The sequence below is a fragment of the Macaca thibetana genome, chromosome 12 (genome assembly GCF_024542745.1).
Source record: "Macaca thibetana thibetana isolate TM-01 chromosome 12, ASM2454274v1, whole genome shotgun sequence".
Lineage (NCBI taxonomy): Eukaryota > Metazoa > Chordata > Mammalia > Primates > Cercopithecidae > Macaca > Macaca thibetana.
The window spans coordinates 66,556,077-66,700,255 of record NC_065589.1 but is presented as its reverse complement, the minus strand read 5'-3'; the positions used below and the strand labels follow the sequence as shown (position 1 = coordinate 66,700,255).

General features: G+C 37.1%; 1 protein-coding gene and 1 pseudogene across 3 annotated transcripts; both read left to right on the top strand.

Moving 5' to 3' along the window:
• Positions 1–35,239: 35,239 nt before the first annotated feature.
• Positions 35,240–36,178, top strand: LOC126932322 (40S ribosomal protein SA-like; annotated as a pseudogene).
• Positions 36,179–62,887: 26,709 nt separating this feature from the next.
• Positions 62,888–133,652, top strand: MTX2 (metaxin 2). Of its 3 annotated transcripts, none has more exons than XM_050751807.1 (10): positions 62,888–63,147; positions 89,983–90,030; positions 90,975–91,021; positions 116,513–116,585; positions 119,932–120,008; positions 121,428–121,520; positions 122,014–122,052; positions 122,414–122,539; positions 123,603–123,679; positions 133,217–133,652. In XM_050751807.1, the coding sequence occupies exons 1-10, from the start codon at positions 63,108–63,110 to the stop codon at positions 133,386–133,388; spliced, it is 792 nt and encodes a 263-aa protein (XP_050607764.1). In that variant the 5' UTR covers positions 62,888–63,107; the 3' UTR covers positions 133,389–133,652. The 3 variants fall into 3 exon arrangements, with proteins under 3 accessions (XP_050607764.1, XP_050607763.1, XP_050607765.1); XM_050751806.1 differs by lacking the exon at positions 62,888–63,147 and adding an exon at positions 63,302–63,375; XM_050751808.1 differs by lacking the exons at positions 62,888–63,147; positions 89,983–90,030; positions 90,975–91,021 and adding an exon at positions 97,372–97,496.
• The last annotated feature ends 10,527 nt before the right edge of the window (positions 133,653–144,179 follow it).

The window sequence follows — 144,179 nt, the reverse complement described above, 5'->3', positions numbered from 1 at the left end:
AGAAGAGTTTTCAAGTTTCAGAGTTTCTCAGATATATTTTAGAGGAGTCTTTAAAATATTTTTTTTCTTTTTTTTATTTTTTAGAGACAAGGTCTTGCTCTGTCACCTAGGTTGGAGTGCAGTGGTGTGTTCATAGCTTACTGAAGTCTCAAACTCCTGGGCTCATGTGATCCTCCCACCTCAGTCTCCTGAGTAGCTGGGACCACAGGTGTGCACCACCATGCATGGCTAATTTTTAAATTTTTTTTTTTTTTTTTGGAGATGGAATCTTGCTCTGTCACCCAAGCTGGAGTACAGTGGTGCAGTCTCAGCTTACTGCAACATTTGCTTCCCGGGCTTAAGCAATTCTCTTTCCTTAGCCTCCCAAGTTAATAGAGATGAGGTCTCACTATGTTGTCTAGACTGGTCTTGAACTCCTTGGCTCAAGCAATCCTCCTGCCTTGGCCTCCCAAAATGCTGGGATTACTGATTGAGCTACTGTGCCTGGCCTAGAGGAGTCTTTCGACACAGGTACCTTCTAAAGTAAAAAATTAATTATTCATGAATTATATGTCATTGGCCCCCAAATACAATGAGTTGAGCCTATAATGGTATTGCTAGTTTTGCATCTACCTTAAATAAATCTAAATTTCATTTTTTCTTGTCCTGATGCTTTTTTAAAATTTTTTAATTTTATTTTTTTTTAGACGGAGTCTTGCTCTGTCACCGAGGCTGGAGTGCAGTGGTGCAATCTTGGCTCACTGCAACCTCCGCCTCCCAGATTCAAGTGATTCTCCTGCCTCAGCCTCCCAAGTAGCTGGGATTACAGGCACCTGCCACCACACCCAGCTAATTTTTGTATTTTTAACAGAGATGGGGTTTTAATACATTACCCAGGATTGTCTTGATCTCCTGACCTTGTGATCCACCCGCCTCAGCCTCCCAAAGTGCTGGGATTACAGGTGTGAGCCACAGCGCCCGGCCACCACAATTATGTTTGACCACATACGATGGTAGAACTAGAGAATGAGTATCTTAGTCCATTCCAGCTGCTATACCAAAAGTGCCATAGACTGGGTGGCTTATAAACAACAGAAACTTACTGCTCACAGTCCTGGAGCCTGGGAAGTTCAAGATCAAGGAACTGGCATACCAGTGACTAGTAAGAGTCCTCTTCCTCATAGGTGGTGCCTTCCTTCCAGCTATGTTGTCACATGGTGGAAGTGGCAAAGAAGTTTCCTCAGGCCTCTTTTAAAAGGGAATTAATCCCATTCACATGGACTTTGCCCTCATGGCTTAATCGCCTCCCAATGGCCCTTCCTTTTAATACTTTTACATTGGAGATTAGCTTTCAACATAGGAATTTGGTGGCAGGGAGGAGGGGGGCACAAACATTGAGACCATAGTAATGGGATATGATTTCTGATGAAATTCCGACACTAGATCAATCCTGGGAGGCCATGGCTGAGAAGCCAGGATCACTTGCTGCTTTGGTCCAAGGCCTTGGCTAATGAGACCATCTCAGAAACTCCACTGTATCTTCCCCATTTTCTGGTAAAAATGCTCTGTTCTGCAATATAAACTTGTTTTGCCTGTATCCAACTTAAACCATTAAAGTCCTGAAGAATGTAAAGCCTTCCAACAGGCTATACTTGGCCTTTTCACCTGAATATCCTACTCTCAACTCAAAATCAGTTATCTCCTGCCCATTTCACCCCTCCAATAAACTTACTCCCCTTCCCAAAATTGCCCTACTGCTGTCACTTGAGTGACAACTATTTCTCCTCACTTCTAGTCACTCAGGTGCCAACTGTGGGGAACTATACTTTTCTTCACTCTCTTACACTGCTTCTTTTTAAGTTCTTTTATTTTTCTCTCAACGGTCTGTATTTGCTTTCTATTTTCCTCTTCTTTAATATCACATGTGAAGTTTTAATTATAGCTATTTTCCACAACTTCACGTCCTCATCCAATTCAGCCTCAATCCCACTGCCAGTGATTCATCATAAACCATCCGCTTCTCTCAATTTTGCTACTGTCCTGGACTTTAGGCATACTATAGAAAGCTCAGTTTATTTTATTTCACTCTCAAGGGCCCCTTCTTTTAAGAATCTTCTCAATCTGTCCAGCCGGATTTCTCACTACTGCCAAAATAAATCTTTTACTCCCAAGTGAAGTCATTTTTTAGGATGGGATCTCACTGTGTTACCCAGTTTGTAGTGCAGAGTCACAATCATAGCTCACTACAGCCTCCAACTCCTGGGCTCCAGGGATCCTCCCTCACAGCTGGGACTACAGTCACATGCCACCACACTGGCTAATTTTTTTTTTTTTTTGAGACGGAGTCTCGCTCTGTCACGCAGGCTGGAGTGCAGTGGCCAGATCTCACCTCACTGCACGCTCCGCCTCCCAGGTTTATGCCATTCTCCTGCCTCAGCCCCCGAGTAGCTGGGATTACAGGCGCCCGCCACCTCGCCCACACTGGCTAATTTTTAAAGCACTTTGTAGAGATGTTGTCTTGCTATGTTGCCCAGGCTGGTTTCAAACTCGTGGGCTCAAGCTGCCTAGGTCTCCCACGTTGCTGGAATTTCAGGTGCGAGTCACTGCACCCAGCTTTAGTCAGGTGAATTTTCCATTGCCTTTTATTCGTATTGATTCTGTTGCCCAGGCTGGAGTGCAGTGGTGTGATCTCAGCTCACTGCAACCTCTTCCTCCCAGGTTCAAGCAATTCTTCTGCCTCAGCCTCCCAGGTAGCTGGGATTACAGGCATGCGCCACCACACCTGGCTAATTTTTTTGTATTTTTAGTAGAGGTGGGGTTTCACCATCTTGGCCAGGCTGGTCTTGAATTCCTCACCTTGGCCTCCCAAAGTGCTGGAATTATAGGCGTGAGCCACCATGCCCGGCCTGATTCTGATTTTTTAAGGATTTTTTTTTTCTTTTTGAAATATTCTTTTCCCAACCTTCCAAATCCACAAATTGAGACTTCTGACTATCCTTTCTTACAGTAGTTCCTCCTTTCTATGCACTTCAAATCAACAAAACAGAGCAGAACCATAAAAATGTCTTCACATCCTTTGATCTAGTAATTTCAGTTCTGGAACTGTATCCCAAGAAATTAACAATTGACAAGTTAAAAAAAGCTCTTGTGTACAAAGTTTCTCCTCCTATCCAATATTATTGATGATAGTGTTGAAGAATTGCAAACAAATTACATGTCCAATAATGGAAAGAGATAATTATGGTACATCACTCTATGAAAATTTTGAATGCACAAAATGAATATGATAAAGACTATGTGATTATATAAATTAAAAAATGTAAGTTAACTCAAAAGTAGAAGCAATGTAATATTGTATTTGTATAAATACTTTAAATAATGGAAATCTTAAACAAGCTTGATTATTCTACTTTTAAAATGGTGAATAAAGATAATTTAACAGTAAAGGTCAGGGGCAGGCATGGTGGCTCATGCCTGTAATCCCAGCACTTTGGGAGGCCAAGGCGGGATCACGAGGTCAGGAGATCAAGACCATCCTGGCCAAGATGGTGAAACCCCATCTCTACTAAAAATACAAAAAAATGAGCCGGGCCTGATGGCATGTGCCTGTAGTCCCGGCTACTTGGGAGGCTGAGGCAGGAGAATCGCTTGAACCTAGGAGGTGGAGGTTGCAGTGAGCTAAGATCGCGCCACTGCACTCCAGCCTGGGTGACAGAGCAAGACTCCGTCTCAAAAAACAAAACAAAACAAAAAACAAAACAGTAAAAGTATTTCTGTCAAAAGAAAAATACATCCATAACAAGTTTTTAAAATAAACTCAAATTTTTGTTTAAAATATTTAAGATCTCTTATATGCCTGTAACATTCTAGTTCTTTTATATGTCACTTAATTCTTACAGTCTACCTGGTGAGGCAGGGATTATTTGTTACATTGTATTAATGGAAAAAAAAAAAAAAAAAAAAAAAAACAGAAAACAGAAAAACAGGCCCAAATAAGTTAAATAATTTTCCCAGGATCACACAACTAGGAAATCATAGGTTCATAATGTTCAGCTGATTCTGCTGCCCGACAATCTGATATGAAACAAATTTCAACACATCTTCATTCCTAGTGAAATGTCCATTGTTGAGAACTTAATTATTAAGTAGTGTGACTATTATAAACTCTAAAAAGTAGAGGACAAGAGAATGAGATAGAGGAGAGAAAGAGTTTTAGAATTATTGACATGGACTTCTTTCTAAGATTAGTCAGAAACACTTGGTGAACAGGGTGCCTTCTGGGAGCTCTGGTTCACCATTTTAACTTAAAGTTTATGATTCAGAGGCGATAATGATAAAACTGTTCAAACCCTTGAGTGATTTGGTTAAGATATAACCTACCCACAAAATCAGACAGAAGATTAGATGCTACCATCTTACTGTGGACCAGCAGTTCAGCTTGGTACTTCATGACACTTTGGTCTCAAGTAATCTTTCAGCTCCAAAGGTAGTTGCCTGTCCAGTGGAATAGCTACGCTTTATATATGGCTCATAAGAATCTATGGGATTTTGGTAATCTTTGACTGCAAATAACACTTTGTTCTGCAAAATAATCTTATTAATGTTTGTAATAAGCTAATTTTACTGAACTCAAGCACTGCTAACCACTTGGAAAAGAGTATTTTAGAGACCCATGCGTTTTCCTTCGGGATTTAAAAATATGGATTCCTGGTTGAAGAGAGCAGATGAAATATTGTTGAGCTTCTTCCATGCAATTCAAGTTGTAAGAGATGGCCTAGACACCTATGGATAAAGTACTAGTGAGAATCTGGATCTCACAGTAATTCAGTTATTAGGTCAACCTTTCTTCATCCAAACTGTGCTGTATTTTTCAGAGCTTACTGACAAATAATGTCATTAATCAACAAGATAAGATTTGCATGCCTAAGTGACCCAAAATTTATTTCACATTGCTGTGGGCAGAAAAAAGTTTGGTGGTTAATTTAGTTACTTACCTAACACCAGCAGATAATCCTCAGAACAATCCCTGGGGGTAGAGTGAATTGGGGCAATAGTTCTTAGAGGGCCCTTTGTTGCTAGAGTGACCAAGATGGCCAAGGAAGGAGTGGGTATCTGTTGTGTGAGAGGAGGGTTGAGTCAAGAAGGTGGCACTGAAGCTCACGTACAGGCAACTCTTACCAAGGTAAAGGGAAATGGAGCTGCCTCTCTCCCTTCCCCTGCACACAATGCAGGCTTCCCGTTGCATTGTTTTGACTTCTTTTTGCTCTCAAGTCTCCCTACTGGGTGGGGTGGTAGTAGAGACATCTTAACTTTCCCAGAGATGATCCTAGATGTCGTTGCACGCTTGGAGAGGCAATGTACTAGTTAAAATCGGTGGTTTTGTGAAAACCTTTCTTGGCACAAAGTGAGAAGTTCAAGGTTTAGAAGTGCCTCATGTCCACCAGCACATCTTAGCACTGTTACTAACACCTTGTTAAATAATTCAGTTGTGAGGTATTAGGTAATGTGGCATTAAAATCACAGACAATTTTTAAAAAATGAACAACTATTTAAAAATTATATATGAACTACTGTTTTTCAAAATGAATTTCTTCCTAACGGTAACATCATCTATATCTTCCCAAGTTTTTGAATTTATGTTTCATTACAGTTGGATAATCTATAAGTCCTGTTCAAGACAACCTATATTTTAGACAGACTTATTAATGTCACCATTTCAGATATTCCTTCATTTTAGGTTAGACACTTCTTTATTTTAATTTACAGTTCTTAATGTGAGCTGCTTCAGGGAGATGGGAAATTATAAAATGAGCAAAGGTGCACGAAATGACTAAGAACATTCACCAACTCTTCTATCTGAAAATCTTTTTTATTTATTTATTTTTTTTGAGACGGAGTCTCGCTCTGTTGCCCAGGCTGGAGTGCAGTGGCCGGATCTCAGCTCACTGAAAGCTCTGCCTCCCAGGTTTAGCCATTCTCCTGCCTCAGCCTCCCGAGTAGCTGGGACTACAGGCGCCCGCCACTTCGCCCGGCTAGTTTTTTGTATTTTTTAGTAGAGACGGGGTTTCACCGTGTTAGCCAGTATGGTCTCGATCTCCTGACCTCGTGATTCGCCCGTCTCGGCCTCCCAAAGTGCTGGGATTACAGGCTTGAGCCACCACGCCCGGCCTTGAAAATCTTAACTCCGTGGTAAGAGGAGAGGATTGAATCTCTTTCTTTGTTACTTTTTAAAAATCATTTTAAGCCTACCTAAACTCTCTTTTTCTATGAAAATTTAAAAACAAATATAGATTTAAATGTATATTTGAGAATTCTACTCATTTGGATCATTTTCAAGCTAGATAAATACTGACTCAACTCAGGTGTTTTCTTAGCTTATTTATGCTAAAAAATAATGCAATATTTTACTTTTGATATATACCACATGAGCAAAGTATAGGTTATAGGCCTAAGTATGCTATTTAGGGACTTATAATATTATGAGGAAATTTTGGTTTGTCCTGTCATATGGGTTGTAATATTGAATGATGTTATTTTTAATGAAAGGATGACTTTTGGCCATCAGTTTATTTCCCCTTCACTAGGATATAAGCAGAGTCAGATAACTTTCCTAAGACTGTGAAGAAAAAAACCCTATTATTCTATCAGTGACCTTTGGCAAGCAACTGATCTCTTGAACTATTCTTGTCTCTGGAGTGTTTGACCAAGGATTCTTCTGGTCAAGCCATCGACCATCCAAATGTCAAACAACAGTGTGGCCATTTTTCATCTCAAGATAAGTGTTTCTCCAATAAGAAGATCAATTAGTCTTATTCACATTACAACACACCTCTCTGTGTATTTTATGTCATACAAAGATCTCTATAGTCCTATTAGCTTCTGATTAAAAAATATCTTCATTTAGATTTCAGGCTATTGGAAGATAGAATCAATCCAAGCACACCTCATGTATGACCTATGGGTACTGACATTATCATTATACCAATACATTCTACAAAGGTGGTATTATTTTTAAAAATTATCTATTCTCAAGAATATGAACTGAAGTCTTTCATAGGAAATGTCACATACATGACAAAAAATAAAGTTCTAGGAATGGTCTTTTTACTGAAGCAAAACAAATTTTATTATGATTCCTTAGAATTCTCTTTTTTTTCACTTGGAAACAAGGCATTTCATGGAATGTTATATGAGAAAAAAATCTGAAATTTGTCTTTTTTTTTTTTTTTTGGCTAGAAAGGCACTTAAGATACTGTACTTTCTTCTAGAGAAAAACCTAATGTGGGAAATATTAGGTGTACATTTTGAGAAGAACTCTCAGAGCATCACTCTGTATTACTTCTGGAAATTTTTGACTGCTCTTTGGGGTTGGGTGGATACGGATAAAACCACTACTTCAAATGCAGCCTGATTTAAAATATGAACTACTGAAAAAAAATCTTGTTAATGGTAACATCATCCACATGTTTTACCCAAGGTTTGAAATTATTCTCTATTACAGTTGGGCAATTTATAAATCCTGTCCAAGAGGCACTACATTTTAGAGAGGTCTATGAATACTATCATTTTAAAGGTCTCTTTATTTTATTTATTTTTTAAGACAGAGTCTCGCTCTATTACCCAGGCTGGAGTGCAGTGGCTGATCTCGGCTCACTGCAACCTCCGCCTCCTGGTCTCAAGCAATTCTCCTGCCTTAGCCTCTTGGGTAGGTGGGATTACAGGCGCCCACTACAACACCTGGCTAATTTTTTTGTATTTTTAGTAGAGATGGGGTTTCGCCACGTTGGCCAGGATGGTCTTGAACTCCTGACCTCTTGTGATCCGGCCACCTTGGCCTTCTAAAGTGCTGGGATTACAGGCGTGAGCCACCGTGCCTGGCCTTCTTTATTTTAAATTAATGGAATTTTGGATGGGCATGGTGGCTCACGCCTGTAATCCCAGCACTTTGGGAGGCCGAAGTGGGCGGATCACCTGAGGTCAGGAGTTTGAGACCAGCCTGACCGACAAGGTGAAACTCCATCTGTACTAAAACTACAAAATCAGCTGGGCGTGGTGTCACACACTTGTAATCCCAGCTGCTTGGGAGGCTGAGGCAGGAGAATCGCTTGAATCCAGGAGGCTGAGGTTGCGGTGAGCTGAGATCACACCATTGCACTCCAGCCTGGGTGACAGACTGAGACTCCATCTCAAATAAATAAATAAATAAATAAATGGAATTTTTAAAGGCTCTTTCTAAGAATGTTACTGGATAGGTCAGAGTGCTTACACCCCTGAATTTAAACTGTTTCAAATCATTTTTGGAGGTGTAATAAAAATATATGACTAAATATATATGTATGGTTTTATCTGTACATAGTGAGAGAGAAAAATAGTTACATGTCTTTCTTAATAGAAGTCAGAAATTTGAAACATTTAACATATTCAAAGCTGGCTTAAAATAATAACATAATACTTTCTTATATTTGAAAGTGAAACAGCAGTTCCAAAGAGCATTATAAATAGAACAATCTTCATTGATTCAGTGGTTTATTAATTCTCTCTTTCCTATGATGAGCCAGTGACAAGCACCTATTCTGGGCCAGGTATTGTACAAGTTACTGGAGATACAGAGATAAATTGCAATCTGTGCCCTCCTGGAGATTTTTTTCTTCCTGCAGTTTTAATGTTTAATTTCAACAGCGCTTTTATTAGGAAGGAAAGGCAAGAGAGGAGAGGAGGAAAATGTCTAAAAAAGGGATGGAAGCTTGAGTCAAAAGCTATTTGATTTTCCTTGGGAGGTTCTGAACCTATTCCATTATTATAATTGTCTCACTTCTTTACTTTTCCAACTGAAATGAAACATAGCCCTTTTCTCTCATATCAAGGTAGGATTAATAATCAAAAGACAGTTATATGGGATCTGGATTCAGATAGGTATGGGCAGAATGTTGATCCTGCTACCAACTCAATTGTACCTTTCTTAATTTACATAATTAGTTTATCTGTGTATTAGTTTCCTCATCACAGAATGGGAATTAAAATATCAGTTGGTCGTTGGTAAAGGCTGATTCTTTCCCCTTCTAGTTTCTTCTTTTCCCTTTGAGCACTGAATAGCATTGATTTGAAAATAAGGCTCCAAACAAAATTTAAAACAATTGAAACCTAAGAATTGTATCTTTCAAATGATGTAGCATAATTGCTAATCTTTATGTTTTGTAAGATGCTGGAGTAAAAGTAAAAAAGGTCCTTGGTCTGGCTGTGAATTTTTGGCACTGATCCAGACTAAATATAGCAAGTCTTGCTTCTTGGGTCAATATAATTTCTAATCCCTAGGTTGAATGGGCAAACCTTCCCAGACAAGATTTAATTCACAAATCCATTTAGGTAGATATTGGATATATCTAACAATGCATCATCAAGTAAAAACAGGTCATCAGCATTAGCTCGGCTAACTAAAAAGAAACTTGCATTAGGAAGCCAGCAATCTCACTAACAAACCCTGCTGGGGATTGACTAAACATAACTGTTAATTGAAAAAAATTAAAAATAGAGTGCTAGGGATATATTCTCTCACTGACAGTTGCACATAATTCCCCTAAGTGTTAATGGAAGCTGCACAAATGCATCACCGGAAGAGTATACCTCTTAACAGCCACAGTCGTCTGTCAGTCTTCCATTTCACAGACTCTTAAAGGTCGGAGGAAAAGGAAAGAAAATCTCATAGCATTTTCGAAGCTTTTTAAGCAAGAGAAGTCCATCTTTTTATACTTACCAGTTCACCACACCATAACCTTAGCTTTAAAAAGGCTAAACTCTTTGTAATCACAGGTTCTCATCCCTGGAGAATGGATTTTGCTCTTTATCTTTCTAGATAATGTTAATGTGATTTCCTCTAACTTATTTTATGAAGGACAAGCTTTAAAAAGACTGGCCTCTCTGATTTACATGGGCATAAAAGGACTTCTTTCTTCTTTTTTTTTTTTTTGGCCTAATCCAGAGTGTCTCTAAATTGCAGGACTTAAAGAAAGCTGAGAGCAGGCTTTGTGCTCTCAGAGTTTTAGTAAAGGTTAAATGTCTTTGTTTCTCCATTCATTTTTCAATGAAATAAACAAATCTGTATTTTCAATTTCTCCACTAACTGAAATCAATTTCTACAGTGGATGATAGTTATTATCACAATTCAGTGTGAAAAGTCAATGAGAAATTTAAGACTGCTGTTTCTACGACCACTTCTAATGATCACCGTGGCGGCTTAGACTGCTTAAATAATATTCCTGTAAACCAGGCCAAAACCAATCCTTATCCATTTCTGTGCAACTTCTCCCAATAAAACAACCATTCAGTCTGAGACTGAATAAGCTATACTTTAGCAATTTGTTTGGCTTGTGGCTGCTATTAGTTTTCTATGATTGCCTTAGCAAATTACCATAAACTCAGTAGTTCAAAACAACCCAAATTTATTACCTTGTAATTCTGGAGGTCAGAGTCTGATTTGGGTCTCACTGGGCTAAAATCAATGTGTTGGCAGGGGTACATTTCTTTTTAGAGGGGCTAGGGAGAATCTTTGTACTTTTCTTCCCAACTTCCAGAAGCACCATACTTCTTGGCTTATGGTCCCCTTTCATCTTCAAAGCTAGCAACAGCTGGGCAAGTCTTTCTCACATCAAATCACTCAGACACTTATCTTCCACCTTCTGTTTCCACTTTTTTATTTATTAAGTCTCGCTCTGTCACCCAGGCTGGAGTGCAGTGGCGCGATCTTGGCTCACTCAACCTCCACCTCCTGGGTTCAAGTGATTCTTCTGTCTCAGCCTCCCTAGTAGCTGGGACTACAGGTGCATGCCAACACACCTGGCTAATTTTTGTTTTTGTATTTGTATTTGTATTTTTTAAAATTTCATTTTATTTATTTAGTTTTTGAGATAGAGTCTTGCTCTGTTGCCCAGGCTGGGGTGCAGTGGTACGATATTGGCTCACTGCAACCTCTGCCTTCCGGGTTCAAGCAATTCTCCTGCTTCAGCCTCCTGAGTAGCTGGGACTACAGGCATGTGCCACCACACCCGACTAATTTCCGTATTTTTACTAGAGACAACATAGGGTTTTGCCATGTTGGCCAGGCTGATCTCAAACTCCTGACCTGGTGCTTCGCCCACCTAGGCCTCCCAAAGTGCTGGGATTACAGGTGTGAGCCACAGTGCCAGGCAATTTTTGTATTTTTATTTATTTATTTATTTATTTTTAAAATTTATTTTTATTTTCTTTTATTTTTATTATTATACTTTAAGTTCTTGGGTACATGTGTACAATGTGCAGGTTTGATACATAGGTATACATCTACCATGCTGGTTTACTGCACTCATCAACTCGTCATTTACATTAGGTATTTCTCCTATTGCTATCCTTCCCCCAGGCCCCCGCCCCCTGACAGGCCCCAGTGTGTGATGTTCCCTGCCCTGCGTCCAAGTGATCTCATTGTTCAATTCCCACCAATGAGTGAGAACATGCAGTGTTTGGTTTTCTGTCCTTGTAATAGTTTGCTGAGAATAATGATTTCCAGCTTCATCCATGTCCCTGCAAAAGACATGAACTCATCCTTTTTTATGGCTGCATAGTATTCCATGGTGTATATGGGCCACATTTTCTTAATCCAGTCTATCATTGATGGACATTTGGGTTGGTTCCAAGTCTTTGCTATTGTAAATAGTGCTGCAATAAACATACGTGTGCATGTGTCTTTATAGTAGCATGATTTATAATCCTTTGGGAATATATCCAGTAATGGGATCCCTGTATCAAATGGTATTTCTAGTTCTAGATCCTTGAGGAATCACCACACTGTCTTCCACAATGGTTGAACTAATTTACACTCCCACCAACAGTATAAAAGCGATCCTACTTCTCCACATCCTCTCCAGCATCTGTCGTTTCCTGACTTTTTTTTTTTTTTTTTTTTTTTTTTGAGACGGAGTCTTGCTCTGTCCCCCAGGCTGGAGCGCAGTGGCCGGATCTCAGCTCACTGCAAGCTCCGCCTCCCGGGTTCAGGCCATTCTCCTGCCTCAGCCTCCCGAGTAGCTGGGACTACAGGCGCCCGCCGCCTCACCCGGCTAGTTTTTTGTATTTTTTAGTAGAGACGGGGTTTCACCGTTTTAGCCAGGATGGTCTCGATCTCCTGACCTCGTGATCCACCCGTCTCGGCCTCCCAAAGTGCTAGGATTACAGGCTTGAGCCACCACGCCCGGCCCGTTTCCTGACTTTTGAATGATTGTCATTCTAACTGGCATGAGATAATATCTCATTGTGGTTTTGATTTGCATTTCTCTGATGGCCAGCGATGATGAGCATTTTTTTCATGTGTCTGTTGGCTGCATAGATGTCTTCTTTTGAGAAGTGTCTGTTCATATCCTTTGCCCAGTTTTTGATGGGGTTGTCTGGGTTTTTTTTTTGTAAATTTGGCTGAGTTCTTTGTAGATTCTGGATATTAGCCCTTTGTCAGATGGGTAGATTGCAAAAATCTTCTCCCATTCTGTAGGTTGCCTGTTCACTCTGATGATAGTTTCTTTTGCATGCAGATGCTCTTTAGTTTAATTAGATCCCACTCGTCTATTTTGGCTTTTGTTGCCATTGCTTTTGGTGTTTTAGTCATGAAGTCCTTGCCCATGCCTATGTCCTGAATGGTATTGCCTAGGTTTTCTTCTTGGATTTTTTATGGTTTTAGGTCTAACATTTAGGTCTTTAATCCATCTTGAATTAATTTTTGTATAAAGTGTAAGGAAGAGATCCAGTTTCAGCTTTCTACATATGGCTAGCCAGTTTTCCCAGCATCATTTATTAAATAGGGAATCTTTTCCCCATTTCTTGTTTTTGTCAGGTTTGTCAAAGATCAGATGGTTGTAGATGTGTAGTGTTTTTTCTGAGGCCTCTATTCTGTTCCATTGATCTATATCTTTATTTTGGTACCAGTACCATGCTGCCTTTGTTATGTAGCCTTGTAGTATAGTTTGAAGTCAGGTAGTGTGATGCCTCCAGCTTTGTTCTTTTGGCTTAGGATTGTCTTGGCAATGTGGGCTCTTTTTTGGTTTCACATGAAGTTTAAAGTGGTTTTTTCCTATTCTGTGAAGAAGAAACTTTCTTCACAGAATACAGGTAGCTTGATGGGGATGGCATTAAATCTATAAATTACTTTAGGCAGTATGGCCATTTTTGCAATATTGATTCTTCCTATCCATGAGCATGGAATGTTCTTCCATTTGTTTATGTCCTCTTTTATTTCATTGAGCAGTGATTTGTAGTTCTCCTTGAAGAGGTCCTTCACATCCCTTGTAAGTTGGATTCCTTGGTATTTTATTCTCTTTGTAGCAATTGTGAAAGGGAGTTCACTCATGATTTGGCTCTCTGTTTGTCTGTTATTGGTGTATAAGAATGCTTGTGATTTTTGCACATTGATTTTGTATCCTGAGACTTTGCAGAAGTTGCTTATCAGCTTAGGGAGATTTTGGACTGAGATGATGGAGTTTACCAAATATACAACATGTCATCTGCAAACAGGGACAATTTGACTTCCTCTTTTCCTAATTGAATACCCTTTAATTCTTTCTCCTGCCTGATTCTCCTGGCCAGAACTTCCAACACTATGTTGAATAGGAGTGGTGAGAGAGGGCATCTTTGTCTTGTGCCAGTTTTCAAAGGGAATGCTTTCAGTTTTTGCCCATTCTGTATGATATTGGCTGTGGGTTTGCCATAAATAGCTCTTATTATTTTGAGATATGTTCCATCAATTCCTACTTTATTGAGAGTTTTTTAGCATGAAGGGCTGTTGAATTTCGTCAAAGGCCTTTTCTGCACCTATTAAGATTTTCAAGTGGTTTTTGTCATTGGTTCTGTTTATGTGATGGATTATGTTTTTTGATTTGCATGTGTTGAACCAGCCTTGCATCCCAGGGATAAAGCCAACTTGATGGTGGTGGATAAGCTTTTTGATGTGCTGCTGGATTCGGTTTGCCAGTATTTTATTGAGGATTTTCACATTGATGTTCATCAGGGATATTGGTCTAAAATTCTCTTTTATTGTGTGTGTCTCTGCCAGGCTTTGGTATCAGATGATCCTGGCCTCATAAAATGAGTTAGGGAGGATTCCCTCTTTTTCTATTGATTGGAACAATTTCAGAAGCAATGGTATCAGCTCCTTTTTGTACCTCTGGTAGAATTCAGCTGTGAATCCGTCTGGTCCTGGACTTTTTTTGGTTGATAGGCTATTAATTATTGCCTCAATTTCAGAGTCTGTTATTGGTCTATTCGGAGATTCAACTTCTTCCTGGTTTAGTCTTGGGAGGGTGTATGTGTCCAGGAATTTATTCATTTCTTCTAGATTTTCTAGTTTATTTGCATAGAAGTGTTTATAGTATTCTGTGATGGTAGTTTGTATTTCTATGGGATCAGTGGTGATATCCCCTTTATCATCTTTTATTGCATCTATTTGATTCTTCTCTCTTCTTTGTTAGTCTTGCTAGCGGTCTATCAATTTTGTTGATCTTTTCAAAAAACCAGCTCCTGGATTCATTGATTTTTTGAAGGTTTTTTGTGTCTCTATCTCTTTCAGTTCTGCTCTGATCTTAGTTATTTCTTGCCTTCTGCTAGCTTTTGAATGTGTTTGCTCTTGCTTCTCTAGTTCTTTTAATTGTGATGTTAGGGTGTCGATTTTAGATCTTTCCTGCTTTCTCTTGTGGGCTTTTAGTGCTATAAATTTCCCTTTACACACTGCTCTAAATGTGTCCCAGAGATTCTGGTACATTGTGTCTTTGTTCTCATTGGTTTCAAAGAACACCTTTACTTTTGCCTTCATTTCATTATTTACCCAGTAGTCATTCAGGAACAAGTTGTTCAGTTTCTATGTAGTTGTGTGGGTTTGAGTGAGTTTCTTAATCCTGAGTTCTAATTTGATTGCACTGTGGTCTGAGAGACAGTTTGTTGTGATTTCAGTTCTTTTACATTTGATGAGGAGTGCTTTACTTCCAATTATGTGGTCAGTTTTAGAATAAGTACAAGGTGGTGCTGAGAAGAATATATATTCCGTTGATGTGGGGTGGAGAGTTCTGTAGATGTCTATTAAGTCTGTGTAGTGCTGAGCTTAATAGACAGTGTGAGGTGGTGCTGAGAATGTATATTTTGATTTGGGGTGGAGAGTTCTATAGATGTCTGTTAAGTCTGCTTGGTGCAGAGCTGAGTTCAATATCCTTATTAACATTCTGTGTTGTTCATCTGTCTAATATTGACAGTGGGGTGTTAGAGTCTCCCATTTTTATTGTGTGGGAGTCTAATCTCTTTGTAGGTCTCTAAGGACTTGCTTTAAGATTCTGGGTGCTCCTGTATTGGGTGCATATATATTCAGGATCGTTAGCTCTTCTTGTTGAATTGATCCCTTTACCATTATGTAGTGGCCTTCTTTGTCTCTTTTGATCTTTGTCGGTTTAAAATCTGTTTTATCAGATACTAGGATTGAAATTCCTGCTTTTTTTGCTTTCCATTTCTTGATAGATCTTCCCCCATCCCTTTATTTTGAGCCTATTTGTGTCTTTGCATGTGAGATGGATCTTCTGAATACAGCACACTGATGGGTCTTGACTCTTTATCCTATTTGCCAGTCTGTTTCTTTTAATTGGGGCATTTAGCCCATTTACATTAAAGGTTGATATTGTTATGTGTGAATTTGATCCTGTCATTATGATATTGGCTGGTTATTTTGCCCATTAATTGATGCAGTTTCTTCATAACTGATGGTCATTACAATTTGGCATGTTTTTGCAGTGGCTGGTATTGGCCATTTCTTTCCATGTTTAGTGCTTCCTTCAGGAACTCTTGTAGGGCAGGCCTGGTGGTGACAAAAATCTCTCAGCCTTTGCTTGTCTGTAAAGGATCTTATTTCTCCTTCACTTATGAAGCTTACTTTGGCTGGATATGAAATTCTGGGTTGAAAATTCTTTTCTTTAAGAATGTTGAATATTGGTGCCCACTCTCTTCTGGCTTGTAGAGTTTCTGCTGAGAGATCTGCTGTTAGTCTGATGGGCTTCCCTTTGTGGATAACTTGACCTTTCTCTCTGGCTGCCCTTAGTATTTTTTCCTTCATTTCAACCTTGGTGAATCTGACAATTATGTGTCTTGGGGTTGCTGTTGTAGAGGAGTATCTTTGTGGTGTTCTCTTTATTTCCTGAATTTGAATGTTGGTCTGCCGTGCTAAGTTAGGGAAGTTCTCCTGGATAATATCTTAAAGAGTGTTTTCCAGCTTGGTTCCATTCTCCCCATCACTTTCAGGTACACCAATCAAACGTAGATTTGGTCATTTCACATAGTCCCATATTTCTTGGAGACTTTGTTCGTTTCTTTTTGCCCTTTTTTCTCTAACCTTGTCTTCTTGCTTCATTTCATTAATTTAATCTTCAATCCCTGATACTCTGTCTTCCACTTGATCGAATTGGCTATTGAAGCTTGTGCGTGCATCACGAAGTTCTTGTGCCATGGTTTTCAGCTCCGTCAAGTCATTTAAGGTCTTCTCTACACTCTTTATTCTAGTTAGCCATTCGTCTAATCTTTTTTCAAGGTTTTTAGCTTCCTTGCGATGGGTTCGAACATGCTCCTTTAGCTGTAAGAAGTTTGTTATTACTGACCTTCTGAAGCCTACTTCTGTCAACTTGTCAAAGTCATTCTCCATCTAGCTTTGTTCGTTGCTGGCGAGGAGCTGTGATCCTTTGCAGGAGAAGAGGCGTTCTGATTTTTAGAGTTTTCTGCTTTTCTGCTCTGGTTTCTCCCCAACTTTGTGGGTTTATCTACCTTTGGTCTTTGATGTTGGTGACCTACAGATGGGGTTTTGGTGTAGATGTCCTTTTTGTTGATGTTGATGCTATTCCTTTCTGTTTGTTAGTTTTCCTTCTACTGGTCAGGTCCCTCAGCTGCAGGTCTGTTGGAGTTTGCTGGAGGTCCACTCCAGACCCTGTTTGCCTGGGTATCACCAGCGGATGCTCAGTTGGAAATGCAGAAACCACTCGTGTTCTGCATCGATCATGCTGGGAACTGCGGACCAGAGCTGTTCCTATTCGGCCATCTTGGAACAGATCTCCTCTGTATTTATTTTTAACACATTTGATGCTTAACGCATGACCAAATGGACTCATGAAAACAACTGTCTTCTTTGGGTAAGAAGAATTCGAACAGAAGCCATGTCTCAGGCGGCAGTGAGGCCAGATACTGGATTCCTGTCAATTTTTGTATTTTTAATAGAGATGGGGTTTTACCATATTGGTCAGGCTGGCCTTAAACTCCTGACCTCAGGTGATCCACTCGCCTTGGCCTCCCATAGTGCTGGGATTACAGGCATAAGCCACTGCGCCTGGCTGCTTCTACTTTCAAGGACCCTTGTGATTCTTGGATAATCCAGAATAACCTCTCTATTTTAAGTTTAGCTGATTAGCAACCATAATTCCATCTGCAATCTGAATTCCTCTTTGTCCAGCGATGTAACATATTCACAAATTCTGAGGATTAGGACATGGACATTGCCTACCACAAGGTAGAAAAAAAAAAATCTTCCCATGCTCCCATTAAATAACAACAACCTCCCCAAACAAAACACAAACAACAACAGAAAAGGCAATCCATTTCTCTTTTTCAGGAGAGTGAAATAAAAACCCTTTTCAGCTGGACAGATTTGTCATTTGGTTTGAGGATTGGGAGCAACTGTTTTTGAATCACAGATTCCAAGTGAGCCTTGTCTAGCTTGGGGAAACTTCCCAGATTTGTGACAGTCACAGAAGCAGAATTGAGGTTTGAGTCCTTTGGGGGCTCACTTAATGTTTCAAATAGTAAACTAAGGCCAGGCTCGGTGGCTCACGCCTGTAATCCCAGCACTTTGGGAGGCCGAGGTGGGCAGATCACCTGAGGTCAGGAGTTCGAGGCCATCCTGGCCAACATGGTGAAACACCGTCTCTACTAAAAATAAAAATTAAAAAAAAAAAATAGCTGGGCGTGGTGGCACATGCCTGTAATCCCAGCTACTTGGGAGACCAAGGCAGGAGAATTGCTTGAACATGGGAGGTGGAGGTTTCAATGAGCCAAGATTGCACCAATAATCCAATAATCGACAGGGTGAAGCTCCATCTCAAAAAAAAAAAAAAAAAAGTAAAGTGAGGCAAACAATAACTTTCTTGCCATTGTCTGAAGGGAATAGTTGAAAGATGTACCATTGTAATCTGACCTGGGCTGAAGAAAGCTGGACAAGCTTCCCCTTTCCTCAGAGCGTACATTGTAATCCCCTGTTGGAGACATGAAGACATTAACTACAGTACTGACAGACCGTGGGTAGGTAATTTCACAGACAGTGGTTTTTACTGGTATCTGGGGCATAATTAGATACTAACACCCCATCATTGATGCATCTTTTTCTTTCTCTTTCTGACTATTTGGGAGGAGGGGATCAACTTTGTCTTCCCCATTCTTCCTCCCACTTTCCTGCACATGTTTTTTGTTCTGTCAGGGATACCCAGTACCTCCCAGTGAAAAGATGTAAGTTACCATTCTGTAAAATGCATGCAGCTTTTATAGTAGAATTCTATGTAGCTGTGATGAACTGCCAGATCGGGCTTGGCTAGAATTGTTGTTCTTTATTGCCTTTTAATTCCCCCTCTGATCCTTTAAAAAATATAATAGGTCTTTCCTAAGTCAAAAGATTCAAAGACATGCTGGTCAAGAACAAAACGTAATGAAATCTTTTAGGATTTGTAGAGTTAGGGGAGGGTATCATTCTATTCCTAGGTAATAGTAGCAGTCTGTTTCTGCACTCCTCCACTCCTCAGCCTCCACCTCCATTCCAGCCCTTTCAGAAAGGGCCCCAACGGGCCTCTTTACATGCCTACAAGCATAAGCTTTTCAATATCAAAACGCTTCTGATGATAATTGCTCCTGCTGATACTCACATGAAAAGGAGTTGCTAAATCCTATTCCCAAAGAATAATGGGCTATGAGTTGATTTCAGATCCTGCTGGATGATCAGAAGAACAGCTGTGTGTGTGTGTGTGTGTGTGTGTGTGTGTGTGTGTGTGTGTATTGGAGACAGGATCTCGGTCTGTTGCCCAAGCTGGAATGCAGTGGCCAGATCACTTCTCACTGCAGCCTCAACTTCCTGGGCTCAAGTGATCCTCCCACTTTGGCCTCCCATGTAGCTGGGACCACCGTGCCCAGCTAATTTTTAAATTTTTTTGTAGAGATGGAGTGTTACTTTGCTGCCCAGGCTTAATTCAAACTCTTGGCCTTAAGCCATCCTCCCATTTCGGAGGATGGAAATCACTTCCAAAGTGTTGGGATTACACACATGAGCCACGATGCCCAGCCCAAGTGCTCTTATTTCATCCTTTTTTTTTTTTTTTTTTTCCAGTTCTAATAACTCTTGTGGTGGGCAGCCTTTAAGACAGTCCCAATAATCCCTAACTTCTTGAGTATGGGCTGGACCTAGTAATTTGCTTCTAACCAACAGAATAAGGCAGAAATAATAAGATTTTGGTTCTGAGATTGGGCTACAGAAATACTTTGGTTTCCATGATACTTGCCCTTGATTGCTCTTTCACATATTTGCTTTGATGAAAAAACAGCTGCCATGTTTTGAGCTGCCCTATGGAGAGGTCATGTGACAAAGAACTGAGGTAGGCTTCCAAGTGACAGCTAGGGAGGAACCCCAGCCCTCAATATGACAGCTGCAGAGGAAGTGAATCCTGTTAACAACCGTTAGAAGAGAATATTCCCTTAGTCAAGACTTGAGCTGACTGCAGTCTTGAGGCTATGAGAGCTGGCGAAGCTTATGCCTGGATTCTATCCACAAAATCTGTGAGAAAATTTGTGCTTGTTGTCTTAAGCTTCTAAGTTTGGTGGTAATTTGTTCTATAACAGTAGATAACTAACACAACAATGAAGTTTATCATTAAAGAAAGTTTGGAAAATAGAGGGGAAAAATCACCCATAATTTCACCACTGAATCATAAACATTGTTTTAGTTTTTGCATGTTTTATTTCAGTCTGCACACATATTCACACATATATTTATACTGTAAGCATAATGTGAATAAAATTTTGCATCCTATTTTTTATTTAACATTAAGCCATAAGTATTTCCATGTTGCTACAAAAATCTTCATAATTATAATTTTTAATGGCTGCACAATATTCTCTCAAGTGAAGGTACTATAAAACAGCTAATTTACTCATTCTCTGTGGGCATTTCAGTTACTTCCTATAGTTCATTTGCAATTAAAAATAATGTTGCAATCAGAATCTTTGTTTCTATAGTACTTTCCTTTTTATCCTCTCCATTTCAATTTCTCCCATGCCATTCTCTTCCTTGGTAATTGCTGTAATAACTCCTCAGATAATCCTCTGTGGTCAATGGATAGCAAAATTTGGGTCAGATCATATCCAAAGCTATCTTTGTTTTTCTCCTCATTAAGTATTAGCTTAGACAGCTATTCATTTTATATTGAAAATTGTCATGCCCAAATACATGGCAATATCAAACTTAAGAAAAATTCCATCTCCCCAATAAGAATATAGTTTTTCAAAGTTTTTAAGCAGCTTGAACATACAGTTTTATACACGGAAACAAAGTAGGTAATAGATATTTATGATATTTAATTTCATCATTAATTTTAAAGCAACCTTGCAAAGTTGCTTTATTAGTTTGACATAATGCTTTCTTTTTTGTTCCTGTTGATTCTTACAAATTATTGTGGTCCTTATTGTGGCAAAATATGCCTAATATAAATTTTGTCATTTTAACCATTTTTAAGTGTACAGTTCAATGGTATTAAGTACATTTACATTGTTGTGCAACTATCTTCACCATGTAACATCAGAATGATACTGTTTTTCTTTTAGGTTAGGAAAAATGCTCCTGAGTGTGATTATAGGGTCAGAGGGTTTAAATCACGTGCCTATTAACTTTTAAAATTCAAGCAAACTGTAGTGTCTAAGAGCATGGGCTATAGAGTTAAACACACCTGGATTTGAGTCCTGAATCAGTAATACTTTACAACTGTGGGGAAGTTACTTAACTTTCTAAGCCCCATATTCCTCTTCTACAAAGTGGGGATAATAATTACACTTAATAGTACCTATTAATAATGGCATAAAATTACATATGCAAACTACTTAGTATGGTTCCTGCCACATAGTAAGTACAAATTATTTATTAGTAATTTGTAAACATATGTAATATATAAACACCTATTGACTAATCATTGTCATTATCATCACAAACACAATCCTACAGAATAGGTTGTTCTTTGGATAATGCAGCTCCTGGCATTTTACTGTCTCTGTCATATTCTGCAATGCAAGGAGATTAGAACAATATTTGTGAGCAATATTCGTGGTTTGAACAAGTTGTAATAAAATTATCATTGGGATGATTCAACATGAATTTGAAGGATCAGCTTTTTACAGAGCTAAACAATAACTACAACAAACATAGAATTAAACCACAACACAGTATTCACAGTACACCACAAGGCAGACTTCAATATGAGATAAAGTACGGTGGGAAAGAAGAGAAAAAGAGAGAGAGAATGAGAGAGAGAGAGAGAATGAGAGAGAGAGAGAGAGAGAGAGAGAGAAGAAATGAATGCAAAGAGAATCAAGGAAGCACCTGGTAGTTATGCTATAAAGGAAAGTGATTGAATAAAAAAAAGGAGGCTGATACATATTCAAGTGCTGCAAATATCCTCACAATACTCTCAAGAGATAGTGAGCAGCATACAAAGAAAGAAGCCTAAATTCAGAAAACTTACTTTTCTCAGCCTCACACAACAAATTACTGGTAGAAATGGGATTAGAATGTAGGGTCTTGTTTCTCTAATTCTATTTGCTTTTGGTTCACTGTATTAGTCTAAAGGAGGTCTTTTTCACTTGAAATGAGTGGGGTTTTACAGACACAGTTTCTTGGAGAATGGAAAAGCATAGCTGTGCTGGAGAGCTTCCATTTGCCCCTGAGATCCACTCTCACCATTGTCCATCTTGCTCTCTGCACCAGTCTCATCTGGACAGCCTCCATCAAAGGGCTCCCTTGCACTCCAGCTTCCTGTGAGTATTACCAAATAAGACTGGTGGGAGGAGAGTACTTATTCTTCTGTTTCCTCTCTGAGAGGTTTCATCAGCTTGGTTACTCCGCTCCCATCTGGTGATCCTCTGCACATAACCTTTCTCTCTTGAGGTTCCAGTAATTTCTCTATTCCCTTGCATGTATTGCAGGGTGGCAACAGTCCTGGGGCACTGCAGTGCTATCCCTTGTTAATTCTCTTTAGCCTACTCACACCCTCGTAAACAGTGCCCTTACCAAACTCTCCTTAAATTATGTATTTTTAGTGTGCCATCTGTTTTCCACTGGGACTTTGAGTGATACACAAACTTTATTGTCACAAACCAGAACTTTTAGGAAAGAAAGAGGGGGCATCTTGGCCAAAGAAGGATCTGGTTTCTCATTACTCCGGACTGGGTTTGGCAGATGCTAATGCTAAAGGGAGATAAGTTATTCCAACAACGATGAGTCTAAGAAAACTGGGCTGGGTGTGGTGGTTTACACCTGTAATCCCAGCACTTTGAGAGGCCGAGGCAGGAGGATTGCTGGAACCCAGGAGCTTGAGACCAGCCTGGCCAACATAAGGAGACTCTGTCTCTACAAAAGAAAAGAAAAATAGCTGGGCATAGTGGCATGCATTTGTAGTCCCAGCTACTCAGGAGGCTGAAAAGGGAGGATTGTTTGAGCGCAGGAGGTCAAGGCTGTAGTGTGCCATGATCGTGCCACTGTCCTGTCTCAAAAAACAAAAAACAAAAAAGTAAACCAGATCCTTCCCCTTCCAGTCGAAGGTGAAGGGGCATTTCTATCAGTTTCAGCATATCATGAAAAGAGTCCTGGGCTGTGCAGTGAACTTTTGTCCTGGGTTGTCCTGGGGAGATGACTGTCACATTCCTCCTGAGTATAGCCTGGACCCCTGTCAAGAGTGGCTAGGCAATCTGGGGCTGAGCTTTCCAGACATCTATTGATTCTTAAAAATTATATAACTAAAAGTCAACCAAATCCTCACTTTTCAAGCCTATCATTCTCATCTAAATTACAGTATTATAATCAAGCTTTGCATTTGTCTTAGTCTACTTTGTGTTGCTATAACAAAACACCTGGGGCTGAATAATTTATAAAGAAAAGATGTTTCTTTAGCTCAGGGTTCTGCAGGTTGGGAAGTTCAAGGGGCATGGTACCAGCATCTGCTCAGCTTCTGTCTCATGCTGCTTCCATTCATGGCAGAAAGCAGAATCAAAGCAGGCATGTGCAAAGAGATCAAACAGCAAGAGAGGTAGCAAGAGAGAGAAACTGAGGGAGCCATACTCTTTTTAACAGTTCGCTGTCTCAGAAACTAATCCATTCCCATAAGAGTGAGGACTCACTCAACACTTTGGTAAGGAATTAATCAATTCATGAGGGGCCTGCTCCCATGACCTAAACACCTCCCACTAGGCTCTACCTACCAACATTGGCACATTGGAGATCAAATTTCAACACGAGTTTTGGTGGGTGCAAACCACACCCAAACCAAAGCAGTATCTCAGGCTTTCAGACTTTGAATTCTTTAAAGAACAGTCTAGTGACTAAAGAAAGTGTTTTTACAAAGTGTCATTTGTTTGGAGATCCCCAGACTCCAAATAAGAGATTGTCCTGAGAACCCCTATCAAGATACCACTGTTGTTCTATATGGGAAAGATAGCCTTGACATTGGAGCTGGGGCATTTGCCACTTTATGTCCTCTCTTGAGAATGCTTTATACATTTGATGGGGCAGAGTCAAGACCCCAAAATCAGGCTCCAGTCAGCTGAGAGAACTTCTATTCTGCAGGTAATGGGAAAGACCAACGCTAATCTCACTTTTGTTTGTTTTGTTTTTGAGATGGAGTCTCACTCTTTCACCCAGGCTAGAGTGCAGTGGTATGATGTTGGCTTACTGCAACCTCTACCTCCTGGGTTCAAGCGATTCTTCTGCCTCAGCCTCCCGAGGAGCTGGGACTACAGGCATGCGCCACCACATCCGGCTAATTTTGTATTTTTAGTAGAGATGGGGTTACACCATGTTGCCCAGGCTGGTCTCGAACTCCTGACCTCAGGTGACCTGCCCACCTCGGCCTCCCAAAGTGCTGGGATTACAGGCATGAGCCACTGCACTTGGCCTAATCTCACTTTTAAACCCGCTGACTGTCTACTTAGCTATCTTGCTTTCTCTAACTGCTTTTAGCTTTAATTGTCTACCTTTCTCTTTGGTACATAACTACGTAGAGGCTTCCTTGTATTGTTACTTCAATGGCCCATGTTTATTCATTTATTGGGTATTTATTGAGTGGGCAGGAACTGGGTTATTATGCACAGTTGTAATATGATGAATACAGACCCTACTCTTATAGAGTTTACAGTCTAGGAGAGGTCATAGATACATGAAGAGATCATTACACGTATTTGTTCCTGGTTTTGCCAACTTCCTCTTAGGGATAGGGCAGAACTCATATCTATTCTTTTGTATCCATTGAGTACCAAGCATATAGGTAATATTCAGTAAACACTTTTTATGTTTCTTGATAGTAAGTCAGAGTTTGTTACTCTGTCTGCCGTGGTGTCAAAGGCATCACAGGTACCTAGCCTCAAAGTAAAGAAGGAAATGAGATTGGGAATAATGCTTGCTTAGCTCTCTGTACACTCTGGAACAGCTGTCAAATCAGACTGTATAGCTCCAGATGTCTGATAGACTGGGCCAGCTCCTGCATTTCAGTCCTTCTTCCTGGGGCTTCAGATGCTCCCGGTCTTGGTGACACCCTACCCCATTGTGAAAACCCTTTTCCAATAAGGAAAAGACCAAAGAGGAAAGAACAGGGAGCTCTGTGGCTAAACTGACTTCAACTCTCAGGGATGAGAAGCCTTTTTCCAACCCATCTCATTAAAGAGAGTGGGAAAGTAAAGACTTTATCTGAGGCTCACTGGAGTTCAGTCACAATCTATTGTTTTAGTTTTCTTACTAAATTCTTGGTATTTATTGCCACTGACTGATATATTTTACCATTGCTCTCTTAGGAACTAAAGTGCCCAGTAATTCAAACGACTATATTCTGAGATTGTTTGGGAGTGGTTCACTTCAATTCCTAATTTAATTTCCAACACTCCTAGTCTTTTTTACTTTGAGTCAAAGTGAATGTTATTTATGAATTCATCAGGATTTTCATGATGGAAATAGTTTTGTTTAGGGAAACTGAGTAGTTTAAAATGGACAGTAGACCTTATATTGGTCACCATCACTTGGTATTAACGTCATCCCATCTATCTAGGTACCCAAAAACTCAAATTAAAAAGTTACACCAATTAAAGCATGGTAATTTTGTCCATAACTTTCTTCAAAACTTTTATTTTTATGTAGTTATCTATTTAGGTACCTATTTTTATTCCAGCCAGCATGTTCTTCTCACATTTGTAGTAATTTGCTCATGATCTTAGGTCTTCTTTTTAACTTTTAGGTCATTGGAACATCCTCACTTGTGTCTGCAAGGCACTCGGTAATGCCCCCTCCCCACCAGTGCTTACTCTGCTGCTGGACTAAGTCCTAAACTGCTTTTGTAGACCCGGTCTGGTGTTCCCCCATCCCTCTGAGATTCTCTCTGCTGGTGACTCTATAACTCATTTGTCCATCGAGTTCTCACCTTGTCCTTTGGATTGGAAGGACACCAGTAGTCTTCAGATTATAACTTCAGCATCATCTCCTGGCTCCCCCATTCTAGCAATTCCTTAATGTCATCTCAGGACATGCTCTCCCACGTTCCACTTAGAAGGAGACATGATGCTCCCATCAGACTTGATACAGGTTTGAGGTGGTACTCAGATGCTCTGTTCCTTAATTAAATTAATTAATTAATTAATTTTGCTAATTAAACATTGATTTGTGGAAGCTGGTGGAATGGGTAGGACCAGAAACCAACCCAGAGGCGGGCTCAGTGCTGAGTGCTCTAGGTAAGCCAAACTCAAAGTCTTAGCAGAATTAGAATATGCAATGACAGAAACCAGTAACTGCTATTTACAGTTATTACTTTAATATTTATAGTTCTTATGTTGTTTAAGTCATTTTTATAACAAAGATGAATTAACTGAACTGTGAAAAACATAATATTCCTTAAGGATTCTCTAGCCAAATGAGCAATAAATTTCAAGGTAGAGAAAAAAGAATAAAATTAAGACTGCATTCACCTAGGCAGAATGAACAAGGAATCTATAATAAGTTATCAGTTAGAATTAGGTTTAGCTGCAAGTAACAGAGACACAAAAAGTAATATAGTGGCTTTAACAAGATGGAGTTGCACTTTTCTTTCATGTAAAACTATAAATCAGCCGGGCGCGGTGACTCACGCCTATAATTCCAGCACTTTGGGAGGCCAATGTGGGCAGATCACCTGAGGTCAGGAGTTCGAGACCAGCCTGGCCAACATGGTGAAACCCCATGTCGTTTCTACTAAAAATACAAAATTAGCCAAGGGTGGTTGTGCATGCCTGTAGTCCCAGCTACTCAGGAGGCTGAGGCCAGAGAATCGCTTGAACCCTGGAGACAGAGGTTGTAGTAAGCTGAGATCTTGCCACCGCACTCCAGTTTGGGTGACAGAGCAAGATTCCATCTCAAAAAAACAAAACAAAACAAAACAAAACAAAAAAAACAAAGTCTAGAAGTAGGCTGTCCTTGAAATCATCAGGGATTCAAACTTCTGTCTTTTTGTTTTCCTATCTTTGATGTTCCATCTCATAGTCCAAAATGGCTGCTAAAGTTCCAGCTATCACATGTGCATTTCAGCTAACAGGAAAGGATATTATATAAAGCTTAGTCATGTGGCCATATCTAGCTGGTGGAGAAGCTGGGAAATGTCTTTATTCCACGTGGCTATATTTGTTCTGCTGGGCTTTATTCTGGGTTGGCTAGCTAAAAGTCAGTATTATTGCAAGGAAGAGGGAGAGAATAAATGTTGGAGAATAGACAAATATGACGTAACTGGGAACTATTGGGAGTAAAGTATCCATGAGAATTTCATGAAAACAAGTCTCAAAAAATTTGTCTTTCCACATTAAATACATAATTTAAAATATACATTAAACCATTTTCAGGAAGAGTTTTCTAATAAAGCCAAAAGCACAACTCTCAAGAACCTGGTGTCAGAAGCACATCACAAGTGATCACTCTTAATGTAGGTGTTAGGAATGAAGAAGAGCGAGTGAATGTTGAAAACAGAGGGCCTCAGAGACGTATGGATAAATGAACTCTGGAAGGATAAAAGCAGCCTGCCACGACTTGAGAAATGATTTTGATCATTGTCAGTGGAGTTACTCTGAATCACAGATTTGGGACTTAGGGAGTTTTATTTTAGTCTCATTCTCCTAAACAGCCTTTCTGTACTTGGCTTTAAAAATCAGGGAAAGAAATTTCAACTCCAAAGGTCAACAATAGTTTTTTTCAAAGGGGCATTTCTTCCTCTAAAATGAGTCAGTTTCAATTCTGACTTGCCATTTCCTGCAGCAATAATATAACCAGTGGTGCTCTAAGTTAACTTAATGGACTTACCTCACTATTAGGTAGTGATTTATGTACCACAAAGAATAGAGTTCACTAGTTTGTGTGAAGAAAAAAAACAAAACCCAAAGAACTTTCCCCATGAACCAGCCCTCACCATCACATTTTGGCCCCATTTATTCCCTCTGGAGGATGATTAGACCTAAACCCCTGGCGGGTGGGGACTCTTTTTCACTGGGTGTCCCCAGTGTCTAGCACAGTGGTCCTCATAAAGCTGGCTCTCCAAAAATATTTGTTGAAACTATCTGAAAATGGTTCATCAGAGACAATAACAAAAAGCACAAAATAAAAATTAATAACACAGCTTTTTGTTGGTCTTAAATAATTTCTAGTAGCTCTAAGATAAAATAAAATTCATGGTAAGATGGTACTGAGAAGTCTTGAGTGTAAAGAAGTGATGAAGGAAAAATATTTATTTGACAACTGCTCTTCAGTGTGAAAAATCCACAGCTGTAAACCACAATGAAGCAAAGAAAACCTAATCTGTAAGAGCCTAAGCATTTTACCATACTAGATTTCAGGAAACATGTCTGTTCCTTTTGCTATTTCTGTTTGCCAGTTCTTCTGCCATTTGCCAAAATAAAGATGTCCTTTCTCCAGCCCAAACTCAGCTGCAAGGGTGAACTAATGACTTTAGAATAGAAGACAGATGCTTCCTGCAGGAGGATTCTGGGGGAAGACAAAGAACGTGTAACCAGGACTGGTTACAGTATTTGTGAGGCCCCGTGAAAAATGAAAACACAGGGCCCTTGTTTTGAAATCTGGGGAAAAGTGCCATTAAATGTATTTAAACATAAAGCTTTTTTCTTGCTTCCACAGTTTTTCTCTTGACTTGTCATGGTGTTGTTTGTTATTTAATGCTGGTCTAAGTGAAGAAAAATTAAAAGTTAAAATTATTGGCATAATTTTTAAAAACCATTCATCTTTATATTATGGAGTGCTAGTTTTAAATGCAAAACTGAATTTAGAACCACTGATATAATATAATTTGTATTTTGTAGCTTGTGCATGCATATGTATTTTGTTCTTTCCAGAACATTGGAAATGATGCAAAAAACCTAACAACTGTTTTTTATTCCACTTTTCGACACATGCCTGTTCTACCAATACTCTGTGGAAGCCAGTGACTCCCATAAAGTGTTTATCTATTTGCTCCTGTCTTGCTGATCTCCCATACTGGGTCCACTGGAATTCTCTGCTCATAGAACATAAGAAGGCTGTATGCAAATGAGGTGGCAAGGAACAATATACAAACATATTGTGCATATTGTTCATGCAAAAACACCATTGTTTCTCTGGGCTTCACTTACAAAATACAAGTTTAAGATAACATTATTATGAATTTCAAGATGGTGACCACAGAGCACTAAACCAAGCATGAGACCCTCCTGACTGTGGGACTCTGTGACTGTGCATGTCATGCACCTGTGAAACCAGTTCTGCATGTCACCAAGGTAAGAGTTGCCTTTCTTCTCCTTCTCTTTTTCAGTAATTTGAAGAATCAGTAATCACTGGAAGAGCACAAACAAAATAAGCACATGCCAATGGGGAAGCATTAAAAAATAACTTGGTAATGAATAACTCAAGCCTTAGATGAATCTTGAAATGTGGTAAAAAAAAAATTAATAGAAAAAAAGCCACTTGTAGTCAACGTTCGTTTGAAAGCCATCTTTAATCATGTAGTTCTGTGGAAAACTAGTGGTTAAATTTTTTAAAGAATGAATCATTTTTGGTTTATTGCTGCAAATCTTACAACTTTTTAAATATGAAAATTAAAACATACAGAAAAGTAACATAAGAGAAATATCCTCATAATTTTAATATATTTTGAAAATGTATTGCATATATCTACCATTTTTATTTTAATTTTTAATTCAGGCAGATAATATAAGAATAAGCAAGATATCAATCTTGTTTTCTTTTCATACCCTAAAATTTTGTATTATTTTGTTGATGTGAGACAGCAACATAATAGCCCCAAAGGAAAATCTATTAAACAGTTTTAATTTGAAGGATTTTAAAAAACAATGATAAATAAGTCATTAATGTGTTTTCATTTTAATGTATCTTTTTAATATTAGGGTGAAAAATTCAGTCATATTTTCAAATTATCAATACAAACATAAAAAACTATATTATAATGATATGAATAATCATATGACAAAAGGGCTATGATTAAGCTGTATGCCTTCTTTGCGAATATAAAAGTATTTCTGCAAAACAAAGATGTATTATATATTAAGTAATAATTGTTTATAATAAAATTAACAAAAAGCCAGGTCACCCTTGTGCTTAATCAATATTCCTTAAAAACCACTTTTTCCAGCACACACACAATTATGCATTGAATATTTCTGAAAGAACCCTCAAGAATGTGTTAATTAAGTGATTCCACACCACTGAGAATGAGACTGACTGGGTGTTCAGAGGGAGAACTTTTACTTTTTGCCTTTTCCTCATCTTCTGTACTGTTTAGATTTTTTAGTCATGAACAAAAATTTTATTTTAATAATAAAAAATCTAGGTAATTTTATAAGTCTAATTTTAGGATAATAAAGTAACTCAGTGACTACGTATAAAATACATAGTATGTATTTGTACACTAATATAAATGCAGTAGTGGATAGCACACATTGTACATATGTGTCGCTACAATGCTTTCATTTCGTTCTTTAAAAAATTTTTAATTACAAAATTTTTATTGTGAATTGCTAAGTTATAATTGTATATATTTTATGGGGTACAAAATGATTTCATGATTAATGAATATAATGTAGAATAATTAAATAAAGCTAATTAACATATTTATCACCTCAAATACCTATCATTTTATGTGGTGAGAACACTTGAAATGCACTCCTAGTGATTTTGGAATATACAATACATTATTATTAACTATATTCACCATGCTGTACCCATAGAGCTAAAAAAAACCCCTTAATCCTCTTAATTGAGGATTTGTACTCATTGAGCATTATCTCCCCATTTCTTCCACACCCCAGCCTCTGACAACCACCATTCTACTCTGCTTCTATAAGTCTGAATGTTTTAAATTCCACATATAAGTGAGAACACGCGGTATTTGTCTTTCTGTGTCTGGCTTATTTCACTTAGCATGTCTTCCAATTTCATCCACGTTGTTGCACATGACAGAAATTCTTTCTAAGTCTGAATAGTACTCCATTATGCATATGTACCACGTTTTCTTTATCCATTCATCTGTTGATGAGGTTGGTTTTATAGCTTGGCTACGTCAATAGTGCTGCAGTGAACATGGGAGTGCAGACATCTCTTGGACACACTGATACTGAAGCTTTTGGGTAAATTCCCATAAGTAGGATTGCTGGATCTAATTTCATTCTTATGTTGGTCTGAGCCACTCTCCAGCCCAAGGGGATCATTGCACTAATAATATCACTGGAGAGTCTCCAGAGGACATGTCTGCAAAGGGAGAAAGACTTTTTGTAATAGCAGAGCTTAATTGTCAATGATGAGGAAGAGCGGTATCCATGAACGTTTTCCTGTCATATGTTGTATAGAAATGATATTCTTCCATACTTTTAAAACATTTTAATGGAAAAATTCAAAGATACACAAAAGTAGAGAGAAAAATATAATGAACCCCCACGTACCCATCAACCAACTTCAATAATCATCAATTCATGTCTAATCTTATTTTGTTCATACTGTACCCCGCTCACTTCCCCACTCCCAAGTGAATTATTTAGGAGAAAATCCAAATATATCTTTTAATTCTTAAGTATTTCAGTATGTATTTCTGAAAGGACTCAAAAAAAGTAACCACAATACCATTATCACATCTTTTATAAAAAACCTAATAATTCCCTGATATTGCTAAATATGCAGTCATTGTCCAAATTCCCCTGATTTCTTCATAAATATGTATTTTAAAGCCAATTTGTCTATAGAATATTTTTTAGTCTAGATTCCCCCTCCTTATATTTACCCTTTATATGTTGAAAAAATCAGCTCATTTTTCCTGTAGGGTTTTCCATATCCGGGATTATGCTGATTGCAACCCCCTGTCATTGTTTAATGTTTTCTGTCCCCTATATTTCTTGCAAATTTGTAGTTAGATACGGATGCTTAATCAGAGCAGGCTCTATTTGAGGGAAGACTACTCCCTAAGTGGTATTGTGTATTCCCTACGCATCACATCTGGAGGCACATAATGCCTGTTTTTCCTCTCTCTTTTTTTTTTGAGATGGAGTCTCGCTCTGTTGCCCAGGCTGGAGTGCAGTAGCGTGATCTCAGTTCACTGCAACCTCCACCTCCTGGGTTCAAGCAATTCTTTTGTCTCAGTCTCCCAAGTAGCTGGGATTACAGGTGCCTGCCACCACGCCTGGCTAATTTTTTTGTATTTTCACTAGAGACGGGGTTTCACCATGTTGGCGAGACTAGTTTTGAACTCCTGACCTCAAGTGATCCACCTGCTTCAGCTTTCCAAAGGGCTAGGATTACAGGCAAAAGCCACTGCTCCTGGCCTTTTATCTCTCTTTTAGTGATGTTAACACTGATCCTATAGTTTAGGAGCTATTAGCGTAGCATATTGCGGTAGCTTCCTCACTGGACTTCCCATTTTTTCCTTGCTCCCACCTCATCCCACCTCATCAAGGATATTCTTTATGGAGGGACTGAACTTTGTGTTGGCTGGGCAGCTTTGCTAATTTTGGTAGGGCTTGACTGTATGGTTTTTCTGATCTCAGCTAGGGCTCTCTCACTAGTTGACCGGCTGTTTGTCTAATCTAGCGTGGCCTCCACTGGGACAGCTCATTTGTTCCTCGTATGTCATCCCACAGCAGGCTAATTCAGGCATGATCTTGTGGCAATCATAGGGTTCCAAGAGTCTTCTAAATTTTAAATCATCAGATACATTAACAGATCATTCTTTCTTAGCAAAGCAAGTTATTCATTAGACTTCCAATTAGTTTTCAATATGAACATCCAATACATATACAATATGTGATAGATCTGACCTTTCTGGAGTTTTGGCAGTTCATTTTATCTCTTATGTAATAGGATAAGGTTTATTATTAACATTTGCTAGTTCTTGTACTTACATAGCTTTATAGACTTTCTGACATGATTAAAGGTCTTTATCATTTTGTTCTTGAGCTTGTCAGTTCAATCCACACCAGAATTCTTTATTTCCTTTAATTTGTCTCATGGACTCTTTTACTTCCTGCACAATTCTTCTTCTTTTCTTTTGACAGCCCAAGCAAATTTACAGACAGTCTTGTTTTATCTGTGCTGATGTATCTATTCAGTTTATCTCTGGGAAATTCAGGAGAAACCTGTTGAAGTTCATGTTTATATGCTTTTGTGATATTAAATTAACAAATGTTAGGCACTGACAGAGTTCAGAAACAAAAATAGAGGGATGGCAAACCCAGGCACATGTAGATGGAAGGGTCACTCGGGAAAGTGACCCTTCTATGAGATATGGAATATTTTCCCTGAATGTTGGAAGAAATTCTGCCAACTTATTTATTTCTTCCATAACTTAGTGTTTGGTCTCTTAAAGTATACAAACAAGACATATATAGTTTTCCTTGACCAAATGTAACACCATATTTCAAAGTTCTGTGTCATATTCTACAAGCTATTTTAAAAATATCAATTTACTTGTGCTAACAAAACCTTGTGGGATACCTCAGGAGATATTAAACTTAGTCTATAGGTTTAAAAAAGCTAATGCTCAGGAAATTGACTTTCCTTTAACTAATGGTAGAGCAGAGGATGAGGCTAGAGCTCACAGGCCTAACTATATACTCAGAGGCAACCCCTTGCTAAGTGCATACTCAAGTCAGAATATCTTCTGGCCTGAACCTGAAGGATGTTACATAACAAACTATTTTGCTTGGAAATTAATAAGGGAAAGCACTGGATGGATTTTGCTAAGCAACACAGTGATCTCCAAATGTCAAGGAAGTAGAAAATAAAAAGATAAATATGTTTTCAGAACTTAGCCAGCTTCATGTGGGTCACCACAGCCTTGTGTGAGACAAGATAAAAAATAATTAAAAACTCTAAAGGCTTAAGTGTCTCACGTTACACGTTCTTACAATCTGTCTTGGAACTCCAAAAAGGTTTTTTGAATACCATTATCACTAGTCAGTTAAAAATATTAGCTTCACACAGATTATCAGTAAAATATTAAAAATATTTCTTGAATGTCTTAACACTGTTCACTATTTTCAAGGAGCAATTTGATGGAAATAAAGTTTGTCCTAGTAACTTTTTAGAGACAGGAATCCCTTTTGAGTCATAGACCACTTAAGGATCTTTTGAAAGCTATGACTTATCTCCTTAGAAAATGCATCTTTAGACCCCAGCAAAAAAATAAAAGTACTGCTGTTAAAAAAAGAAAGAAAGAAAGAAAGAAAGAAAGAAAGAAAGAAAGAAAGAAAGAAAGAAAGAAAGAAAGAAAGAAAGAAAGAAAGAAAGAAAGAAAGAAAGAAAGAAAATAAAATGTATCTTTGAACATATACTTTACATTCAGAATTTGGGGTTTTATGGGCATTCCAGAGCCCTTCCATGGATCCTCTAGGCCTGAGTTACGGGCTTCATTTGTCTCTAGTGTAATGAGAAGAAACTAAGTATGGAATCAAATATGCCCCTAACTTGCCATCTGATCTTGTTTCTTGGTTTGTTTGAGACAGGGTCTTGCTCTGTTGCCCAGGCTGGAGTGCAATGGCATGATCTTGCTCACTACAACCTCCACTCCCCCAGGTCAAGTGATCTTCCCACTTCAGCCTCCCAAGTAGCTGGGACTATAGGTGAGTGCCACCATGCCCGCCTAATTTTTGTATTTTTTGTAGAGACGGGATTTTGCCTTGTTGTCCAGGCTGGTCTCGAACTCCTGGACTCAAGCAATCCACCTGCCTTGGCCTCCCAAAGTGCTACGATTACAGGTGTGATCCACTGTACCTGGCTGCCACCTGATCTTGATAAAGTCATTTGGTATCTTTAGGACACAGTTCGTCATCTGTGAAATAAGAAATATAGCTAGATAACCTTCCAGATATAACTGCCTTTGCTCTTTGGAGCTAATAAGCTGGCTGAGAAGATAAAATGGTCACAAAAATATTCAAGGCAATTTTTTCTCCTGATATTTATTATAAAAATTTTCAAACAGCAAAATGGAAAGATTTTATAGTGACCACCCATATATCCATCACTTAAATTCTGCCATTAAGCTTTATTATATATTTATTCATGTAGCCATTTCTCTATCCTGAAGTACAGTGCTCGGTGCGATCTCGGCTCACTGCAACCTCCGCCTCTCAGGCTCGAGCAATCCTCCCACCTCAGCCTCCCGAATAGCTAGGACTACAGGTGCACACCACCACATCAAGCTAATTATTTTTTTTTGTGGAGACAGAGTTTCACCAGGTTCCCCAGGTTGGTCTTAAACTCCTGAGCTCAAGCAATCTGCCTGCCTAGGTCTCCGGAAGTGCTGGGATTACAGGTGTGAGTCACTGCACCTGGCCCAATTCATCCTTTTATGAATATATTTTGCCTTTCTGCGCTACCCACAGAAGGATCCATACTGTGTTGTTCTGGATTCCCTTTGTAACTTAAAGGAAAACGTTCACAATGTCCAGAGCCCTTGATGTCCTGCCAATGAAGAAGGAGGACGTCCTCAAGTTCCTTTCAGCAGGAACCCGCTTTGGTGGCACCAACCTTGACTTCCAAATGGAACAGTACATCTATAAAATGAAAACTGATGGCATCTACATCCTAAATCAGAAGAAGACCTGGGAGAGGTTTCTGCTGGCAGCTCGTGCCATTGTTGCCATTGAAAACCCTGCTGATGTCAGTGTCATATCCTCCAGAAAAACTGGCCAGAAAGCCATGCTGATATTTGCTGCTGTCACTGGAGCCAGTCTTGTTGCTGGCTGCTTCACTCCTAGAACATTCGCTAACCAGATCCAGGCGGCCTTCCAGGAGCCACGACTTCTGGTGGTTTCTGATCCCAGGGCTGATCACTAGCCCCTCACAAAGGCATTTTATGTTAACCTACTTACCATTGCTTTGTGTCACACAGATTCTCCTCTGTGCTATGTGGACATTGTCATCCCATGCAACAACAAGGGAGCTCACTCAGGGGGTTTGACGTGGTGGATGCTGGCCTGGAAAGTCCTGCACATGCCTCGCACCATTTCCCACAAACATCCGTGGAATGTCATGCCTCATCTCTACTTCTACAGAGATCCTGAAGACATGGAAAAAGACCAGGCTGCTGCTGAAAAGGCTATGACCAAGGAGGAATTTCAGGGTGAACAGATGTGCCAGCTCCTGAGTTCTCCGCTACTCAGCCTGAGGGTGCAGACTGGTCTGAATGCATGCAGGTGCCCTATTCAGCAGTTCCCTACTGAAGCCTGGAGTGCTCAGCCTGCCACGGGAGACTGGTGTGCAGCTCCCACTGCTCCGGACACTGAATGGGTAGGAGCAACCACTGAACAGCCTCAAGCTCTTAAGCTGTTCTTTGCACAGGCACTTAAGCAACATGGAAATAATGTTGATGGAAAATAAACATCAGTTTCTAAATAAAAGGTAAAAATAAATAAATATATTTCAAAGTAAATCACAGATTCCCTATATTCCCCCTAAATATTTCAGCATACATATCAAGTTCAGTATTTGTTTATAGTTTTCTTCTTTTGATGTAAAATTTACTTATGAAGGAATGCACAAATCTTAAGTTTATATTTGTTGAGTTTTGGCAAATAATATCATTCTTTATAACTCAGGGGTCCCCAGCCCTTGGGCCACAGACTGGTACCAGGCCACACAGCTGGAGGTGAGCTGGCACTACTGCCTGAGCTCTGCCTCCTGTCAAATCTGCAGCAGCATTAGATTCTCATAGGAGCTGGAACCCTATTTTGAACTGCATGTGCAAGGAATCTAGGTTATGGTGCTTCTTCTTAGAATCTAACTAATGCCTGATGATCTGAGGTGGAACAGCTTCATCCCAAAACCACCACGCCCATCCTCCCTACCTTCCTTCCCCCTCCCCAGCTCTCCCTGCTGGAAAAATTGTCTCCCCACCCACCCCCATGCCCTGTTCCTGGAAAAATTGTCTCTCAAGAAACCGGTCCCTAATGCCAAAAGGGTTGGAAACCACTGTCATAACTGAATCCTTGCTACACTCTGACACCCGTGTCCTTTCTCCTTTTATCACACTCACCTGGAGAAACTAAAACCTTGCTTAAATCCCACTCTCCTGATAAAAATTGATCTGTGCCATTGAATAAGACAAGACAAAAATGGCTATGTTGACTATTTCAAATTTAAGATTACTAACATCTAGTGGGCCTTTAATGTTTCCCAGAAATTATCCTATATTTGCTTAGCTCCATCTTTAAACCAGCGTTTTTCAAATTATCCACAGTGAGAGAGACCAGCTTCTTATAATTTTAAATCTATCTTGGTATAATACTTCGGTAAATTACAACGAAAATGGGCTGCAAGAAAAATGAAATAAAGAAAGACATAAAAATATGAGTCTCTAATTTCTATTATTACACTTAACAGTCATAAAATTACTCTGTCCAGTTGCTACAGAATCTTCTAAATGCATATTCTTAATTTCTGAAGTCATCTTTTCATGGACAGATAACAAATAATTTGCAAAACAAACAAACAAACAAACCAAAAAACACAGGTCTGCAGAATACCTCTTGAGTTCTACTGCTTTAGTGACTAGAATATTTTGTACCTTCTCTCTTCTCAAACTTCCGTCACTTTCTTAGCCTTCGTCACTGTCAGCTGATGATTTTGCTTCACCAAGACACTTGGAGGAATTACAAGAGACCTTTCATAAGCTCTCCCTGGCATTTCTACTTATCTACCAGTATCTGTGCCCACATGCACTACCTTTTCTTACATTACTTATGGACAAACTGCCATGCTCCTAGCAAAGGCCAATCCCTTTGCCTGAGTGCTAATGTCATGCCCTTCAATGCAAGGATGCTGCTGGGGTAGCTCTTCCTTCTCTCTATGACCCCATTCCCGTCAGCATACAGTCATGCTGCTGCTATTCCTCCCATCTGAGAAAACCTCTCATGGCCCTCCCTCCTACTCCAAGAAGCACACTTTTTTTCTCTGTCCCTTTCCTGCAAAACTCTTTAAATTAGGTGTTTATACTAGCTGTCTCCAATTTATCTCCAAAAGTCTCTGGCGGACCCACTTACGGCACGTTTTCACTCCCACCACTGCACTAAAACTGCTCTTTTTAAGGTCATCAGTGGCATCCAGATTTCCAAACCCAATGGACATTTTTCAGTCCTCATCTTTCTTGACCTGTCAGCAACATTTGAAAATTGATGACCTTCTTCCTTCAAAAACTTTCTTTTCCTGTCTTCCAGAAAAAATTCTAGCTTGCATTTCCTCCCACTTTTCTGGCCTTTTCTTTTCAGTTTCCTTTGGCTGACCTGGAAATGTTGGCGTGTCCATTCTTGGCCCTCTCCTCTTTCCTGTCTACACTTATTCCCTACATGATCTCATTCAACTTCATGACTTTACCATCCAGAGGCTGATGAATTTCAAATTCCTTTACCTCTTTCTTGACCCCCAGGCTGCCTACTTGCCATCTCCCATTGACTATCTGATGAGCATCTGAGTATTTCAAATTTAACATGTCCAAACATAGCTCCAGGTATTCCCTTCTACTTCAAACCACCTTTTCAGTTCTATTTTAGTCAGTAGTAACTCCATCCTTCCAAAGCCTAAAACCTGGGTATTATCATTCACATCTCTCTTTTTCTCATACTCCACATCCAATGCCTTAGCAACTTTTATTAACTAATCTCAGTTTACAAGAGACCTAAAGGATGAAGGGTTTTTGCATAAATATAAAAGTAATGCATTTTAAAACAGAAATACTAAGAGAATGCCAATATTGCCTCTGAGCCCACTGAATATGGGAGATGCCAAATGAATAGTCTCCACTCCAGAGGGCTGCAGTAGCTTGGTGGGGGTGTAGAATGTTCTTAAGTTCTCCATAGGCAAGAGGTGAGGCAGACCTTGTGAAGAGACAGAGGATGAGAAGATTTTGCTAACAGTGAAATTATTGCTCCAGAGGATGGAAAGGAGAATGCTGGGGAGATAACAGTGGAAGGATACATCATCAGCACCACCATCATCATCCTGCCATCTAATATCACATTAGAAGGATAGTAAGTACATACACACACAGACACTAAGATCTTGAATACATTGTATATATGGCAATGTTAATAATTTAATGCCAAAGCAAGGTAATTAATAATTCCTGAATTGAAGAGAAAGGACAAATAATATGATTCCACTTATACGACATACATAGAATAGTCACATTCATAAAGACAGAAAGCAGAGTGGTAGTTACCAGGGGCTGGGACAAGGGAGGAATGGGGAATCAGTGTTTAATTGGCCCCAGGTTTCAGTTTGGGATGATGAAAAAGAGATGGATGGTGGTGATGGTAACACAACAATGTGAATGTGTTTAATGACACTGAACACTTAAAAATGTTTAAAATGACAAATTTTATGTTATGTGTGTTTTACATTTAAAAAGAATTGAAGCAGTGTGCATTTTAACATTTGGCTAATCCAAGGGCGCTCAGCGAGTGGCAACTGCACACCGTAACAGAGGTCTGACACGTGAAAAGTGTTCTGCACCCATCATTGTATTTCATCCTCACCACGGTCTGATTAGGAAGGTATCGCCCCTCCACCAGAGGAGAAGGAAAACTGAGACTCAAACAGATTTTGTCCAAAGACTTACAGCTAGTAAGTGATGGAGCTGGGAGTTACATCCAGGAACGTGTGTTGTCTCCAGAGCTATGTGTTTTCTATGTGCTAACTATACCACACTGAAATAGAGGAGATGTAAACTGTGCTTTAGAAATGTTCTGAAATCCATGTCATAAGCCTGCAGCACAGTAGTGGGCCACCGGCAACCACCAGCAACAGATGGCTGAGGCAGGGCTTTTTAAACAAAAGCCACACTGTGCTCCAGTGGAGGAGCTAGTGGTGCAAACAGGAGAAAGCACCATCAGAAGTGGCTGAGGCTGTGAATGAAAGCACAGTGCTCTGTGGAAGGACTCATCATTTCACACTGGGCTCATTAGCATTTCCTCACACACAGGCAGTGACCACCATTGTGGGGCATCACGCTCGGATAAGGCACAGCTGAAATATCAGACGCTCAGAGGTAAATTTAAAATTTTATATCTGTCACTCATATGAAGCATATGAGTGCTTCATAAATACGAGGCATTAAAATGATTCAGCATCTACAAAGCAGTCTGGGAAGAGGAACGGTTTTGTCAGACTGGTCTCATAAAGCTTATTGACTGCCAAAACAATAGTGTCAAAAAGGAATTCGGTTCAGACAACTCAGGGAAGCTTATTATACTGCCAACTTGAACCTTTCTTCTTTTCCCACTAAAACATGTTTTGGAAAATCTATGTATGTATCCTATTGTATAGGGAACTTCAAAAGGCTCCAGTGGACCACTGCAGAAACCTCAGAATACTGTCTTGAGAATACTTCAAAGATTTCCAAAACACATCAGGATAAAACATCTGCACTGTAAATTCAAGATGCCAATTGGGTTGCCAGCAAAGACAAAGTTTAATATTCCCAGATGTTACTATACAGTATCTATGATATGTTGGCTGAACAGGGTATGCACATTTGCACAACATGCTATTTTTTCAAAATGTAAATTTAGTCCCTGGAGATATAACAATAGCAAGGCTGAATAAATTGTCTAAAACGTAAAATTCATATTTTTTTGTTAGTTTAAAAGATGGGGAAAAGAGAGAGCAGTAAAGCTAATTCATATATTAAATGGCATTTAAAAAATTGAGATAGTACCCTCAAAATCTTAAAAGCGTGAATAGATCTGAAATAAATAGCTTTTTATTTTGGCAGTGATTATTCCCATTACCAGAACTTCGTAAGGACACAATGAAAGCTAAGTATGCTAAATTACTTAATCAACTCTCTTTTTCAGAGGATATCATAGCATACTCCATTTAAAAAGCATCTTATATATTAAGACTATTGACTGAATTCTTTCTAGAGTGTTCAAAACAAAATGAAGCAAGATAATTTTACAACATCAAAGAAGCCATACCTACATTAAAGAACTATTTTGGAGGATTTAGTAGTTCACAGCATCTTTGTCCTTGTGGGAGGTCATAGCAAGGATGGAATTGTGGAAGCAATTTGATTATGGAAGTTTTCTTTTACTTCACTTCATTTGTAGTTAAGCCTCAGTGGTGATAACCATAAAAAGTATTTTTAAGTACAAAGTTATTTTGGTTAACCCAAAGAACAATGTTTATCCGGTCACTGTCTAGTTTAATTATTAAAAGGATTTTGAACTCAAAATATCATTATTGAAAGCAGAAAGGAAAAGTTGTCAAGTATGTATGCCCTTTATACAGGTAATATGGCTGAAGTATCAGTCTCCAAATACTTTGGTTTTGTCTAAGGATCTTCAAGGTAGAGGTCAGTAAACTAGGTTTCTAGACTCTATCACTAACCAGTCAGGTGACCTAGGAAAAATAATTGCAGCTCTTTGGAACTATGTTTCTTCATTTTCAAAATAACATTGGATTGGACTAGTTTTTCTGACGAGCTTCATCCCTGGAGGACCTCGTTTCAGCAGCTGTCTTGGGAATCCTGATTGGGAAACTTTGATTAGTCTATGTGGTTAATTTGAGGTCAAACATACAATGCCTATCAAGTGTTAGGCTCAGATCGTTGAAGTCCTGAAGTTTCCTTCCAACACTAACAGTCCTTATTGGGACTTATTTGGTGCCTATCCTTCAATCATCATCAACAATAATGAGTTATGGAATACCTATTATTTTACCACATTGTGCTAGTCAAGGGGATACTAAAAGGTTTAAAAGATTCCTGCTCGATCTGGTTGGGAAGATGGGTTAGATAGATAAAATTAAGGAAACAGAGTAATGTGTACAGGATAGAAATGACAACCTAGGCCCAGGGCATTTGGGAAGACCTTCACAGAGGGGACTTTAGAAAGGTTAAGGTAGAATGGGGCGATAAGGTCTTAACAGACAAGATAAATGGAGTCACCAGAAATATGAGAGCTGGAATATTCAATGCCTGGCTTGGAATAAAGAGTAAGGTAGTTTGGCTGGAAAGAATTGTGTTATTAGTTAATGAGCCTTTAATCCCAAATTGTGTACAGCAGCTTAGCTGTTATTTTAGCAAATGTGGTAGCCATTATTGCTATAGCTATATTTAGCCAACCTATGGTACATCAGACTATCCAACTGTTTACAATTACTTTTATTAACCCTAGGGAAATTATTGATGTGTCTCAGAATGTAACATTGACACAGCGGAATAATCGACGAATATTTATTGAATCCATATAGTGTGCAAGTCTTTATGGGGTATAAAACTGGATTGGAAAGTTTCTTGCCCTAAGGGAACAAACCAGTTGCAGTTATAAAATGGCTGCAAGGAAAAAAAACAAAATAAGATACAAGACTATATAGTGAATTTAGCACTTTTCAAAATGTAAACCTTCAAGCAACCCACAGTTACAAAAGTGATCTTCTTCATACCCACGATGAGAAAGATTACCTTGGTACACTGATCACCCCTAAGCTTGTAGCTCTGGTCCAGGTTACTTCACCCCACCAACTCTAGGACAGGATTCCTTTACATTCGTTCACACTACATATCCTCTACCTAGTGACTTCCAAACATTCCAAAGTTTTTAAAATTGTATTTTTGTTTTATAGGTCCTGTGAGATTTATGCTTTAAAGAGATTCTGTTCTGATGTGTTTCCAGGATTTGTTTCAAGATTTAGAGCTCCTTTTAGCAGTTCTTGTAGTGGTGGCTTGGTATTAGTGAATTCTCTTAGCATTTGTCTGAAAAAGACTGTATCTTTCCTTCATGCATGAAGCTTAGTTTCGCTGGTTACAAAACTCTTGGCTGATAATTGTTTTGTTTGAGGAGGCTAAAGATAGGGCCCCATTCCCTTCTAGCTTGTAGGTTTCTGCTGAGAAACTGCTGTTAATCTGATAGGGTACCTGGTGCTTTTGTCTCACAGCTCTTAAGATTCTTTCCTTCAGGCCGGGCGCGGTGGCTCAAGCCTGTAATCCCAGCACTTTGGGAGGCCGAGGCGGGTGGATCACGAGGTCAGGAGATCGAGACCATCCTGGCTAACATGGTGAAACCCCGTCTCTACTAAAAATACAAAAAATTAGCCGGGCGCGGTGGCGGGCGCCTGTAGTCCCAGCTACTCGGAGGCTGAGGCAGGAGAATGGCGTAAACCCGGGAGGCGGAGCTTGCAGTGAGCCGAGATCGCGCCACTGCACTCCAGCTTGGGTGACACAGCGAGACTCCGTCTCAAAAAAAAAAAAAAAAAGATTCTTTCCTTCATCTTAACTTTATGTAACCTGATGACAAAGTACTTAGGTGATGATCTCTTTGCGATTAATTTCTCAGATGTTCGTTGTGCTTCCTTGTATTTGGGTGTCTAGGTCTCTAGCAAGGCTGGGGAAGTTTTCCTCCATTATTCCTTCAAATATGTTTTCCAAACTTTTAGATTTCTCTTCTTCTTCAAGAACACTGATTATCCTTAGGTTTTGTTGCTTAACATAATCCCAGACTTCTTGGAGGCTTTGTTCATATTTTCTTATTCTTTTTTCTTTGTCTTTGTTAGATTGGGTTAATTCGAAGACCTTGTCTTCGAGCTCTGAATTTCTTTCTTCTACTTGTTCAATTCTATTCCTGAGACTTTCCAAAGTATTTTGCATTTCTTTTTTTCTTTTCTTTTCTTTCTTTCTTTCTTTCTTTTTTTTTTAAAAGACGGAATCTTGCTCCATCACCCAGGCTGGAATAGAGTGGTACAATCTCAGCTCACGGCAACCTCCACCTACCGGGTTCAAATGATTCTCCTGCCTCAGACCCGCTGAGTAGCTGGGATTACAGGTGCGCACCACCATGCCTGGCTAGTTTTTGTATTTTTTTTAGTAGAGACGGGGTTTCACCATGTTGGTCAGGCTGGTCTCAATCTCCTGACCTCAGGTGATCCGCCCACCTCCCAAAGTGCTAAGATTACAGGCGTGAGCCACCACTACCAGCCAGCATTTTGCATTTCTATAAGCGTGTCTATTGTTTCCTGAAGTTTGCATTGTTTTTTATGTTATCTATTTCCTTGAATATTTCTCCCTTCACTTCTTGTGTCATTTTTTAGATTTCCTTGCACTGGGCTTCACCTTTCTCTATTGTCTCCCTGATTAGCTTAATAACTAACCTCCCGAATTCTTTTTTAGGTAAATCAGGGATTCCTTCTTGGTTTGGGTCCATTGCTGGTGAGCTAATGTGATTTTTGGGGGGTGTTAAATAACTTTATTTTGTCATATTACCAGAGTTGGTTTTCTGGTTCCTTCTCATTTGGGTAGGCTCTGTCAGAGGGAGGGTCTAGGGCTGAAGGCTGTTGTTCAGATTGTTTTATCTCACAGGGTGTTCCCTTGATGTAGTACTCTCGCCCTTTTCCTGTGGGAGTGGCTTCCTGAGAGCCAAGCTGTAGTGATTGTTATCTCTCTTCTGGATCTAGCCACCTATTAAGTCTACCAGGCTCCAGGCTGGTACTGGGGGTTGTCTGCACAGAGTCCTGTGATGTGAACTGTCTGTGGGTCTCTCAGTGGTGGATACCAGCACAGTATTTGGGGTGTCTTCTGGGTCTTGCAGGAGGAATCCACTTCCTTCAGGTCACACCCCACTTTTGTGTATTGGATGTGGCTTCTGATGATGATGACAATGATAAGGATGCTTGCTCTCCTCCGCCCTCTGCAGGGTTCCCCTGGGCACTGCACTCCTCCACAGTCACTTTCCTCCTGACACCTGCCTCACTCTGATGTTTTCCATTCCAAAGTTTAAGTTCCAAATAGAATACATATTTTTTCTCCCTGACACATCATCTCCCCTGCACCCCACAATAAGCAAATATAAGAAAAACAGAAACCACTTCAATTGATATCTCCATCCCCCACAAAACAACAAAACCCCACCAAACCATTCTTTCTCTGACAATTCCTACCCTTGGTGAATGGTACTACTTCCAACAACCCAGTCCCCAGGTCAGAAGATTTGGGCACTGGGAGAAAGGCACAGTGGGATGGGGGAAGATTGTGTACCTGAAAGGGTAGGGACAAAGGATTTCCATGAGGCTGAGGGATGTGTTCCTCCTGTTCATTGTATTTCTACAGGACCTATAACAGTAATTGGCACTGAGTAATTGGTTAGTAAGTATTTGTCAGATTAAGCAGAAATTTGCTCAAACATAGAAATAATTGCCTTATCAAAAGGGGGGAATACATTACTATATCCTTTTGTTCTTTCCTTGACAGCATAAAGTTTGATCCACAGATTCTTGAACTGGTATGATTAGTACTTTGGTTCTGTTTCATCAAAGGCTGAATAGACTTTTGTGAGCTAGCTCCGAAATTTAAGCTGCGTTTATAATAGGACTTCTGAGGGAAATGGTATGTAGCATTTCAAGCAGCCAATTTACAAGCATGCTTTTGGAACACATCTTGTGTATAAAATTGGGGGTTCTCTGTATTCATTATGACAAATATTAAATGGATGTGTCAGATACTAGACACTAAAGGTGTACTGAAGAGGGCAAGATTGCTTCCAGTGGGGTAGGTGAGAGAACTTTTCAAGATGGAGGATTTATGCAGAGCCTTTAAGAATAGGTAGGAGTTGGAAAGGCAGAGAGAAGGTAGAAGGGCAAACTAGATGATAGGAAAATTATGAGCAAATGCAAGAATTAACAAAGGGAACAAGGGGATAATGAGTAAATGTTTAAGTTGTGCACAGAAGTATCTGATATGTAGAAAACATGTTACCACAAGAGTAGCATTTTAGCAAGATTAACCTCAGGGTTATCTGTGGCATGATTTGGAGTTGGGCAAGATTGGAAACAGGAAAATCAATTAAGAGTCTGTTTCATAAGTCCTGACATGAGTTAATGGCCCAAACAAGAGTGGTAGTGAATATGCAAAGAAAATGGAAAAAGACAATAGGAAATGAATTATATTTTATTATTAATACTTCACAGAGCAGAAGATATATCCAGGTCTTTTGTTTTATAGCAAATGTATAAACTACAGTGGCATGTTCTCTGAAATATTCATTAGTAAGGCCTTGCATTATTTCTGTTGAAGGTACTTTTGTTCATGTAAAAGACATATTGAATAATATATAATTATACTGACAGTTGACCTTTTCATTATTAAAAAGACATACTGGCATTACTATTTATAGAAAAACTGTGGATTAAAAACCTGAAAAACTCTCCCGTTGTAAATAATTTGGAAGGCCCGGAGCAGTGGCTCACACCTGTAATCCCAGCACTTTGGGAGGCCGAGGTAGGTGGATCACCTGAGGTCAGGAGTTCGAGACCAGCCTGGCCAACATGACAAAATCTCATCTCTACTAAAAATACAAAAATTATCTGGGTGTGGTGGCGGGTGTCTGTAGTCCCAACTACTTGGGAGGCTGAGGCAAGAGAATCGCTTGAACCCAGGAGGTGGAGGTTGCAGTGAGCTGAGTTTGCACCGCTACACTCCAGCCTGGGTGATAGAGCAAGACTCTCTCTCAATAACAAAACAAAACAAAAAGCATTAAAAAATCATTTTGAAATTCAGGGTAAAAGAAAACATATCCATGCACCAAAAATGAAGAAGGAATTGAAAACCAAAGTGGTGCCGGGGAAGATGATGTTATGGGTGCCTGAAGAGTTTGTTGGTCTTGTTAACCTAGAGCCTCGGGTTTACTCTTCCATGTAAGAGCAGGAGAGACCTTGGGCCAGTGACAGGTTAAATTCCCACATAATGCTAGACTTCTCAAAAAGTTGTGACCTCAAAAAAAAGGGCTAGCTAACAAAAATATGCCTACCAACACAGGAAGGCAAAAGAAAGCTTGATTTTCATGTATGCTCCGTATGGACCAAAATAGTATCCTCTTAAAATTCGTAACCATAAGCCCTCATTTGTCATTTGAACTCACACCACCTGTAGAACCCAGGAACACTCCCACACTGAGAAATTAACCTAAAAAAAGTAATCAAGGCCAGGCTGGTAAACCTCCAGGGTGCTTGGTGGAGGCAAACGCAGTATCTTTCTGGAGGGTACCTCTTACACCCTAGTTGCACATAAATTCCATACAGCAAGCAGAGCAGATAAAAACTTACCAAAGACACAAGGAAATAATCTACTATGAGTGAAAGTTAGCAGATATATCAAATAGCATGATCATATTTCAAGAACTTCAATTAATAGAAGTATTGATTAGTTATTACAAAATCTTTTTTTTTTTTTTTTTTTTTTATATGGAGTCTCACTCTTGTTGCCCAGGCTGGAGTGCAACCTCCACCTCCCAAGTTCAAGCGATTCTCCTGCCTCAGCCTCCCAAGTAGCTGGGATTACAGGTGCCAGCCACCAAGCCTGGCTAATTTTTAGTAGAGAGGAGGTTTCACCATGTTGGCCAGGCTGGTCTCAAACTCCTGACCTCAGGTGATCCACCTGCCTCGGCCTCCCAAAGTGCTGGGATTACAGGCGTGGGCCACCGCGCCCAGCCTACAAAATCTTTATATACTTGTAGACTTCAAAAAAGAAATTAAAAACATTAGAAAAGAACAAGTCATTAACTTTAAAAAAAGATATTGTTGAGACCTCATTCTGGGCAGGTTATTGGGAAAGGGGAGAGAGTTGGGCACAAAGCAGGGCTAAGATGAATGTCTGGGAATTGTCAACACTTCAGACCTCGTGTCCAAGGGGCTAGTGTGAACTTCCATTCTATTCAATTAATGCTGATATTTAAAATGTCAGCTTTTCTTAGTGAAGCCTCATGACACGGATCTTCATTAAGTGGTGGTAATTTGAGTAAAATGGTGGAAGAATAGTGGCTGTGAAATTCTGTTCAGTTGAAAGCAAGATTCTAGCCACCAGGTAGCAGGGGTGGAGGGGTCAGAGTAGGGGTGGAAGATAGCAGCTGACAAGGACTTGGGTGACTGTCAAGACCCTGGTCAAGAGGGCTTGAATGTAGGGAAGATATATATACCAGCAGAGAAATGAGTTACAAGATAAATTGGGAAAGAAGTCCTGTAATACAGATTAGGCAGGCATGAGGAAGATAGAAAGCAGGAATGACATAGTTCAGGGTTGGAAACAGGAGTACCCTGGATACCAGACTTAGGTTAACATGGCTAGTTCCAGACCCTACATGCTGATGGGAATGGAGTTTCCAATGTGCTGCCAGGCTTTCTTGCTCAGATCTTGAGCAAATTTAGGGCCTAATGCTGGTTGGAGTTTCATGATGCAGGAACTGATACAACCAACTATATTTATATATCCACTTATCTCTAGATTGTGCAATACCCTTAGGACTTAAAAAATGAAGACTCTTGCATTAGTATTGGTTAATAAAACAACTGTCATCCCTTTAACTTTCTTCAAAACATCATGCAAAATACTTCTTTTTGCAGACATGACTTCTATTTGAATGAATATTGAATCTCAGTGAACACATTTATGATAAGTCCATCCAATTCTGCTATCTGGCTTCCACTATCACTAAAATTTCTTTTAAGGCGTTTATGAAAAAAAGCACTTTTTTCAGGAGTAATCTTTACAGGAGTAATTTTTCATTTTAGAAAATTTTACTTTGAAATTTCCAAGATTTCCCCCCCAAGTTTAGAATGTTTTCTGTTTTAGAGATGGAATCCCACTTGGCCCTCATCTCTCCACCCTAATGGCCTGCTGTATTGCTGTCCAGCTGCAGGTTCAGTCCAGATGAGCTGCTCTCTTCTTTCTGGAAATAGCCTGCAGCTTCTCTACTCCTAGGGTTGAGGGTTTGCTTCTGAGAACCACAAGGTCGTTCTGGCCCTTTTGGGTCAGATCTCTTGGGAACTGATGCTGCCCAATTGCATTTGAGATTCCAAATTCTCCTGGACCCTTGACTCAAATGGCTCCTTGTTCTTCCCCGCTGCCCTCCACAGAGCCCTCCTCCTCCTCAGCCCATTCTCTTGCTGTCTCCATCAGTCTCCAGCGCACAGTTCCTGCTTTAGAGGAGTTTCAGCATTCTGTTCAGCTGGGGCTGTGCAAAATGCTAGGAGTACCAGCAATCTTCCAGAGTTAGAAAGTGCTGTTTTCCATAAATAAAAATAGGATTCTGAGCTTCTATGTTTGACTTTGAAGGCAGAGAGAAAGTTAAGGAAGATTAGTTTACAGTGTGCTTTAAAATTTCCAGTGTATTCCATGATACATCTCATCTTGAGAAATGCCTAGGAGAAAAACAAGCTAGGTCAAAGTACTTCAGGTGAAATTGGTTAAATAAATTTATAGAAATCTGCATACTATCCTTGCTCATAGAAATTTGCAATCCACAGCAGCATGCTAACAGCCCTGAGAAGCCCTGTAGTAAGGCAACCTGTTTGACTTTGATTAATACAACGTTTTCCAAACTTTTTGACCTCTGCAACTTTTTTTGGAATAATACATATTATCATCCAGAAGCAGCTAGAGTGATGGGGACCACACTTTGGAAAACGCTAGAACCACCTGCATCTAACGGCATTGACTCAGGCCTCATTTCCTTTGCAGCTACTGTTGTCTTGCCAGAGAGGCCCATTTTCCCCTTCTGGACCTTTCTTCTTTCTTGGTCTCTGTGATGTTCCTTATTCTAGTGCTCCTCCTACCTCCTCATGGTGTCCTAAACCTGGGTGTTCTCCAAGGTGCAGGCCTCAGCTCAGTTTTTTCTTTTCTTCCTTAGGGGTCACATTCTATATATTGTCTTCAATCATCACTCGTATTTGAACTTAAAAAAATGAATCCCTACTATCTCTCCAAGCTCTAGTGCTGCGTCTCAAAATGCCCCAGAACGTTTTCACTTGTATATTTTGCTGGCACCTCAAATTCAACAGATTTATATCTCACTTTCCATGAAATGCAGGGTTTTTTGGCCTTCCCCCAAGGACTGGTCACTTTGGCTATGATTTTTGTGGACAATATTTTTTAGAAATATTAAGTAAGGGCTTCATTTGAATAGAAACCTGTCATTTGGCATTATTTTTTGCTGACATAGACATTGGTCGGGGGAAAAGCTCCTCAAAATCTAGCACTTTCAGCCCTGCATTATGTACTATGGATACTAGATTAAGAGAAACTATGGTGGTAAGAAATGATATCACTCTTTTTTTTTTTTTTTTTTTTTTTTTTGAGACGGAGTCTCGCTCTGTCGCCCAGGCTGGAGGCAGTGGCCGGATCTCAGCTCACTGCAAGCTCCACCTCCCGGGTTCAGGCCATTCTCCAGCCTCAGCCTCCCGAGTAGCTGGGACTACAGGCGCACGCCACCTCGCCCGGCTACTTTTTCTGTATTTTTTAGTAGAGACGGGGTTTCACTGTGTTAGCCAGGAAGGTCTCGATCTCCTGACCTCGTGATCCACCTGTCTCAGCCTCCCAAAGTGCTGGGATTACAGGCTTGAGCCATCGTGCCTGGCTATGATATCACTCTTAATGTCCTTTTTTAAAATCACAAAGGATAACCTCTATTTAGTCACCAAAGTTAACTATATAACATTTAAAATATAAGGCAAAATGTCAAAAATGAATAGCCTTCATATGCATAACCAATAACCAATTACAGTCCATAAAGTTACAGAAAAATCCCATTTTAATAGCAATAAAGAAGATGAAAAACTCAGGAATAAACATAATATGAAATATGAAAAACCTGGATGTGAACAATTTAAAACACTCCTGAAAGCCAGAAAAGTAGACGTGTGCAAATGGAAAGACAATCTCTATTCTTGGGTAAGATGAGTCAATATTATAGACATATCAGTTATCCTTAAATCAATTTACAGATTTAATGCAATCTTAAAAAAATTACCAAGAAGCTTTTTTATTGACTTATACAAGTTGACATAAAGTTCATGTGGAAAAACAAACATGCAAGAATAGTCAGGATAACACTGAAAAACAAAAACTACAAGAAAAGAAAAACACTGAAGAAGATAAAGTACTTCATGTAAAAAGGGGGTTTTAAGAAAATAAACATTTATCTGCCTGCTTTTGCAAAAGGAATGCAGGAGGGATAAACCAGAAACAATGAGATTGGTTACCTACAGGCAGTGGACAAAGATGGGGTGGAAAGAATGTGTAGGAAGAATGAGGGGAGAGTGCCACTTCTCTGTGTAGACCTTTTGTTTTTGCTTTGCTTTGTTTTTGAGACAGGGTCTGGCTCCGTCACCTGGGCTGGATTGCAGTGGTATGATGATGGCTCACTACAGCCTCGAACCCCAAGGCTCAAGCAATCCTTCCACTTCAGCCTTTGGAGTAGCTGGGACTACAGGTACGCACCACCACACCTGGCTAATTTTTTTTTAATTTTTTTTTTTTTTGAGACAGAGTCTTACTCCGTTGCCAGGCTGAAGTGCAGTGGTGCAATTGCGGCTCACTGCAACACCTGCCTCCCACGTTCAAGCAATTCTCCTGCCTCAGCCTCCTGAGTAGCTGGGACTACAGGTGCGTGCCACAATGCCCAGCTAATTTTTGTATTCTTAGTAGAGATGGAGCTTCACCAAGTTGGCCAGGCTGGGCTCCTGACCTCAGGTGATCCACCTCCCTTGGCCTCCAAAAGTGCTGGGATTACAGGCGTGAGCCATCACGCCCGGCCCGCCTGGTTAATTTAAAAAATTTTTTGTACAGGTGGGGGTGTTACTATGTTGTTCAGGCTGGTCTTGAACTCATGGGCTTAGGTGATCCTTCTGCCCAGGCCTCCCAAAGCGCTGGGATTACAGGCCTGAGCCACCATGCCAGGACTGTACATCTTTCTGTATAGCTCTGACTGTCATAAACATGTGCCCACCTATGCACCTCCCCAAATAAATAATTAAAATCACCCAGGATGTGGGGGAACCCCAAATGGAATATGAAGAGTGGTGGATGAAACTAAGTGTATTAAATGAATAACATAATCACACTGAAGTAAGTGGGGAAGGAAAGAACTAACTTGAATATCCTTGGAAAATAGTATTTTGACTATAAACTGTAAGATGAAAGACCAAAAACCTGGATAGAAATATTGTACTCTAATTAGTAAATTTGTTTCTTGGGGAGATTGGTTTGCAATTCTTAAAGTGCTTTATGTGTACACATTATTATGACTGAACAAATAAAAAAATATATTGTGGATAATGAGAGCCAGGTTTCCCACTGTCAGAGAAAAAAGTTACAAATAAGGAAACGGGAAGGCTAAGAATGAACTTTGTGTTGGATTAAAATGGAAGGTATCAGTATAAACTCATGGTTTTATATACACATACACGCACAGATATTTTTAGAAATAAATGCAGACGTGTGAGTGTGTTAAAATACACACATAAATCCTGTCTTTCTGGGCTGAGAAGACCTGAAAGAAATGATGACCCAGGAATATTGGGCATACCTAACAAACAGATATTGGTTTCTTTTCTTTTCCTTTCTTTTATTTTTTTATTTTTTTATTTTTTTTGTGTGAGATGGAGTCTCACTCTGTGGCCCAGGCTGGAGTACAGTGACACAATCTTGGCTCACTGCAACCTATGCATCCCAAGTTCAGGCAAGTCTCTTGCCTCAGCCTCCTGAGTAGCTGGGATTACAGGTGCGCACCACCACACCTGGCTAATTTTTTTGTATTTTTAATAGAGATGGGGTTTCGCTATGTTGGCCAGGATGGCCTAGAACTCCTGACTTCATGTGATCTGCCTGCCTTGGCCTCCCAAAGTGCTGGGATTACAGGTCTAAGCCACCACGCCTCTCCCAGATCTTGGTTTCTAAATATCATTCTCCATTAAGAGAAACCAAGGCTCCTTGGAAAATGATTGCTTCTGTGTCTGGGGCAGGGAAAGTAGAAAATTAGTCTAGAATATCTTCTAGCACCAGCAAATAAGGAAATAAAGAATTGCTCAAAAGACAACACAGGCATTTTTGGAAGGACACAGAAATCAACTTGAAAGATAGCCAATTGACCAATCTGGGAAAAATTGAGCAAAAAAAAAAAAAAAAGTTACTTGTTGATTATAACCAATAGAATTCCTGAAATAAATAACCATACACTTATACTGATATAAATAATCAAATAAATAAATAAAGGGGGAGAAGGCACAACTCTTCTTTACAAGTAGAATTTAAATGAATAAATGTGGAAAAAATGTTGAAAATATTACAGAAAGTCACCATTAGGCAAACACCAAAGCAATCATTGTTGCAAGCAAGAACCATCCACCAATACTAAAGTTGCTGGACAAAAGTATGATTACAAACAGGATTTTTCATAGTTTCAATGTAGCTCCCACAATGTGCTTATTAATTACAAAGAAAAGAAAGTTACTTTATAATGGAGAAGCCTGGCAGATACTACCTTAACTAAATGATCACATTTAACATTACCAATAATAAAATATATTGACGTGTACCCCGTAACATGATGTACTGGCAAAGGCACAATGTCGCTTCAATGGTATGCTTACCAAAAACATATAACCTCAATTTATCATGAGCAATATCAGGCAAATTCAAATTAAGAGACATTGCACAAAAGAACTGACTAGTATTTATCAAAAGTGTCAATGTCATGGAAGACAAAGATAAAAGAAAAACTGAGGAACTGTCACTGATTGGAAACTAGGGACATGACAACTAAATGCAATGTGAGATCCTGGACCAGAAAAAGGAAGTTAGTGGGAAAATGGAAGAAATTAGAATAAACTTGGCCGGGCGCGGTGGCTCAAGCCTGTAATCCCAGCACTTTGGGAGGCCGAGACGGGCGGATCACGAGGTCAGGAGATCGAGACCATCCTGGTTAACACGGTGAAACCCCGTCTCTACTAAAAAATACAAAAAACTAGCCGGGCGCGGTGGCGGGCGCCTGTAGTCCCAACTACTCGGGAGGCTGAGGCAGGAGAATGGCGTGAACCCGGGAGGCGGAGCTTGCAGTGAGCTGAGATCCGGCCACTGCACTCCAGCCTGGGCGGCAGAGCGAGACTCCGTCTCCAAAAAAAAAAAAAAAAAAAAAAAAAAAAGAAATTAGAATAAACTTTGTAGATTGGTCAATTGTATTATAATTTCCTGGTTTAAATAATTTTACTATGTTATATTTTATACTTAACAAATACATGTACATTTTACAAATACAAGTATACTACATTTACAAATACCACTTTGTATTTACATAAAATAAAAAATTCTATTTCTCTATTAGATATTAACATTAGAGAAATCTGAGTGAAGGGCATATGAGAATTATCTGTACAATGTTTGCCACTTTTCTATAAGTCTAAAATTATTCAAAATAAAAGTTAAAGACAATTAGATAAATTAGGACATGATTTTCAGCTATTAGGAGTAAATAATACTCAAGAACTGAAATTAAAAGAAACCTAGTGAAAAGGCAATGATATTTAATTTAATTTTTGGCCTGTTACAGTATATTTTAATCCAATTTACATTTTCTTTAAAGTATTTTCTATGTAGCTGAGTAGCACAGTAGAAGCATGCCGGGCCCATAAAGTATTTTCTTATGACAACATAATTTGGCAGGGCTGGTAAGCTTAATATGTTTTCTAGTATGCCCATTTTTTCCTAAAATCTTGCATCTTGCTGTTAACATATGGTTCAACATGATAATGGGCATTAAGGAAAAGTTGAGAGATATAAGAAAAATATATAGGTTACTTAAATGACCTTTAAATTGTTGTTAGAGACCAAAGTAAATTTATTATTTTTAAAAAGTACAGTATTATCTTTGTTTACCCTGACTTCATTTCATTTTAAGACACTAAAATTGCTTTCCATATTTGCATTTTTGTATGTGCACAACTATACTCCTAGATATATAAGCTAGTTCTCTTTTCTCAGCTGTGTAGTGATCTAGTTACAAATCCCCTGGAGAAAACTGGATGAGGGAGTTGTGTGGAGAAATTGAATTATCTGATCCTTTCCTAAGCTAGTGAAAGGCCTTCTTGAGTTTTTAATACTTCAGCCTTAGATTGCAGTGTAGATGCAACTAATGTGCTTGGAGTGCTCCATACAAAAAATATCCTTTTTTTTCCTGAACTGGAGGCATAGCCTGACAGCACTACCGGCATTTTAAATACAACTTTAAACAAAGCAGAGGCAGATAGGATTTTTAATACTTGGAATTAGGTTCTTTACTTGCAGTAAAATGCAGACAAAACTAAATAGAAGATAAAGTTCATGTGGATTCATGTGAATAACTGGGTTCAACAGGGAAGAGAAGAATATTCAGTCAATTAAAAAAATCCAGAGAAAAAATGGAAACGATTGCTGTGATTGGCAGGAGGAACTACTATCTGATATTAGTCGTTTTTATTCCTTTTGAGTTTCTGTGCTTTATTTCTGGGATACTGTTAAGAAAAAGAAAAAGGAAGTTGGCAAGATACCAAATATTTCATACTAACCAGCAGCTTAAAATGGTTGCTTTCAATAATGTTGAAGAGTTATATGGTGTGATGTTTTCATTTTATGTAGAAAGGAAGAAATTGCTATGAACAAAGCATGTTGTGCCTCTGAGGAACTGTGAGGTTCAAGCATGTGCCAAAACAAGGTTGGTCATTATTCTTGTGAACGCTGAGATATTTAATGAGGTTTCAAATATCTGAAATTACTGAAGGTGCATTTTCCATTAGCCCAGTTAGTTATTTTTCAGATATCCAAATTTTGGAAAGTCATTTGGTATCCTGGCAAGGACATATCACTCACCCTGAAGAGTGTAGTAGCTGTGCAACATGGCAATATAAAACCTCTCTTAGATAACATTGCCTGTAACTTTGAATGTGTTTGCATACTCTTTCAGTAGCATGTATTACACTGTGTTGAAATGGCCTGTTTGCTTGACCATCTTCTCAATTGGATGGTAAATCCCTGGAGAGCAGACATTGACTTCCATTCACCATGTATCTCTAGACGTTGAGGACCCAACACTCCAAAATGAGATTCAATAATTACCTGAAGAATGAATGAGTGAATGAATCTCATTCTCTACTATAGATTCTGATTCGAACAGAAGGCAAAGGAAAATGGTGATGACCATGCTGTTTTGCATTACCTTCTAGATGCCAGCTTTGTGTTAGAGGGACCTATTTCTCCATCATGGTAGCCTCTTCCTCAAAGTAGTTCCAAGTATTCAGGAGTCCTTTCAAATTTCTGCTTTCTTAGGGTAAACTCTTTACCAGTTATTTGCCAATGCTCTTGCTTCAGGGTTCCTTAAGCCTCATTGCCATCCTTTCAGCTTTGTTTAGGGGCTATGAGGTAAAATGTAATGACTCAAATACAGTTTAAAACCAATGTCAAATTAACAAAAGGGTCTATAACTGATCTACGAAGTTTGCCAATTTTTCCCTGCTTAACACATTATCTAGTATTCAACAATAGAAATCACATATCCAGATGTGTCTTGCCAATTTGTATACAGTCTTTTTTTTTTTTTTTTTTTTTTTTTTTGAGATAGAGTCTCCTTCTGTTGCCCAGGCTGGAGTGCAGTGGCATGATCTCTGCTCACCACAAACTCTGCCTCCTGGGTTCACGCCATTCTCCTGTCTCAGCCTCCCGAGTAGCTGGGACTACAGGCGCCCACCACCACGCCTGGCTAATTTTTTGTATTTTTAGTAGAGATGGGGTTTCATCGTGTTAGCCAGGATGGTCTTGATCTCCTGACCTCGTGATCCGCCTGCCTCGGCCTCCCAAAGTGCTGGGATTACAGGTGTGAGCCACAGCGCCCGGCCGGTATAGAGTCTCAAATAAGAATAATCAAACAATAATGTATTTGGTTGTTCTGTCTGCACATATTCTCTCATTATTACCATAAGAGTGAATCTCTGCCATGGAACATCAAACATGGAGCTGGTTAGAAATAGCCTGTCAGCAGTATAATTAATAGGCTGTCTATTATGCAAGACCTAGATGCAGACAGGTTAGAGTACTTGCTATATTAGTCACTTTTAAAGAAGTTCTACCCAGTGTGACAAAACGCCTTTTTTCCCCAAATGGTAAAAGTGGCATAAAAATATTCCAGGAAGTTTAGAAGGCAGCAAAAATAAAAATAAAAATCCCATGTTGCCTTGATAGAACAGTGTTACTACATTTGAGAAATCCCATCCAATTTCTTTATATACATGCTTTTTGCATACTTGTATTCACAAGAAAATACATTTTGCATTCTGCTGTTTTTCCTTAACATTGCATCATTTACATTTTTCATGCTATTACATGGATTTCATACATATTAATTATAGCTTCAGAAAGAAAGTATATCCTTGTTAGCCAGGTCTGGAAGCACAATATACACCAAAGGATAAGGCAATTGTATGTGTGTTTTTTGCTTTATCTTAAAAATGTTAAAATGTATTGCTAAGGTGATTTGGTGTTGACTGTTTTTGTTAGCGTTGTTTAGGGTTAATTATATTTATGAAAGAAGGTAGTTATTTTCACAGGTATATAATACTTCTATTGAAGGCATCTTCAGTTTTGTTCCTTTTGATTAACCCAATTATCTGAATTCCCCCTCCTGCCCACCCCAGGGGTTGTAATTAATGCATCATTAGATTTTACTACTTCTTTCATAGAAATGAAAAATATTAAAAGGTTTAGATGACTTGTCCAAGTTTTAAAACAACAGTATCCATAGTACAGCACTATAATTCTTGTATATATACATATATATACGTGTGTATATATACATATATATACGTGTGTATATATACATATATATACGTGTGTATATATACATGTACATATATATACGTGTGTGTGTGTGTGTGTGTGTGTGTGTATTTTGAGACAGGGTCTCACTCTGTCATCCCAGCTGGAATGCAGTGAGCAATCACAGCTCACTGCAGCCTCAAGCAGATCCTACCGTCAGGTGCATACCACCACACCAGGCTAATTTTGACATTTTTTATAAAGATGGGGTTTCAGTATGTTGCCCAGGCTGGTCTGGAACCTGCCTCAACCTCCCAAAGTGCAGGGATGACAGGCGTGAGCCACCTCACCCAACCTCAAGCATATTTTCTCCCATTTTCCTTCTTGTCGCAGGTCGCATTTCCCCCTGGCCTGGTAAATCATTCAGCCCGTTCACTTGGACAAAGTAATTAATCCAGAGTGAGACCACGCAAGCAAGGACAATTAAAATTCTTCCCTGAAATGAATACAGCATTAGGAAGTTGGAAGAGAGTAACTCTCTTTACTCTTGGGTTGCCAAGCCTGGAAGATGTCAAGTTGGTGCTGCTGGCTGCTATTTTTTCTGCCATCTGAGAGAAGACATGTCTTCAGTTAAAAATAATAAAGCTGAACAGAGATGAGAGATAGAGAGCTGGAGGACTAAGCTATTGGTTCCTAGAACCCTCCATTCTGTTCTGTGAATAATTTCTGTATCTTTTCTTCCACTATGAGGCAATAAAATTAAACTTTCTTAAGCTGAGTTTGTGTGTGTATTTTTTTTATAACTTACAACCAGAAAAGTCCTAACTAATACAGTTCCTGTAACTGTAGATAAGACATTACCACCACCAGCAAAGAGCAGTCAATAGAGTAAAAAGATTCAGCTCCTTATAATATGGTAAAGCTATGAAAATGAGGCAACATATAGGCTCAAGGTGGAAGAATATTTTGGAAATGTAGCATCTTAATATATTTTGAAAAGCAGTTAATATTTGAAGAATCTAGGTCCACTACAATCAATATTGTAGATATTTCCCAAAGCATGGTCAAATATGCCATAGTTTATGTGAGAGTGTGCTAGCCTAAAACAGGGGGTAAGAACAGAAAGCGATAAAAAGGTAATAATGTAACAGTCCTGAGTTGGTTATAATTTCTTAGGAATTATAAATGGAGAAAAGGAGTTGAGGGATATAAGGATGAATGACTGTCACATTTATCTACCCTTTTAAAAATATCTTTGTAAACCTTATATATTAGATTGCTTATAGTTGTCTACAGCTTGTTTCTAAAGCAGTAAAGAGTATTAACAGAGGAACTTAAGGCATTGAAGCATAACATTGTTACTGATATGGTTTGGATTTGCATCCCTGCTCAAATCTCCTGTACAATTGGAGGAGAGGCCTGGTGGGAGGTGATTGGATCATGGGGGCAGATTTCCCCCTTGCTATTCTTGTGATAGTGAGTTTTCATGAGATCTGATCCTTTGAAGGTGTGGGGCACTTCTCCCTTCTCTCTCTCTTCCTCCTGCTCCACCATGGTAAGACATGCTTGATTCCCCTTTGCCTTCCACCATGATTGTAAGTTTCCTGAGGCCTCCCAGTCATGCTTCCTGTTCAGACTGCAGACTGTGAATCAATGAAACCTCTTTTCTTTATAAATTACCCAGTCTCAGGTAGTTCTTTATAGCAGTGTGAGAATGAACTAATACAGTTACTTCAGTGTTTTTAACTATATTAACACTCTATTTGGGTTGATTGATTTAACCATAGTTAATTCTGTTGATGGGGTATGAGGGAGTAATTTGATAAAAAGGTCTGGATTTATATATTGTTCTTAAGTAAATAGTAATTTTAAAGGAATCATAGACAAAAATGTTATCTTGCTGACACCTTTTTAAAAATAAAATATTTACCTTAAAATATTAACATTCTGTCAGAGAAAATTAAAATGTAGATAAAATATCTTAGCATTTCAATCTTAATAAAGTGTATATTCATCATAATAACTGCTTATTTTCTTATATTTAATACAGCAACATGAAAGTCTAGATTAGGGACATGAAAATATTCTATAATAGTTTTGTAAGAAAGTGATTTTTTTAGGGCTAGCAACAAGACTGTTAATGCCATGCATTGATATTTTATTTTAAAAATTGTGTAATTATTTTTTTAGTAACATATGGATTCCCCAGCACTTTTGTTTTATAACTCATTTTTTAAAATTCTGGTGGCTTGTTTTCTTGTATTTCCCTCAATTGTGGTGATCTTAAACAGATCTTGAGTTTTAAATCTGCCATTCATTCTAATACAGATGCGTAAATATATTTTCTCCAGTTGCCTATTTATTACAAAGACAGTTTATTTGTGGGCACCATACAGACATCTGCATGTTATTGGACTTAATTTTTGGTAATAAAGACCTCCCACATTACAGATTCTTTCCAGCCTAAATGTGTCTGTGTGGGAAGCAAAAGAACCATCAGTCGGGGGAAAAAGTGAATCCATATGGTGCTCATGATTCTACTTCCCTGGCTTAAATGAAGAAAGAGTTGAGTATAGACAATGCCCCCAGCACATCTCTGTTTTTTTTTTTTTCTAAAAAGCATGCTGCTATGGTTTGAATGTTTGTGTCCCTCGACAACTCATATGTTGAAACTTAATTGCCAATGTGATAGTATTAAGAAGAGATGGGGAATTTAGGAGGTAATTAGGTCAAGAGGGCTCTGCCCTTGTGTATGGGATTAGTGTCATTATAAAAGAGGCCCAAGGGAGTTTATTTCCCCCTTTTGCCTTCTGCCATGTGAGGACATGTCCAAGGTGCTATCTATGAGAACTGGGACCCCCAAGACACTCAATCTACTGGTGCCTTGATCGTGGACTTTCCAACCTCCAAAAGTGAGGGCAGTACATTTCTGTTTATAAATTATCCAGACTAAGATATTTTGTTGGAGCAGCCCTAATGGACTAAGGCACTTGCCATAATAAAGAAGATTGGTGTCAGTTCCAAACCAGTACCTTTGAGCCAGCTCAGTTCATGCATGTACCATGTACCAAGCCATGGGTACTTAACTTAAATTTTAAGGGCACATTCTATTTTGCCTCTAATCTTGCTCTGTTTCTCTTGCATCTGTGTCTAGTCTCTGGCTCTTTCCAGTCTCTTCCATTTTGGGGCTCACTTCTACCCTTTGGATATGTTTGATTTTGGTTTCCCCAGTTGAATCTTCATTACTCTCCAGGGACTTTGGCTTCAGTTCCCACACAGGCCCTATGATATGGAGAAATCTTAAACTTCAAATCTGTCAAAAAGTAGTCAAAATATTGTGTCTTCAGCTTTATAAAAACGACAAACCAAAATTGATAATATAACTTAAAGTGATGTTATGTCTTCTTCGTTATTACAGTTATACATAATTCTCCACTGTGAGGAGAACGGACAGGGCCAGAAAGCTTTTCTTTTGATTGATAACAAAGTATCTGGAACAGCTCATTTCTCTTGGTCAATAATACCTACGGGATGAGGAGGAAATTGAATCTCATGTATTCATTACCATCAGTGTTACCTCTCTCTGCACAAACAAGAAAAACCTAATATTACCTTCCCTGTATTTCTACTATTCACAGCTGTTTGTCAACTCTGAATTTCAGCTATAGAGAAGACACTACTTCCTAAGACACTGCTGTGTTCATGTCAGTGTAAATTATTGGGTAAATTTAAATGCAGTTTAAGAAACTTCCTTTTGCTGAGGGAAATGAAAATATGACTTAACCTTAAAAAATATTATGGGGCCGGGCATGGTGGCTCACGCCTGTAATTCCAGCACTTTGGGAAGCCAAGGTGGGTGGATCATGAGGTCAGGAGTTCGAAACCAGCCTGGCCAACACAGTGAAACCTGGTCTCTACTAAAAATACAAAAATTAGCCGGGCATGGTGGCACGCGCCTGTAATCTCAGCTATTTGGGCGGCCGAGGCAGGAGAATCGCTTGAACCTGGAAAGTGGAGGTTGCAGTGGGCCGAGATCACGCCACCGCACTCCAGCCTAGGTGACAGAGCAAGACTCTGTCTCAAAAAAAAAAAAAAAAAAAAAAAGAAATCATGGTAAGACAAGGTCCTACTGGATTACAGTGGGGGTCCCTAACATAATGACTGGTGTTATTTCTCAAGAAGAGAGAAATCTGAACACATTGACATGCACATGTGATGTGGTGGCATGCACATGTGATGTGGTGGCACATGTGATGTGGTGGCAGAAATTGGAGTGATGTATCTACAAGGCAAGGTACATGGAAGATTGCCGGCAACTCCCTTCTCTGGAGCCTTACAAGACATCAGATAGCCCTGCTGACACCTTGATTTCAGACTTCTAGCCTCCAGAATTGTGAGAATGAATTTCTGTTGTTTAGCCAACCAGTTTGTGGTAATCTGGCAGCTCTGGGAAACCAACACACTAGTTAGGGAGGCAGAATGAACAGTAATAGAGATCTATGGATAAAAAGAATGGAAATATAGCTTTCTAAATGTCGTGGACAGTAATTCTTAGAATACAGGTTTCCTCTGCAAAAATCTAGTAAGCTGTCTGACATTTTGATTTACTGTGTGATTTAAAACGAGTTACCTCACCTCTCTGAACCTGTTTCTCATCAGTGAAGGGGGCTTTGGGTTACCAGCTCTGAAGCCTGTCCCACTTGTAATACCACCAATCTGTAATGCATATGATTTTTCTTTAATTGTGTAATTTAAGAAGCTATTAGGTTAAGAGAAAGTCACTCAGGGTATTTAGTTTCTCCTCTATCTGTCCCGTTCACCCCCGAAGGTGAGAAGTGTGTGAAACTAAAGTATCTTATTCTCCAAGCTGAGCATCATTTCGGGTGTATGTAGTTGAAGCACAAATTATCTTCTGGCTTAGGTGCTGCTCAAGCCTCCTTTCTGCCAAGCATGTTTGAAAAAATAAAAAAATGAACACCAATGTGTACCCATGGACTAATCAACCCAGCAATATAATGGAAAAGAGGGAATTCACGCAGCCTTGAATCTGGGCCTCAGAGGACTGCCTGGGCAGGCGGTTTAAACTCCTTAAGCCTATATTCTTATCCGTAAAATGGCGATATTATTACTTTAATGGGTTGTTGAGAGGACGAAGTCAAATCGAATATATGTATATATATGTATACATGTGTATATATGTATATGTGTGCATATATGTATATATGTGTATATATGTATATAAGTTTGTGTAGATATATGTATATAAGTGCCTACTATCCAGTGGGCGTTTACAAATGTTACTTGCTTACAAAACTCTGGCTTACAGAAAGCACGCTAAAAAATCTCCCAGATCCCCCTGCCAGTCCCCTGGGTGAGAGACTAGCCGGGTACTTCGCTTCCCTCTGCGAAGACCCTACGCAGAGCCTGGAATTGGCGGGATGCAGCTCGCAGCGCCTGCGCCCGGTAGGACGGCGCGGGGGCGGGCCGGCGGAAGCGCTCGAGTGTCGTTTCGGCTGCGCCGGAAGTTCCTAGCCGGGCCTGGCGGTAACCTTCGGGGCGTCGCTGTAGCTGCCGCTGCTGCTGCAGCGGGCTTTGCGGGTCTGAACCTCGGCGGGGCTAAGCTAGTTAACTGCCGAGAGTTGCCAGGTTTGCGGTGGAGGACGCTGAGGCCCGTGGGGGGCAGGCACACGGGCGCAGGGCCTCCCAGCCGACATGTCTCTAGTGGCGGAAGCCTTCGTCTCCCAGATTGCAGGTAGCGCGGGTGGCCGTAGACCCAGAAGGTGGCGGCGCGGTCTCGGGGAGTCGCGTGGGGTACAGGGTGGAGCATTCCTCCACCGTTGTGGCATTATACGCTGAACCCAGCCCGGAGGGTGGAGGCAGGCACGGACTACCAACCTTATCTCACGTATGGAAAAACTAAGGAGACACTTGGCCAAGGTCACTCCGCAGGAGCTGGAGTCGCGTCTCCTTCCCTTGGGCGGTACTTTGTCCCACCTCCCCATTCTGTTGGGAGGTGCTGGAGTATGAGGAGGAGGCCTTGGATTGGGATTGAGGTGGGGGGCGTGACCACAGGGGCAAACATCTGAACGCTTCAGTCTAAGAGTAGGGGCAGTTTCTGGGTCTTGGTACCCAAAGTTTAAGGTGACTGTCACTAATCAGTTGTTACCTATTGTTGTTGAGGGAACATCAGACTTCTTGCTTCCTCTCCCAGCGACACAGTAGTGCCATTTGCTAAGACTCTAGGAGTTGTTTATTTATTTATTTTGCGAGACGGAGTTTCTCTTTTGTCACCGAGGTTGGAGTGCAGTGGCACGACGTGGCTCCCTGCAACCTCCGCTTCCCGGGTTCAAGCAATTCTCCTACCTTAGCCTCCTGAGTAGTTGGGATTATGGGCACCAGCCACCACGTCTGCGCGGATTCATTGAGATATTTTTAAATCTGCATGTACTTTAAAGAAATACCTTAGAGTCGGTGCATTGAAAATGACTGATGTATATAGATTTCTGATTTCTCTTATTGAGGTTCTTATTTATTGCCATGAAAGAATAAATATTGTTGAGAAAGTGAGGAGACCAAACATAGGTACTTTGAGATACAGGCTGATAGAATTAGTCATAACTCCCTAGCAGTGTTTTCAACATGAGTACAGTAATGAAGACAGTCACCACAATAAATAGGTACATTTGAAGTAATAAGATAGTATTTTGGAAATGGGAAGTACAGAATGTGTCATAAAATTTGCTGGAATGTTTTTTACTGCTTTGCGTTTGTGTAAACATACATTTCTTTTTTTTCCTTCTTCACTTGAAAATATTATTTTCTAGAAGAGAGAAGCTCCTACTAGATTGCAAGCTTCTTTAAAGTAGGGATCAAACTTATTTTATTCCCCATTGTATTCATAGTCAGTTGTGCTCAGTAAGTATTTGTAACCCAAATCAATGACTAATCTTGAGATTTCAAGGAATGATTATTTCCATTTTTACCATTCATATTGAAAACAAAATCAGGCTTATATAGTTAGATCAGCGATTTAATTTAGTTTGCTACTATGTTAAAAAAAAAAAAAAACACTTCACAGTGTATGTTGAGAGTGGTTCACTGGCTGCATGTGTCCTAATGTGTGATTTCTTTTAATGAGAAAATGATGAATGTCTTTTAATAAACTTTTGATACTGCTTTAAGTAGTGACGTTTAAAAATTTCTAGGCATTTTGTCTGTCTGCCGTCTTAGCTATTTGTAGTGATCTGTTACTCTAGGAGAAAGCATTGAAAGATGGATAATTCAATAAATGGTGTTGGAACAACTCCTAAGTCATTACACCACATGAATAAATTCCAGATAGATTAAAGATCTAAATATAAAACAACAAAATTGTAATAAAATAATTAGGGGAAAACATAGATTATTTTAATAATTCTTGGATAGCAGAAGAGGTCTAAGCAAAACTTAAGAATTCATAATCCATAAGAGAAAAAATTGGCAGATTTGATTGCAGAAAGAATTTAAAAACTTTGGTGAAAGACATCTTAAGTTAGTACAAATAAGAAGAAGACAAACCAACAGAATCAAGGACAAAGGATTGGAACAGGCATTTCACAAAAGGGTGAAATATAGATGGACAGTGAACAGATGAAAAGATGTTCTGTGTCACTAAAAATGTATAGCATCTTCCCGCCCCCCCATCAGATGGACAAAAGTGAATATGATTTCTAGTACTAATAGGGCATGGAGAAAACAGTTACTCTCAAACTATTGGTTCTGTAAGTTAGTATTACTTTTTGGGGACTTAATGTAGCAATATTTATTAAAATGACATTCTCTCTCCTGAAAATTCTGCTTATGGGGGTTTATCTGATAGAAATGTAAAGACCAGTACTTAAAGAAATATACAATGATATTAATTGCAGCATTATTTGTAATAGCGAAAAATTAGAAATATTTTCAATATATGTCAAATTATTGTGTACCAGTCCAGCAGTTCCACTTATGGTCATGTATCCAAAGGGATTGAAATTGTCTAAGAGGTATGTGCACTCCCATGTTCATTGCAGCAGTATTTACAATAGCCAAGATATGGAAGCCACCCAGGTGTTTATCAGTGGATGAATGGATAAAGAAAATGTATATAAGATACAATGGAATACTATTCAGCCTTAAAAAAGAAGGAAACCCTATCATTTGTGATAGAATGGATGGATCTGGAGGACATTATGCTAAATGAAATAAGCTAGACAGAAAGACAAGTAGTGATCTAAAATCTAATCTTTTTAGGGAAATCTAAGAAAGTTGATCTCCTAGAAACAGAATACAAAGGTGGTTACCAGAGGCTGAGGGGACAGAGGTGGGAGATGGGGAAGAGGAATGGAGAAGAGGAGATGTTGATCAAAGGGAACAAAGTATGTTTGACTAGAAGAAAAAATTTTAGTGATCTATTGCACTGCAAGGTGACCACGGTTAATAATAATGTATTATATATTTCAAAATTGCTAAAGGCTTAGATTTATAATATTCTCACAAAAATTTAAGTTGGTGTGGTGATGGACATATTAATTAGCTTGATTGATTTATTCTATTCTTTGATTTATTCTTTAGATCAAAATACCACGTTGTACCTCCTAAATATACACAGTTATTATTTGTCAAAAACGTACAAAAATTATGATATGGTCACATTTTTACAGATCCGAAAATGAAGAGGTGTATTTGTTAAACACATTGTCTTGAAAGCTATGGTTATATTAAGTAAAAAGTTATATATTTTGTATGAACTCATGAAATCTATATAAACATACGTATATTTATATATGTTAAGAATATTCAACTAATTTTAAGTAGCGATTGAGATAATAAAAATAGAGTGTTGGTGGAGGGTGGAGGAACTTTATTTCTGAATTGTTTGAATTACTATAGTAATTTAAATGATTGTAATTGTTAAAATTTTTAAGATTATATTTTGTCAAGAAGTGGCATTACATTATGGATAAGGAGGCTGTCTTAATCTGTTTTGTGTTGCTATAATGGAATACCACAGACTAGGTAAGTTATAAAGAAAAAAAATTTAAGTCTCACATTTCTGGAGGCAATGAACTCCAGCTTCAAGGTGCCAGTATCTGATGCGAGCCTTTGTGCTGCATTATCCTGTGGCAGAAGGTGAAAATGCCAGGGAGGGCAAGAGCCAGGGACTGAGAGGGCTGAACTTGCTTTTATAGCAACCTACTCTTGGGATAAAGAGATGAATCCATTCATGAGGGTGGAGCCCTCATGACCTAATCACCTCTGAACAATCCCACCTCTTAATACTGTCAGAGTGGCAATTCCATTTCAGCATGAGTTGTGGAGGGGATATTCAGACTATAGCAGTGGTTAAAGTAATAATTTATCAGAAACACTATGTTTGACTTGTAAATGACTTACAAATGTGACTCAAATCCAGCAACTGTTATCAATATTCTGTTTCTGATAGTACAGGTTAGAGATATGTGTCTATGTAGACCTATTATAACTTAAGTAATTATGAATCTGTTTTTGTAATTGAGAGCTCTAATTTATAGTGTATCTAACACTTTGCTTATTACCCTTCCTTCCTGTGGACATGAGCTAACACTGAGTATTTCTTTTGGAAATGTTTAACGATATCTGGCATCTCTCTGTGGTATTCTTGAAGTGACTTCTTTGAGATCCTTATTCATAAGGATATCTTTTTAGAAGTCTTCTCTGAACTCCCCAGTTTAAGTGAACTGCTTCTGCCTCCTTACTACCAGTATTTCCCTTGCCAACTTTTTTCAGTTATTATTCCTAAATAGTACTTGTTCTATCCATTTCTACTGCTGTTACCTTAGTTCAAAGCTTTGTCATTTTTTGCTTAGATAACTGTAGTAGTGTCTGAAATGATTTCTCTGCTTCCAGTCTGGCTTCCTTCCAGTAGAGTCCATACACTGCAAGCCTCGTGGGTTTTTTGTTTGTTTTAATTTTCTTTAAAAACAAAAAAACAAAACCTCCTCTTGTTTTAACATTTTGTTTGTTTCCCATTGTCAGTAGAACAGCCTCATGTCTTGTCACTTCTTTCCTTGCCCCTTGCCTGAGATGTCCACTTTGCTTGAATAACTCCTGTTCATCCTTTAAGACTCTGGGCACCATTTTAACCATTTAATGTAAGTCTACTTGACGTTTTTTTCCTGTCAAATCAGAAAGGTTTGTTGTTGAGTTTTTTTCCTAATAATGATAATGATATGTTGCCATTATGGAAAATGAAAACAATCCAGAGATAAAGTAAAAATTACCTGAAATCATACCACCCAGATGAAGACTTTAGAATTCCATCCTCATCATTAAAACTTTGATGAACAAAGCTATTTCATTCTCTCCCTGAATTAAAAAAACGACGTAATATATAATATGCATAATTTTTTGTAACCTGTTTTGTCATATATTGGGATCTCTTTTCATATCTGTGAATGGAATTACACATCATCATTTTAAAATGGTTATATAGTATTTCATTGTAATGAAGAAGCCAAAATTTATTAATGTAGTATTACTTAGATGGGTATTTAGGGAGTTGTTATCAGTCAGTTCAACCAGAGAAGCAGATGTACCAGGATATCTGTTTCTCTCTTTAGCCACACACACACACATGCATGTGCATACACAAACACATGCAAAGAATTGGCTCTTAATGTGGGGGCTGGCAAAGTAAGTGCAAAGCATGCAAGGCAGGCAGTCAGGATGGGGAGATCCAGGACTAAGAGAGCACTGGCAAGAACAGGTACTGCTTGGAGTGTCTGATCCCAGGGAGGACTTAGACCCTTTTTAAAAGGGCTTTCAACTGATGAAATCAGGCCACTTAGGATACTCTCCCTTTTGATTAATGTAAAGCTAACTAAGTAAGGACTTCAATTATATCAGCAGAATCCCTTTATGGCATCACCTAGATTAGGGTTAGAAAAGCTAGGAGGAAGTGTGTGTCTGCTACAAAATGACTATTGCCTCGCTTCTCTTCCCGGCACCTGGCGAAGAATATCCCTTGTAGCCCACTTTAACTGGAGACGTAGTAGAAAGGGAATTTTGGGAAGTGTGTTCAGTGTAGGTAAGCTGATGTGTCCCAAAGCCATCACATGTGTGTGTGATTTTGGTCTGTTGTAAGCAGTGCTTACATAAACATATTTTTGCATCTGTTCTGTCGTGTTTTGGAATATATTTGTTTTTTTTTTTTTCTTTCTTTTTTTTTTTTTTTTGAGACGGAGTCTCGCTCTGTTGCCCAGGCTGGAGTGCAGTGGCCGGATCTCGGCTCACTGCAAGCTCCGCCTCCCGGGTTCACGCCATTCTCCTGCCTCAGCCTCCCGAGTAGCTGGGACTACAGGCGCCCGCCACCTCGCCCGGCTAGTTTTTTGTATTTTTTAGTAGAGATGGGGTTTCACCGTGTTAGCCAGGATGGTCTCGATCTCCTGACCTCGTGATCCACGCGTCTCGGCCTCCCAAAGTGCTGGGATTACAGGCTTGAGCCACCACGCCCGGCCTGTATATTTGTTAAAGTGGAAGATAATTTTGAATTTTTCTTTTAGCTTAATATGGAAAGAAATGGTAAGTTATCTTTTTGAATGAATAGTTGTTTCTCTACATGATGATGTGCTGGATTTAGAATTTTTTTTTTTTTTTTTTTTTGAGATGGCGTTTTGCCCTTGTCACCCAGGCTGGAGGGCAGTGGCACAATCTTGGCTCACTGCAACCTCTACCTCCCGGGTTCAAGTGATTCTCCTGCCTCAGCCTTCTGAGTAGCTGGGATTACAGGTGTCTGCCACCATGCCCAGCTAATTTTTATGTTTTTAGTAGAGATGGGATTTCACCATGTTGGCCAGGCTTGTCTTGAACTGCTGGCCTCAAGTGATCCGCCTACTTTAGCCTCCCAAAGTTCTGGGATTACAGGTGTGAGCCACTGCGCCTGGCCTAGAATTTTAAAAGAAGGATAAAAATGGACCTGGATGTTATTTATTTATTTATTTTTTTGCTGTTGTCCCAGATTTATTGAAAATAATATAGCACTGCAGAAAAAATTCAAACAGGTCCCCGAGGCGTTTTGAAATTCATCCCAACTGTAGGCTGAGTGACCTGCAGGTTGGACAGACTGCCGAAGTCCAAAAGCTTCAGCATTTCCTTAGTGTCAGGATCTACTTCAGTTATCTCCTGATCCAGGGCTGAGACCTCGGGAACGTAATTGTCTCTCCTTTCTCTCTCCTCCTCCTGTAGCTTGATGGAGATACCTCTTATAGGGCCTCTCTGAATCCGCTTCATCAGATGGGTGACATAGCCTGCTATCTTGTTGCGGAGCTTCTTGCTGGGGATAATGGCGATCTCCTCGCACACGCGCTTGTTCATGTGGAAGTCGTTGCCCAGGCGCGTGTAATACTTCTCTATGATAACCCGGGCCGCCTTCTTCACGGTTTTGGTGCGAACGCGGCCCATGTTGGCGGGTCCTTGGTCGGACCTGGATGTTATTAAAAAATAGTTTAAAAATATTTTATAACCTGTATATTTAAGTTTTCATTTTTTTTTAATGGCAAGATTTTTCAATACATTACTCACATTTTTTTTTTTTTAAATTTCGTTCTTACAGTCAGTTGGGTATGAATATATCATAGGGGAGGATTGTGTAATCCCATTTGGGCTACATGACCACATTTGGAGCAGCTAAAAGGGTAGAATACTTGGGTGGACAGGCCTAACTCACTTGCCCATCCCTGTGCCAGTAGTGGCTCCAGGTATTAGGGCTCCATAGTGCCACCAGATACACAAAAGAAGGGAGAGAGGTGTAGAGCACTAAACAGCGGAAATTGGCTGCAGTGTGGATTGCTTCCTTCACCTTGCTTTTACACTTTCTTTGGATTTTGAAGTGAAAAGTCTAACCTGGGTTCTTATTCAGCTACTTCCTAGCTGTGTGAACTTGGGCAAATTACTGCCTGTTTAAATCTGAGATTTCTCATTTGTAAAATGGTGAAAATAATAATATGTTACTTTAAAGATACAATTTTGGTAAAGCTTTAAAAAGTTATTTGTGAATAACGTATAATTCAATAATAGGAAGCATCTACATAGTTATTGCCATTATTAAAATTACTTAGGAATGTATCCTAGAATACGTTGTTATTCCAGGATATTTATTTCAAGATATATGCTTCAGCCATGTTTATCTTCATTATAAAATTGAATCTTGGTATAAGTCATATTGGTGGTCTGTTAATTAGAATTGCCATAGCTGGTTACTGATAATAAGAGTAAGCTTTTGAGCTACCGTGTTAAATGATTTATGTATGTAATTGCTAATAGTAACAATTTGGTCTTGTTAGATAGGTATTTTGTGGATATGAATACTGAAACTCAGTATAAAGGTTAGGAGTAAGATCATTGGAGTAAGAGCTGAGTTCTAAGCTCAATCCTACTTCTTGTTCTGTGATCTTGGACAAGCCTTTCTAGTCCTCAGTTTCCTCATTTGTAAAAGGGGATAATAGATTTTACAATGTATATTAAGTGTCTAGTATAGGGTGGTTGATAATAAATGTTCAGTACATGTTACTTTCTATTGTTACTTTTATTGCCCAAAAGCCTTTCACCTTATAGTAAGGGGTCCTTTGAGGATATTAACTCTTAACATCTGGTATCCCATTACCATTTTGGACAGAAGAAAATGCCCAAAGTATTCTTATTTTTCTTTAGTCATATACCATCTTTTCTGATTTATTACTCCACTGGTGCCTTGCCATATTTTAAGCACATCAGTTAGTTTCATCATACTATAATTTATTAATCTTTTGAAATAAGCATGATATCTGTTCTGTTCTTTATTTAGAAGCTCAGTAAACTATATAAAGGATGAAAAAAGAATGGTCGGAATATTCCATTTATCTCATTGTGGGCATTTGGGTGCTTAATTATTTAAATTTATTAATAACTTCATTTAAGCAGTAGCATTAATTTATAGTATGAGCTAGGAAAGTAGTTTTGCAGGGTTCCATGGAACCCATATGTAAGCATCTTGAAAGTAAGTGTGATCAAAACGGGTATGTTCTTAAAAATTTGTTTTTATATTGGTAATAAAGTGCTTTCATTCCGTCTCTCCTCACATGAGTACTGGGGAATCTGGACTGTAAAAGCATTCAGAAGAGTTCCAGAGGCTAAAGGAAGTACAAAATATAGGTTTAAAGGCTTTTGTGATATAGAAGTGATGCTATTGCTCACAGTGAAGAAAATGATGGTAAAGGCTTGTACATGCATGTATCAGAATATTTTAGTGATGGCAGGTGCAACAGGTAATTGAAAAAATACAATGCATTAAATTCTTTTTTTTGAGATGGAGTTTTGCTCTTGTTGCCCAGGCTGGAGTGCAATGGCACGATCTTGGCTCACCACAACCTCCGCCTTCTGGGTTCAAGTGATTCTCCTGCTTCATACTCCTGAGTAGCTGGGATTACAGGGATGTGCCACCACACCTGGCTAATTTTGTATTTTTAGTAGAGGCCTGGTTTCTCCACATTGGTCAGGCTGGTCTCGAACTCCCAACCTCAGGTGATCTGCCCACCTCGGCCTCCCAAAAGTGCTGTGATTACAGGTGTGAGCCACCGTGCCCAGCCTTAAATCTTTTGCTCTTGAAAATAAAGATGTTTTGTTATTTTTACGTAGTATTTTGGGGATTTTCCAGTATTGAGGAAGGCACTGAGGAATTACTAAAAAGTTATTGAACTGACCGTCAAGTTTCAGAGAATTAAAAAAAAAATCATATTAGTCATATGAATAATTTTACACAGTTGTGCTTATGACTTTGGAGATACGAAGCTGAGATTGAATGGTGCAGATGGTAAAGCAAAACAGTGATAAAATAGGTTATACTTCAGACTAGAGGCAAGCTATAGTTTATTGACAGCAGTGGATCCTGTACTTTATTATACCATATTCCTGAGTAGATTGAAACTAATTTTTTTTTTTTTTTTTTTTTTGAGATGGAGTCTTGCTCTGTTGCCCAGGCTGAAGTACAGTGGGGTAATCTCAGCTCACTGCAACCTCTGCCTCCCAGGTTCAAGTGTTCTCCTGCCTCAGCCTCCCAAGTAGCTGGGATTATAGGTACCCAACACCACACCTCGCTAATTTTTGTATTTTCAGTAAAGACGGGATTTCACCATGTTGGCCAGGCTGGTCTCGAACCGCTGACCTTATGTGATCTGCCCGCGTCGGCCTCCCAAAGTGCTGGGATTACAGGTGTGAGCCACCCCACCTGGCCAAAACTAAATTCTTAAGAGCAGTGTTATGTAAATTTTTGAAAACTTGGATAATAAGATCCCTTCAAAGGCTTGTTTTCTGTTAATGGAATAGTTCATAGGCTGTAATTTGAGTTTTAATTTTCTTAATGTGATTTATTAACATATTATACTCTGAAATTACATGATTTTTAGTTGTTAACTTAAAACTGGTGATGGGTGCCCCATAAAATTTGTCAGTCTTTCTTGAAGACTTTTGAGTTATTAATGTTAGCCCAAGCTTGCCATATTTTGGTGAAAATTGAAAGAAAATGCCACCAAACTTCTTAATATTTTTCAAACATTTTTGAAATGTCTTGATAAGCAGTTATCAGATGAACTGAAGATATCAAATACAGATGAGATATTGAAAATTCAGGCTTCTCTTTTTTTTGTTCAAAGACAGAAGTTATAATATTCAGAAAATCCAGGAATAGACATTTATATGTAGAAGAGAAGTATTTGCCTTGCCAGTAAGAGAAATGCATGCTTTAATTTTTTGTTGCTTTGTAAATGAGCCTCTCCTCTATTCTTGAACACTTTTCTTATTTTTATATGCTCTATAAATGAATGATGGCTTTGAACTTTTTTACATCAGTAATAAAAATGAAATTTGATTGGTTAGTAATAAAGAAGCTTCTTTTCATAAAAACAATCATTTTGTCATGACAATTCTCATTAACTGTAACTGTGTTGGCAAAATAGAAACCATAAAATGCATTTCACTGTTTTTATGCACTTAGCTATGTTTTTTTGCTGATTATATATTTTATCTCTAAGAACTTGTATAAGCCAAAGAATTTCTTCATAACTTAATCTGTCTTTAGATGGAAAAAAATAGACTTTTGATTGTGTATATTTTTTCCAGTGGATACAGTATCTTTGAGTATTACAATGGTATTTACCCCCACGTGGTCATATTTTATTACCTGGTCAATTTAGAGCACTAATTAGAACTTTATATGAATAAATTGTGTCATTTTTATAACATGAAGAGGCCATTATTATTCAAACTGTTTATTTCTGTAAAGTAATATTGGCGGCTGACTCTTCAATGATCTAGCCATTTTTTGATCTCCATTTCTTTTGATTGTTAGCTTTTATGTTATAGAAAAATGTTTTGGCATCATGACTTACAAGTAATGTTTCTAACTTTCTTATTTTATACATTTAAAGAAAGATTATGTGTCTTTATAAGAAATAACATGAAAATAAAAGTTGCTATCTAGTTTTCATTAGATGCTATCATTGTTATTTTTACTATTACTGTTATTACTGTTCATCGATTTAAGATTCTAATTTGGCTAGTCCAGGAGAACTAGTTACATAATGTTAACTTTTTAAGTGATAATTGACATTTGTTATTACATTGAGATTGTGAATTATTTTTGATGTATTTTCTCCCTAAGCAGTGTTCTCCTTTTTGCCATCTATTTGCACTGATTTTCTCATACTAGCATTTGGTGGCTGTTTGGAAAATATAAAATAATTTTAATATTAAAATAAATATTTAGAAAAGGTGCTAATGTGTGAGAAATTACAGAGTGCAAATTAAAGGCAAATATAAAGTATGCTTTCATTATTTACTGTTTTGGATTATCTTTGTATCATAGGTAAATGACTATTGGTCTGACTTCTATGAAAAGATATAGTTAGATTTGACTTTAGCTAGAGTTGTTTCTCTCTTGGAGTCTCTTTTGTTTCCTCAATCTGTGAATAATACAGCAACTGCCATTCAGGTCAGTTTTTAAAGATAGATGTAAGCCATTCTAGTCACTGGGTACCAAATCCTGGAGGTTAGGGAGTCATGGTGATGCGGTCAGCAAATTGGAGATACAGTGAGATTTCAGGAAGGCAAAGATTGAAGATATTGGATTAATAAAGTGAAACTGACTGGAGGGAAAGTGCAAGTGTCAAAATCTATGTCTGAAGCAGTAAAGTGGAATTTATAAACAATGTCAGGAGTCAGCTTGGTAACTGATTTAGATAAACAGGGAATTCTGAGGCTTCAGATGAGTCGACGTTTTGTGTGATTAATAGTTTTAGATAAACAGGGAATTCTGAGGCTTCAGATGAGTCAACGTTTTGTGTGATTAATAGTAACTATCAAAAGTCTTAACTGTCAAGTTACTTTTGCGGTGTAACAAACCACCCTAAATTTAGAGGTGTGTAACAGCCACTTTCTTATGTTCATGGATCCTGTGGGTCAGTAATCCAGACAGGGCACATGTTGCGAGTGGCACAAGGTGAGACATAACCATATCCACACACATTTGTGTCTTTCCACAAGGTCAGACTTTTGATGCTTATTTAGTCATAAAAGCAATAAGAAATATCGAGTTGCTTAAGGAGGCAATTCTCCTTAGTACTACCTGTTGACTCAGTAGTCAGAGCTGTGGCACATAGACTAAACCAATCCACAAGTCAGTCAATATTGTAAACCACACGTAGTAGTATACTTAATATATAAATGTTATGGATTAAAATTTCCACATCAAACGGTAACATTTAACATCAAGAGAAAAGGGGACAAGAAAAGATGTAATGAACCAGTCTAAGGAGAGCGTCGTGGACAAGGAGTGTCCTGGGCTGATCTGGACAGTTGTCAGTGTCTTGCAAGGAAGAGTTCTTGATTTGGGCAGAGCATTTGGCAGCAGATGCTGGGTGCTGATCTTGAGTGACTGCCAGACAGTGTCTTAAGATGGCCATCTTGAGTTGGTGGAGTTCTGCTCTTTTTATGGCCCTCAAATCTTCTGGTGAGGACTGATAGTAAAAAGTGTGTCTGGTTATGTCTTTATCTGGTTGGTACGTGTAGTCTCTGTTGATTAGATGAACATGTGGTCCCGGTTGGCATGATGCCTTTTTAAATGTAAGGTGGAGTCTTTTTCTAAGATAGGTTTACTTATGTATAGGGTGCTGTATACAGCACAGGAAAGATGGTTTGTCTCTCACTCATGATGTCTGGGTCTTCAGCTGAAAAGACTCAAAGGCTGGGAATGACGCAGTGGTTGAGGGTTGGAAACATCTGGAAGCATCTTCACTTACATATCTGACAATTGATTCTGGCTAGGACTTCTGCTGGGGTTGTTTTCTGGAATGCTTACATGTGGCTTCATGTGGCTTGGCTTCCTCACAGCTTGGTGGCCTGAGAGTAGTCAGACTTTTTATGTAGTGACTCAGTATACCACATACAAGTGCCTAAGCTAGCAAGGTAGAAGTTGCACCACCTTTTATAACCTACTCTCAATTGTCCTGCAGCATCACTTCCACAATATTCTGTGGGTTACAGTGGAGCTACAAGCCGGCCCAGATTCAAGGGAAGGGGAATTGTAGGACAGGAATTACTGTTGTGGACGTATTTAAGACATATACTTTGCCACAGTAACCAAGGTGGTACTGCCTGTTTTCGTTAGATCTGGGAACTGACAAAGCACACTCATGACTGAATAGAGGTTCTAAAGAAGGATGGGGATAGATGGGGAGTTGGGGGTGAGTAGTGTGGGTGGTCTTGTACATTATAATTAGTTACCTGTGGAACTCTCTGAAGCTAGTGATGCCTGCCTAAACATGCATGCATATACAAATACTCCTTTATTCTCACCAAAGGCCTATTATATGGAAAAATTGAGGATGGAGTTAAGAAAAGTATAGTTTTCAAATACTCTATGTGTCTTTGGTTAGGAATCACTGAATGATTTGGAGAGAAAGTGAATTCTTGAGTTTACACTGTTGAATTTGGTACCCATTGTTGAGATGTTATCATTCCTTAAATTGGTTCAATGATTTTATTTTTAGAGTTTTAGCAGTGTTTTTTGTTTTTGTTTTTGTTTTTTGCTGTCAGATACCTTTCAGGCTTTAGATAGCAAAAGACCTGCTTGTATTTTCTGCAGAATATGTTCATTGAGTATCTAATTTGAGCTAGGTGCTCTGCCAGGTGTTGGGGGTGTAAAAATAAGTAACAATTCTTGTCTTTCTTGAACTTATATTCTTTTGCAGAAATAGATCATTTTAACATGAAGAGCTATATCCTATAGTGGAAATCTGCACAGAGGTATCTAGTTTAGTTAGGCTTTGCTGAACATTTTGCCTCCCTTTCCTCAAACTGCGTTGGGGGTGTTAGGTTTTTGGTAAATATCTAAACTCGTCTTCATGCCCCCTACCTTCTATCTGGCATGTTTTAGATTCTTTTTTTGGATCCAATTCAGATTTCATCTCCTTTTGTGAATTCTTTCCTGTTTTCCTCAGGCAGATTTAGTTATTTCTTCATGAATATTTCTATAGGGCTTTATACACACTTTTGTTCTAATGTGGATATTAAGAATTATTGATTGGGAGGCCGAGACGGGCGGATCACGAGGTCAGGAGATCAAGACCATCCTGGCTAACGCGGTGAAACCCCGTCTCTACTAAAAAAAATACAAAAAACTAGCCGGGCAAGGTGGCGGGCGCCTGTAGTCCCAGCTACTCGGGAGGCTGAGGCAGGAGAATGGCGCAAACCCGGGAGGTGGAGCTGGCAGTGAGCTGAGATCCGGCCACTGCACTCCAGCCTGGGCGACAGAGCGAGACTCCGTCTCAAAAAAAAAAAAAAAAAAAAAAAGAATTATTGATTGAAAATATACTGTGAGCTGGAGACTTTATAGGGTACTTACATAGTTTATCTACTTTTTTTTTTTTGAGATGGCATCTTGCTCTTTTGCCCAGACTAGAGTGCAGTGGCACGATCTCAGCTCACTGCAACGTCCGTCTCCTGGGTTCAAGCGATTCTCCTGCCTCAGCCCCCTGAGTAGCTGGAATTATAGGCGCGCACCACCACGCCTGGCTAATTTTTGTATTTTTAGTAGAGAAGGGGTTTCACCATGTTGGTCAGGCTGGTCTCAAACTCCTGACCTTTTGATCTGGCCACCTTGGCCTCTCAAAGTGCTGGGATTACAGGCATGAGCCATCATGCCTGGCCAATCTAGTTTTATTCTTCCAATAACCTAACAAGATAATTAATATTTCCCTCTTTTACAGTGAGGTAATTGAGACAAGAATAGGTTAACCAGTTTGGCCAAGATAACTCATACAATAAGTTGTAGAATTGGGAGGGGAAGCCAGGTATGTGTGACTCTGAAATGTATGTTTTTTCCCTACACCACCTGTATTTGCTTAATGTATTTTAAATGGTTATGTGTACCTTAGTCACCCCTAATCCCAACTCCCTCTTTGTTCTTCACTTGCTCAACAAAATTAGATCCTAGAGGGCAATAACAGTTTTATATTCATCTTTGTCTTTGTATTATAGTTTTGAGTACATTTTGGATGTTTATCACCTGTTTGTTCATTTAAATGCTTTTAATATTTTTTAGGGGGAATCCTCTGAGCATTTTCTACTGTGTTCTCATATTCATAGGGAAAGTCTTTGATGGAAAGACTATTACCTCATTTCCTGTTTTCTTCTTCTTGGAGAATCTTGCAGTTTTGTTAACATTTCAGGCAGTATACTAATAAGTCAGATTCTCTGTGGGGGATAATTTGTTCTATAACTAGCTGGGAGTAATGAAGGAAGAGCAATAGTTTTTTGGTTAACTAGCTTGATATGAGATAGCGAAGTATATGTACAGTACCTGGAACCATAATCACGTAGTAGATACTTAAAAAAAATAGGTGCTGTCATTACAGTGATTGTATTTGGTTTAGATGGGAAGAACTACTTAGTTTGAAGGATATTTGTTTTCTATCTCTAGAGTTAGATTTAGAGAACCATTAAACTAGTGCACTGTGAAGGTTAATGTTATTGAGGTCTGATAGTTGTGTGGGGCTGTTTTTGTATCTGTTTTTTGGCCAGATGGATTGGACCTTTACTCTTAACCAGCTGTTTTTCTATAGTTCTGCTGTTGATCTCATACTCATTTTTAGTTCTGTGAAAAGCTCAGTCATTTTAAATTTCAGATTACCATTTTGAAAATGAAAATTAAAAGTTTGAGTACCAACTACAAGACTCTTCTCTGTTAATTTATCATAATCATATGCAGTTGGCCTGCTTTTTATTGGAAATTAATGAAAAATAATGGATTTTTTTTTTTCTTTTTGTGATGGAGTCTTGTTATGTTGCCCAGGCGTGCCTCAAACTTCTGGGCTTAAGGGATCCTCCTGCTTCAGCCTCCCAGGTAGCTGGTATTACAGGTGCACACCACCATGTCCAGCTATGATGGATTATTTTTATAATGGATCAAAGTCTAAACATAACCATTTGAGAACATGACACATACATACTTATTAAGAAAGAATGGAAGGTTTTAAATTTGACTTGTATTTATTTACTTTACCCTGAGTTATTGGCTTGTTGGTGTTGTGCATTTGTTTTCTTGACCCTTGTTAACCTCTAGAAGTTTGTCGGGTTTACGAAATTGGTCCTTGAATACCATTTTGAAATTGATTTCTAGTTACAAATAGATAGATATCACAACTGATGTTCATAATTCCTAACTTATTTTTACTTTCCTTATCTAATACTTATAATGGAAAAACTATCATGTTACCACTTTGATTCCAAAGTAAGTGTGGCCTGAGTTCATTTATCTTAAAGGCTTTTTCTTGAACATTGTAAAATAGCAACATGTTACTAAGGCATGTTTTAAAACATGGCTTTAAGCCATAGCCACAATGCTTAAGGAGAAAAAGATAGTCAAAAATCTTCTTGAAAAAAATTTATCTACACACATCCTTACTACCATTTTCTCTGAGATAAACGAATGAAAGAGATGTAATCTTATCTCAAGTGCCATCTGTGTCTCTAGGATAGTCTTTGTTGTGGTGTTCACAGACCATCTGCATCAGATTTACCAGGAGCGCTTGTTAAAGATGCAGATTTTTGGTCCTCATCTCTACAGTATCAGAATTTGAGTTTAGGAAATACATAACTGTATTGAGTTCCTCAAGTGTACAGGAAGAGTTGAGAACTACTGTTGTAAGATAATTATAATTGCTTTAATTCTGATAATTATTACCCAAGAATGTTTATTTGTGAGCTCTGCAGGAGGTTAGCTAATTTAGTTGTGTGTTCACCGTAGAGTAATACTACTTGAGTTCAAATCCTGGCTGCTGTCACTTACTAGCATTGTGACTTTGGACAAATTACTTATGCTTGTGCCTCAGTTTTCTTATTGTAAAATTGGGAAAATAATAATAGTATCTACCTCATAAAGTTGTGGGGTGTTTAATATATGTCAAGCACTTACATGTACAGTAAGTACAATAAGTCTTTTAAGATTTTCTATTCAGCTTTCTTGAGATATAATTTACATACCATTTTAAATTTATAATTCAGTGATTTTTAGTATATTTACATAATTGTGTGACTATTACCACAATCTTTTTTTTTTTTTTTTTAATTTTCCACTCACCTCTCCAGTTACCACAGTCTAACAGTAGGTTTCCATCACCTCCAAAAGAAACTCCTTGCCCATTTGCAGCCACTCCTCATTGCCATCACCAGCTTGAGTCAACCATTGGTCTACTCTGTTTCTGTAGATTTGCCTCTTCTGGACATGTCATATAAATGGAATCATATGTTTTGTTTTGTGTCTGGCTTTTTTTTTTCATTGGACATAATGGTTTTTGAGGTTCATCCATGTATTCATGTTGTAGCATGTATCAGTACTTACTTGGTTCTTTCTTATTGCCAAAAAGTATTCCATCATATGGATATACTGCATTTTGTCTGTCGATTCACCAGTTAATGAACGTTTGAGTTGCTTTCCTTTTTGACTATTGTGAAGAATGCTGCTATGAACGTTTGTATATATGTCTTTATGTGGATATTTATTTTTATTTCCCCTGGGTGAATACATAGGAGTGTAATTGTTGGGTCATATGGTAAATTTCTGTGTTTAACATTTTGAGAAACTGCCAAACTTTTCATGGTCCCACCAAGCAACATGTGAGAATTTTCGATTTCTCCACATTTGCAAAACATTTGTTATTGTCTGTCTTGTTGATTATAACCTTCTTATTGGGTGTGAAGTGGCATCTCATGGTGGTTTTTATTTGTATTTCCCTAATGACTAATGATGGTGAGTATCTTTTCCTGTGCTTTTTGGCGGTTTGTATATCTCCTTTGGAAAAATGGCTATTCACATTCCTTGCTCAATTTTAAAAGTTGGATTATGTTGTCTTTTTATTATAGGGTTGTAAGAGTTTCTTACATATTTTGGATATATGCTGTGTGAGTTTTGCGGAATCTTAATTGCTATCATTATCATAATCATCATCTGCCTAAATAGAAGTCTAGTTTGTATCTGGCCGGGAGATAGATTCTAGTTATTCTCTGGTTTTATTGGGCTCCAACTTTGGTTGTGAGAGGGAAGTTCTGCCTTCATTTTTCTGTGTTTTCAATCTTTGTTGCTTTTCATCTTGTGCTTCTAGAATGGCAGGGTATTAAGACCCATCTGCCTTGGGTATTCGACTGTCCTCATTCATTCATTATTACTCACTCTGAGTCTTTTTTTTTTTTTTTTTTTTTTTTTGTGAGAGGGAGTCTCGCTCTGTCGCCCGGGCTGGAGTGCAGTGGCGGGATCTCGGCTCACTGCAAGCTCCGCCTCCCGGGTTCACGCCATTCTCCTGCCTCAGCCTCCCGTGTAGCTGGGACTACAGGCGCCCGCCACCTCGCCCGGCTAGTTTTTTGTATTTTTTAGTAGAGACGGGGTTTCACCGTGTTAGCCAGGATGGTCTTGATCTCCTGACCTCGTGATCCGCCCGTCTCGGCCTCCCAAAGTGCTGGGATTACAGGCTTGAGCCACCGCGCCCGGCCCCCCCTTTTTTTTTTTTTATTTATTCTCGAGATGGAGTTTCACTCTGGTTGCCCAGGCTGGAGTGCAGTGGTGTGATCTTAGCTCACTGCAACCTCCGTCTCCCAGGTTCAAGCGATTCTCCTGCCTCTCAGCTTCCCAAGTAGCTGGGATTACAGGTATGCACCACCATGCCCGGCTAATTTTGTATTTTGTATTTTTAGTAGAGATGAGGTTTCACCATGTTAGCCAGGCTGATCTCGAACTCCTGACCTCAGGTGATCCACCCACCTCAGCCTCCCAAAGTGCTGGGATTACAGGCGTGAGCCACCGCACCCAGCCCACTCTGGGTCATTTTAGTCTTTTGCTTACTACCTTGTTCCAAATGAATGGGTTCCTGGAGATAGTTATTTGTGGAATATTATTTGAGTTATTTGCCGTAGTTCAGTAAATTGGAATTCATTTGGTATTTTGGAGATTATACACTGTCGTGTATGTTTTTTTCCTTGGTTTTTGTGTAATGTGTAGCCCAAACAGAATTAAGCCTTGTTATATGTATACCAGATAATATTGTCATAATGAGGTAGACTTCAGTATTTTTTAGTGTTTTTAACTTCAGGCGTTGTAAAGGTACACATAAGGAGACAGGCCACATGTGCCTCTAAAATAGAAGTGCCTTATGGGCAGTTACTTGGTTTTCTTTATAATTTTGCCTTTAGCTCTTACAATAGTGCCTGATACTTTATATGCATTCAATGTATTTATTGAATGAATGGTAAAACTGATTTGTAGCTGTGGCTAAATTTACTTTCTGAAATAAGATATATGTATAATTTACTATACATATTTATATACACTGAGTATCCCCAATTTGAAAGTCCAAAATCTGAAAATGCTCCAAAATCCAAATTTTTTTGAGTGCCAACATGATGCTCAAAGGAAATACTTATTGAAGTGTTTTGGATTTTTGATTTGTGGGTTAGGGTTGCATAGCTGGTAAGTATATAATGCAAGTATTCCAAAATGTGAGAAAAATCCAAAATTTGAAACACTTCTAGTGTCAGGAATTTTGGATAGGGGATACTCAACCTGTATGCAACAAGCGATAATGGATATACAATAGACTCTTATGTCAGTCAGTAAGTTTCTTTTTCCTAAAAACTTATGATGATAGGTAGCCAAAGGAATAGTTCTGGTCTGAATCTTCTTCTAGAAGAATCTTCTGGAATCTAGGACTACTTTTGTATTTGTGTCTAATACTTATGTATTTTGTCCTAGAATGTTTGCTTTCTGCTTCAGGATTTCTATTTTAGTTGATGGTAGTCTATATCTTTGTATCTACACCTGCTTGCAAGTGTGTTTTTTAAGTAGCCTTACCACTGTGCTACACAATACTGCCTGCTTTTTTTTTTTTTTTTTAACGTTTATGGAAATGACAGTGTGACGCTGCACTTTCCTGTTCTCCAACACAAGCCATTTCTGACATAAACACTGATCTCTGACTATTGAGATAATGGGAAAATGGTTTTAAACACCTTTTGTGGGAAGAGTCACTTCTGCTTACACATCCTGTATCATATCATTAAACATTCCCTATGAAACACTATCTAAGGGGCATTACTATTTAATAATTTCATGATCATCATTATATAGTGTTATTTTTGACTTGCACTATAGTTTGCATTTTGATTTTCTTTTGAATTTAATACATAGCCCTTAAAATTCCAGTTTTGATAAAGTCCCATATCATCATATTTTAAGTCTAAACATCTTAAAAATCTATTTTAAATTAAACCTTCATATATTGCCTAAAACTTCATGGGTTTTGAACATGGTGTCTATGTTGATATCACTGATATAATTAGTATAATATTTATGTCAAATTAACAAATTTCCTTCTTTTCTCTGTGTGTCTTGCAGTAACTTGTCCATGTTTAAGAGCTGCCGAATGCTCTTTGAACATTTTGTTCTATTAGCAGTATTTGCATTTACAACGTTGGCAGGAAGCCATCCAAATTTGGAGATAGGCTACACATGTTTCTTGCTTCTTTTATATAACACTGTCTAAATAGTCTTGCTGTGCTGAAGAGATGACATCTATGAGGTTTCGGAATCTAGTTGCCTAAGGATAAACTGAGTTTGACTTCATTAGTGCACAAATGATAGGTTTGTGTAGAGTTATTATAGCATTAATCAATTTGATGGATTGGAAATATGACAGAACTGAAGCAGCATGTAATATTAGTGCCTATTATTCTACAAATTATGTCTTCACCTACATTCATATGGCAGAGGAGTCATGTACATCGAGAGTGCAGAACTTAAAAAAAAAAGAAACAAACAACAGAGGACATCTCTTTCATGGCACTTCTCTTATCCTCTTACATTAGATCATTGAGAGATGGATTTCAGAATTAGACTAATTTTTTTTAGGTCATAGCACTTTCATACTTTGAAATACCTTGATTTGAATGGAATAAATAGATATTTAATCCTAACCTAATATTTAAGAGAATACTACAAGTAATATATAAAGTCTTTAAGAGACTTATGGCCATACATATGTGAATTTATTGGTTAGCAGTCATTTCATTAAAAATGATAATGGATTAGTAGTAAAGAATATTGATTTTTTGTTGGTTGATAAAGCTTAAAAATAGGTAACTTAAAGGTAATTAAAATGAACGAGAAGCAAATACTGTTTTTGGGGGTTGTGGGTGTTGCTTTATCATGTGTGCATTTCTAACATTTATGCATTATTTATGGCATTCAAAAGTTCAAGAATATGTGTCACTTCTTTTTGATTTTACTTTGTTCTCCAACGTAAATACTCATGAGCTTCTTTAAGAAATATTAATTTGCAAAAAAACTCTCCCACTAAAGCCTGAAACCTTAAGCAGCATCTCTTTTGCTCCTGGTAAAGAAGACACTAAATGTAGCATAATCAGGGCCTGGGCAAAATTGGGAAATAGGTAAAGAACTAACTGGACTTTTAATAACTAATTGGATATGCACTTAGTTATGAGGTGCTCTGATATTTGCTTTATTTCTAGGTATTCTTTTTGTCTGCAATATAGGGATATGTTTCTTCTTTATAAAAATGATAAAAATTTAATGGATCTTTTGTTAGAGAATACTATTAGAATAGTAATTCTAATTTTAAAGAGTGAATTAATGTAGGTCACTAGGAGTACCTTAGAGTAAGTTACTGCTTTAGTATGAAAGTGGTACAGGAATTTCTTTATCATGAAATAATTAATTTCTAAAAGGTGGGTAGTTTAATTTAGAACTCTTATAATAAAGATATTAGCTTAAATGATGCCTATATAAAATTTAATCGTTGTTAATTTAAATTTCATATTTTGGCATGTATTATTGTAGAAGTCATCTTCAGTTTGGAGCAGTTGAGAAGCCAAGATTTTAATTAATAACCTCGGGACCACAAGAATTTTTCACATTCTAGGAATTTACCTCCTAGAAAGAGAGAAAAGATATTGACATAACAGTATGATAGAGTAGAAAATGATATATAAGAAAAATGCAAACTGCTGTGGACAGTGTAGATAAAGGAGAAATTAGATTTGCTTAGTCCTAAAAGCCTTTTTGATGGATGTGGCATTTAAACTTGGTTGAGAAAGGTATAGGATTTGGGTATATGGCAGTGAAGGAGTATTCTGAACTTAAGGGGAACAATTTGAGCAAAGTCACAAAGATGAGAAAGTATGAAGTTTGTGGGGGAAATTTGAAGTACTCTGGTTGATACAAGGGTCATGTTAGGGAGGTAGTAGGCAGGGATCCCCATTCTCCTCACTAATTCATGTGTATTCCCCCTGCAAGCTTTCTCCTTGGTCAAAAAGGATGATTTTATCAGAAGAGAGCAAGACTCTTCCTTGCTCCAGAGTACATGAATGACTGGGTTTCCTGCAAAAACTTCAAATAAGTTGTTATTTAGTTAGAACGGTGTTCTCCAATGTTGGATGAGATGTATGTAAGAGCAAGGGGTGATTACTGACTTTGTCTGACCTTGGGAAAGAGAAGAGTAGAGAAGAAGTTGTCCTTTTGGATTTTGTCTTTTCCCAAACCAAGAGATCAGCTTTTTATAAGGTGTGGATAATAATTTTCATGATTCATATATTTACATATGAAGACAATTATAGAGCTCGTTTCCTAGAATGATAGCTACGTGGTTGATTTGTAGATTCATTGCCCAGTTTAGGATTTCCACTTTGGGCACTCCTAGGGAATAACTAGTTTTTTTTTTTTTTTTTTTTTTTTTCCTTTCATGTCATGCTTTACATGTAATGTATGTGCAAGACAATCCTTTGAAATACAGGAAGAAAAACATATAAATTAACTATATATTACTTACCTTTGCACTAACCCTGAAACTGGAAATCTCTTTCTATACAATGTTTTTTATTAAATATATAGTTTACATCAGATGTTACTGCTGTATCACTCCTCAGTTCAACTTACCTGGCAATCTCACTGTTCCCCTTTCCATTTCCTATGACTCTAACCCAAGAATCACCATTTATGAAAATTTCATGTCCTTATCAGTAAAAATTTGAGCATGCAGGCCTGAATTTAGAAATCATAAAATTGTTAATTGCTGAGCCGATATATCATGCAAATTATGATATTATAAAACATATACTAAAAAAGAAAGTAGAGTTAGAAAAGATAAAAATTCGAATTCCAGGAATTTTAGGCAGCTATGTAATATTTTTTTGAGTTGTGTTATTGGTTGTAGTGTTGAAGTTGTTTGAGTAAAGTTTATTTTATTTTTTATGTTTTGCCATGAATTTTTGTTATCTTCCCTGCTACATTCTTAGCCTGCATAGTACAGAGTAATAACAACAATGATGATACTGCTAATAATGAAAACAAATGTTTATTCAGCCGGCATTTACTGATAATCTAGAATGATACCTGTGTGATTGATTTGTAGATCCATTGCCCAGTTTAGGATTTTCACTTTTGGCACTCTTAGGGAATAACAAACTAGAGATTTTTTTTTCTCTCGTGTCATGCTTTACATGTAATTATATGAGCTCTGTCACTGATACGGTTTGGATGTTTGTTCCCTGCAAATCTCCTGTTGAGATTTAATCCCCATTGTTGGAGGTGGGTCCTGGTGGAGGTGTTTGGATCATGGGGGTGGATCCCTCATGAATGGCTCAGTGCTATCCTTGATAGTGAGTTCTCTCTTTGAGTTCACACGAGATCTGGTTGTTTAAAAGAGAGTGGCATCTCCCTGCCTTCTCTTGCTCCTGCTCTTGCTATGTGTGACACCTGCTCCCCCTTTGCCTTCTGTCCATGTAAGCTTCCTGCAGCTCTCACCAGAAGCAGATGCTGGCACTGTGCTTCTTGTACAGTCTGCAGAACTATGAGCTAAAACAAACTTCTTTTCTTTATAAATTACCCAACCTCAGATATTTCTTTACAACAATACCAACAGCCTAACAGAATCATGTAAGGTGATGCACTTAAGTCAGTGATATTTATATTCTCTGAGCTGCTCATGGGTAAGATAGGCAGCTGGTCATTCTTTGTATACTCTACCATTTCCTGTCTACTGCATGATAAATTGCAATTCGTGGCTGCTGGCTATATGGGTTTATATCAGTCTATTTGCCTTCTCTTTTTAAGTCATAAATTCTATTTGTGATGAAAACACTGGATGTTTTGGTAGAGTTACCTTCTGAGAATTTATTTTCAATAATGATTTCTGAGTTGAAACAGAGTTTATGTCTTAGATTGAGTAAAATATTCACCCTTTTCACCTATTTCCAGCTTTAGATTCTTAATAACAGAGCTTTTGGTATTTGTAGGCAGCTTCTTTGATCTTATTTGCAGTGAAGTAGTATGTTGCAAACTTTCTGTTACTTTCATGTTTGTCTTTTGGATGAGATCTGGAGAATCCATGGGGGTGATGATGAATTAACTTTTTTTTTTTTTTTTTTTGAGACAGAGTCTCACTCTGTTGCCCAGGCTGGAGTGCAGTGGTGCGATCTTGGCTCACTGCAACCTCTGCCTCTGGGGTTCAGGCAGTTCTCTTCCTCAGCCCCCTGAGTAGCTGGGATTACAGGCGCCAGCCACCACTCCTGGCTAATTTTTGTATTTTTAGTGGAGATGGCCATCTTGGCCAGGCTGGTCTTGAACTCCTAAGCTTGTGATCCACCCGCCTTGGCCTCCCAAAGTGTTGAGATTACAGGCATGAGCCACCACACCCGGCTGATGAGTTAACTTTTAACTGAAATTACTGACCACATAAATTGCTGTTCATATAAGAACTCTGTTATGTTACAGAGTAGTGAAGTAGCTTCTGATTTATCAGAGAATACTTAGATTATATTCAGCATATGTTTAATACTAGTGTATGTAAAGGCTGGTGCAAAAATAATTGCAGTTTTTGGCATATCATTTGTTGGATTCTTCTTTGTAAAAGCCATAAAATATCAGAATCACCAATTTTAACACAGTAATACAGGTTTAATACAGTTTTTGGGCAAAAACTGCATTACTTTTGCAGCAACCTAATACTTCATTGTTTTAAAAATTTGTAATGCATGCCTAGTATGTGCACAAAATAGCTAACCAAGAGTTAAAATTACCACAATTTTAAATTAGAATGTCCTGTTACCTTAACATAGATGGTAATATTAAGTTGAGTAAAATTTTAATTAGCCAGCATGTTTAGGGAATTAAATGGTAGGTTTAATCAGATATCTTCTTTCTTTTTACAGACAATTAACATCAACTGTATGCAAAGCATAGTACAGTGTATGGTTCACAGATGCATATGACACATCTGTGTCTCCAAGGAACTTGATTTCAATATTTACTCTTCGAAATGTTGTGAATTTTATTCCTATGCTTTATTGCTAGTAAGATTAATATAATGCATATGATTGAATCTTTGATGATTTAGAATTTTATAACAAACGAATCTCATTGTATTGTTTTTAGTATAGATGTAAGCAATATAGGTGTGCTGACTATACAATTTATCCGAAAAGGTTATTTTTTTGAGTAATTTGCTGATGTCAGCTTGTTTTTGTTTCCTTTTATTTTAAAAACTGTTATACAAGTTAATTGGTTCTTAATGAAATTTTACTTTGTTAAAGTTGTAACAGCAAAGTATTTTGTTTCATTGCTGTGTTGGTATATGCGTTGAAATTCAGTATCCCTTATATATATGTGTAATATTGTGGGGAACAGCATACAAAATTATGTGTAGTTCATTATTTACTTGATGTTTTCATGGCATTATCTCTAAATATGAGTTTAATTTTGTGTAGCCCAAACCAAACTAAACCTAAAAGTCACATTTGTTATTTATTGTAATAATACTGTGTTTTTCTTTTTATTCTAAAGTATAAGTAAAAGCAAATTAAGGAGTTCCTTTTTCCCATTCCAGGGATTGCTTTAGAACATTTTAAATGATCAGTCTTTAAAAAAAAAATGCTTCACATGTATAAATATATTTTTAAAAATCAGCCAGAATTATTATTAAAGTTATTTGTTGCTATGTCACAGAGACTAAATTAGTATAAACACAATTAGAAATATAACAATTATTATCAAATCTCATATATTTAGTTGCTGAGAGCAAATGTAGTTACGTTATTAAAATGGGTGATTCTGATGTTTTGTGACTTTTACAAAGAAGAATCCAACAAGTGATATCCTGATATCCTATGTATTCTGTCAGTGGAGCCATTGCTTCTTAAGTACAGTTGATTAGACAAAGTTCAAATCTAGTGCTTTTCCCAAACACTGGGAGATTGGTAATATTCTCTTTGTAGCTGCAGTCTTCTCTAGATGAGAGATTAAGGGTCAAGTCAAGTTTCATTTCAGGCCTAAAATTATCTTTACTGGCATTATTTCACATTGTAGTTACGTAATGCTTCATCACGCAACTTTGCTCTAATTGTGTTTGTGGGGTGGTGTTGGTAGGGTCAAGGCAATGAAATCTTCTGGAATACAACAGGATTCCTCTGTATTTTTAAATACTGCCAGATTGTGGGGAAAGATGGACAGTTTGATACAGATATATTTGATTCTTTCATATAATGTCCGCTTGAAAGTTTACTTTGTTAAAAGTTTACTGTAAAATATTAAAAATATTATTTCACTACATTTTTTTGTAGTAAATTAGACATCAGTATCTTTTTATACATATGAGTAATATTTAGAATATGTCTGTGTTTGAAAGAAGCTAACGGAATTGTAGCATATGGGCTATTTTGTTTTTTTAATTCTCATTTTGGATTGGGCAAGGTATCTTCCCCTCCTCCCCACTAAAAAAAAAAATCAGGAAACGATAAACCAAACATGCTTTTAAAACAAGTTTTCTGACCTACTTATACTGGTTACCATAGAATCTAAGATAGTGTGATTAGTTGCCGTGTATACGTCAACCTTAGCAATTGACTTTAAATGCTCTAGGCAAATGTACATGATTATTAATTTGGTTTGTTATTGATACGTTTTTGCTCTATGTGCCTAATTATCACTGCCTTGTTTCCATAGCTGCAGAACCTTGGCCTGAAAATGCTACGTTATATCAGCAATTGAAAGGTAAATTCTTGTTCACAATTAAAAATGGCTTTGTATCAAGCTGTATGTATTACAAAAAAATCCTCAGTAATACAATTTACTGCAAAGAGAATATAACATGTAAAAGAAGGGATTCCCTTGTATAATTTGTCTAGGAGGTTTTACCTAAACTTGTATCTGCCAGTGTAAACCAACTATTCATGGCCTATAAGGTCCTTAGTTTATTATTGACTTGTTATATTGGCTGCTGTAGGCGGTGTAAAATGATGTGGTTGCAGGAGAAGTTGGCAGATTTACTGCACCAATAGCTGAGACAGCAGATTTTTGAAGTCCTGTGGTAAAGTGGGCTCTCAGTAAAAAGGAACTGTTAAAATGTATAGGCTAGGATGGTTCAGGCTCCCTTTAGCAGCTCTTCATATATCATCAGATCACATTATGGACCCCATTTGGGGCTTAGCAGCCTGCTACAGTTGTCAGAAGACTGCAAAGTAATGAAGACTAATAGGCAGCAGCCCTAGTCTTCTAAGCATGGAATTTTTATTGCAGCAAACTTGTCATCTTTCTTTTGTGTGACAGACCTAGATACACTGTGCAATATTAACTGCAAGCTGGTTTTATATTATTGTGAGTGCTTTTACTTTTAACTAGAAAGGTTTCAGCAGATTTTACTTAATTTTAATGAAGAGAAACATTTCTTGAAAACGAAAAATGAGTTTGATTTTAAGTGAACAATTTTAATTACATTGCTGATAAAATGAGATAAGTGATCAAATAATTTTAGAGGGAACTGTCCTAGTTTATCATTATTTGTGATAATTTAATCAAAATTATAATTATATAATAACATTGATATAAAACTTTTGAATTTAGTGGTAGGCAATACCTTTGAAAAAATATAAATGCTTTTTAAAAATAAAAATATTATATTCTATTTGGTTAAGTTATGCTTCATTGTATTTCCACAGGGGAGCAAATTTTACTTTCTGACAATGCAGCTTCTCTTGCAGTGCAGGTAAATATGTAAATAATATAATATGTTTTTCACCCCCTACGTGATTTGCATCATTTTTCATTGCAATTATATTTTTCCCCTTCCAAAAAGTCTGATACTATATGTTTAGATTTTTTCCTGTGTGATTTACCATTATCTATATAACATTGCTTGTTTGTGAAGAATAATTTTATTATGTAATATTCAGTTAATTGTCAGTATATAAAATAAACAAATTTTTTTTTTTTAGAAATCACTTTGATGTGGTAGGCACATTCTGTGTCTCAGCAGTTGGTTTGCTTTTGGCTGGATATGATGGTGTTGATTATTTGGGGTAATATGTTCATTTGTGGACTCACAATTATTTCCTAATTAATTTTTTAAGATTTATTTATCACATATTTTTAAGCATTGTTTTGCTCATTGCACTCATTGGCCTCTAACTTTAATCTGTTTGGTAATCTTGTAGCAGTGTTCTGGTTCTCTAGCCACTCCTGATATATTTATTGATTACATGAGTGTTTATTATTCCCAAAACCATTTATGAAATGTAATAGTTCTTCAAGTTGTATATACCATTTGTATAATCCAAAAAAAATTAGTGCCCCTGTAAACTTTAAGCTGCATTATAGGAAAAATAGGATACTTGCAGATGTTTTGCTTAAAAAACAATGTTTATGATGTAGGTTATGGAATTATAGTTATCCAATCATTTTGCATATTTAGCTGCTATTTGCTTAGCTTGTGTAGTTTAACATAGGACTGAGCATGTAGACTGTATCCACTAAATGTCTGTTGTATGAATAGTTTATAAGTGTGGTGAAAGTAGTCATGCCTTGATAACAAATGTAAAAGTAAATGATTTGCTGTGTATAAAATAATATTTTCAATCTTTGTATCTTTGGAAAGATAGTTTCAAGGCACTGTGAATATTTTAGTTGAAGCACTGATTCTTAACCCTTTTAAAATTGCTATTTTGGGGATAACCCTTTCAGGATCTGACAAAAGCTGTAGAACATTTTTCCAGAAAATATACCCAGGCTATTCTGCATGTGGTTTCAGTAGGTTTACTGAGTTTCCTGCTGAAGCTATCTGGATCCCCTAGGAAGAGCCCCTGAAACTACATAATAGTAGTTTAGGAAGTGCTGAAATAATTTTCATCAAATAGAAAGGTATTTTGGGTAGGAATATACAGTGTTTTTCAACTGGGCAGCTCTTTAGTACTCCCCCTACTGCCATCCTGTGACATTTGACAATATTTAAGTGTTTTTGCTTGTCAAAACTGTTGAAGGGTAGAGTGCTATTCTCATCTATTGGTTAGATGCCAGAGGTGCTGCTAAAAATCCTAAAATGTACAGAGTAGTCCCTGCACAACAAAGAATTATCCAGCCCCAAATGTAAATAGATTTGTCAAGGTTGACAAACCCTGGAATAGATGAGTTAGCCAGTTTTCAGTACAAACCAAAATACCATTATATTACCATTTAAAAAAATTAACGTTTTAAATAATCCAGAGAAGGGAGGAAAAAATAAATCTTAGTGTGTATTTTATTTGTTAATTCTATTTTTATGATTTCTATTAATTTGCTTTCTTATGGTTTCTCAAATCATAGTTGCAATTAAAAATAAAACCAGAAAAAAGGACCTTTTACAATGTAGAATTTTCCTTAACCATTTCAATGTTTTTATCCTACATATGTCACTTCGATGATAAATTAAGCAGCATATATTAAAATTTCTTGGTTTTCTTCAATATTCTTTGGCTTGACAGCTGATAGTAGCCATGACTATAAATGTGACTTTTCCAGATATCTGATGTAAACTTTATGGAGTAATTTTCTTCTATATAGTGGGCCAGCATTCGTTTAGAAGAATCAGTTAAAGGCCTACATTTGATGTATAAAATTGATCAAAACAATGTGACAGGTATCCACAAACTGGATTATTTTCTAGAAGATACCAGATATCAAACATCAGGTATTTTAATAGTCTGCCAGTTAGGCCATTAGGAAATTTAAATTTTACTTAACATATACACTTGGTGTTTGTTATGCCCCTGAAACTAAGTGGTTAGGTCTTTTTGGACTCTAGGAACTTTTATGATTTCAGTTTAAAAATAAATGTTTTTTTCCTGTAGGTATTTCCCCTTAGATTTTCTATCCTTCACTCTTGTATGTTGAGTATAGTGAAGTAGTAGCATAGCATGTTTCTCTGGTCCCTTGAGCCACATGTGTATATATGCAGTATTATACACACATGCACACGCTAGAGAGACAGAGAGATATCTTCCATTCTGTACTTGTGCTTTGAAGGACTTAAGCTTATACTGATTAGAAACAATAACTTTGATAATAATTCTCTGTTACTATTCTCTCTTACCCCCAAGTCCAAACCAGCCATCTAATAAATACATAGCATTGGTCACATTTGTGATTTGAAATTTTCTAGAAGCCTCATTTTAAAAAAGTAAAAAGAAATAGGCAGAATGTATTTTAATAATATGCATTATTTTACCCATTATATCCAAATATTATTTTAATATGTAACCAATACATAATTTATTAATGGGATATTTTTTATATTAAGTTCAAAATCTGAAGTGTGTTTTACACTTACGGTACTTCTCAATTTATGCTAGCCAGATTTCAAATGCCCAGTAGTCTCGTGTAGCTAGTGGCTTTTGTGTTAGACACTGTTATTAATAATAGAATACAATATGAGCAAGACATAATATACTCTCCAAGGTTTTGGCAAAAATTGTTTTGTTTAAGAAGTTTATGTCTATTGACTGAGTATATGCTGTCTTTTATAGAAGATTCCAATTGGTATCTGTTTCAAAAACAGCAAACCCTAAATCGAGCTCTTTGTTTCAAGTTTGCTCAAATATAAAATAGAGATATAATAGAAGCTATCCTGTTGGGTAGGATAGGATTGAATATGTTAACATTGAATATGAGAATTGAATATGTTAACATATGTAAATCACTTAGAAAAGTACCTGGCATATTGTAAATATGCAATGAATGCTGGTTGTTACTTTTTTCTCTCCTAATTCTTTGAAAGAAATACACATATTCAGTGTCAGTAAGAGGAATGGAAGCTTGCAGGCTTGATAGTACCTGAAAACACTAGAGTAATTGAAAATAAATGTTATGTGTAAGAAGAATCTTGTTTGGACATGCTTGTGTTTGTGTGAACATTAATTTTTGTAATCATTCTTTATCTAAAAATTAATATTGAATGCTTTAATGCAAACAATTTTATTAATACTGAATAATATGTTTTAAAACTATTTATTGAATACTTTTATTGCATAAGACACTCTATTAAAAGCTTTTATGTGCAGCATTGCGTTCAGTCCTTCCCATGACCCTAGTGCACAGTAGTATTATTATCCTCATTTTAAAGATGTGGAAACTGAAGCTCAAAGATGCTTCGCCCACATTCATAGAACCCACAAATTGTGGAGATAAACAGAAAACAACAACAACATTGGCTGAGTGCCACCTGTGCTTGTCACTGTGCTGAGCTCTTAATTCATACTAACCCATTTAATCCTTATAACAACTGTATGAGGTAAGTGCTGTATAGGGTAGGTATCATAAATAATTCTTTCACACAGCTACCCTATGAGGTAGGTACTATTATTATTCCTATTTTCCTACAGATTAGGAAAGTAAGGCAGAGAGGTTAAACAGTGAGCTCAAAGTTAAATAAATAGTGCTTGGCAGAGCTGGAATGCAGACCTAGGAAGTCTGGATCGACAGTCCACACTCATAATACTTGGCTGCATATTGGTCTAGTCCAGTGATACAGATCTTGAAGTTTTACCTAACAATAAGTGATCATTTAATCACAAATTATTTCTGACATTTCTTAGTAAATTATGTCTTATGATTAATCGTTTACATTAAGGAGTAAAAGAAAATGTCTTAGCTTTTGTATCTTTGAAATGGGATAAAGATAATCTTACCTCTATAATATTATGAAGCTCAAGGTAGGTAATAAATGGGAAATTCTTTTGAAAAAAGTGAAAGGAATAGGAATGTAAGATGTTGAATACAGAATTAGTGCCTATTTTGACTGTAAAGATTTATGTACTTATTTTGTGAGTGTCTTTATATAATAAAATGTTACTTTCCAATAAGTTTTAGAAGTCTAATGTGCTATCCATTGTGCAACAGAGATTTTCTAGTAAGTTTTAGAAAGAATTTTGCTTTATGTATGTGAAGCCAGTTTTAAAAATCTGGGGTTTTTTTTTGTATGGCTTAATCTACGTATTATAAAAATTTGAAGTTTTTTTTGGAGTGTCTCAAACTGATGATCATTATTAGAATATTGCATGAACAAGTAATCTTTTTCCTTACGTTTTACTTCAAGTTAAGAATAGCATTTAAGCTCAGGTGTCCTTGTTCCATTTAATATTTTTACTTTTTCTTATTGTTTGTTAATAAATGCTTTTCTCTAAAAGTGAAAGGGAAGACAACAGAAAAAAACTATTTTCTTTCTGTTGAATATAGTATATAATTTGAAAGTCAGCATTTTGTTTTGTTTTGCTTTTTTGAGAAGGAGTCTAGCTCTGTCACCCAGGCTGGAGTGCAGTGGTGTGATCTCAGCTCACTGCTGGCGTGATCTCCACTCACTGCAACCTCCATTTCCCAGGTTCAAGTGATTCTCCTACCTCAGCCTTCTGAGTAGCTGGGATTGCAGGGATGCACCACCAAGCCCAGCTGATTTTTTTGTATTTTTAGTAGAGACGGGGTTTCACCTTGTTGGTCAGGCTGGTCTTGAACTCCTGACCTCAAATGATCCACCTGCCTCAGCCTCCCAAAGTGCTGGGATTACAGATGTGAGCCACCACACCTGATCAAAAGTCAGCATTTTTATAGGCCCCATTAATGCTGGGACATAAACACTCACATTTCAGATTTGATGATAAATGCTTAGCTGACCCTTGCATTTTCCTTCTTTTAGCAAATGAAGCTTTCTAGAAGGATGGATTAATTATTGGTTAAATGATAATATCCAAATGTAGTGTTTGGGAAAGAGCAGGAGAGAGGAATATCTGTCTGTCTTTTGAGGCTGCAGGTTGATTACTGCCTTAGAGACAAAACTTTGAGTGTGAAAATACAGCTGCTATAAATTTGTCGTGTCATTTAAATGGCCATAGTAGATAGCTACCTGCAGAATTTTAGAGGAAATGATTTTGAATTTTCAGTTTGGTTGGATACATTTTGTTTTAAACGAGTTGTTCAGGGTTTTATGCCATTTTAAAGGGTCAGTTTAAACCTGATGTAAATAGAACTAGGATGGACATTAGTATATGTATTTTAATAAATAATATAATATTCTATGAAAAACCTTTAACAAATTGACAAAACTTTATTAAAGCCTCAAAGTATAAAATTTTAGGTTTTTAAAATTTGTACATTCCTCTTAATTTGATTGTCCTCTGTCAGATGAGGCTTCTGAATTCACTTTCAGGGTTAGGTGAAGGAAAGGAAAGCTAAGGGATAAATATAACTTAGTGTACATTTATGAGATACAGAGACTTGTAAAATCCTTTTCAGTATTCCAAACAAGCAAAATGGAGTCTGCAGATGTTTGTTTGATATCAGTGAGTTTAAATTCTTCAGACTGATTGTCTTACATTACATTATTATAGTTTGTGTGCCAGAAATGTTAAAGCATTTTGGTGATTTATGCTTATAAGACCTTGGATTATTTCAGTATATAAAATGTGATCTTTATCAAGATAATTGTGAACTGAAATTGCAAATAGAATTTAGCAGTTTAAAAAACAAATCTCAATATTAGTTTCTCAACACTTAAATGGCATGACGTATATAAAACATTAAAATTGGTCAGTGTAGAATTTGTGGAAATAAAGTATATTCCAAATAGAAATAGGAGTTGTTGTTTTTAGTAATTCGTGAAATAATGTGAAATGGTTATAAAGGGTAATGGTTTGCTAATATAAATATATATTTAACTTAACAAAATTCACACTCCTGCAGTTCTGAGAGATTGCAACTTAGAATAACAACTGTATACTTTTTTGTTTAAAAAGTAAATAGCAAGCAGGACTTTATAATTTGTTGCTATTAAACAGAACAATAAAGATACAGTAGTAAGATGGAAAAACAACAGCCTTTTTTTTAAAACAGAAAAAGGCTAGAATTCTTCATTATTAGCTATACAATATCAACATATTCAATCTAGCAACATTATATTTGAGCTGAAAATATACTTAAATTTGAAGCCATACACTACCCTGTGTGAGTGAAACATCTTTCATATAGTTCTAAGATGAAATTACCCTTGAATGAATAGCATCTTCATTTATCTTCAAACCCCTTCTGTGCTTTTAGTGAATCTATTCTTTCAACATTCTACAACAAGAATTACATTATACCATTATACCAGAGTACTTCTGCAGTGTGAAATAGATTGGTTTGGAAAATGAACCTGGCTTTGCTATAAATTACATTCACAGGTACAAAGGAATTTGTTATTTTGTTTAAAATAGTCATAAATATAATTAAGGTCTTAATTTATGTTAAACTACAAATATGGCTATTATAGTAACTGGATTAGGAACTTAATCTGTCACTTCAAGAATGATACCTAACACTTTTCATTTATAACCTTAGATACTTTATTTCAATTACAGGGTCTGCAGCTGTTTGATATAAAAATGAATTATTATATAGATAGATTTGTTCATGGTTTTTAATTTTAAATCATGCCTCTTCAGTAAGGTAGAAAATAATTCTTCAGTTGTCACAAATTTTCCTTTGTGTCTGGTTGAAAAAGGATATGAATTAAAATTCACAACCATTTTTATTTTGTGTCCTGAAAATGGCGTTGCATGCTTGAGAATAGTCCTTAGTGAATTCTTACATAAAATATTTCAAATTTAATTAGGAAATGAATAGAAGCTTTGTCTTAAAGAAGAAAAACTTGATGTCTGCTGTCTAAGGATAGCTTTACCTGGTTGGACTGAAAATGGATTGCTACCTGTCTAGAATTTGAATAACTTTGTTCATGTGACTTACATAAATTTAGAAGCTGTGTTTATAACCCCTCGAATCCCATGGTATTAATCAGTGTAAAGTATCTAATCTTTAAAAGGTTATTAAAGGCAATTCTTTAAAATTTTGATTTACTTTTATATTTTTATTGGCAAGCAATCCTGATTTTATTGCTTAGGTGCAACTAAAGAGAGTGTGCTGTGTATCTAACTTGAAAGACAAATGTTCATTTTGTCTTTGGAATAGAGAAGAGGAAAGAAGACATTGGTGCTGGTCATTGGCAAGTGTTTCAATACTGAGTTACTATTAGTTAATTAAAGAGAAATGAGTGTATTTTATGTTCCTGCCATCTGCTAGTTCATCCTAAGAACTTTAATTTTTTTTGTTATTGTTTTTCTCAGTTGGGAATTTTTTTCTAAGTAACAAAATTTTAAAGCATTCATTATAGGAACTCAGAAAAAGAATATATATATTTTTTCCTTTTCTCCCCATCTGTTCATTCAGTGGCAACTATGTAACTGCTATGGTGTTAGGTTCCTGGGTTACAAGAATTGTTCTTTCTGTACCTTTGACTATTTTATAACTCTTGCTTAATTTTGACCCTACAACTTTATGAAAGTAGTAAACAAGATAGACATGGTCTGTATGTACTAATGAAGCTTATATTCTTGGGAGGAGGGGCTTTTATCAGTTCATTTATCGGTTTTATCAGTGTGTTATTTATATGTAATTCTCACAGGGAAAGCTTGTATCTTTCTCTATTCTAGTTGTCTTTTTTGTTGCTTTCGGAAATAACCTGATTTTTTTCTATAGCTGTCAGATGTTGATGTATCTAAAATTGACTTAGATATTCCAGGAGTAGTTTCTAGGTGAGAGTTTTATTAAGGAAGGTCAGTCTATGAAGTGATATGTCTTCAAATGTGCTCTCAAATAACATTTCATATTTTTTGGTAACAAATTCACTCTCTTTAAAGCTTTTTATGCTTATTGAATTGTGGTTTCTGTTTTCTACATAGATAATAATAATTATTATTATTTGTACTTTAAGTTCTAGAGTACATGTGCACAAGGTGCAGATTTGATATATAGGTATACATGTGCCATGTTGGTTTGCTGCACCCATCAACTCATCATTTACATTAGGTATTTCTCCTAATGCTATCCCTCCCCCAGGCCCCCACCCCCTGACAGGCCCCGGTATGTGATGTCCTGCCCTGTGTCCAAGTGATCTCATTGTTCAGTTCCCACCTAAGAGTGAGAACATGTGGTGTTTGGTTTTCTGTCCTTGTAATAGTTTGCTGAGAATGATGGTTTCCAGCTGCATCCATGTCCCTGCAAAGGACATGAACTCATCCTTTTTTATGGCTGCATAGTATTCCATGGTGTATATGTGCCACATTTTCTTAATCCAGTCTATCATTGATGGACATTTGGGTTGGTTCCAGGTCTTTGCTATGTGAACAGTGCTGCAGTAAACATATGTGTGCATGTGTCTTTATAGTAGCATGATTCGTAATCCTTTGGGTATATACCCAGTAATCGGGTTGCTGGGTCAAATGGTAATTCTAGTTCTAGATCCTTGAGGAATCGCCACACTGTCTTTCACAATGGTTGAACTAATTTTCACTCCCACGAACAGTGTAAAAGCATTCCTATTTCTCCACATCCTCTCCAGCATCTGTCGTTTCCTGACTTTTTAATGATTGCCATTCTAACTGGCGTGAGATGATACCTCATTTTGGTTTTGATTTGCATTTCTTTGATGACCAGTGATGATGAGCATTTTTTCATGTGTCTATTGGCTTCATAGATGTCTTCTTTTGAGAAGTGTCTGTTCATATCCTTTGCCCAGTTTTTGATGTTTTTTTTTTTTTGTAAATTTGTTTGAGTTCTTTGTAGCTTCTGATGTTAGCCCTTTGTCAGATGGGTAGATTGCAAAAATCTTCTCCCATTCTGTAGGTTGCCTGTTCACTCTGATGGCAGTTTCTTTTGCTGTGCAGAAGCTCTTTAGTTTAATTAGATCCCATTTGTCTATTTGGGGTTTTGTTGCCATTGCTTTTGGTGTTTTAGTCATGAAGTCCTTGCCCATGCCTATGTCCTGAATGGTATTGCCTAGGTTTTCTTCCAGGTTTTTTATGATTTTAGGTCTAACATTTAGGTCTTTAATCCATCTTGAATTAAGTTTTGTATAAGGTGTAAGGTAGGGATCCATCTGCAGCTTTCTACATATGGCTAGCCAGTTTTCCCAGCACCATTTATTAAATAGGGAGTCCTTTCCCCATTTCTTGTTTTTGTCAGATTTGTCAAAGATCAAATGGTTGTAGATGTGTGGTGTTTTTTCTGAGGCCTCTGTTCTGTTCCATTGGTCTATATCTCTGTTTTGGTACCAGTACCATACTGTTTTGGTTACTGTAGTCTTGTAGTATGGTTTGAAGTCAGGTAGCGTGATGCCTCCAGCTTCGTTCTTTTTGCTTAGGATTGTCTTGGCAATGTGGACTCTTTTGGTTCCATATGAACTTTAGTTTTTTCCAATTCTGTGAAGAAAGTCATTGGTAGCTTGATGGGGATGGCATTAAATCTATAAATTACTTTAGGCAGTATTGCCATTTTCATGATAATGATTTTTCCTATCCATGAACATGGAATATTCTTCCATTTGTTTGTGTCCTCTTTTATTTCATTGAGCCGTGGTTTGTAGTTCTCCTTGAAGAGGTCCTTCACATCCCTTGTAAGTTGGATTCCTAGGTATTTTATTCTCTTTGTAGCAATTGGGAATGGGAGTTCACTCATGATTTGGCTCTCTGTTTGTCTATTAATGGTGTTTGGGAATGCTTGTGATTTTTGCACATTGATTTTGTATCCTGAGACTTTGCAGAAGTTGCTTATCAGCTTGAGATTTTGGGCTGAGACAATAGGGTTTTCTAAATATACAATCATGTAATCTGCAAACAGGGACAATTTGACTTTCTCATTTTCTAATTGAATACCCTTAATTTCTTTCTCTTGTCTGATTGCCCTGGCTAGAATTTCCAACACTATGTTGAATAGAAGTGGTGAGAGAGGGCATCCTTGTCTTGTGCCAATTTTCAAAGGGAATGCTTTCAGTTTTTGCCCATTTGGTATGGTATTGGCTGTGGGTTTGTCATAAATAACTCTTATTATTTTGAGATATGTTCCATCAATACCTAGTTTATTGAGACTTTTTATTGTGAAGGGCTGTTGAATTTTGTCAAAGGCCTTTTCTGCATCTATTGAGATAATCGTGGTTTTTGTTGTTGGTTCTGTTTATGTGATGGATTACGTTTATTGATTTGCGTATATTGAACCAGCCTTGCATCCCAGGGATGAAGCCGACTTGATTATGGTGGATAAGGTTTTTGATGTGCTGCTGCTGGATTCTGTTTGCCAGTATTTTATTGAGGATTTTTCGCATTGATGTTCATCAGGAATATTGGTCTAAAATTCTCTGTTTTTGTAGTGTCTCTGCCAGGCTTTGGTATCAGGATGATGTTGGCCTCATAAAATCAGTTAGGGAGGATTCCCTGTTTGGAATAGTTTCAGAAGCAATGGTACCAGCTCCTCTTCGTAGCTCTGGTAGAATTTGGCTGTGAATCTGTCTGGTCCTGGACTTTTTTTGGTTGGTAGACTATTTATTATTGCCTCAATTTCAGAGCCTGTTATCACTCTATTCGGAGATTCAACTTCTTCCTGGTTTAGTGTTGGAAGGGTGTATGTGTCCAGCAATTTATCCGTTTCTTCTAGATTTTCTAGTTTATTTGCATAGAGGTGTTTATAGTATTCTCTGATGATAGTTTGTATTTCTTTGAGATCGTTGGTGATATCCCCTTTATCATTTCTTTATTGCGTCTATTTGATTCTACTCTCTTTTCTTCTTTATTAGTTTTGCCCAAAACCAGTTCCTAGATTCATTGATGTTTGAAGGGTTTTTTGTGTCTCTATCTCTTTCAGTTCTGCTCTGATCTTAGTTATTTCTTGTCTTGTACTAGCTTTTGAATTTGTTTGCTCTTGCTTCTCTAGTTCTTTTAATTGTGATGTTAGGGTGTCAATTTTAGATCTTTCCTGCTTTCTCTTGTGGGCATTTAGTGCTGTAAATTTCCCTTTACACACTGCTCTAAATGTGTCCCAGAGATTCTAGTACATTGTGTCTTTGTTCTTATTGGTTTCAAAGAACATCTTTATTTCTGCCTTCATTCTTTTATTTACCCAGTAGTCATTCAGGAGCAAGTTGTTCCGTTTCCATGTAGTTGTGCGATTTTGAGTGAGTTTCTTAATCCTGAGTTCTAATTTGATTGCACTGTGGTCTGAGAGACAGTTTGTTGTGATTTCAGTTCTTTTACATTTGATGAGGAGTGCTTTACTTCCAATTATGTGGTCAATTTTAGAATAAGTGCGATGTGGTGCTGAGAAGAATGTATATTCTGTTGAATTAGAGTGGAGAGTTCTGTAGGTGTCTATTAGGTCTGCTTGTTGCAGAGCTGAGTTTAGGTCCTGGATATCCTCGTTAACCTTCTGTCTCATTGATCTGTCTGATATTGACAGTGGGGTGTTAAAGTCTCCCATTATTATTGTGTGGGAGTCTAAGTTTCCTTGTAGGTCTCTGAAGACTTGCTTTATGAATCTGTGTACTTCTGTATTGGGCGCATATATATTTAGCATAGTTAGCTCTTCTTGTTGAATTAATCCCTTTACCATTATGTGATGGCCTTCTTTGTCTCTTTTAACTGTTGGTTTAAAGTCTGTTTTGTCAAAGACTAGGATTGCAACCCCTGCCTTTTTTTGTTTTCCATTTGCTTGGTAGATCTTCCTCCATCCCTTTATTTTGAGCCTATGTGTGTCTCTGCACGTGAGATGGGTATCCTAAATACAGCAAATGGATGGGTCTTGACTCTTCATCCAATTTGCCAGTCTTTGTCTTTTAATTGGAGCATTTAGCCCATTTACATTTAAGGTTAATATTGTTATGTGTGAACTTGATCCTGTCATTATGATGTTAGCTGGTTATTTTGCTCGTTAGTTGATGCAGTTTGTTCCTAGCATCAATGGTCTTTACATTTCGGCATGTTTTTGCAATGGCTGGTACCGGTTGTTCCTTTCCATGTTTAGTGCTTCCTTCAGGAGCTCTTGTAGGACAGGCCTGGTGGTGACAAAATCTCTCAGCCTTTGCTTGTCTGTAAAGGATTTTATTTCTCCTTCATTTATGAAACTTCGTTTGGCTGGATATGAAATTCTGGGTTGAAAATTCTTTTCTTTAAGAATGTGGAATATTGGTGCCCACTGTCTTCTGGCTTGTAGAGTTTCTGCCAAGAGATCTGCTGTTAGTCTGATGGGCTTCCCTTTGTGGGTAACCCAACCTTTCTCTCTGGCTTCTCTTAACATTTTTTCCTTCATTTCAACTTTGGCGAATCTGACAATTATGTGTCTTGGAGTTACTCTTCTTGAGGAGTATCTTTGTGGCGTTCTCTGTATTTCCTGAATTTGAATGTTGGCCTGCCTTGCTAGGTTGGGGAAGTTCTCCTGGGTAATATCCTGAAGAGTGTTTTCTAGCTTGGTTCCATTCTCCGCATCACTTTCAGGTACACCAGTCAAACATAGATTTGGTTTTTTCATATAGACCCACATTTCTTGGAGGCTTTGGTCATTTCTTTTTACACTTTTTTCTCTAACCTTGTCTTCTTGCTTTATTTCATTAATTTAATCTTCAATCACTGATACCCTTTCTTCTCCGTGATCGAGTCGGCTGTTGAAGCTTGTGCATGCGTCACGAAGTTCTCATGCCATGGTTTTCAGCTCCATCAGTTCATTTAAGGTCTTCTCTACACTGTTTATTCTAGTTAGCCATTCGTCTAACCTTTTTTCAAGGTTTTTAGCTTCCTTGAGATGGGTTTGAACATCCTCTTTTAGCTCGGAGAAGTTTGTTATTACTGACCTTCTGAAGCCTACTTCTGTCAGCTCGTGAAAGTCATTCTCCATCCAGCTTTGTTCCGTTGCTGGCGAGGAGCTGTGATCCTTTGGAGGAGGAGAGGTGCTCTGATTTTTAGAATTTTCAGCTTTTCTGGTCTGATTTCTCACCATCTTTGTGGTTTTATCTACCTTTGGTCTTTGATGTTGGTGACCTATAGATGGGGTTTTGGCATAGATAACCTTTTCGTTGATGTTGATGCTATTCCTTTCTGTTTGTTAGTTTTCCTTCTAACAGTCAGGTCCCTCAGCTGCAGATCTGTTGGAGTTTGCTAGAGGTCCACTCCAGACCCTGTTTGCTTGGGTATCACCAGAGGAGGCTGCAGCACGGCAAATATTACTGCCTGATCTTTCCTCTGGAATCTTCATCCCAGAGGGGCATCCATGTATATAAGGTGTCTTTCAGCCCCTACAGGGAGGTGTCTCTGAGTTAGGCTACACGGGGGTCAGGGACCCACTTAAGGAGGCAGTCTGTCCGTTTTCAGAGCTCAGACACTGTGCTAGGAGAAGCACTGCTCTCTTCAGAGCTGTCAGACAGGGATGTTGAAGTCTGCAGAAGTTGTCTGCTGCCTTTTGTTCAGCTATGCCCTTCCCACAGAGGTGGAGCATAGAGGCAGTAGGCCTCCTTGAGCTGTGGTGGGCTCTGGCAAGTTCGAGCTTCCAGATGGCTTTGTTTACCTACTCAAGCCTCAGCAATGGCGGACGACCCTCCCCTAGCCAGGGGGCTGTCTAACACAGATCGATCTCAGACTGCTGCACTAGCAGTGAGCAATGTTCTGTGGATGTGGGAGCCACCGAGCCAGGCCTGGGAGAGAATCACCTTGTCTGCTAGTTGCTAAGACCTTGGGAAGAGCACAGTATTTGGGCAGGAGTGTCCTGTTTTTCCAGGTAGTCTGTCACGACTTCCCTTGGCTAGGAAGGGGAAATTCCCCGACCCCTTGTGCTTCCTGGGTGAGGTGACGCCCCGCCCTGCTTCTGCTTGCCCTCCATGAGCTGCGCCCATTGTCCAACCAGTCCCAATGAGATGAACCAGGTACCTCAGTTGGAAATGGAGAAATCAGCCGTCTTCTGCGTTGATCATGCTGGGAGCTGCAGACTGGAGCTGTTCCTGTTTGGCCATTTTGTGGCTGTGGGCCAGATCATTATTGTTTTTAAGTTGAATTCCTGTTACTGTTTTCTAAAGCAGTATCAACTTACTGATATTTGTAACTATTGATTTTTTAAAATATCTCTGAACTTAACGAGTTACATCTAACTTTTTAAAACAGTGAATTCTGAACCCATAAAATTACAAAATGCTAATTTTTGCTATAGTTTACTAGCTTTCTATGAACTTAGGTATGTTTGCATTTATTTTTAGGAATATCTATGGCTTGTTCATTAAGCAGATGTTTATTGAGACTTTATTGTATGCCGAGGACTAAAGTAGTAAACAAGATAGACATTGTCTATGTATATTAATGAACCATATATACTTGGGGGATGGAGTCCTTCTGTCAGTTCATTTATCAGTTTTATCAGTGTGTATGACTCTAAAAATTATTCATAAACATTTATATCAATATTAAGATATCATTTTTGCTTTGTTAGAAAAGATTATATTATATAATTATATATATTGAAAACATAAAGCATATATTCATTATTCTTTTGAAAAGTTCTATTGGGCCAGGCGTGGTGACTCACGCCTGTAATCTCAGCACTTTGGGAGGCTGAGGCGGGTGGATCACCTAAGGTCAGGAGTTTGAGACCAGCATGTCCAACCTGGTGAAACCCCAACTCTACTAAATACAGAAAATTAGCCGGGGGTGGTGGTGCATGCCCGTAATCCCAACTGCTTGTGAGGCTGAGGTGAGAGAATCGCTTGAATCTGTGAGGCGGAGGTTTCAGTGAGCTGAGATCGCACCATTGCACTCCAGCCCGGGCGACAGTAGTGAAACGCCATCTCAAAAAAAAAAAAAAAAAAGTACTTTTGGTTATTTTTTTTGTTTATTCTTTTAACATCTTTCTAGAAATTTTTATCTCAGTACACACACTTGGTATTTTGATTTTATAGAAGTAAATGCAATTAAATTATAGTATGTAATAATTATTTTAATTTTTCTCATAAGGAGACATAGGAAAAGGTAATAAAATAAATGAAGCCAGCTTTCTTTTGAAGTCACCGAGGTTAAGTGGTCTTCCTTCCTTTGCAGATGAACAAATGAATATTTATTATTATGAATGCTGTTACTACTATTAATAATAGTACCTTATATTTTTTGAATTACTCTGTGTCAGATAGTGTATAAAGTGTTTTACATATAGAACTTCAGTTAATCTGCCTGATTGTCTAATTTAGAAATGAGAAAACTTCTGAGGTAAAGGTACTTTCTCAAGCTAACATTTCCCAGGATTCTACCCAGAGAGCTCTCTCTGATATTCTGCTCATTAACTTCTTATTGTTCTAGACTGATTCTTTTTTTTTTTTTTTTTTTTTTTTTTTTTTTTTTTTAAAGGAGATAGGGTCTCAGTCTGTTACCCAGACTGGAGTGCAGTGGTGCAGTCTTGGCTCACTGCAACCTCCATCTCCCAGGCTCAAGTGATTCTCTCACCTCAGCCTCCCAAGTAGCTGAGATTACAGGTGTGCACCACCACCACCCAACTAATTTTTGTATTTTTAATAGAGATGGGGTTTCACCATTTTGGCCAGCTGATCTTGAACTCCTGACTTCAAATAATCCACCCGCCTTGACCTCCCAAGGTGCTGGGATTATAGGCGTGAGCCACTGTGCCTGGCCTTACTGTTCTATACTGATTATTAAGACTGATGCAGAGGATTTCCTTCTTTTAAATGTATGTTCACTCTAGTCTTTTTTTCACTTAGGTAACTTGCTTTTAAAATCTGTACTCTGTTACGATCCATTAGGTTCTGCTAGGGTACTTAATCAGTAAAATGTGTTGGTAGTTGCCCAGTCATGAGTGGTAGGGTTTATGACTCAGCAACAGAAAGTAAGAATAAAGGATGGTAAGGACAGCAATCTCAGTGAGGCAGCATCATTTCTGTGCACAATAGCCACCAAGGCTGACTGTTTCCATTCAACCACGTTGAACCCTTTTTACCATTTTCTGAACTATGTATTGCCTTTTTTAATTTTTATTTTAATGCAGTTAAAATAAAGGATATTTGATATTTTAAAAAGTGTTGTAGAGTCTGTTCCCTTACTCCTGTCAGAAACCATCATATTTAGGGCTGGATGTGGTGGCTCACGCCTCTAATCCCAGCCCTTTGGAATGCCAAGACGGGCAGATTGCTTGAGGCCAAGAGTTCACCACCAGCCTGGCCAACATGGCAAAACCCCGTCTCTACTAAAAATACAAAAAATTAGCTGGGTAGTCCTACCTACTTGGGAGGCTGAGGCATGAGAATTGCTTGAGCCTGGGAGGCAGAGGTTATGGTGAGCTGAGATTGCACTGCTGCACTCCAGCCTGGGTGACAGAGCGAGACTCTGTCTCAGAAAAAAAAGAACAACAAAAAACCAAAACCAATATATTTACTTTTTTCTGTAAACGAATTGGGTTACTTTTTGGCTTTACATTTAGTTTCACTGATTTCCTGCAACATTTCTTTCTGGGATATTATTAGTATATTTGGGATTGAAGACTTGAAATTAGATATGTGTAATATTTAAGATGTTTTGTTGATTTGCACATTAATGTTATTCTGTTTACCTGATTTTCTTTATCATAAGACCTGCATGCTTACTTTTGACATCCCGAAGATTGGGCCATAGTTACTGAGATTTTAAACGATTCAAGCGAACAGTGGTTCCTTCATGTGTAACTTCTCAGTAAATTTTCAGATCATACTGTTCTTATGGGACAACTTCTTAGCTTCTTAAAGCTTCTCATTTAACCAAGACGTTAAATTGACTTTTCAGTTTTTAAACTTGGTAGGCTATAGATGCAGGAAGCAGAAAAGACCAGAGATGAAGACAATCCTTGATTATATTTTTATTCTGCCTGACATCTGTAGTTCTTCTTATTTCTTAACACCTTGATAAGTATCATACCTGCAGGAAGTGCTAACAGATGTATTATGTACATTTGTAGGCACGTCTGTCAGTTGTGTGCACAAAAGAGGTTGGGTGGCCTTGAGGATTGGGCTTCTCAAATTTTTAATAGAACTTGCTTATCTGGTTTTCAAAGCACATGGCTGTACTCTTAGCAATTCTAGGCCTTTGAAAAAAGAGTAGAGTTGTCTGCTATTCATTTCTCGTCAGAAGTCTATCCAAAAAGTGATAATTAGAGACGACGATCTAAAGACTTGTAGGTCCCCTTCCTTCCACCAAACCTGCTCACCTCAAGTTTTTCCTTGGTAAATACCAGTTCCATCTTTCTAGTTGTTTATGCCAGAAACTTTTAGTCATTTTTGGAGATCTTTTTCCTATATCCACATTGAGTTATCAGCAAAACTTCTTGATCCTCCCTTAAAAATATAGCTAGAATCTGACGTATCACTTTCATCACTCCCACCCTGGTCCAGGCCACCATCATATCTTGCCTGGATCATTACAAAAGCTTCCTAATTCGTTCTCCTGCTTCAGTGGTTCTGCTCTCAACAGTCTAATCTCTCTGTAGTTGTGTCCTTTGAAGTGTTCAGTTAGATTACGGCAATCCCCAGCTCAACACCTTCTAATGATTTCTTGTCTCACTCAGTAGAAGCCAAAGATCTCACAATTACCTATAACGTCCTACATGATATTTTTGGTTGCCTCTCTGATCCCATCTCTTAGTACTCACTTCCTTACTCCCACATAGTCATACTGGTCTTGTTAACTGTTGGTGAAACATAGATGAAACACAAGCCTGCTTCAGGCCTTTAAACTTGGACTATTCTCCCCTTAGATATCTGCATGGCTTGCTCCCTAACTTTCTTAGGTTTATGGTGAAATGTTTCCTTATTAGCCCTTATCTGACTACCCTATATTTAATAGCCATACCTTTACACTGCTTTGTATTTCTAAGTAGCAGGAATTACCATGCATATTTTCTGGTTTATTTGCTTGTTATCTGTCTCCATTGTGATGTAAACTCCATAAGCACTGAGACTTTATGTTGTCCCAGTAGCTAGGGCAGTCCTTGATACATAGTAGGTGCTCAGTATATATGTATCAAATTTATTTTTGTAGGTACTCAAAGTTATGTCTTTCTGGCAAGTTAGCTCACCAGGAAGTTTCATAGTGGACCAGATAGCCTTTGTAGGCCTTTTTGAACTATGTTTTAATGTTTTGCTCTAGGTGGTTAGAAGAAACAGCGTCATGAAAAGCATTTTTGCATTTGGCGTTATGTCATCTTATGTAATTCAGTACCCCTTATTAGAGATTCCAGAGGAGAAATGTCTTTTGGAATTTAGTGTAAGAAATCCAGTTGAGGAGCAACCTTACTCTTTATTTTTTGAGTTTTTGTTTGTTTGTTTGTTTGTTTGATTTTTGTTTTGACAAGGTCTTATGCCTATCACCCAGGCTAGAGTGCAGTGGTGTGATCATGGCTTACTACAGCCTCAACCTCCTGGGCTTAGGTGATTCTCCCACCTCAGCCTCCCAAGTAGCTGGGACTACAGGCACACACCATCATGCTTGTCCATTTTTTTGTGTTTTTAGTTGAGATGGGATTTTGCCATGTTGCCCAGGCTGGTCTTGATTGAACTCCTGGACTCAAGTGATCAGCCTGCTTTAGCCTCCCAAAGTGCTGGGATTACTGGTGTGAGCCACCTTGCCCAGCCAACCTTATTCTTTTTTGAAGGCTATAAATATTCCGTTGATGGATGCGTCACAATTTGTTTTAACCAGTCTTTTATTGATAGGTATCAAGCTGTTGTTATTATTTTGCTGTTATAAATAGAGCTTAAGTGTGAATATCCTTACACATATCTTGTATAATTTTTTACATATATGTTCATATTATATACTTATAGCAATAACATTTCTAGTTCAAAGGATATGTACATATAGAATTTTGGTAGACCTTACCAGAGTGCTCTCAAAAGGTCACATTGATTGTATATTACAACCAGTGGTTGACTATGAATGGTGTTTTGGATTTTGACTTAAGTGTCTTTTTAAAAAAAAAAAAAAAAAAAAAAAAAAAAAAAACTTTTATTTTCAGAAGTTTCTGTTGCTTTGTTTTCAAAAATTCACATGACTAAAACTAGACGTTATTGTTTACATTTTCATATGTTCATTTATTTATTCATCTGGTAGTCATCATCTGCCTGTTATGTACGAGGCACATAACTTCTTTCCTTCCTTTTTTCCCTCTTCCTTTTTTCTCTCCCTCCCTCCCTCCCTCTACACCCTGATCTCTGTTCTTTTTTCTCATCTTAAGATAGTGATACTTGTACATACCTTATAGGGTAAAGTTCTTGTGCAAGTACTTGGCATATAGTAAGTGCTCAGTAAATATTCGCCATTATAATTTTTCTGTGAAGTTGTCTTGCTCTTTGCAGTTTTGTTTGCCAGTTCCTTTTTCTGTGGTTTGTTTTGGCTCTATATTTTGTTTGAGGCTTTCCTCAAGTATCTGTTGATCTCTGCTAACAATTTATAGTTAAGAGTAAGGCTAAGGAGATGAGGGACTTTTTGACATGTGGCTGTCACTGTAGGTTGATTACATATTGAGAGGTCATTTTTGTTACTCACTATTCCTAGCCCATCCCACCCCCAATAAAACCATCAATATGTAGATTTCTTTTCTCTAGAGAGATATCCTGTAGTGATATCCTATGTTTGGGAGCTGAGAGGGGAGAGGGATCCTGTGTGAATCTTGTTCAGTATGTATACTTACCTTTAACTTTGCCTCTTTCAGAGTGACACCTCACCCAGTGCCCTCTGCTGTTTGGGTCCCTCTAGTTCAGTTTCTCCAAAGAATAAATCTTTCTCTTCTGCCAGACTGGGGGAGGGCTAATTGTCTGATGCTTAGTTAGACTTTCATCCAATCCTTTATTTGCTGTCCTATATCTCACCTCTGCCTTCTGTGTTACTTGGTGCTTCCAATTTTGGAATCTTCCTAGTTTCTGTGATGCAAATGTATTGATTTTCTACTGTGCAAACTCTTAGGTTTCAGCTTCCTCTGCCCTGCTAAGTCTGCCTTCCATCTTAGAAAAATGGGTTGACATCTTTGGTCTGCTTTTGTCTCCTCTGCTATTCTTTATGTTTTTCTGGGTGTATACCTTTTCTGTTTCTTCATTGTTATTTTAATAGAGTTTTTTTAAAGGTTGCAGAGATAAATGTGTAAGTTTAGTCCTTCATATTTAACCAGTTATTGATGATCTGGTAATAGTTTTTTTTTCTTTCAATTTTTTTAAAGTAAAAAACCCTGCCCCTGACACCCTACCCTTTCAAGTGAATTTTTAGATGTTATGAATTAATGTATTCAATATGTCGAAACTACATCAAGCTGATTAAATTTCAGGGTCTTAGAAATCAGATACAGGCAGTTATGTTCTGTGTGCATATACATATGTGTGCATTTAAGAAATTTCCTACCAGGTACTCACTATATATAAAATATGGGTGCAGTTTTAATGCATTCTTCAGTTCTTAGTTTTCACATATTAATACATTTGCCTCATCATTTTAACAATTTGAGTTGCTCAGCAAATGAGTAATCTTTATATTCTCTCAGAAATTGGAAATATGGTATTTAATGTGTCACCATCATCAAAAGTTGATTGTATCACTTGCAGGATTTTTGGACTCTGTGCTATCATGCAGCTTTTTAAAAATATGTTTGGTATAATCACTTTCAGATGATGTCAGCTTCTCTTGCTAAGGTCTCCTTTATGTACTGATTACTGTTGTTATATATCCATGCTATCTGATAGACATCATCACATCACACTGTGATGATGGAAGTGTTCTGAATCTGGACTGTTCAATAAATACAGTAGCCACTAGCCACATGTGCCTGTTGAGCACTGGAAATGTGGCTAGTGTGACTAGGGAACTGAATTTAAAATTTTATTCAAACAATTAAGGCGCCACATGTGACTAGTGGCTGCCATATTGGACAGCATAGTTATAAAACGTTACTCTAATAGGATGTGCTAAGTGTTTTATTCAAATTATTTTATGCTGTTATTCATTTAAATTAGTTTGGAATAAAGTATTCAACGGAGGAATAAGAGTTAGCTGAGTTGTTCCAAGTTCATTATTCATTATTATAATTTGAAATACATTTTTCTTTGACTTCCATAAGAATAAAAATATGCAGATTGCTATTTCTGAATTGAAAAGAGGATATGTTTAGGTGAGTGTGCCATGCCAGTTATTTGGAGTATTTTTGTGTGCTGATAAGATATTGAAAGTCAAAGCGGAAGGTGAAAGTGAGCCTCTCCAGTGTTTTCTTCCATCTTTCAAGAGAAAGGGGAAATACTGTTTGAACCAAACCTTGCTATTGTTTTAAAGTTTTCATATTATTGAAAATAGTCATGGTAATGTTTTGGTTTTGCTTTTTTTTTTTTTTTTTTGCATGATCATAGCTCACCTTGAATTACTGGGCTCAAGCTATCCTCCTACCATAGCTTCCACAAGTAGCTGGGACTATAGGTGCCTGCCACCACAGTGCTGCTAATTTGTTTGTTTGTTTGTTTTGTTTTGTTTGTTTTGTTTTGAGGCGGAGTCTTGCTCTGTCACCCAGGCTGGAGTGCAGTGGTACGACCTCAGGTCACTGCAACCTCTGCCTCCCGGGTTCAAGTGATTCTCCTGCCTCAACCTTCTGAGTAGCTGGGACTATAGGCATGCACGCCTGGCTAATTTTTGTATTGTTAGTAGAGTCAGGGTTTCACCATGTTGGCCAGGCTGGTCTCAAACTCCTGACCTCATGATCCTCCCGCCTCGGCCTCCCGGAATTATAGGCATAAGCCACTGCGCCCGGCCTGTGCTGCTAATTAAAAAAAATTTTTGTAGAGAGAAACTCTCACTGTGTTTCCCAGACTGGTCTTGAACTCTCAGCCTCAAGGAATCCTCCCTCCTCGGCCTCTGGAAGCACTGGGACTCGCCTGTTTTTGCATTTTTAAAGTTTGGATGAAAATGCTTTGTGACATCAAACTTTTTTGTGAACTGCAGATTAATTGGTTAACTAGAATTATGTTATCAGTTGAGGTCTGTAGTAAGTTGAGTGTCATTTAATTGGTAAAATTGTCAGTTAGTTTTTATACAAAAATAAAAAGCATGGGACCAAGAAGCATGGGTTTTGGGAGTTGAAGGTTGCATTGAGCTGAGATTGTGCAACTACACTCCAGCCTGGGCGACAGAGTGAAATTCTGTCTCAAAAAAAAGAAGCATAGGTTTGATTGCAGAACATTACAATTCTGCTTTTATTTTAAGTGAAATACAATATTTTTGGAATATTAATTAGCATAGTTACCACTATGCGTGTAGTTTAGCAAAATATACTATATTTACTATTTTATACAGTATTATTATTGTTAACAGTTGAATATTATTCAGGCCTTTGAGAAGATATATTAAACAGTTATTTCAAACTCTTTTTTTGTTCTACTGAAGGCCTGAATCCCTTCTTAGTTTCTCATTCTCAGCAAGTGATTTCTCCTTCCATTTCATAAAATGTGAGCACTCACATTCTTGTTCTTTCGTATCAACTTGCAGTCATCATCACTGATTCCCCACCACCTCTTGCATTACAGTGGAAAAAGTTTCTTATTCTGACAAAAACAGATCTCTCCAGCTAAGATCTTATTTCCTCCCTTTTTACCTATTCTTTTTTTTTTTTTTTTTTTTTTTTTTTTTGAGACAGGGTCTCATTGTATTGCACAGGCTGGAGTGCAGTGGTGTGATCATGGCTTACTGCAGCCTTGACCTCCCAGGTTCAAGCAATCCTCCCACCTCAGCCTCTTGAGTAACTGAGACTAAAGGTGTACACCACCATGCCCAGCCAATTTTTTAAACTTTTTTGTAGGAATGGATTCTCCCTATGTTTTCTAAGCTGGTCTTGAACTCCTGGCCTCAAGTGATCCTTTTGCCTTGGCCTCCCCAAAAGTGCTGAGATTATAGGTGTGAGCCACTGCTCCTGGCCACATGGATCTTGTATATCAGTTATTTCACTTGCTTTATGTAATTTCAGCCTATCTCCATTATTTTTTTTCTTTGTGTTTTAATAAGCTCCGCTCTTCTTCATATGTAATATGTAATAGAACCCTTCTCCTTCCTTCTTCCTTTTTTCCTGATCCAGGCTTTTTGAAAGAACTGTTTATGTTCATTTTCTCTAATTCTTTCCTTACAAGCCATGCTTTGACATGATTTTGATGCATGCTGAAGTTTGAGAATCACCACCCTACCCTATCTTTGTGGGTCAGTCCGGAAGCTCACTATTATCGCTATGAATTGGAATCACTGGTTATAGGTTTTAGAGGACTCTTAGTTTCCACTTAGACACAGAAGAATCAACTTCTGGTGGGGCAGGATGGTGTTTAAACTTAGAAATCATGACTGTAGGTGAATTAATTAAGATGAGGTTTGGCAGTGAGTGACAGAAACCCAATATAGTGGTAGCTTAAAAAGATAGTTCACTTCTCGTACAAACATGGGTAATCCAGGTTTGGTGACTACATGATTATCAGGAACCTAGGCCCCTTTACTCTCGTTGCTCTACCATTTCCAACACTCAACTGCTACTTCCTGGTTCTGTTTGGCTGCTATAGCTATAGCCATCCTTTTTACATTCTAGTCAACAGGGAGGAAAAAGAGGAGATATTTTCCCCTTTTAAAGAAACTTCCCAGCAGTTGTCCAGAACTTTTAGTCCATTTGGCCATACCCAGTTATAAGGGAGCCCAGAAAATAAGTTTTTATTTTAGGCAGCCTTGTTTGCAGATGTAGTTTCTATCACTGTAGGGAAAGGGGAGAACATATGTGGCAGGAATAACAGCCTCTGCCATGATGAGCTCTTGGGAGCTTTGAATGGCTCAATCAGTAAACAGTATTGCTTATTATAAGTAGTGCACTGTGAAAGGTTAATTGTGGGAAAATGAGGGAGACTGGGGGGAGGAGAACAGAATTGCAAAAAAAAAAATTAAAAATCTCCCGCTTGGTTTTCTAAGAGATTCCATTTACTTGGGGAGATCAGACATGCATACATAAGTTACAGAGCAATGTAAGAATCAGAGGATGTAATTAGGGGGGGAATCAGACTCATGTGGGATTTATTTTTGGAGGCAGGCATCTCTAAAGGACTGGAGTTTTGAGAAAACAGAAGAGAATTGACATACTTTTGGGTAAAAGGAGTTCTTTGTAGAAGAAATTAATCACTGTATTGTACCCTTAACACTTAACAAGAGTCTTAATACTTATTTCTAATCTAGAGCTGAGGAAGGAATTATAATAAACCTATGAGAAATCTCTGTGAGTAAAATGATAAATAATATCCTTGTTAATTTATTAATTTATCTTATCTTACTTTTGACATCTATTTATAGTACTTTCAATTTCAAAATAGATAAAAGGTTTGTCTTCCAATCTGTATGTGGTAATTAGAACCATTGCAACTTATGACTTCCCAATCGAATAACTGAATGATTTTATAGAAATAGCATAGTAAATTTTGTGAATAGAGAAAAAGAAGCCAAGGAGTCATAGAAGAGAGAACAAGGGGAGTGAACGTTGAGTATTGTAAAAAACAGTGGGCTTGGCAGAGTTCACTGGTGTCTTAAAAACATTTAAAAATGAATTAGTGTGATCTAGTAATAGAGTTTTGCATTTTTTTTACTTAATATTATAATGTGTACATTTTTTCTTGTAAAAATTTTTCTACAGCACATTTTTTCTTGTGGTAAAAATTTTTCTAAAGCATGAGTTTTAAAATTGGTTGTATAGCATTCCATAGTTTGGATTTACTATAATGATTTACCTCATACCCTTATTATTAGACATTTAAATTGCTTATAACATTTTTGTAACTATGAACAAAGATAAACAATTTAAGTCTTTAAAAAGTGAATTAGTGAGCACAGAAGCTACCTGTTGGAATATAGAGTATTACTGGAGAGAACTTTGAGGTAGCAGAGATAGTATTTTGAGTTTTACTCTAAAATGAGGAAGATGATGATCCTATAGAAAATAGTGGAATGAAGCAATTAATAGCTTATAAAATTTGGACTTTAGTCATCTACTTAAGAAAATTAAGGCAATATATAGTATCGCTGGTTTACATAAACTAATACAGTAACATAAATGTGGATAATTTACATTTTATTCCTTAGGTATACATACATACTTTAAGTTTCATATATTTACTGATGTCTAAATCATACTGATTTTTAAATAGTGAAATGACATTTTTTTTTTTTTGTTTGGAAAACAAATCCTTCACTTTCAATTGGTTCATTGTTTTCTAATAGAGTTTTGTAGTATGAAACTATTCAGTTTAGAAAAGAAATGCATACAAATTTCTGTTCAATTATGCATATGCTTTTACTGGGCTTATTGTATGTATCTTGATTTACAGGCCTTTTTGCAAATGTGTAACTTGCCTATCAAAGTAGTTTGTAGGGCAAATGCAGAATATATGTCTCCATCTGGTAAGTGTGTTTTTTTTTCTTCTCTGTTAATATTATGGAGTGATAAAATTATAGTGATAGTCCAGTTTGTATCTACATGTTAAAATGTCTGATTTTTTTGTTTACCCTTTGAAGAATCTTTCCATGGTTTTAGAAAGTAACAATTGCAAATTTGACAATCTTGGGGTTGGCATATCTGTTCATTTCAACTGTGATCAGAGATGGTTACTGACTTGTGGAAATGGTTTTAATAGTAAGGGAATTATTTTAAATAGTAAATGTTAAGGAAATACATGATCTCAGATTTCCCTAGTCTTAATGTACATAAGACTTTCCTGTTGAGAAAACAAATTTTAGTCATAATGAATCCATTTATTATTCAACACGTCTAAATTATATTCTCCCGTAATACAGGTGGAAGAAGAGAGATTGTAGACAAATTAATTTGTCATTAGATCTTGAAGTCATCACTGAATGTTTTTGGTTTCTAGGTTTTTTTTTTAATGCATAATTTTAACAGGTTTTGAGATGCATTAGCTTTCCTATTTTTAAAAATCAGTATTATCTTTATGTCAGTAGATTAAAGTAGTTTTAAATAAATGATTCAAATAATTTTTAATGTAAAAATGTGCTACAAAGCTGATAAATAAATGTTATATGTAATTATGGATGATTATTGTAATTATGGTTTTGTTGGAGCAATAAGTAGAATTACTCCCTTTTGAATAAATTATTAAGGATAACTGATTGGTATAAGTGTGTAACATTGCTTTTTAGGGAAACATTTTTCATTTTGGTATGATAATTTAGGAGTGACTTGTGTTAAACTTTTTTTTTTCCACCTTAAGTTTTTAAGGGTGGCAGAAATTGTTAAAAGGTATGAAGACACCCCTCTGTACACACTGAATATTCTTTTATATAAATACCTGGTTTTAGAGGTTTATGAATATACATTTAGAAAACACTTCCATAAAATAATTTCTAGGCTTGTAAATGTAAACATATTTTAGATTCTTGGAGGGCATTCATTGACTCATTTTGTGTTGGTTTTATACACAGATATTAGGAACTACAGAATTCTGGTGAAATAAGTTATATTGTATTCTGTGCATCCTTTTCCTCTATGTAGTCATACAAAAAGAGTTTGTATATTTATGTAAAAAGGTTAGTAATCTAATACTAAAGTTCAGATCTTTGGCAAGTGAGAAATCATATAGTTTATCCACCTGTTTCCTAAAATTACTATACTTACTGTCACTTAAGTAGATAATGTATTTTCTTTTTATTAGACTGTGCGAAAGACAGATAAATGTTTTAGAGACATACAAAAATATACATTCTTTCATAGGAGTCGCCTATAGGTAGATGAAAATGGCACTTTCTACTAAGATGTTTAAATTTTATATCTCAGACTGGTATTCTCTTTCATTTAATGATTTGAGGTGATCAGGGAAATGTTTTTTATTGTATTGCTTCTTTGATCTTGTGGCAGATTTTTAAAGCAGAGAGCATGGAATAGTCAGAAGACCAGTTGACTTAAACTCTTATTTCCTAAAGAGGTAGGAAATCTTCAACTAATCCCTCTGTGACTTTGTCACATATTAACTATTTCCTTGAGAAATTTCACTTCTCTGAGCCTCAGTGACTGTATCTGTAATATAAGGTAGTCGGATTAGATGACATCCAATGTCCTATTTCTTGCATTCTTTGAATCTGCCAACTTGTTTGGCAACATATTCTTGCTTTCTTTAGAATAGAAATTTTAGAAGTGATTATTCTGTCTAAGACGGTAAACAAAGCCCTCACTTTTCTTATATGACCTTTGATTGGTACCAGAAAATAACTGTCTTACTGTGTTTTTGCCTAATACCTGCAATAATAAGGATATAACATTGGCTCCATTTTCATTAAGCAGGCTAGTGACAGAAAACATTATTCAATTCTAATTTGTTGTCTTTGTTTTTATATATCTCTATATTTAGAGATATATAAGATGAATACTCAGTTGACTATCCACACTTCTTTTTGCTTCAGAATTGACAGTACTCAGTGTATTTTTAAGAAAAATAAAAATACATACCCTGTTTTCCAAGAACCTGAAACTGGTCATTAAAAATGAGGAATATGCTTTGCTCTAAAAATATTATACCCCCAAATACTCTTTAGTCTAGGTACTAAATAGTTTTCATTCTCAGATCATTTGATCTCAGGGGACCTGTAATAATTCTCGTAGTATAGTAGTTACAAAGATTTTATCCCAAGTTAAGAAAACAATATGGCCTAATGCTTAACCAGATAATATTTTTTTTTTTTTTTTTTTTTTTGCAAGATTTATAAAGCAGTAGAAGGAAGGAATGCAGAATTGGCAACAGGGAAATATCTTCTCAATACATCTATTGAGTCGTGTTCCAAAAGGCCTGCCTTCTCTTTGTAATGCATGTTGTCCTATGGATGCAGTTGAAGCTTTTGTTAGGCCTGTGTACTTCATCCATTACCCCCAGGCTGACTGAGCCAGAGAGGAGTGAATCTATTGAAAAGGAACAGGAAGAAGCCTGCTGGTAGTGTGAACTCTGTTTGAACTAGGTCTGACAGCAGGTTTCATTCTTTAGCATTTGGAGTAGACCCTTCTTGCTATTTGGAGATTATTTTGTTCTCTCATCTCTAATAATTCCATCAAGTATTAGTATTTGTTAAAGTGAAATATTTCTTTTTTAATGTGACATTTGTCTATAGAAGCTAGTTTTTATAAACATACTATTATTTTTTCCCACATGTTGGGAACATTACTCTGTATTACAACCCACCAGCTAGCATGCCTTCAAAGATTGTTAATTCTTTTAATTCTTGCTATTTTGAGTCAAAGAGATTACTGTACAATTACTTGCTTAAAATGTTGATCTCAGTATCAAAGACATAAAAGATGTAAAAATATTTTTTAAATGTAGTTTACAATATAGATTGATTCACTGTACTCTCAAAAGAAAGCTTAGCTAAATTTCTTTGAAATATATTAGTGGTCATGTACCAATGTCCTGGCTTGGTTCATGTAATTTGGATAATTAGTGTTTGCTGCTGTATGGTGGTATGTTCGTGTTGGCTCTGAAAAGAGAATGTTATGTGATCTGTTATTATATCTAAGTGAGAACTCTAGAAATGAATTTACCTGTTCTTTTTTCTAAAGTTGGTTAGTAATCAGTTTAAAAACTTACAGAATTTAATATACACATCTGACAAAAATTTTCAGAAGTTACAGTTTTATGAAATCCCTGTTTATAAATATCTGAGTTTTGTGTTAATTTTTCTTTAATTATCACAAACTTTAACATACTGGAAGTATTTTTATAAATACTTTTTTTTCTCTCAACAGGTAAAGTACCTTTTATTCATGTGGGAAATCAAGTAGTATCAGAACTTGGTCCAATAGTCCAATTTGTTAAAGCCAAGGTAATAAAAATATATTAAATGTATTTGATCACAGTTACTAAGTCATTCATCATTCTTTAATGTGTCTTAACATTTACATTGATTTCAACCTAGTTTTATAAAATGCCAATGCAAACTACTGGAAAATATTTCTGAAGCGTAAGTTAGTATTTTTTCATGATATAATGGCGAAAGAGGTAGCTTTATTTTTCTTTATTAATGTCAAATTTATTAAAGGTATGTAATTTTAATATCTAGTCAAAAGAGATGGTTTGATCTTTACAAAATGGTAGATAATTTTCTAACTTATGCTTATGAGAACTGTGGTCAGAAATGAAAAACTATTAGGTTTTGAAGTGTCTGGCTGACCTTTGAAAAGGGAGATACAGGAGATGTTCGAAGTTGAATGTATTTATCCATTTGAATGATGCTGCTTTTCATTTATTCAGTTTAGATTTTAATAGTTATTAAGGAACAACTCCCATTAGTGTTTCTGAAAAATCATTCCAGACTTTTCTTTTTGCGTATCTAGAAAAACCTAGATCATACTAGTATGTATTATTTTGCAACATACCTTTTAAAATCATAAATATGTTTGGAAATTCTTCCATATTAATAGCTGTAGATATATATCATCCTTTCACATTGGTGTATAGTATTCTACTGTATTGGAGATATATATATATATATATATATATATATATTTTTTTTTTTTTTTTTTTTTTTTTTCCTTTAACACGTCCCCCCCATATTAGATAAATTAGAATTTTATTTACTCAAGTTTATTGATGGGCATTTAGATCATGGCCAATTTTTTGTTTTTATAGAGTACTAAGATAAATTTTCTTGTATGTACATCTTTGTATAAATTCCTAAGAATGGTATTGTTACCTTAGAATAAATTCCTAAGAGTGGTATTAGGATGTCATAGGTTATGTACTTTTTAAATCTTGTAATAGATTGCCAGATTGAACTAACGATTATACCATTTTATGTATCTCCTAGTTACTATAGTGTATTAGAATTTTAAAATGAGTGAAGTTTTTTCCCCATATCTTTACTAACAGTATTTTTTTCATCTTTGACCACTTTATAAACAGCACATGTCAGTCTTTTGGTATTTCCTTTATTTCTAATAAGGTTAATTAATCTCTTAAACAAGGTTTGCTGACCATTCTGTTTTCTTCTTTTGCGAAGTAGTTGATAATGTAATTTTCTCTATTGAAAGATACGTTTGTATAATGACAAATAAGTACATACTAATATTTTGTGGTGATAGCAGAGTGTTAAATATGCTTTTATATAACATAATTTTTGGGGGGCATTTTGGAAGTTTAATTCATGGTATAGTTGCATGTTATATTATTTGTTAGTAAGATAACTGAAAGTTTTTGTATATTTAATATGATGGTCTTTTAAATTTTTTTAAATTCCCTTTAGGGCCATTCTCTTAGTGATGGGCTGGGTGAAGTCCAAAAAGCAGAAATGAAAGCTTACATGGAATTAGTCAACAATATGCTGTTGACTGCAGAGGTAAAATACTAGATGATATGGCTTGAAAATAAGCTTTTTCTCTCATGCTCATAAAATATAATCTTTCTAATGGGTTAAAGTTATTGAGAAATGGGAAAATAGTCAAGTAATTCTAGAGCTGAGATGGCTACCTAAATTATTTAATTATTACCTTTGAACAAGTTACCTGACATTTTCAGTTCTAGTTTTTGTGTTTATAAAAAGGGGTGATTCTTGCCTACTCATTATTTTACTTTGGCCTTTTGAAATTTACTTAAATAATATCTGTAAAACACTTTAATGGTGTTTAGACACGTATTGTGTGAATAAAAAATATTTTTATATCGTACCATCATTACATTTAATAATTCTGGATAGCAGCTAAGGAAAACAAACCCCTACGTATGTGACTTATGAAATTAGCTTATAAAAAATTGCCTTGGCAAAAAATTACTTTCTTTATCCTTTTCCTCTTTGGTATCCTAAAGTTTAGTGACTGTTCTTTTGTTCCTAGCTGTATCTTCAGTGGTGTGATGAAGCCACAGTAGGGGAGGTGAGTGGTTCTGTAACATTTATCTTAATTAAAATTTAATGAGAAAACACTTTTGCTCAGAATCGCAAGTCCCTGCTCATAAATGAAACATTGTGGTTTATACCATTAGTGATACAGTTTTTCACTTACTTTAATTTTGCTTGCACATACATTTTAGGGAAGCTGTGTGTCATTGTTTGATATAACGGGTTGCAAAGTACATAAAAGTTTATATATTTTTAAAGAGAATGGCTTAAAATTTTAATTTTTTAGATGCTCTATTTATGTTCTTTGAAAATATATTTCTTTTAGAATTCTATTTGTAAAAACGGGCATTGTTTTTAGGAAGGATCACCTTTTTTACAAAATCTTTTTGCTTTAGATCACTCATGCTAGGTATGGATCTCCTTACCCTTGGCCTCTGAATCATATTTTGGCCTATCAGAAACAGTGGGAAGTCAAGCGTAAGATGAAAGCTATTGGATGGGGAAAGAAGACTCTGGACCAGGTCAGTTCAGGTTGAAGTTGACAAAACCCTCAACTTTTGTGCATTAAAAGAATCATTCTTTATAGTGGTACTCCTTTAAAAAAAATTTTTTTTTATAATATAAGATTTGCAAGAAAACCATTTGCTGTTATTTTCACTAACATGAAGTAATTTTATTTCTAAAAATTCGTACATGCTTGATGTAAAGCAAACAATACAATGCAGATATGTGTAAAAAAGCAGTGAAACTTGCCTGAAATCTCATCACCTAGAAATTGCCACCCTTAACTATTTGGAGAGCCTTCTTCTAGATGTTTCTTAGTAACATTTCCTCAAATGGGATCATTATGCCTGCTACTGTATAACCTGAGGGTTTTTTTTTTTTTTTTTTTTTTTTTTTTTTTTGAGCAATACATGTGGATACCTTTTATGTAACTATAGATCTGCAGCATCGGGCTTTAAAAAAAAAAAAGCCCTGTTAAACACAGTACTTAATATATCTATATTTATCTGCATCTATCTATCTATCTGTCTATATTTTTGCTACTAAAGTAGCAAAACTTAAAAATACTTAATCTTGTCCACAAGCATCATTAAGTTAATTAATGCCCGTCTTTTCCAAGGCTACCCTTAATACTAGCCAACCATCTCACTGATGTGTGCCATTGGCCACAAGGGGGTTTCAGTAAATGAATAGGGATAGAATAAATAAAAATCTATCTCCACTAGTGGGAAAACAACTCAAATGCTTTTACTCATGGTGGGTCAATGGTGTTACCTTTATTAAGCAGATTTTTCAGTATATGCAAAGCCATTTGAATATATGGATTCAGGAAGACACTTTTGTTCTTGACAAAATCCTTATAAGTAACTTAAATGTACTTGTAGTTTGAAGGAAATTCACTGAAATTTTCTTCCTATTTCTTATATAGAAAGTATTATGTATGTATGTGGTCTATAGTCTTATTAAAATATAAAAGGTTAACCTAAATTTATATTTTTGTTATAAACTGTGATACAAGTTATGTTTTTTATTGTTTTGCTAACTGATATACTTTTCTTTGGGGTTCATTGCCTGTGTTAGGTCTTAGAGGATGTAGACCAATGCTGTCAAGCTCTCTCTCAAAGACTGGGAACACAACCATATTTCTTCAATAAGCAGTAAGAAATTTTACTTTTTTAAAGTTAATTTTCTGTACTGTTAGGTTGCAAATTTCTTTTTTTCATAAAAGAATTGCTTTTTCAAGAAGAGATTTAGCTATTTTTATAATTTTTGTACTCAAATATTTTTGTGACACTTCTTTACTCTCAGGCACAGTGCTAGGCTCTAGGAGACTTAAGATTTCTAAAATATGGTCCTTATTAAGAATTTCTCTTAAAGGCAGTCATGTAAATCAATCATTGTATGATAAGGTTTTAATGAGGTAGTTCAAGGTGCTATATATGGAACTACAAAATCTTAACAAAATTCTAAACTTGTAAAGTACTGTTAAACATGAAGAAAAGTAAATTACTATTAATGTAACTGTAGTTTTCTATGTAGAATGATACCTGGAGGACTAGAAGAGTCAATAAAACTAAATATTAAAAAATATTGTTTGATGGACAAGCACTATTATGAACTTTTAAATGTTAATGAAAATATTTGTAAAACACAGAAATTAATATAAAGGATGTAGGTTAAATATATGTGTATGTATGTAAGTTGAATAATGTTTCATTGACAGATTTACTTTTGCAGTTTTGAAAAGACTCTAATGAAGGCAAAGAATGAATTTTTCTTTGTTAAAAAATTATAATTTTAATATATCAAAATCAGCTGTCCTGTGATCCAGTGTAAGATGGGCTTAAAGCATTTTAATCTTAAAACTTTCCCTAGAAAGTCTAACCTTTTCTTGGCATTTTAATAAAAATTATTTGATTTTTAGATTAATAATTTCTAAAAGGCTTTATTTGCTATTTGTTATATCATCATAAGCATTCCTCTTCTATAACCATATCAAACATATTTGGGTAAAGATAACATTTGTAGTAAAAATGACGATGATGATAGTTTGGAAATTTAAGTTATATTAATCTGTAACACAAGTAATATATACTATATATAATTGATATTAAAATAAAATCTAGGGTCTGTTGCTCTTTGAAGCAGAAAAGTCACAGAATTCAAACCGTGAAATTCTAGTAGGTAAAGCTTCTAGGACTCTGTTCCTATTTCTAGTGATATTTGCTATGCAGATTCTATTTTTCAGTCCCTAGCACAAGAGAAATGTATCCAAATGTCAGTATTATGTGGTTTCTTTTCTTTCTGACACAGGAATTCTTAGGAATTGAAAAGCTCAGAAGGAGTGTGTTTTATTGAAATACGTTATTCTATTTTAGTTTTGTTATGCACTCTGTGTTTAGAGGAGGCCAGGAGAATAGATCTAACTTACTTTTCTTCTCAGTTAAACTCATTGTCATTGTGTCAGTAACCAGAGGTTGGCATGTGACTCAGTGGAAACATCAAGATATCATTTTTCTTCATAAGGGCACAATTACATTTAATCTTGTGATGAAAACTTACAACAGTTCAAACACCAAAGGCTTGCTTTTGCGGAACTATTTAACTGATGCTATGATGTACAGTTTTGACATAATTTTCCTTTACATGATACTTAGATAAACATTTTCCCTAAAAATAAGATTAAAGATAGAAGAGATTTAATTTTTAATTTTATTCAATCATTTAATTAATATTAAAATGCAAATAAAGTACATTTAGAAAAAAGTAACTGGCATTTCACTTTCTGTGCCAACATTTTTCTCATTCCTTTATCTGTAGCAGGAGTCATTACTTTGTGAGATACTATGCTGAATAGAGCTGTGGCTTAAGTCAGGATACATAGTATTATACTGCAAGACAGAGGGTCTGAATTCTATTCTTGGCTCTGACATATCTCTGAGTTACTCTAATTTCTCTAGGTATACTCCAGTCCTAAAATTAGAATTAACCCCCTACAATTAGAATTAATCCCCTAAAATTAGAATTAACTTTCCTTCTAGCTCAACCACTGGGGATGTTGGGAGGACTCATGAAAGAAACCAAATACCTGTACTTGATGACAGAAAAGGAAAAGGGTAGTTAAGAGAGATCTTACAGAAAGAATAGTAATTGGGAAAAGAGGCCAAAAAGCAAGGGGCTTGATTTACAAAACTTGAGTGACAGCCCTAAAGATAAGTGATTGGGATGTAAAGAAAAGATATGTAGATCATTTCTAGTACTTTAAAGAGATGAAAAGTTAATAATGGGAAAGAACAATTAGGAAACACCCAGACAAAATTAATGCTTTTGAAACTAGATGGTACTTTGAAGGTATCAGAAATAAATGTGAAATAATGAATAAGCAAAGCAAAAAAGATGAGTGCCAGAAAAATCTTAAATGGAAAATGTTAGGAAAATGTTGAATTTTACTGTTTTTATTTTGATATTCAAATGACAAAACAGTAGATAACCAACATGAATGTGGAAAGAATAATAATATAAGAAGGCATCAGATTTCTTAGGACCTTAGAAATATATTTGTTACCCTGGAATATTTTTCTAATAAAAAGTCTATAAAGATAAATCCAATAATATACGAAACATCTTAGAGCTCACAGGTGGGGAATTGCTATCTGTATTTGAATTATAATCACAAACTATTTGGTAAGCAGAATGGTGGAAAGTTAACGTTTTCACATAATATAGCAAGATAATTAAAATTGGAGATATATGAAGATCTTGACTTGATTAAACAGTTCAGTAGAAATACTGGATAAAATATTTTTTTGTTCTTGTCTTCCATGTGAGTTGGAAATATTTTTCTGAATTTGTTACTTCTCTTTTTATTAAGTAAGTCATGTTTATTGATGTGTAATTTACATCTAGTAAAATTGGCACTTTTATGTGTGTAGTTCTATGAATTTTAACAAAGGCATACAGTTGTATAACTGTCACCTATCAACTAAAATATTAATTGTACTTTTTAAAAAGAAAGACTTCTTGGAATCAGTAATTTATATATGTCAGAGTCAGTATAAAGAGTTGCTCAAATTTGGAAAAGTTACAAAAAATATGCTTTAAAGGTTAAATGTTTGTGGATATATACAGTTATGCCCTGTATGGCAACCTTTCAGTATGTGATGGACCAAATATATGAAGATGGTCCCTTAAGATTGTAATATATTTTTACTATACCTTTTCTATTTTACTATACCTTTCCTATGTTTAGATATGTTTAAATACACAAGTATTTGTGTACCATAAATACACGTTATCACTGTGTTACAGTTGCCTGCAGTATTCAGTATGGAAATGTTCTGTACAGGTTTGTAGCCTAGGAGCAATAGGCTGTACCATATAGTGTAGGTGTATAGCACCATCTAGGTTTGTGTGAGTAGACTCTGATGTTCACACAGCAAGAAAATTGCCAAACAGTGCATTTCTCAGAATGTATTCCTGTTAAGTAACACACAATTATATGTGCTTTGGTTTAATCTATTGAGTTATACTTTTGTTGATATTGTTTTTTTTTTTTTATTATACTTTAAGTTCTAGCGTACATGTGCACAACGTGCAGGTTTGTTACATATGTATACATGTGGCATGTTGGTGTGCTGCACCCATCAACTCGTCATTTACATTAGGTATATCTCCTAATGCTATCTCTCCCCCCTACCCCCTCCCCACAATAGGACCCGGTGTGTGATGTTCCCCTTCCTGTGTCCAGGTGATCTCATTGTTCATTTCCCACCTATGAATGAGAACATATGGTATTTGGTTTTCTGTTCTTGCAATAGTTTGCTGAGAATGACGGTTTCCAGCTGCATCCATGTCTCCACAAAGGACATGAACTCATCCTTTTTTATGGCTGCATAGTATTCCATGGTGTGTATGTGCCACATTTTCTTAATCCAGTCTGTCACTGATGGACATTTGGGTTGATTCCAAGTCTTTGCTATTGTGAATAGTGCCACAGTAAATGATATGTGTGCATATGTCTTTATAGCAGCATGACTTATAATCCTTTGGGTATATCCCCAGTAATGGGATGGCTGGGTCAAATGGTATTTCTAGTTCTAGATCCTTGAGGAATTGCCACACTGTTTTCCACAATGGTTAACTAGTTTACAGTCCCACCAACAGTGTAAAAGTGTTCCTATTTCTCCACATCCTCTCCAGCACCTGTTATTTCCTGATTTTTAATGATTGCCATTCTAACTGGTGTGAGATGGTATCTCATTGTGGTGTTGATTTGCATTTCTGTGATGGCGAGTGATGATGAGCATTTTTTCATGTGTCTGTTGGCTGTATGAATGTCTTCTTTTGAGAAGTATCTGTTCATATCCTTTGCCCACTTTTTGATGGGGTTGTTTGTTTTTTTCTTGTAAATTTGTTTGAGTTCTTTGTAGGTTCTAGTTATTATCCCTTTGTCAGATGAGTAGATTGCAAAAATTTTGTCCCATGCTGTAGGTTGCCTGTTCACTCTGATGGTAGTTTCTTTTGCTGTGCAGAAGCTCTTTAGTTTAATTAGATCCCATTTGTCAATTTTGACTTTTGTTGCCATTGCTTTTGGTGTTTTAGACATGAAGTCCTTGCCCATGCCTATGTCCTGAATGGTATTACCTAGGTTTTCTTCTAGGGTTTTTATGGTTTTAGGTCTAACATTTAAGTCTCTAATCCATCTTGAATTATTTTTCGTATAAGGAGTAAGGCAAGGATCCAGTTTCAGCTTTCTACTTATGGCTAGCCAGTTTTCCCAGCACCATTTATTAAATAGGGAATCCTTTCCCTATTTCTTGTTTTTGTCAGGTTTGTCAAAGATCACATGGCTGTAGATGTGTGGTATTATTTCTGAGGCCTCTGTTCTGTTCCATTGGTCTATATCTCTGTTTGATACCAGTACCATGCTGTTTTGGTTACTGTAGTCTTGTAGTATAGTTTGAAGTCAGGTAGCATGATGCCTCCAGGTTTGTTCTTTTTGCTTAGGATTGTCTTGGCAATGTGGGATCTTTTTTGGTTCCATATGAACTTTAAAGCAGTTTTTTCCAATTCTGTGAAGAAAGTCATTGGTAGCTTAATGGGGATGGCATTGAATCTATAAATTACCTTGGGCAGTATGGCCATTTTCTAAAGTAACTTGCCAAAAAGTTGCTATCTTTATGTAAAATCACATCAATTTTTATATGCTCATGCCCATATATAATTCAGTACCTCTGGAGTTACGTGGATATATATTTGCAGCAAATAACATTTTGGCCACTTCAGGGGTACTTCTGGAGCACTATCATTTGAGCATACATTGATAGTTGAACTCTTTCAGAGCGTTCATTTATTGATAAAGGGTGCCCATCTATATTACTGGAAGTTGCATCAGGGAATATATTCACCTTTTTTAGGCTCTAGTACAAGGAGCATAGGGTAGCTGGCAGTAAACAAGGATTAGGAAAATAAGTTCTAAATTGGTAAGATAAGATGTACCTCCTAAGAAATATGTTTAGGGATGTGGAAGAGTTGGTGTTTGTATTATTCTCACCAGGTGCTTCAGCTCAGCTCCACATTTATCCACTCTGCATCCTTGGTTTTTTGCAGGAATCTATTCATTATTGATTCATCCCTGTGCTGGTAAGATTATGGTGCTGTTGAGTCTAAGGACCTTGAGATATTTTTTTTTTAAAAACTGTACTGTTGGCTACCCATTTAAACGTGGCCACAGATTGTACATTTGACTTTGATTAACACTTCATGAATGTGTCAAAAGAGTGGAAGGCTTTCAAAGAATGTAAGTCACTGCTATTGAGAAAATAAAATATTCCACACATCTTAAGATGCTTTCTTTTTTAATCCATGTATTTATTCAGCAAGTGCTATTTCAGTTCCTTAGATACTGTGCTAAGAACTGGGAATATAAACATACATGCATCATTGCCTTTAAATAGCTTGGAGTGTAGTGAGGGAAACAGTTAAGTGAACACAGTTATAATATGGTATGAGAAGTGTGTCACCTTTTTATTGGTTCATTCAACACAAATTTATTGAGAACTTGCTTTGTGCAAGGAATTGTTCTAGGTATTGGGGATACAGCAGGAACCAAGCAGGTGAGGTCCTTTCTCTACAGGACTTTCTGGTAGAGGAGATGCACAATAAGAAAAAAAAAATTATATGGTATTAATTACCAAATGTAGCATTAAAAAAGGACCACATGATAAGGAGTGACTATATGTCTACTTCAGTTTGGGTGGTCTGAGGAGACTTTAAGATGTGCCATTTACCTTATTCTAAAAAATAAGGAGCCAGTGTGAAGTCAGAGGAAGAGTGTATTTTAGGCAGCAGGAATAGTTGTAGTCAAGGCTCCCTAACTGGCTTGAGTTTGTTACGTTCAAATGCAAGAAGCAGGGCCAGTTTGGGTTGTGTGCTATGAATGGTAGGATATGAGGCTAAAGAGGTAGGCAGAGGCCAGATTATCAAGGCTCTGTGTGCTTAGTGTAAGGAGTTTGGCATTTTAGTATAAGTAGAACAGAAATCCATTTGAATATTTTGTGCTTGGAGTTTGTATGATCTGCTGACATTAGTCATTCTGACTATGGTATGGAGAATGAGTAGAAGCAGTAAGACACTTTAGGAGGCTATCTCAGTGACAGATGATGGTAGGTTAGACTGTGAGATCATAATGAATAAGTAAGTGGTGGTATTCAGGGCATATTTTGGAGGTAGTGTCTCACCAGACTTGCTAATGGATATAGGAGGGTGAAAGAAAGGACTCAAGAGTAGCTCCTAGATTTTTGGCCTGAACAGCTGGTTGGATAGTGGTGCCTTTATTTTGGGAAGTTTGGGGGACAAGCAGGTTTGAGATACTGTAAATTACTGCTATTGAGAAAATAAAATATCCCACACATCTTAGTCAAGAGGCTCCACATCCTGCTCCACAGATATTCCACATTGAAGTGGAGACGTTATGTAGGCATTTGAATGTATGAATCCAGAGCTCAGGGGAGACATTAAGACCAGAAATAAATATTTAGGAGTCAGTGGCATCAAGATGGTATTTAAAGCTGTGCATCTCTAGGATATTACTTATCAATAGCAGTCAAGGCCACATAGCTAGTGACAGTATTGGGGTTCAAATTTAGATTTTTACCAACCCCCAAATTTATTCTGCCAAACCAGATTACTGCAACATATTTTCACGTTTATCGGGGGAAACCCCACCCTTGATATTTAACGTGGGTTCTTTTCTATTTCCCTAAGTGTCTCGGCTGGTCTAAGAAATAAACAGAAAGAGTACGAGAGAGAAATTTTAAAGCTGAGTGTCCGGGGGAGATATCACATGTCGGCAGGTTCCGTGATGCTCCCTGAGCCGTAAAACCAGCAAGTTTTTATTAGTGATTTTCAAAAGGGGAGGGAGTGCACGAATAGGGTGTGGGTCACAGAGATCTCATGCTTCACAAGGTAATAAAATACCATAAAGCAAATGGAGGCAGGGCCAGATCACAGGACCACAGGAAGGGGCAAAATTAAAATTGCTAATGAAGTTTCGGCATGCATTGTCATTGATAACATCTTATCAGGAGACGGAGTTTGAGAGCAGACAACCTGTCTGACCAAAATTTATTAGGCGGGAATTTCCTCTTCCTAATAAGCCTGTGAGCGCTACAGGAGACAGGGCTTATTTCATCCCTGCGGCTTCCACCGTAAAAGACAGCCGCCCCCAGGGGGCCGTTTATAGGCCTACCCTCAGGGCGCATTCTCTTTCTCAGGGATGTTCCTTGCTGAGAAAAAGAATTCAGCGATTATTTCTCCTATTTGCCTTTGAAAGAAGAGAAATGTGGCTCTGTTCCATCTGGCTCACCGGCAGTCAGAGTCCAAAGTTTTATCTTCCTTGTTCCCTGAACATTGCTGTTATCTTCTTCTTTTTTCAAGGTGCCTAGATTTCATATTGTTCAAACACACATGCTCTGCAAACAATTTGTGCAGTTAATGCAATCATCACAGGGTCCTGAGGCAACATACATCTTCCTCAGCTTACGAAGATGATGGGATTAAGAGATTAAAGTAAAGACAGGCATAGGAAATCACAAGGGTATTGATTGGGGAAGTGATAAGTGTCCATGGAATCTTCACAATTTATGTTCAGAGATTGCAGTAAACACAGGCGTAAGATATTATAAAAGTATTAATTTAGGGAACCCATAAATGTCCATGAAATCTTCACAATTTATGTTCTTCTGCCGCGGCTTCAGCCAGTCCCTCCGTTTGGGGTCCCTGACTTCCCGCAACACACGTTTATGTAGGCTAGCACATGTTTTCTCAAAACCTTTATCACTATGGGACTCAGAGTAATAATTAGCTCGTAATTATGACATTTTCTTGTTTTAGTAATATTGCATTAGTAATTATTTTAATATAATGTAAATTGGTGATGCCCCATTTATAGATCATTAGTAGTGGGATAGATTTCATTTTGTTGTTAGTAATATATAATTAATGAGAAAAAAAACCCTAGAAATTTTTATGTTGAAGCCATCCTTAAGATTTTATCTCCTTCAGAAATCTAAGTTACTTTAAAAGTGGTAAAATTAAAGTTGTATCTTGTTACTGATTTGTGATTGGGTATCATTTTTTTGGTCCTGTCATCACAGCGAAATCCTTTGTGCTTTGACAGCACTTTGTTTATGCATCTATTAAAATACATAAATTGTATTTATTAAAACAACTTTATAATTTATGTTTCATGTACATGTCGTAGAGTATTTTTCTTATTTTTATGCCTCACATTTGGTATAGTTTCTGGCACATTGGAGATCTGCTGTATTTATTTAGTGACAAAAGTAACGAATTAAATGAATATGATCATTACATCTATATTATTTTAACACACTTAAATGTTGTTACTAAAGAAAGCAAGTCACACAACTAGCAAATCATATTTTTTTTCATATAGCAGAAACTCCAAGTAAAGTTATGTCAAGTTGTGGTAGGATTTGTTTCTTATGTGGCTTTTTTCTTTTAAATTGATGAATAAAATGATTTTTAAAAACATATCCACGGGGGTCTTTCGTGTATCTACAGGACATTTGTTCCAGGACCCCCACAGATACTAAAATCTGCAGAGTTCAAGTCTCTTATATAAAATGGCATAATTGCTTATGTAAATTTAATGTATTGAGAAAGAAAGAAAAAATGGTAGTGTCTGCTTGTAACCTATGTACATCCTCCCGTATATTTTAAATCATCTCTAGATTACTTATAGTACCCAATACACACAATCTAAATGATATGCAGTAGTGTGATCTCAGCTTACTGCAACCTCCACCTCCTGGGTGTAAGCCATCCTACCACCCCAGCCTCCTGAGTAGCTAGGACTATAGCCAAGCACCACCATGCCTGGCTAAGTTTTGTATTTTTTGTAGAGATGAGGTTTTTGCCATGTTGTTCAGGCTGGTTGTGAATTCCTGAGTTCAAACAGTCCACCCACCTTAGCCTCCCAAAGTGCTGGGATTACAGGCATGAGCCACCATGCTTGGCCTGTGTTGTTATTTCTAATTGTTTAAAATATTTTGGATCTGAGGTTGGTTGAACCTGCGAATATGGGACCTGTGGGTGAAGAGGGCCAACTGTGTTTTCTGTTGTAAAAGTTAAATGCTACTTACTCACATTACTCCCGTTTCTACTTTTAGGCCTACTGAACTTGATGCACTGGTATTTGGCCATCTGTACACCATTCTTACTACACAGTTGACAAATGATGAACTTTCTGAGAAGGTGAAAAACTATAGCAACCTCCTTGCTTTCTGTAGGAGAATTGAACAGCACTATTTTGAAGATCGTGGTAAAGGCAGGCTGTCATAGAGTTATGTGTTAGTCTCAGAAGTCTTAACTTTTGAAAGATGTTTTACTTGAATGTTAGATATTGATGTCAGAATTTTAAAACCAAATTACTGCTTTTTGAAACCTCAAAACAAATTATATAATGTATCTTATATATGTGCTTTATATTGTTATTTGTGTATACATTAAAATCTGAATTATTTCATCTGATATGTCATATTCTGTATCTTGAAATTTTTGTTTCCTTGAAACATGCATGCATATAAAAATAAAGCTTAAACAACTATATGGATATTACATTTACTTTCTTTTGATTTTTCTGAAAGTCATTCACTGAAGTTTACACATGTGGAATAAACAGTGTCTTTTCTAAGGCAAGTAATTTGTGTTACATACTCCCAAGATTCCCTTGCTAGATACATGGTGAAGCAGATAATGGGAATAAACGTTCTTAACAAGTGTGCACTTAGAAGATATGGATGGTTTTAAGGTAATTAAATCTTGGTACAGATTTGACATTTAAGAACGTTCTTTATATAGAGACTTAATTTAAAAACATTTCATCAGAGCAGCTGTGATTTACATTTGATAAAGGAAAAGGTTGAGGAACCTAATTTTTTTGAGACAAGAACATTTTAATAATGCTCTTTTATTCCTTTGCGGGGAAGGGAAGATAGTTTTCACATAAGTATTAACAGGAATTTTTATGTAAACATTAAGGATTGTATGTTGTGTCCTTTTCCAATTTTCTCATAGTTTATGTTGTATAAAACCAGGGATGCTCTAGAGACAGATGTAAAAAATGATTTCTTAAAAATGGCTAGAATAATAGTACTTTTATACTTTATTTTTATGTACCAGGAAATTTTATCTCATTTAATCTTTATAAAAATAGTATGGCTTTGCAGACACTGCTACTATCTGGAGGCGCCTGCCGTCAGCCATTATCAGCTCCATGTTCTCCCACATAGCTGTCAAGTAGGAGCTCCACATCTCCTTTGGGCTGTTTGCAGGCAAAGTTCTAAAGACAGCAGAAAACTTTTGTGTCCTGAGCACTGGAGAGAAAGGATTTGGTTTAAGAGTTCTAACTTTCACAGAATTATTTCAGGGTTTATATGGCAGAGTGGTGACTTCATGCCACAATGGCACTGGTGGCATGACCATCAATGGGGAAAAATCTGATGAGAACTTCATCCTGAAGCATGCAGGTCCTGGCATCTTGCCCATGGCAAATGGTGGACCCAACACAAATGGTTTCCAATTTTTTATCTGTAGTGCAAAGACTGAAGGCTTAGATAGTAGGCATGTGGTCTTAGGAAAGGTGAGAGAGAGGGTATGACTGTCATGGAAGCCATGGAGTGCTTTGGGTCCAAGAATGGCAAGATCAGCAAGAAGATCACCATTGCCAACTGTGGACAACTCTAATAAATTTGAATTTTGTGTTAACTACTAGACTATTCCTTCTGTAGCTCAGGAGAGCAATCTTCCACTCCACTTGTTTGTAGTATCCCATAATCTTTTCGCTCTCACTGTAGTACTTTGGGTTCCATATTTTCCTTATTCCCTTCTACATCTAGCTAGATTGAATGGTTAAGTTTATGATTATAAAATAAAAACAACAAAGACAAAACACCATGAAGGTTATTCCCAGTTTACAGATGAGGAAATGGAGACACAAAAAATACCTTGTCCAGGGTCATAAAGTTAGTAAATGGTAGAGTTGGAATTCATACCCATGAGTCATGGCATCAGTTTGGCTTTTTTTTTTTTAAGGTTTTTTTTTTTTTTTTTTTTTTTTTTTTTTTTTGAGACAAGGTCTCAGTGTGTCACCCAGGCTGGTGTGCAGTGGCATGCTCATGACTAATTGCAGCCTTGACCTTCCCCTGGGCTCAGTTGATCTCCTGCCTCAGCCTCCATGTAGCTGGGAGTCAAGGTGTGCCACCTTGCCTAATTTTTGTATTTTTTTGTAGAAACAGGATTGCACCATGTTGTGGAACTCCTGGGCTCAAGTGATCCACCCACCTTGACCTCCCAAGGCTCATGCCTATGTTGGGATTACAGGCATGAGCCATGGTGCCTGGCTGAGTTTGACTTCTCATCACCATGCTTTTTTTTTTATTTTAAGATAGAGGGTTATACCATGTAAAGGATTTATTAAGTTTGCCTTAGTCTAAATCGCATGTAAACTTTGAGTACTGTCTTTGGACAATAGTGCTCTTAGTAGCTTTCCTGAGCTAATATTGGATTTACATTGAATTTCAGGGTTGTTTTAGAAAGAATCATTATTTTTACAGAATTAAGTCTTTATGTCCATAAATGTGTCATGCTACCATGTTTAGGCTTTTTCTAATGTCCTTCATTAAAGTTTCATAATTATCTCCATGGAGCTCTTGACCATCTTTTGTTGATTATGTTGCTGCGTGCCTGTTCTCTCCATTTCTATTTATTATAAATGATATTTAATTGAAATTTAAGATTTTTGCTGTAAAAAATGTTCTCATGTGTGGAATCCATCTAGTAAAATCTTTTTGAGCTCTCTTATTCTAATGATCTTTCTAAGGATCCTTTGTAGTTTTCCATGGATAAAAGGTATAAACCCTAGATAATGGCAGTTTTGTTTCTTTTTAATCTTTAAAATTTTTGTTTTCTTATTGTGGTTAGTAGGACTTCTAAGTTAATGCTAAATAAAAACGAAAGATCCTTTTCTTTATTTTCTCTCTCTTTTTCTCCTCTCTTCCCTCTCCTCTCCCCTTCCCTCCCCTCCCCTCCCCTCCCCCCCCTTCCTTTCCTCCCCTCCCCTCCCCTTTCCTCCCCTCCCCTCCCCTTTCCTCCCCTCTCCTCTCCTCTCTTTCCTGTGTCTCACTCTGTCACCTAGGCTGGAGTGTATTGGCATGATCTCAGCTCACTGCAACCCGGGTTCAAGTGATTTTCCTACCTCAGCCTCCTGAGTAGCTGGGACTACAGGCACACACCATTGCACCTGGCTAATTTTTGTATTTTTAGTAGAGATGGAGTTTCACAATATTGGCCAGGCTGGTCTCGAACTCCTGACCTTATGATCTGCCTGCCTCGGCCTCCCAAGAAAGATCCTTTTCTTAGATAGGAATCAACATTAAAAAAAATTTTTTTTTCTCTTAAAACATGGTAAATTTGTTTAAGTTTTTTGTGTACTTCACTGAAGCCTTATATATAGATCTTAACATTTTTTAAATTTTTTGCCTACTTGTTTTATGGTTTTGAGGGAATATTAGCAATTAAATCTTTTTTTTTTTTTTATTTATTTTTAAGTTAATCATTGCTGGTGAATCAGAAAGCTTTGGTTTTTACATGCTGGTCTTTAATCAAGCCACCTAACTGATCGCTTTCATTATTTTGCTTTTGTTACTTTTGGATTTTCTAATGAGGAATAAGTCTTTTTCCTTTCAATGTTATGTCTCTTCCTTCCCCTTCTCCTTCTCTTCCTTTTTCTTTCCTTCTTTTTTTTCTTTTACTGCAGGGGCGAGATCTTGGTGCGCTATTGAAAGATAGTGGTAGCAGACATCCTGTTCCCAGTAATAATGGAAATGCTTCTGGTATTTCACCATTCAGTATGGTGTATCAGTAGGTTTTGAGTAAACGTCCTTTCATCAGATTAAGGAAATTTCCTTCTAATTGTAAAGTTTTTGTTTTGGAATATTATGTGTCAGTGTGCTTAAGTCAAGAATGGAAATGAAATTCTATCAAACACTTAAAAATACTTTTAGAGTATTTATGGATGATTAAAAGATTCTCCTATTTTATTTACTATTTTAATTATTGTCAGTTGTTATTTAATAATTTAATATTGGGAGTTTTTATTTTTAGTTGACACATAATTTTACATATTTATGGGGTACAGAGTGATACTTCATGTATGCAGTGTGTGATGATCAATTCAGAGTAATTAGCATATCCATCACCTCAAACATTTTACATTTCTTTGTGCTGGAAACATTCATAGCCCTCTCTTCTAGCTATTTAAAAGCATATAATATTGTTAGCTATAATCACCCAGCAGTGCTTTAGAACAATAGAACTTATTTCTCCTATCTAGCTGTAATTTTGTATCCAATTAACCAACCTTTCCTGATTTTCCTTTCCCCAATCCTTCACAGCCTCTAATAACTATAATTCTACTCCTCACTTCTATGAGCTCAGGGTTTTTTTTTTTTTTTTTTAGCTCCTACTTATGAGTGAGAACATGCAGTATTTATCTACATAGAAATGGTTGACTTATTTCACTTAACATAATGTTCTCCAGTTGTATCCATGTTGCTGTGAGTTTCATTCTTTTTGTGGCTGAATAGTATTTCACTATGTATATATACCACATTTTCTTCATCCCTTTATCTGTTGATGAACATTTAGGTCAATTCTGTATCTTGGCTATTGTGAATAGTGTTGCATTAAAGATGGGGGTATAGATATTTCATAGGTATACTGATTTCCTTTCCTTTGGATAAATACTCATAGTGCGATTGCTGAATCATATGGTCGTTCTGTTTTTAGTTTCTTGAGAAACCTCCATACTGTGTTTTCTAATGGTTGTACTAATTTACATTTCCACTAACAATGTATAAGAGTTCCCTTTTCTTGGTGTCTTTAGCGTTTGTTATTTTTTGTCTTTTTGATAACAGCCATTCTAACTGGGGTGAGACAATACCACATTGTAGTTTTGATGGACATTTCCCTGGTGATGAGTGACATTGAGCATTTTTTCATATACTTGGCCATTTGCATGTCTTTTGAGAAGTGTCTATTCAGGTTCTTTACCTGTTCTTAAATTGGATTATTTGTTTTTTTGCTCTTGTGCTGTTGAGTGCTTTGAATTCCTTGTATATTCTGAATATTAGTCTCTTGCTGGATGAATAGTTTGCAAATATTTTCTTCCATTCTGTAGGTTGTCTCTTCTACTCTGTTGATTGTTTCCTTTGCTGAAGCTTCTTAATTGGTTATTTTTGGATTTTTGCATATTGTTCATGGACTGCTTAGTTTAGAGTTTGTGTGTATGTCTGCTCTAGTTTTGTCTCTCAAGTTTTGTGAGCGTTTTGCAATGGTAGGAAACTGTCCATCTTTTTCTATGCTCTGGAACAGTTCTTACAGAATATAAAGTCCTGTTCTTTGAAGTTCAATAGAACTTGTCCATAAAACTTATTTTTCCACTCTTAGAGTTTTTTGGAAAGCCTGATTTGCTATTTTCTAGGTGCAGTTAGTTGGCTTTTTCATCCTTTGGGTATTGTACATGCAAGCTTTCTACTTCTTGAATCTATTTGAATAATCCACAATTTCCTAGAAGATAATGTGTTATTTGAAAAACTTTGTAGAGGATGCCTCATCCTACCAGTTTACTTTCTGTGTGTGTGTGTGTGTGTGTGCTTCCTAAACCATATTTTGTATAAACATGTTGCTATTAATTAAAATTGATACATATGTTTGTGAGTATAGGCTATCTAAAGATAAGAATGCTTCATTTGTAAAAATAAGCATCTGCTATGTACTGAAGATGTAAACCTCTAAAATTTTAAATATGCTTATGTAAAACATAACTCGTAAGCAGTAGATGGAACTTGTTTATTAGGGGTGTAAAGGCACTAATAAGACAATGTAATCTTGAGCCAACTGAGTGTAAGCTGTGTTTAAAAAGTGCCTTCCCCAGTTATCTCAAATACCTAACCTGTCACACCAGCAATAAAAAATTAAGCATTGCCTTTGCATCCTCATAGCTGAGCTATGAGTGAGAATAGGTGATGTTTGGTTTTCCATTCCTGAGTTACTTCACTTAGAATAATAGTCTCCAATTCCATCCAGGTCACTGGAAATGCCATTTTTTTTCCCTTTTTATGACTGAGTAGTATTTGATGGTATGTATGTGTGTGGTTGTGTGTGTGTGTGTGTATTTATATATATCACATTTTATTTATCCACTCATTGATTGATGGACACTTGGCTGGTTCCATCTTTTTGCAGTTGCAAATTGTGCTGCTATAAACCTGGGTGTGCAAGTATCTTTTTCATATAATGATTTCTTTTCCTTTCGTTAGATACCTAGTAGTGGGATTGCTGGATCAAGCAATAGATCTGCTTTTAGTTCTTTAAGGAATCTCAACACTGTTTTCCATAGTGGTTGTACTAGTTTACATTCCTACCCACAGTGTAAAAGTGTTCCCTTTTCACTGCATCCCCGCCAACATCTATTATTTTTTGATTATGGCCATTCTTGCAGGAGTGAGGTGGTATTGCATTGTGGTTTTGATTTGCATTTCCCTGATAATTAGTGATGTTGAGCATTTTTCCATATGCTTGTTGGCCATTTGTGTATCTTCTTTTGAGAATTGTCTGTTGATGTCCTTAGCCCACTTTTTGATGGGATACTTTTTTCTTGCAGATTTGTTTGAGTTCTTTGTTCTTTGTAGATTCAGGCTATTAATCCTTTGTCGGATGTACAGATTGTGAAGATTTTCTTCCACTCTGTGGGTTGTCTGTTAATGCTGCTGATTATTTATTTTGCTGTGCAGAAGCTTTTTGGTTTAATTAAGTCCCATGTATTTATCTTTGTTTTTGTTGCATTTACTTTTGGGTTCTTGACTCTGGGGACTTGGGGAAAAGAGTGGGGGGTGGAGAGGGATAAAAGAGTACACATTGGGTACAGTGTACACTGCTCAGGTGATGGGTGCACTAAAATCTCAGAATGACCACTAAGGAACTTACTCATGTAACCAAACACCACCTGTTCCCCAAAAACCTACTGAAATAAAAAAATTTTTTAAATGAACCAATCAAAAATAACTGCAACAACTTTTCAAGACATAGACAACACAATAAGATAGATAAATTTAAAAAATTAAGTATTGAACATCATACCACCTCTTCTGCATCTTCTCCAGAATGCACAAACCTGGGTGAGAACTCATACATAGGCTATATAGTGATGAGTTATCCCTAAATATTTGACATTTTTGATGCTATTTTAGATAGGTGGTGTCACAAATTTCAATTTCCATTTGTTTGTTGCTAGTATATAGAAATATAATTTTTATATATTATAGCTCTTGTATCCTGCCATTTTGGTAAACTTACTTATTCTAGTATAACTAGACCAGTTACTGTATAACTATAGCTTCTTTGTAGATTCAGTCAAATTTTCTACCTACATGATAATGTCTGCAAACAAAAAATTTTACTTGTTTATTTTCAATTTGACTGATTTTATTTATTTATTTTTCCCCTAGAACCTCTAGTATAACATCAACAGAACTGGTGAGAGAGTACATCCTTGCCTTGTTACTAATCTTATGGGGGAAATGTTCACCCTTTCTACTTTTGTAATACAGACATTTAGTGCTGTAAGTAATTTTCTGTAAGTACAGCTTTAGCAATATCCCACACATTTTTGTATATTGTGTTTCAGTTTGGTATATTGTGTTTCAGGTATATTTCATTAAGTTCAAAATGCTTTCTAATTTCCCTTTTGATTTCTTCTTTGAACCCCATGTTATTCAGAAGTGTATGCTTTAGTTTCCACATATTTGGAGATTTCTCTCTCTCTCTCTCTCTTTTTTTTTTTTTTTGCTATTGACTTGCTTTGATTTCCTTGTATATTCTGGATATTAGTCTCTTGTTGGATGAACAGTTTGCAAATTTTTTTTTTCCAATCTACAGGTTGTCTCTTCATTCTCTTGATTGTTTCTTTTGCTGAAGGGAAAGTAAACTGATTGTTACTGATTCGTAATGTAATTTCATTGTCAAAGAATTGTCTTAGTATAACATGAATAGTTTTACATTTGAGACTTTTTTGTGGCCCAGAATATGGTCAGTCTTATTAAGTGTTCCATGTGCAATAGAAAAGAAAGTTTATTTTGCTGTTGTTGCATGGAATATTCTATCAGTATCAATTAGTGAAAGTGTTGGATGATATCAAGTTGGTTGATAATGTAGCTGATTTTTCTGCCTACATGTTCTGTCAAGTATTGACACGGGGATATTAAAATATCTGGCTGTACTGGTGGGTTCGTCTGTTTCTCCTTGCTGTTCTATCAGTTTTTGCTTCATGTATTTTAAAGCTCTCATATTAGGAGCATAGATATCTAGGATTGTTCTTTCCTCTTGATTAGCTGACCTCTTTATTATTATGAAATGACTTTTTTTTCCATAAAAGTCTTTGTTCTGAAATGTACTTTGATAGCATAAATCCTCTAGCTTTCTTTGAATCAGTAGTAGTATGATATATCTTTGTCCATTTTTTTACATGTAACCTATTTGTGTCTTTATATTTCACAGTGAGTTTCTTGGAAGCAGCAAGTAGTTCTTTGTCATAATCTTACAATATCTACCTTTTTATTGGAGTGTTTAGACCATTTACACCGAATGCGATTATTGATATAATGAAATTTGAATATACTCTCTTGCTATGTTTTCTGTTTGCCTCATCTGTTTCTGTTTCCTTTTCTGTTTTTCTGCCTGCTTTTGTTTTAAATGTTTATTTTTTATCTCAACATTTTTTGTTGGTTCACTAACTATAACTCTTCATTTTGTTATTTAGTGATTGTTTTAGGACAAGCTTGTCTAACCCATTGCCCGTGGACCGCATATTGCCCAGGATGGCTTTGAATGTGGCCCAACATAAATTTGTAAACTTTCTTAAAACATTATGATTTTTTTTGCAACTTTTTTTTTGTTTGTTTAGCTCATTAGCTATAGTTAGTGTATTTTATGTGTGGCCCACGACAATTCCTCTTCCAGTGTGGCATAGGAAAGCCAAAAGATCGCACACCCCTGTTTTAGCTTTTCTAGTATATATCTATGACTTATAATGTCCTACCGTCAAGTGATATTATACCATCTCACATATAAGAGGTTTACAGAAGTTTATTTTTATTTCTCTCCTTTCGGTTTTTGTGCTATTATTTTACTCCTACTTATGTTATATCCTCCACAATACATTACTATTTTTGTTTAAATGGTCAATTATTTTGTAAAGATATCCTTTGTTTCTTTGTATAGATATATATTTCCATCTGGTAAAATTTTTCTTCGGTCGAAAGGACTTTCTTAATCATTTTTTTGTAGTATGGCTTTACTGGTGATGAATACTTTTGTATTTTGTATATTTGAAAAAGTATTTCACTTTCACTTTTGAAAGATACTTAAGTATCAAATTCTAGGTTGACAGTTTCTTTTTCCCCTTTCAGCAGTTTAAGCCATCTGCCCTACTGCCTTTTCTCTTCCATTATTTCTGATGAGAAAACATCATCCTTATCTTGGTTTCTCTGTATGTAACATTTTTTCCCCTCTAGATGCTTTTACAATTTTTTCTGTATCCCCGGATTTGAGCAATATGATTGTGTTGTTGTTTAGTGAATTTTTTCTCTTGTGATTAGGGTTTGTTGATCTTGGATTTCTCGATTTACACTATTCACTAATTTTGGAAAAATTTCAGCCAGTATTTCTTTAAATATTTTTTTCTGATCTCCTCTTCCCTCCTTCAGAGACTCACATTACACATATATTAAACCATTTGGAATTGCCTCACAGTTCATTGATAATGTATTGTTGTTGTTACTGTTTTCCTCCTCCTCCTTCTAGTCCTTTTTCCCTTTTGTGTTTAGTTTGGATAATTTCTATTGCTATGTCATTAAGTTCACCTATCTTTTTTTCTGCAGTGTCTTATCTGTCATTAACCTCATTTTGTATATTCTTCATCTCAGACATTATACTTTTGTATCTAGAAATTTGTTGGCCGGGAGCGGTGGCTCAAGCCTGTAATCCCAGCACTTTGGGAGGCCGAGGCGGGTGGATCACGAGGTCAGGAGATCGAGACTATCCTGGCTAACATGGTGAAACCCCGTCTCTACTAAAAATACAAAAAACTAGCCGGGCGTGGTGGCGGGCGCCTGTAGTCTCAGCTACTTGGGAGGCTGAGGCGGGAGAACGGCGTGAACCCGGGAGGCGGAGCTTGCAGTGAGCCGAGATCACGCCACTACACTCCAGCCTGGGAGACACAGCGAGACTCCGTCTCAAAAAAAAAAAAAAAAGAAATTTGTCAAGAACTTTTGTGTCTCTATTTAACATGTTCTTTCCTCTCACATTTTAAACATTTGGATGTAGTTATAACAACAGTTTTATTGTCCTTGTGTGCTTATTCTAACATTTGTGTTGGTTCTGGATTGGTTTCTGTTGATTGATTTTTCTCCTTATTATGAGTTTTTCCTGCTTATTTGCATGCCTGATAATTTTTTATTTTATGCCAGATATTGTGATTTTTTTTCTTCTTGTGGGGGCTGTATATTTTTCTATTCCTACAAATATTATTTAACTTTGTGTTGAAATGCAGTTAAGTTTCTAGAAAACACTTTAATCCTTTTGGGTCTTTTAAAATGTGTTAGAAGCAGAATAATATTTAGTCTAGAGCTAATTTATTTCTCTTTTGAGACAAGACCCTTTTAAACACAGATGCTTCTTGATGTAGTTATTGGCATGTAACCCTGTCCTAAATTGAGGAGTATAGCGAATGAGTATCACTTTCATACCATCCTAAAGTTGAAAAATCTTAAATTGAACCATAGTAAAATGGGACCTTCTGTATTCTATTTAACACCTTGTGAATTAAGAAATTTCTCAATCTCACTGGTGCAAACAAGTACCATTCTTGCCCTTGTGTGATCTCTCAGTATTACTCCCTTTAATCCTTTTAGGTGTCGTTTTCCTGGCCTCAGATAGTTTTCTCATATTCATGCACTGATAGTCCTGATTCCCAGGGGGCACCAACTGCCGATTTGTGGAGTTCATCCTCACTAC

Bases quoted from the DNA above. Each gene is read 5' to 3' on its own strand.
- MTX2 (XM_050751806.1), top strand. From the start codon at position 63,303: ATGGAAAAACTAAGGAGACACTTGGCCAAGGTCACTCCGCAGGAGCTG. The intron at 116,586-119,931 runs GTAAGTGTGTTT...TTCTCTCAACAG, and splicing joins AGAATATATGTCTCCATCTG to GTAAAGTACCTTTTATTCAT. The intron at 122,540-123,602 runs GTCAGTTCAGGT...TGCCTGTGTTAG, and splicing joins GAAAGAAGACTCTGGACCAG to GTCTTAGAGGATGTAGACCA.